Source organism: Miniopterus natalensis, chromosome 22 (genome assembly GCF_054644295.1).
Source record: "Miniopterus natalensis isolate mMinNat1 chromosome 22, mMinNat1.hap1, whole genome shotgun sequence".
NCBI lineage: Eukaryota > Metazoa > Chordata > Mammalia > Chiroptera > Miniopteridae > Miniopterus > Miniopterus natalensis.
Window position 1 is genome coordinate 1,219,958 of NC_142102.1, and position 128,871 is coordinate 1,348,828.

The 128,871-nt window shown below is 44.6% G+C and overlaps 3 protein-coding genes, 31 non-coding genes and 3 pseudogenes across 37 annotated transcripts; all 37 read right to left on the minus strand.

Annotated features, from left to right (window-relative positions):
- Nucleotides 1-16,531: 16,531 nt before the first annotated feature.
- Nucleotides 16,532-55,926, minus strand: LOC107527349 (uncharacterized). The gene is made up of 18 exons (XM_087829173.1): nt 55,777-55,926; nt 53,305-53,431; nt 51,700-51,728; nt 49,519-49,641; nt 48,697-48,798; nt 47,469-47,753; nt 26,388-26,518; nt 25,974-26,017; nt 25,568-25,654; nt 25,178-25,219; nt 23,770-23,899; nt 23,357-23,400; nt 21,953-22,084; nt 21,541-21,584; nt 20,152-20,282; nt 19,744-19,787; nt 18,577-18,632; nt 16,532-17,457 (listed from the first exon to the last, which is right to left on the minus strand). Exons 1-6 carry the CDS (start codon nt 55,813-55,815, stop codon nt 47,625-47,627), a joined length of 549 nt encoding a protein of 182 aa, XP_087685299.1. The 5' UTR covers nt 55,816-55,926; the 3' UTR covers nt 16,532-17,457; nt 18,577-18,632; nt 19,744-19,787; nt 20,152-20,282; nt 21,541-21,584; nt 21,953-22,084; nt 23,357-23,400; nt 23,770-23,899; nt 25,178-25,219; nt 25,568-25,654; nt 25,974-26,017; nt 26,388-26,518; nt 47,469-47,624.
- On the minus strand, nt 17,871-17,937 carry LOC148090669 (small nucleolar RNA SNORD109A). The gene has a single exon (XR_015716433.1). It is a non-coding gene; the product is annotated as a small nucleolar RNA SNORD109A (small nucleolar RNA).
- On the minus strand, nt 20,027-20,105 carry LOC148090670 (small nucleolar RNA SNORD115). The gene has a single exon (XR_015716391.1). It is a non-coding gene; the product is annotated as a small nucleolar RNA SNORD115 (small nucleolar RNA).
- Nucleotides 21,824-21,902, minus strand: LOC148090671 (small nucleolar RNA SNORD115). The gene has a single exon (XR_015716392.1). It is a non-coding gene; the product is annotated as a small nucleolar RNA SNORD115 (small nucleolar RNA).
- LOC148090672 (small nucleolar RNA SNORD115) lies at nt 23,641-23,719 on the minus strand. The gene has a single exon (XR_015716394.1). It is a non-coding gene; the product is annotated as a small nucleolar RNA SNORD115 (small nucleolar RNA).
- On the minus strand, nt 25,439-25,517 carry LOC148090673 (small nucleolar RNA SNORD115). Its single transcript, XR_015716393.1, has one exon. It is a non-coding gene; the product is annotated as a small nucleolar RNA SNORD115 (small nucleolar RNA).
- On the minus strand, nt 26,257-26,337 carry LOC148090674 (small nucleolar RNA SNORD115). The gene has a single exon (XR_015716390.1). It is a non-coding gene; the product is annotated as a small nucleolar RNA SNORD115 (small nucleolar RNA).
- LOC148090675 (small nucleolar RNA SNORD116) lies at nt 55,437-55,533 on the minus strand. Its single transcript, XR_015716417.1, has one exon. It is a non-coding gene; the product is annotated as a small nucleolar RNA SNORD116 (small nucleolar RNA).
- Nucleotides 55,927-56,164: 238 nt separating the features above from the next.
- On the minus strand, nt 56,165-56,259 carry LOC148090676 (small nucleolar RNA SNORD116). Its single transcript, XR_015716404.1, has one exon. It is a non-coding gene; the product is annotated as a small nucleolar RNA SNORD116 (small nucleolar RNA).
- Nucleotides 56,260-56,556: 297 nt separating this feature from the next.
- Nucleotides 56,557-81,215, minus strand: LOC148090677 (uncharacterized). 4 transcript variants are annotated; one of them, XM_087829174.1, is made up of 12 exons: nt 81,087-81,215; nt 78,711-78,835; nt 76,308-76,442; nt 75,578-75,712; nt 74,819-74,947; nt 72,605-72,735; nt 70,034-70,169; nt 69,354-69,474; nt 67,020-67,154; nt 66,338-66,472; nt 63,710-63,842; nt 61,150-61,280 (listed from the first exon to the last, which is right to left on the minus strand). In XM_087829174.1, the coding sequence occupies exons 5-9, from the start codon at nt 74,839-74,841 to the stop codon at nt 67,092-67,094; spliced, it is 474 nt and encodes a 157-aa protein (XP_087685300.1). In that variant the 5' UTR covers nt 74,842-74,947; nt 75,578-75,712; nt 76,308-76,442; nt 78,711-78,835; nt 81,087-81,215; the 3' UTR covers nt 61,150-61,280; nt 63,710-63,842; nt 66,338-66,472; nt 67,020-67,091. The 4 variants fall into 4 exon arrangements, with proteins under 4 accessions (XP_087685302.1, XP_087685303.1, XP_087685300.1 ...); XM_087829175.1 differs by lacking the exons at nt 61,150-61,280; nt 63,710-63,842; nt 66,338-66,472; nt 67,020-67,154 and having other exon boundaries at nt 69,051-69,474; XM_087829176.1 differs by lacking the exons at nt 61,150-61,280; nt 63,710-63,842; nt 66,338-66,472; ... (3 more) ...; nt 72,605-72,735; nt 74,819-74,947 and adding exons at nt 56,557-56,635; nt 58,782-58,910.
- Nucleotides 58,447-58,541, minus strand: LOC148090678 (small nucleolar RNA SNORD116). Its single transcript, XR_015716416.1, has one exon. It is a non-coding gene; the product is annotated as a small nucleolar RNA SNORD116 (small nucleolar RNA).
- LOC148090679 (small nucleolar RNA SNORD116) lies at nt 60,848-60,945 on the minus strand. The gene has a single exon (XR_015716406.1). It is a non-coding gene; the product is annotated as a small nucleolar RNA SNORD116 (small nucleolar RNA).
- On the minus strand, nt 63,392-63,486 carry LOC148090680 (small nucleolar RNA SNORD116). Its single transcript, XR_015716403.1, has one exon. It is a non-coding gene; the product is annotated as a small nucleolar RNA SNORD116 (small nucleolar RNA).
- Nucleotides 65,999-66,096, minus strand: LOC148090681 (small nucleolar RNA SNORD116). Its single transcript, XR_015716405.1, has one exon. It is a non-coding gene; the product is annotated as a small nucleolar RNA SNORD116 (small nucleolar RNA).
- LOC148090682 (small nucleolar RNA SNORD116) lies at nt 66,680-66,777 on the minus strand. The gene has a single exon (XR_015716409.1). It is a non-coding gene; the product is annotated as a small nucleolar RNA SNORD116 (small nucleolar RNA).
- LOC148090683 (small nucleolar RNA SNORD116) lies at nt 69,049-69,146 on the minus strand. The gene has a single exon (XR_015716410.1). It is a non-coding gene; the product is annotated as a small nucleolar RNA SNORD116 (small nucleolar RNA).
- Nucleotides 69,697-69,794, minus strand: LOC148090684 (small nucleolar RNA SNORD116). Its single transcript, XR_015716407.1, has one exon. It is a non-coding gene; the product is annotated as a small nucleolar RNA SNORD116 (small nucleolar RNA).
- LOC148090685 (small nucleolar RNA SNORD116) lies at nt 72,269-72,364 on the minus strand. Its single transcript, XR_015716398.1, has one exon. It is a non-coding gene; the product is annotated as a small nucleolar RNA SNORD116 (small nucleolar RNA).
- Nucleotides 74,475-74,575, minus strand: LOC148090686 (small nucleolar RNA SNORD116; annotated as a pseudogene).
- LOC148090687 (small nucleolar RNA SNORD116) lies at nt 75,241-75,338 on the minus strand. The gene has a single exon (XR_015716413.1). It is a non-coding gene; the product is annotated as a small nucleolar RNA SNORD116 (small nucleolar RNA).
- On the minus strand, nt 75,969-76,064 carry LOC148090688 (small nucleolar RNA SNORD116). Its single transcript, XR_015716401.1, has one exon. It is a non-coding gene; the product is annotated as a small nucleolar RNA SNORD116 (small nucleolar RNA).
- On the minus strand, nt 78,378-78,471 carry LOC148090689 (small nucleolar RNA SNORD116). Its single transcript, XR_015716395.1, has one exon. It is a non-coding gene; the product is annotated as a small nucleolar RNA SNORD116 (small nucleolar RNA).
- On the minus strand, nt 80,750-80,844 carry LOC148090690 (small nucleolar RNA SNORD116). The gene has a single exon (XR_015716422.1). It is a non-coding gene; the product is annotated as a small nucleolar RNA SNORD116 (small nucleolar RNA).
- A 302-nt stretch (nt 81,216-81,517) lies between the features above and the next one.
- Nucleotides 81,518-81,614, minus strand: LOC148090691 (small nucleolar RNA SNORD116). Its single transcript, XR_015716418.1, has one exon. It is a non-coding gene; the product is annotated as a small nucleolar RNA SNORD116 (small nucleolar RNA).
- A 597-nt stretch (nt 81,615-82,211) lies between these two features.
- LOC148090692 (small nucleolar RNA SNORD116) lies at nt 82,212-82,309 on the minus strand. Its single transcript, XR_015716408.1, has one exon. It is a non-coding gene; the product is annotated as a small nucleolar RNA SNORD116 (small nucleolar RNA).
- Nucleotides 82,310-85,030: 2,721 nt separating this feature from the next.
- LOC148090693 (small nucleolar RNA SNORD116) lies at nt 85,031-85,125 on the minus strand. Its single transcript, XR_015716396.1, has one exon. It is a non-coding gene; the product is annotated as a small nucleolar RNA SNORD116 (small nucleolar RNA).
- A 2,308-nt stretch (nt 85,126-87,433) lies between these two features.
- Nucleotides 87,434-87,533, minus strand: LOC148090694 (small nucleolar RNA SNORD116; annotated as a pseudogene).
- A 200-nt stretch (nt 87,534-87,733) lies between these two features.
- Nucleotides 87,734-99,874, minus strand: LOC107527373 (uncharacterized). The gene is made up of 9 exons (XM_087829178.1): nt 99,749-99,874; nt 99,035-99,169; nt 96,490-96,620; nt 94,588-94,717; nt 92,484-92,618; nt 89,928-90,062; nt 89,242-89,376; nt 88,503-88,635; nt 87,734-87,903 (listed from the first exon to the last, which is right to left on the minus strand). The coding sequence occupies exons 1-4, from the start codon at nt 99,769-99,771 to the stop codon at nt 94,677-94,679; spliced, it is 330 nt and encodes a 109-aa protein (XP_087685304.1). The 5' UTR covers nt 99,772-99,874; the 3' UTR covers nt 87,734-87,903; nt 88,503-88,635; nt 89,242-89,376; nt 89,928-90,062; nt 92,484-92,618; nt 94,588-94,676.
- On the minus strand, nt 88,163-88,260 carry LOC148090695 (small nucleolar RNA SNORD116). Its single transcript, XR_015716414.1, has one exon. It is a non-coding gene; the product is annotated as a small nucleolar RNA SNORD116 (small nucleolar RNA).
- On the minus strand, nt 88,901-88,998 carry LOC148090696 (small nucleolar RNA SNORD116). Its single transcript, XR_015716415.1, has one exon. It is a non-coding gene; the product is annotated as a small nucleolar RNA SNORD116 (small nucleolar RNA).
- Nucleotides 89,591-89,681, minus strand: LOC148090697 (small nucleolar RNA SNORD116). The gene has a single exon (XR_015716423.1). It is a non-coding gene; the product is annotated as a small nucleolar RNA SNORD116 (small nucleolar RNA).
- On the minus strand, nt 92,160-92,255 carry LOC148090698 (small nucleolar RNA SNORD116). The gene has a single exon (XR_015716397.1). It is a non-coding gene; the product is annotated as a small nucleolar RNA SNORD116 (small nucleolar RNA).
- On the minus strand, nt 94,271-94,364 carry LOC148090699 (small nucleolar RNA SNORD116). Its single transcript, XR_015716419.1, has one exon. It is a non-coding gene; the product is annotated as a small nucleolar RNA SNORD116 (small nucleolar RNA).
- Nucleotides 96,164-96,256, minus strand: LOC148090700 (small nucleolar RNA SNORD116). The gene has a single exon (XR_015716421.1). It is a non-coding gene; the product is annotated as a small nucleolar RNA SNORD116 (small nucleolar RNA).
- Nucleotides 98,691-98,789, minus strand: LOC148090701 (small nucleolar RNA SNORD116; annotated as a pseudogene).
- LOC148090702 (small nucleolar RNA SNORD116) lies at nt 99,414-99,509 on the minus strand. Its single transcript, XR_015716402.1, has one exon. It is a non-coding gene; the product is annotated as a small nucleolar RNA SNORD116 (small nucleolar RNA).
- A 6,023-nt stretch (nt 99,875-105,897) lies between the features above and the next one.
- Nucleotides 105,898-105,964, minus strand: LOC148090703 (small nucleolar RNA SNORD109A). The gene has a single exon (XR_015716432.1). It is a non-coding gene; the product is annotated as a small nucleolar RNA SNORD109A (small nucleolar RNA).
- Nucleotides 105,965-128,871: the final 22,907 nt, after the last annotated feature.

Genomic DNA, 128,871 nt, shown 5'->3' on the forward strand with positions numbered 1-128,871 from the left:
GACCCCATGGCTGTTAGACGGGGGCACAGGGATCGTACCCGACTCCCTGGAGAGGACCCTCCAGTGAGACGTGGCTGGGGGGGCAGAGCGGCTGTGACAGCTGAATGAAGGACACAGCGCCGGTGATGGGTGAGGTGTGCGTTTCCACAGTGATGGCCCACGAGCCATCCGCAAACTCCCTGCACAGGTGGCTTCCTGCTGGAGCCAGGCGCTCACGTCTGAGGACTGTCCCATGCGGCCCAGGCCAGCCTGAGGTCCTCAGCCGGGGCTCCCAGTAGAGCAAACTGATCACCGAAGGCCACTGACCCCACCTCTCCCAGAGGCTCAGGACCTTTCCATGCCTGCCTGTCACTAATGCCCTGAGTGGATGGGCAGGTGCGGAGTAGAGAGAAGCAGAGGCCCAAGGGGCCCGGGAGGGAACAGGGCTGTCACGGAGGCCTCGCCGACCACACCAAGGGCTCTGGACTTGGTCTGCAGACTGAGAAGCGAAGAACCATTTTAGCATCATGTGTATTTGATGCAAGTGGGAGGACCATGTGGTCTTCGCAGTCAGAGACAAAGGCCACATCCCAGAAAGGCATGTAGCATCTGGGGACGGGAGGATCCTAGGACGAGTCGGGGACGGGCTGGGTGACGGGTCCAACGTTCTTGAGTGGGGGAGAGGAGTCCAAGTTTGATTTGAGGGGCTGGGTAGATGCTGCTGCTGGGGCTACAGAGGAAGGGAGCAGGTTTTCGGGGAGAAGAGGGTACTTGGGAGGGAAAGTGGGCTCGTGTTTTAGTTGAGGTGCGAGGTGTGCAGAGGCAGGTACCACACGGGTCTAGAAAGCACCTGCCCGGAAGAAAAAAGATGTGGCTGCTGAGCAGACATCACAGCGGAACCCTCGGGCGGGGGCAGGGATAAAGGAGAGCGTGGGAAGTCCCTGGGGAGCCCAGCACTGGGGGACACCAGGAACTCCAGGGGTGGACGGGACGGGAAGCCGTTCACTTCTCGCCCTCACCTGCTGCACCTGAAACCGAGCCCCATGAGGAGCAGGGGGCCTGTCCTGCTCCAGCTGTGTCCCCAGAGCCTGAGCAGAGCAGCCAGTGTCTCAAACCCTTCCTGCGCCCCTCCCTGCCGTCCCCACCCTCTTTGCAGCCCGGCCGACAGCCCACCCGTCTCAGCACAGTCATCCCCGCACGAATCATCACAGGAAGATTCACCAGCCCAGTGGACAAGTTCCACAACCCTGAAAGGGGCATCTATGACCTCCAAGATCGTCCCCTGCCCACCTTCAGGACCCTCACTGCTGGGTGGCCCAGTGCTCCGTGGTTGCTCAGGGCACAGGAGCAGCAAGACCAAACCTGTTTCTGAGGCCAACGGGCAGCTGGCCTGGCCGGGAGCCCATCCCCGAGGGTGACCTCCGCGCTCGCCCCAGGGAAAAGGCGCACTCGGCTCGGGCTGTTGGCTTTCATTGTGGAAAGGGTCAGACATCAGAGCCAGGCTCCCACTCCTGGTCCCTCCCCCAGCTGCTGAAGGACCAGATTTGCTGTCGTCCCCCAAGTTACTGTCCTTCATGCTCGGTTCCCAGATCACGGTCCTCTTAGGTGTCGCTCTACTTGAAAGGTCGTGTGGCGTCCGGGGGCTGTCCAACCCTCCCCGCTCCTGTGCTCGCTGCCTGTGTGTGTCTGTCCGAAGGGGCGCAGGGCCAGCCGTGACCCGGCCAGTTCCTCACTGGATTGTTGTGTTTTGTAGAAGGCAAGGCAAGCTCTGTCCCTGAGCTCAGGAGCAGGCTGGGGTCGGGGTAGGATTTTTCTTCGTTGAGCATTAGGGAGTCACCCCTGAGTGGTGTGGGGCAGGAAAGGGAAGGGGCCTTAGAAACCAGGGTGTCCACGGGGATGCATTTGCTTCCAGTTTGTTTTCCAGTCCCTTCGAGAGCGATTTTTGGCCATTTGGCACCACTGTGCGGTACCCCCCTCCATGGGGCTGCTGGAAGAGTGATCTTGAGAGAACATGGGGTGGGGGCTGCGGGGAACTCTGGGCTCTGCCCTCCGGATACTTGGCTCTCACTCACGGGGAGCGCCTGCGCTCGGGCGGCAGGGGCCTGGCTTAGCGGCGCCGGGGCCTTTGGCACAGCCTCTGGACCCTGGGCTGTTCCTGGGCCTCGGCCTTTTCTTCTTGGGCTGCTCCACACCTGTGTCCCCGAGGACTATGTATTGAAGAAACTGGCCTCTCGGTGGAACTTGGAGATGACTCTGAGTGGCGCTTGAGGGCCCGCGGGAACAGCCGCCGGGGGTACCCCCGGCCTCCACTGTGGGCCTGCAGGCGACAGGGAGCAGCCTCTGTGGCGCCCCTGGCTCCGGGCTGCCCAGAGAGTCTAAAGATAGAAGCAGAACTGGCACACCTTCCCACCCGGAATGCGACCTCATGTTCACGGCTGTCATCGTGGCCTCTTCCTTGCAGGCGGCCTTGACAGTCAGGGCTGCCCTGGCCTCGGGCCCCTGCGGCCGACCGGGGCGGGGCAGGGGGCAGCGGCCCGTGTCCAGGCCGCCTCTGGGGGCCGCCCCGCTCTCCCTGCCCCGCCTGCCCTGAACGATCGCCTTCACGGCCGCCGCGCTCTCGTCCAAGGTGCTGGCGGAGTAGGACAGCCTGTTTTGGCAGGTGAGCTGGTGGACCAGGTCCCTGTCGCCCAGCAACCGGGCGTGCGCCAGCTCTAACCGCTGGAGCTTGGAGAGGCACCGCTTGTAAAAGGCTCTCTGCTCCATCAGCCGGGCGCTGGCTTCCTGCTGCTTCATGGACTCCAGGAAACCGAGTTTCTTTCTCAGCAGGTTCTCCTCTTTCCAGTTGAAGGACAGAGTCGAGAGGGACTTCTCCGTCTCCATGAGCTTCACGCTCTCTCCAAACACGGAGCCGCGCCTGCTCCCCCGACTGCCAGCGCTGCCCACCGCGCCCGGAAGGTCACTCGGCCGGTGGCTTCTCCATGAGCTGCCCAGTTGGACCTGGGCATCTGACATCTCTGCCCACCTGAGGCGCTGGCGGCCCCCGCTGTTGGCAGGCCTGTGCGGGAGGTAGGTGACATGAGGGCACTGTGACGCAGGGTTCTGTTCCGGCTCCAGTGTTTGGTAAGAACTCCGTGGGTCGTCGGGGCATCACTGGTGCCACGTGCTTCCCTCAAGCACGGGGCCCGGGGGGCTCGTCCACTGGCCTGTTGACTGCTGGCCCAGCTTCTACCTGACAAGTGTCCCTCTTCCTCCGGGGTGGAGGTGCGAAGGCTCCCCCCGTTTCTGTGGGACAGGAGCTAAACTGGCAGGAGCTGGGCTCAGGTCCACTCCTCAGCCACCGGACATTCCTTCAGTTGGCTCCATTACCTCCCCAGTGGCGGGGGGGGGCGACAGAGACCGTTTCCATAAGATTATTAACAGCGACATGAGGGTTAGAAATACAATCTAACAGGACCCTGATGCGGGGGAAAAGCGACTTGACAGTCCACTGTATCAGCTCCCAAGGATGGAGCTGGTCCGCTGCTTGAGGCTGCGCCCTTTCACTGTGATATATAAGAATTTAATTCAGAGACAAGACCTCACACCAATCAAAGGCGAGGGGGTGGAGGCAGGAGAGGGTGTGAGCGGCAACACCCTTGCTGAGGGTGTCCTGGACGCCAAGCTCCAGAGCTGTGGCCCCGCCTGGATGTCAGGGTGGCGGCAGCGTGGGCCACAGAGTCCTGGGGGCGCCTGCAGAAGCCCCAGATTCCCAGCCCTGGCTCTGTCACCCCTCAGACCACACGGCCCGTTCGCACGGCTCCTCGAGACAGCTGTGGCATTTGTCCCACCAGGAAGCGTCTGCGCCTGCAGCCCAGCCACTCTGAAAGTAAGATGCTTTTGTTTGTTGTTCACCATTGGCCTTTTGCGAGCTCTAACCTTTCCCTCCTCGGGGTCCTTGGGTGGTCGCCCCACAGGACAGGAACCACCTGCACCCTAGCTTGCTCTCGTTTCCCAGCTCCTCACCCTGTTCTGTGTAAGCACCGTGTCCCTGAAACACGGACCACCGAGCCCGCCTTCCCCACCAAAGCCCCCTTGCGCCTTAGCCCCACGCTTGCTCTCCTTCCACAGTTAACGCTTTTCAATGTCCTATCGTGCAGGACACACACTTAGGTGGCTCCCTCCCCGACCAAGGCCTAATCCTTTGTTTGTATTTAAGATAAAGGTGGTATTTTCATTAGTAAAATCAAATGCTCTAAAAGTGATTTCTAAGAGGAAATCAGCAAGGTTATATGGAGGCCTCGAACGATACCATTAACCACTTGACTTAAATGACTTTTCTAGAACACTCCCCACAGCAGCAGAATGCGCACAATTTTCCAAGTGTGCAGGGCATGGTTAAGACAAACCACATTCTGGGCAATAAAACAAGTATCAATGTTTTAAAAAGTGAGTACAGAACAGTGACATCAGCAAAATGAAAGCCCAAACTGCTGCTCTCGACAGAGACTTTGGAAAAGAACCGGAAACCAGCTAAACTAACCTTGTAGGAACTCTGAGAAACAGACAAAGGTCCCTAGCAACCAAGCAAACTTCCAACCAAGAGAAAAGCACATTCAGATGGGCAGGAGTCTCTCGGCTGTTTTGCTCCCCTTGCCCCACCGCCTCTCTGGCAGGGTGCGGACTTGGTCTGGGAAGGAGAAAGCTCAGTCCCAGTTCCCTCCCTCACAGCAGGATCTGGAAAACACACCTGCTGAAACCCTGTAACCTCCCTGGGGCTGCCTGAAGGACTGGTCAGTTTTTCCTAACTCGGGTACCAGATGGGGGAAAGCAGCAGCCACTGGTGGTGCAGATACCCGGGGCAGGAGGTTATGGGTGGAGACATACAACAGACCATCTCAAGCCCCAGGTAAGACCCTGGAAAACTAAGACATTCCAAAGGAGCGGTGTATCATGCAGGGGCATCAAGGAGGTCACAGGCAGGCAGAGGCAACACACATACTCAAGGAAGACCTCAAGCTGCACCTCACTGGTCCCAAGTTCAATCAGTGAAGGGCTGAAACACTGGGAAAGCTGGCTGTCTTTGAAAATATTAAAAATCAACCCAAAACCAAAACGAAACAAAAAAACAAACAACAACAACAAAAAACCAAGGCATACATACAAACAAACAGGTAAGTACAGTCAATTCAAAAGAAAGTAATGGGCAGAAACTACCTCTGAGGAACCACAGGCACTGCACTTCCTCGAGGCTGTAACAAGAGGCCGGGAAGTGCATTACGAGATAAAAAAATGGATGAATTAAACAAGAGGACGTAACTCTCGTTAACATCTATCCAATGCAGGCGCATCTAAATACATAAAGTAGATGTTAGCAAACATAAAGAGAGGGATTGGCAGTAATACAATAATGCTAGGGGAGTTTCACAGCTCACTTACATCAATAGGTATATCATCCAAACAAGTCAACAAAGAAATGGGCATTTAATGTCACATTAGACCAGGTTGACCTAATATACAAAACAATCCACCCCCAAACAGTGGGATAACACACTGTTTTCAAGTGCATGCATGCGGAACATTTTCCAACACAGATCACTTTATAGGCCACAAAACAGGTCTCAATAAATCCAAGACGGTTCAAGTCCTATCGAGAATGTTCTCCAATCACATTATAAAACTAGAAATCAATTCCAAGAAAATTGGGGGAGAAACACATGGAGGCTGACCAACATGTTACTAAACAACCAATGCATTAACAAAGAAGTCAAGAACAAAATTAAAAGACACCTAGAGACAGATGAAAATAGAAACACAACAACCCCAAATCTATGGGACGCAGGCAAAGCAGTTCTAAGAGGGAAATTCATAGCAATACAAGCCTACCTCAAGAAACAAGAAAATCTCCATCAATCTAACCTTACACCTAATGGAACAAGATGAAGAAAAAACAAAGCCCAAAGTGAGCAGAAGTAAGAATCAGATGTGTGTGTGTGGGGGGGGGGGGGGACTAAAAAAATGGAAAAGATCAATGAAACTAAGGGCTGAGTTGTTTTTTAAGATAAAAAAATTGGTAAACCTTTAGTAAGACTCATCAAGAAAAACGCGGGCCCAAATAAATAAAAAAGAAATGAGAAAGGATAAGTAACATATGACTCTGCAGAAATACAAAGGATTATAAAATAATAATATGAACAATTATGGGCCAACAAACTGAACAACTTAAGAGAGATGGATAAGTACATAGAAACCTGTATTTTGAGCCTGAGTTAGGAAGAAATGGAAAACATGAACAGACTGATTACTAGTAAAGAAATTGAATCAGTAATTTGAAAACTCCCAATAAACAAAAGTCCATAACTAGATGGTTTTACAGGTGAATTCTACCAAACATGTAAAGAATACTTTTCCTTCTCAAATTGTTCTAAAAAAAAAAAATGAAGACAAGGGATGGCTTCCAAACTCATTCTATGAGGCCAGCGTGACACTGATACCAAAACCAGACAGACACTACAAAAAAAGAGAAAATTACGGGCCAATAGATTTGATGAACATAGATACAAACATCATCAAGAAGATATTAGCAAACTGAATGCAGCCATACACACACCATAACCAAGTGGTATCAATTCCAGAGATGCAAGAATGGTACAATATCCACAAATTAATCAAAATGTTACACCATGTAAATAAAATATGAGACAAAAATCATATGTTCACCATATAGATGCATAAAGCATTTGAAAAAAATTCAACATAAAAAAAAAAATCAACATCCATTTATGATAAAAACTCTCAATTAAGTGAGTAGAGAGGGAATATACATCAAAAAATAAAGATGACATATGACAAACACACAGCTAACATCATACTCAGTGAAGAAGAGCTGAAAGCTTTCTCTCTAACATCAGGAACAAGACAAGAATGTGCACTCTTACCACTATTATTAACACAGTAATGAGAAACAGCCACAGCAATCATACAAGAAAAACAAATTAAAGGCACCCAAATTGCAAAAGAAGGAATATTGTCACTATGTGCAGATGACATGATACTATATATAGAAAACCCTAAGGAGTCCACCAAAAAACTCACAAATGACTTCAGTAAATTTTCAGGATACAAAACTCAGTAAATTTGTAGGATACAAGATTAATAATTTAAAAATCTGTTGCATTTCTATACACTATTAACAAACTATCAGAAAGAGAAATTAAGAAAACAATCACATATAAAAAATAATATGATACCTAGAAATAAATTTAACTAAGGAGACATAAAGCCTGTACTTGAAAAAATGTAAGACACTGATGAAATAAATTGAAAAAACAAACAAACAAATAAATGGAAGTATAGACTGTGACCATGTATGGGAAGAATGAATATTGTTAAAATGTCTATACTACTCAAAGCAACCTATTCAATGCAATTCCGATCAAAATACTAATGGCATTTTTCACAGAACTAGAAAAAATAGTACTAACATTTATATGGAACCACAAAAGACCTCAAATAGCCAAACACTGAAAAGGAAAAACAAAGGTGGAAGTATCCCACTCCTCAATTACAAACTATACTACAAAGCTTTAGTAATCAAAACAGTATGGTACTGGCAGAAAAACAGACGTAGATCAATGTAACAGAATGGGGCGCCCAGAAATAAACACATGATTATATGACCCATTAAACGATTGCAAAGGGGGCAAAAATATACACTCCATAGAGACCACGTCTTCAACAAATGGTGCTGGGAAAACTGAACAGATAAAAGCAAAAAAGAAACTAGACCCCTGTCTTAAACAACATACAAAAATAAACTCAAAGCGGATTAAAGACTTAGGTGTGAGAACTTACATCATTAAAATTCGAGGAGAAAACATCGTTGACTCTCTGATATCAGTCATAGCAACGTTTTTTAGCAATGTCTCCCAGCGCAAAGACAACAAAAGCAAAAATAAACAAATGGGACCACATCCAATTAAAAAGCTTCTGCACCATGAAGGAAACCGTCAACAAAACCAAAAGGCAACCTAACAAATATTTTCAAATGATGTATCTAATAAGAGGTTAATATCCAAGATATCTAAAGAACTCATACCACTCAAAATAAAAAAAAATCTGATTTTAAAATGGGCAGAGGACCTGAAAAGGCATGTCTCCAACGAACACATACACATGACTGAGACACATGAACACACAGTATCACTAATAATGAGGAAAATGCAAATTGAAACCATGGCGAGATATCACCCCACACCTGTCAGAATGGCGATCGTCAATAAAAAAACAAACGAGTGCTAGTGAGGGTGTGGAGAAAAGGGAGTCCTCATGCACTGCCGGTGGGCTTGTAAACTGGTGCAGCTACCGTGGAAAACAGTATGGAGGTTCCTCAAAAAGTTAAAAATAGAGCTACAATATGACCCAGCAGTTCCACTTCCCAGTATTTCTACAAAAAACTCTCCAAACAGTAATTCAAACACAGGTATGCACCCCTGTGTTCATTGCAGCATTATTTACAACAACCAAGACATGGACACAAACTAAGTGCCCATCAATAGACAAAAGGAAAAAGCCGTGGTACGTATATACAACGGAATACTAATCGGCCACGAAAAGAACACAGTCTTGCCACTGGTGACAACATGGATGGACCTGGAGGGTAACATGCTAAATGAAGTTAAGTCAGACAAATAGAAATACCATATGATCTCACATATATGAGGAATCTAAAAAGACAAAATAAATGAAAAAACAAAACAGAAACAAACTTGTAGATACAGAGAACAAACTGATGTTGCCAGACAGTAGAAGGGTTAAGGGGATGGGTGAGAAACATGAAAGGGATTAAGAACAAACTGCCAGTTATCAAAATCATCCCAGGGAATTACGTGCAGCTGAGGGGTATAGTCAGTACCACTGTAATAGCTGTTACGGTGTCAGATGGATACGAGACTTACGGGGGTGATCACTTTGTAAGGTATACAATGTCTGACCATTATATTGTACACCTGAAACTAATATAATATCGTACATCAACTGTAACTGGAAAAAAAAAAAAACCAAAAAAAACCCCGTTAAACCAACCTTGCAGGCCTTGGGTAGCCCCACATGGCCATGAGATATTTCTATACATGGTCCAGTTTCCTTCACAATTTTTATAATAATTTTTGCATTTATGCTCAGAAGGGATATTGTTGCATAGATTTAAAATTGTTTTGTCTGTTTTTTCCCTTTAAGAGTAATGCTGTCCGTTTAGAGTAAGTTGGAAAGTATTCCATTCTTTTACATTTCCTAGACAATTGTAGAATCTGTAGTATGTTTCTTTAATCTGAAGCTATACGGGCTCAGAGTTTTTTTCTGGGAAGGATTTTAACTACAAATTCAGTGTATTTCATTAAAAAGGGTTATTCAGATCATCTACTTCTTGACTGAATTTTGGTACTTCGTGCCCTTTAAGAGAACTACCCATCGGATTTAAGTTGTCAAATGTACAAGCACAGATATGGGGATATATATGCACATTCATTTTTATAAATTCTCATTATTACTGTAATCTCTGCAGAATCTCGTGACGTCCCTTCTCACGTTTCTAGAGACTGGTATTTGTGTCTTTGCTTTCTTCTTTGCTTAATCAGCCGATCAGTTTTCAGTTCTAATCATTTTTCTCTTTATATAATCATCCACTTACAATTTTATTAATTTTGCTCTTATCTTTATCGCCTCCTTGCCTTTTCTTAACTGTACGTTTCACTTGCTCTTTTTTGAAGTTTAAGGTGAAAATACAGTTGACTCTTGAACAGCATGAGGGTGAGGGGCCGTCAGAAATCGGTGTGTTACTTTTGACTCCCCCAAAACTTGGCCACTGAAAGCCGGCTGCTGCCTGCACGGCTGGCCGAGAACGCGGCCCTTCCGTTAGCGCACAGCCGGTACGTCACGTGTACTGTCCACTGCATCCTCACAGCGCGGCGAGCTGGAAAAACCCGCTCTGAGCAGCTCGTACAGAAGAGGCTGCACGAGCGGCACTGCACTGTGCTTCCTGCGGCCACAAGTTTATGCCATTTGTTTACAAGGTAGGCCATCGGTCTATGGATCAATACTGTCTGATGTGCAAAAGACTGTAGGTGCACAACTAACACCAGACATCAAAAACGGTAGCGTGGAAAAAAATTCGTATTTATTTAAGCTTAATGACTGATCGTGAGGCAGCAGCGATAGGATCGCTGTGTGGTGGCCTCGCGGACAGGCGCAATTGCTTCAAGTAGCCGAGCCCAGGCACTAACGAAGGAATCGTCATAAAATTTTATGGCGTTTAGAGTATTGGACATGTTCATAATACAGGATCAGAAACATTGTTACATTAGAAGAAACGCCTGTGATGCTAGACTGATACTCAGTTTCCCCAATTACCAGAGACAAAAGCCTACTGTCTAGTAATGCAACTCCCTGAAAGCAGTTACAAAACAGTAAACACACTACTCGTTTACACCAAATGCCACTCACCTTATGCCTACGTAAGGAGTCCATCTGCTCTCCTAGAAGTCTTGCCCACGATGTTCCGCACGGTGACCACTTAGGTAACGATGGCAACGCACAACGTCCCACACAGCTCTTGGGCTTTCTGTGCAGACGCTCCTGCAACAGCACGGTGAGCGCTCCCTCCGCGAAGTGGAAGTGGATCGTCATCAAGGTCTTTCATCATCTCTTCTTCCCGTTGGGGAGGCGGAGGCCAGACAGGAGGGTTGGTGCTGTGGTGTCGGGGTGGAGGGAGGAGGTGGGGGGGAGGCCGGAGAGGCAGGAGGCAGGCACACTCAGCGTGACTCTCTGGAAACACATGGTCATTTCCGTTTGGCATATTGCTTTTCCATTTCTCCAAAAACCCTTCTACACAGTACCAGTTCTTCCACCATCTGCTTTCCCTTCAGTGCCCACGTTACACAACAAGGCAAAACCAGTCTCGACTAACCAGAACCCGTCGCCAGGCTGGCCAGGTCGCGGCGACCTCTGGCTCCACTGCTTCTCCGTCTGCTCGGTCGTCGTCGGGCTCTGGCTCGGAAGCACTCCTCTCCATCAGGTCCTCGTCTGTGAATTCCCCTGGTGTGGCACCTACTTGCTCTTGAATTTCTCCAAGACCCACGTCTCGAGACCCTTTGCCCTCCGCCTTAGTTTCATACCCACAATCTATTTCATGATATTTTTGATTGGCTCCTGGAAGTCCTGAGAAGTTATGCACGACATCTGGACACGGTTTACTCCCAGCAGGAACTGACAGGTTCAGACTTGATGGCGTTTGTGGCCTTTCCTACGACGACGATGGCATCTTCAATGGCGCGCGATCGATCCTTCCAGACTCTCAAGGTGTCCTCTCTATCGGGTTCTCTTCCGTAGCACTGGCAATCCTTTCCACAACACTGTGCGCAATGAGCCTCGCAGGTCCTCTCATCGGTGGGCTGAATTGGACACGTTGATGCTTTCGGTGTTGACCTCCTGGGGTTCTGGGTGGCCAGGGACATTGTCCACTATCCAAAGAACTTTACAAGGCAGTCCAGTCCCTCACACGCAAGGTCCTTTCTGACTTCAGACACAAAGCATCGATGGAATCAATCCAGAAAAAGGAATCAATCCAGAAAAGGGGTTCTCCTCGTCCAGGTCTCCTTCTTGTCCAACCCAAAGACTGGCAGCTGGTGTCCATCTCTCCTTCCGCACTCGGGCGAGCAGCTTCACAGGCCAGGGCAGTCCTGATGGTAAACCCGGCTTAGTCTGCACACAACAGTAGAGGTAGCCTGTCCCTTCTTCCGTCCGTCCTGGCGCTCACTTCTCTTCCACACTGATAAAGTCCTTCTGGGCAGTCTCCCTTCTCAATACTCGCACCTGCATTTCAAACCCGTCCTGGCCGTTACCCTTTCTCCTCCGTCATTTCCTTCCTGTTTTCCCAAACTTGTCTGCTGCCTCTTAGCCACCAGAAGCTGCTTCCTTTGACATCTTTCAAGCAAAGCTCTTTCTGAAGTTACCCAATCGTCCTTGGCGGGCCTGAAATCTTGCAGCTCTAGATCCTTCCTCTCCCTTTTGCTTTAAGTTGTCAGCTAACGACTTCGCTTTTTCTGGATTCATGGCAGAGTTGATAGGTATGCCTCTTTTTATTGCAATCCTGCACCCACATAAACGTACTTCCAATACAAGATAAAAACGTAGTTTGAAATAGGGCAAGGTCTTCGTGCCTGCTCACGCAGCCGCTGTGACCGCTTCCCGTGTTTCCTTTCCTTTCCTTTACCATGGTCCTGGCACTGGATCCGTTTACCTTGAACTGTGGGACAACCACCGCTCCACGCAGACAACCACCGCTCCACACCTCCATCTACAGCACACAGCCAGCAACTCAACTTCCTCTCGTCACGAGGTGACTTTTCCCTCAGGCGCATTCCCAGCATCACTCAGGCACTTCCTGTGGGTCCCATGGTGTTACTCAAGGTTTACGGAATTGCACTGAACACAATGAAAAATACACGAGAACCACAGAGATCACTTTTTACTGCAACAAGCAATGTACTAGAGAGACAAAGTGCTCATGCACAGATGATCAGCATCATGCTAAGGCCTCCAAAGGGAGCTGCACAATTACTATACGAGTACAGTGCGTACTACAGGTCATCGAATGCGTTATGACTAACGCTGCTTCTTTACGTGTGTGTTTCTCTCAGCTGGGGCTGGCACCATGTATGGGCTGTAGATGTTTGTGTGCGTGAATTTTAACTTTTTATAATACATCTATCTGTGCATATTTTACGGTATTAAATAATAAAATTGACTCGTATGTACATATATTGGATGCATTCATGACATACCTAACTTTAAAAACAAAACTTCTATATAGTTCATCTAAAAGTTTTTTTCAGACTGCCACAAATTTCAAAAAAATTGTACAAAACATTGATTGAAAAAAACCTATATATAAGCAGATCCATGCAGTTCAAACCTGTGTTGTTCAAGAGTCAACTGTAAAGCCATTGGTTTGAGATCTTTCTTCTTTCTAATATAGACAATTTTAGTGCTATAAATTTTCTTCTAGATACATCTTTACCAGCATCTCATAAGCTTTGATATGCTATGTTTTCATCTTTATTCAGTTCAAAATACCATTTTTTTTTTTTTTTAGGGGAGAAAGAATAATTTTATTCATACTTATGATTAGACCATTACTACATTTAAAAGTTTTTTCTTTTTTATTGAACTTATTGGGGTGACGTTGGCTAATAAAATTATACAGGTTTCAGGTGTACAATTCTATGATACATCATCTTTACACTGTACTGTGTATTCACCACCCAAAGTCAAGTCTCCTTCCATCCCCATTTATCCCCCCTTTACCCTCTTCTACCTGCCCCACGCCCCTTTCTCTCTGGTAATCATCATGCTGTTGTCTGTGTCTATGAGTTGGGTTGTTTTTTGTATGTTTTTCTTAACCCCTTAACCTTTTTCACCCAGCCCTTCAATTTCCCTTCAGTGCATGGGATGACACCCAACCAAATGAGCCACATGAGCCAGGACCCCACTGAACCAAGCTGGGGCTGGACCTCTGATTGATATCTGACAACAATCTCACAGTCCTCAGAGGTTATGCTAGGTAGAGCATTGGTCTAGGTAGAGCAGTTCTTGACCAATCAGCATGTCTATAACCGCGTTACCTGCCTAGGGGTTATTTGTATTAAGAAGACAGAACACATCACAGAAACTGGCAGTCAGGCAGGCTCCTACACTTCTGCAGACACACATCTCTGTATGGGGATGGCCCCGTTTGGGACATGGCGATGATGAAATACACAGAAGTTAGAACAGAATAAACAATGTTGCAGGAAGTGAATGGCAAGATTCACCACTTTGATGACTGGAGCACAAAACCATCGACACCAAGAAAACTCTGTCCTATTGACAGGGGAAGGGCACATAATGGGAAGAGAATCACAGCTGTTTAATACTTAGTCACCTTTCTATTCATAGATGAGAGGTTTTCCTATAGACCCTGGGAAGGACACGCTGAAACAAAATCAAACAGAGTCGTAAAGATAAGAAGCCTGAAGCCCAAATGGGCCCATCACTTGGAAAGAAGGTAAATCTTGTGCACAGATCAAGGACAGGACCTGTCTGAAAGTCAACAGTAGTGTCTCGGTGCTAATTTTTACAAGGAGAGAGATAGAGAGCAGACCCTGGGAACTCATGTAGTTGTTAATTTCTTCTCCCCCCAATCCCACCCTTTGACCTGATTTAATGCTGGCTTGAGCGGAGATGTCAGGGCAATATTTTCAAGGTATTACACCCATTGCCCTCTCTGATTAGTGAACAGAGATGGGTGGGGCAATTTCAACGTGGAACTAACTCCCACAAATAGGACACTGTATCCACCATGATCAAATTATATCCTGATAGAATTATAAGCAAATGAAACACTTGCTAAACTATACCATACCCTAGGCCATTACAGAGATATAAAATTATCCCAAAGTAATAAAATCATTTTGAAGTATGTTTTCTCATAATATGGAATTATTAGAAATCAGTAATAAAACCCAACAGAAAAACCAAGTGCTTGGAAGTTAAGCAATGCCCTTCTAAATAATCCATAACTCAAAAATAAATCAACACAGACATGAGAAAACGTATTTGCATGAGCAACAGAAAAGACGCAAAACGCCAACTTAGGCTAATGCAGCTGAAAAGTGCCTACAGGGATATTTAGAGTAAAAAACAACATAATAAAACTGTAAAAGGCCCCCAATCAGTATATTTGTCAAGAATCTAGACAAAGAAAAGAGACATCCACCATAACAAGAGTACATTTCTAACCAACTTACAGCAATAAATTTGCTGTTTCAAATAACATTTTCATCTGACCAGGAGCAGCATGGAAGGTTCTTGTCACCCCACCTCTATGTCTGAGTCCCATACTATTGCGGGGGAAGCATAGAGCCGTTTACTGAATATACATTATGCTGTATAACTTGAGACAGTAACCCCACCTCCATGAATCTGTGAGTCTACGAGCTGGTAACCAACATACAAATAGGGGTTTGTGAGAATACGCCTTTTAAGTAAAATCACGTCCCACGGTTCCTGCTATCCCTAAGCCTGCTCAAAGATTTGTTCATGATTCGAGTACTAGAGCTTATGTCAGTATCTGGCAGAGTTAATTTTCTCTTTGATCTACGATATTCTTTAAAGTTGTTACTCAGTGCTCTAGAATTATCTTCCAAGGTTCTAAGAGAATAAACGGAAATAAGTGAACACTATGCATTTATTTGATAGATTCCAGGACACAAGCTGGCCAAGTAAAAGAGCTCACTCGTCCTTAGGGCATTAATCATTAGGTTCCAGGCAACACCCAGCCTTCAACACAGCTCTTAGGTGTGCATATTTCAAGTTCCAGTAACAAATAACATTATGATATTTCCACATCTCTCCAACTGCTACTGCTAACATAGCCTTTTTTTTTTAACCCCAAACAGTACTGACATTTGAACTATTTTGTGTTTCAAAAGAAATATTGCAACTTTTTTTTCCTCAAAGCAGTTGGCCCATGTTACAACCTTTCAACATTCTATGAGACTTCTGACTGCACCACATCTTTGCCAACAGTTGAGGTTATCAATCCTTATTGTGTGTTTTTATTAAATTTATTGGGGTGACACTGGTTAATAAAATTATATATGTTTCAAGTGTACAATTCTATGATTCTACATCTGTATATTCCACTGTGTGTTTTACCACCCAAAGTCAAATCGTCTCCCGTCACCACGTATTTGACCCCCTGTACCCCAACGCTTCTTCCCTCTGGTAACCACCATACCTCATGTCTGTGTCTATGAGGTTTTCACAGCAAAAGGAATTACAATAAAACAAGAAGGCAACCAACCCAATGGGAGAAGATATTTGCAAACAACAGTCCCGACAAGCGGTTAATATTCAAAATATACAAAGAACTCATGCAACTCAACACCAAATAAACAAACAATCCAATCAAAAAATGGGCAGAGAGCCTGAACAGACACTTCTCCCAAGCAGACATAGAAATAGTCAACAGATACATGAAAATAGGCTCAACGTCACTGCTATTAGGGAAATGCAAATCCAAAGTACAATGAGATACCACCTCACACCTGTTACAGTGGCTGTTACCAATAAGACAGGTAATAACAAGTGTTGGAGAGGCTGTGGGGAAAGGGAACCCTCAGTCACTGCCGGTGGGAATATAAACTGGTCCAGCCACTACAGATAATCATATGGAGGCTCTTCAAAAAATTAAGAATAGCCCGGCTGGGCATGGCTCAGTGGTCGCACATTGGCCTAGGATCCAGGAGATTGCAGTTCGATTCCCGGTCAGGGCACATGCCCGGGTTTCAGGCTCGATCCACAGCAGGGGGCGCGCAGGAGGCAGCCGATCAATGACCCTCTCTCATCATTGATGTTTCTATCTCTCCCTCCCCCTCTCCCTGAAATCAATAAAGATATATATATATATATACACACACACATATATATATATACACACACACATACATATATATATATATATATATATATATATATATATATATATATGAACAGACTTACCATATGACTCAGCAACCTCTCTTCTGGGCACCTACCAAAAAATCTGAAAACATTTACTCACAAAGACATACGCAACCCTACGTTCATTACAGCATTATCCAGCATTATTCACAGTGGCCAAGACATGGAAACAACCAAAGGGCCCTTCAATAGAGGACTAGACAAAGAAGATGTGGGACATGTACACAGTGGACACTATTCAGCCATGAGAAAGGATGGAAAACTGCCATTTGTGAAACATGGATGGACCTTGAGAATATCACGCTAAGTGAAATAAGTCGGATGGAAAGGCAAGAGTCATACAATGTCACTCATGTGAGATATAAAACTGGAAGTAACAAGTGAACAAACAAGGATTTCAAACATGCAACTTTCATCATGTGAAAACTACACGGTCTAAGGTCAACAAAATTTTACATACAACGTCCCATGCTGGAAAAAGAAACAATTACTCCATGTTAATCTTCAAAGAGGAAAGGAGAAATGGAAATAGAAGGTAGTGTGACCACAAAAACCTTGTGAGTCATGAAGCCTCTGTTCAGAAATCTCAATAATGAAACAGACGACGAATCTGATATTTTGGCATATTTGGTTTTCACTACGGTAACTTTCGATCCAGTATGAAACTGCTAAAAATTCTCTCAATTTCTCCATTTTTCTTTCCATCAAAGCAAAAAGGAGTTGAAATGGAAGAAGGAATTATAAACATTCGACGACGCAGGAGAGCTTGGTGAGGGTCTTAATGAGGAAGAGGGGACGTCACGAAAAGACTTTCAATAAGGCTCTAAAGGTTAAGGGAAGAGATCCCAGGACATGCCGCAGAACAGACGCCACATAAATTTCAAAGGTCTTGGTCGGGTACTCACCCCTTTTCTCTGAAGTGACAGACCTCATTTCAGCGCTCTGTCTCAGCAAAAATGACAAAAAGGAAAGCAAAGACAGGGTCTTAGAAAATCTCCAGTGGCAAACACAAAAAACTACAGCTGGTGCCATTGCTGGTACGTAACGGGCAATGCAGGAGTCCCTCGGTTTCAGTCCAACGTGAATGATCCAGCCCAGTGGCTCGTCCCCTTCCCAATTCAATATTTTTAATGTGCACATTCATTACTGAAGAACATACTTTCTACATACAAGTATCAATCTTCGACTCTGTTCAAAGTGAGCAAAATGAGGCAAGTCTGGAGTAGGACACTAGGCTCAGTTCTGAGAGAAGGGACAGGCTGGCTGCTCAGCGCTGCACATGCTGTGGCGGAGGGGTCCCCAGACAGGGCCAGGCTCCGACAGTCTCATTTGTCCTCTTACAGGGCCACTCGTCTGGACCTCAGATTGCCATCTGTTAGGAGTCCCTCAGCATCCTCAGACTATTGTGCTCATCATTGATCTAGACAAGAGCCCTCTAGATGATTAAAGAGATTTTTAAATCAACCACGATTTTTAAGATTAAATGAGGTAGCAAAATAATCTATAGTATGATTATACTACAAATACAAGAAGCATCTATGCTCCCGGTGTTCCAGATAAAGGTAAAGATCAGTGCTTTGCACACTTGGTTTTCACTACAAGATTACTTTCATCCAATACCAAACGGTAAAAAAACATGGGAAAGATTCCCCAACATGATTTAGGTGACTTAAAAAAAGGGGAAGAGCCCTGGCCGGTATTGCTCAGTGGTTGAGTGTTGTCACATGCAACGAGATGGCAGGGTTCAATTCCTGGTCAGAGCACATGCCGGGGTTGTGGGCTCGTTCCCCGGGTAGGGCATGTGCAGGAGGCAACCGATTGATGATTCTCTCTCCCTCTCCCTTCCTCTCTCTCTAAAAATCAATAAAAACCTATATATATATAAAAGGGGATGAAGCAATAGTGAGGATTCCTTGGACCATATGGGGACACTCACACAAAAAAATAGCTATCATAAAAATATTGATGCTCGAGCCTCTGAAAAAGTGCACTTGCAGAATCTGAAATACTGACATCACTGGTCATAAAACACATAAAATTCAAAAGCATCATGTTAGCTACCTTGGCTCCCTGAAGGTAACTTGCTCACTTGCAGGACCAGCCACTTTGAAGGTGACCTGCAGCAAAGCATCACAAACAAAACAGATCAGATCAGAAGATGCACTCAGTTAACTAAAATCCAAGCACAGCCTCGGTTCTGTTTTAATGAACCATCCATTCAGCCCTCGCCACCAACACTGCAGTTGTCATGTTTGTCATTTCATTTACTAACTTGTTTTCTCTCTGAATCCTTTGCTTTTCAAATAGCCCACTAACTTCGTCTTGACCATGGATCCTGAAGTGGCCCTGAGATTCAGTTCCAGTCCGACTCTGCAATAGTCTAGGGACAGTCCCGCCCACCAGGGCATCTGGAAGAAACATGCCCTCTAAGCCCCTGGTAGTAAGCCCATCATGGGCTTTGGTGTGGATAGAGACTTGACCCAGCCCTGTCTGGCGATGGTCCCAGAGGCAGTCACATGTGCCTGGTGAGGCAGCGGGAACTATGCCTGCCTGCACCCTCATAACAGATCTGCGAACCATAGACCCAGCTGTAAGCTTGGGAGCAACCATGTGACCCGGCTCCAGCCTTGCTCACCTGTAATTCCAGAGGCAGCCCTATGCACCTGGGGACCTGGAAGGAAAAAATCTTTACCTCCTGAAACCACTCTGCAAAGGAAAAAAATTAGGTATTTTTTCCTTCAAAAGCACAGACATCAGCCCTGGCTGGTTTGGCGCAGTGGTCAGAGCACTGGCCCGTGGACTGAAGGGTCCTGGGTTTGATTCTGGCGGAGGGCATGTACCTGGGTTGCAGGCTCAATCCATGGCCCCTGTCGCAGCAAGTGCGGGAGGCAACCAATCAATGTGTCTCTCTCACGTCAATGTTTCTCTCTCTCTTTCACTGTCTCTGAAAAGCAATGGGAAAAATATCCTTGGGTGAGTATTTAAAAACAAACAAAAACATGTGGACATCGGTGCAAGTCTACAAAGATCACTAAGTGTCAGGTAAGCCAGCAAAACCACCAGAAACCGATAAAGCGTCAGTAACCAACCTCCAAAATGGAGCTTTATGGATGACCTGACAGGGAAGTCAGTACCTTTGTTTAAAAACATCTCAGCGCGTTTCAAGAGCACAAAGAAAGTCAACTCAATGAAATCAGGAAAATGCTACATGAAAAGACATCCACTCACCTTAAACACGAAGGCAACGACCACCACCTTGCCCAATGGTCACACTGTAAGACACAAAAAGAGAAGAGAAGTTTGAAAAACTGGCCTCCACTGGGGACTTCTAGGAGGAACTAGGAGGCACCAGAAACACCTAAGAACACGAGCAGGTCGTGTTCAGGGACAGGTGATCGAGGAGAGGCACAGGGGATTCTCTCAAGCAATTGCTTGCCTCAAGAACCCATTCCCACTGCTCTGGAGGAGGAGAGGGCTCCCCAACATGTGCCACCAAGTTGTCACCTACATTGGGCCTCAGCACACTCACACTGAAACTTATTTTTAAGTCATCATCTCTCTTCGAGACTATGAGTTCTCATCATTGACCCAACAAAGGCGCCTCGCAGGTATCGGTACAATGGCTCCCATGCTCACCAGAGATGTTTCCTGGAAGTGAAGAGAGCAAGGTGGCCTTGACATCCGCATACTTCCAACTCGGAAAGAAGCCTGACACACACAGCCCAGGAGGCTCTAGGTCAAAAGAAAACCATTTCCGGTACTATGACCTGCAGGAAGAGAAGGAAGACAGTTTCTAAATGACCTATTTTTTCAACCTTGGAACTGAAGCTAAAAGCAGGGTGCTCATTTATGTGGTAAAGATCATTCTAAGAATGAATGAATGAATGAATGGAGTAAATAAAGGAATAAAGAAATAAACCAATGGAAAGATTTCCTTTCAAATACCAACTCAAGACACTCAAAAATAATCTGTCACAGAATTATTACTACACCCATAGCATTGGTGATGAAAGGTGCAGAGAGGCCACAATGCTCATTCCTGGGGTTGAAACAACACGTTGGAAGAAAGTCTGGGGGACCTTACTACTCATCATGAAGCAGAGAAGGGCACCATGAAGTCACACGCGATTTATTCCACAGCAAATGGGTATCTGCACACCTTCAACTCTGCTCACCTGCTGTAGTCCAGGCAATGCCCACCCACCGTGGAAACTTGCAAGCCGGGCCCAAACACCAGCAACACACTCTGAGGTCAGAGTTCCCTTACCTATCTGAGCACATCCCTCAAGAAGCAATGCACGTGTTTCCTGGCCGCCATATACAGCAGCAGGATGCTTCATTTTGGTGCAAACTGACTTCAAAGTGAGGATCCAACAATGATTTTGAAATCTCCTCAATATCCTGACTATAGACATTGGTCCAAAAGTGCATTTCCATATCCGGAACCCTCAGTTTAGGGCACAGGGATCAGGAGAGGAAACACAATCAATGGCGCCCCCGTGGCCTGGGTCTGGTCAAGCCTAAGATGTCCAAGAACCAACAAAAAGATACATGATTCGGAAAAGCCCCCACTTTGGTCAGTGGACATGTTGTCAACTCATCCTCTTGTAAGACATCACATTTATTCACCCCAAGCTCAACCCCTTTTGGCAAAGAATGCCCATGGGAGACGTCACTGGCGCTGTTCTATCTCCCGACCTCACGGGCATGGTCCTCCTTCACAGGAGGACCTAGAGAAATTCCAACACTGACCACCACATTTAGCATCCATTAAGGATTGGAAAGCGACTGTCCTTAGGCTCTGCACACATGTGACAGTTTCTTGGGATCCCACTGAAATAAATCTTCATCCCCTATCAGTCTGGTTCATTTCAGATAGGATGGAAATCTTTGGCTTTTGATTGGCCCATAGCCTGCGTGGACACTGAGATTTCAGAGAGCACACAAATGTCCCAAGTGCCTGAAAGCAAGCCTCCTGCTTGGTCTCCCAGGCACTCTGGTGTAAGGCAAAAGACATCCACTCACCTTAAACAGGAAGGCAACGACCACCACCTGGCCAGATGGTCACACTGTAAGACACAAAAAGAGACAAGAAGTTTGAAAAATTGGCCTCCACTGGGGCCTTCTTGGAGGAACTAGGAGGCACCAGAAACACCTAAGAACACGAGCAGGTCGTGTTCAGGGGCAGGTGATCGGGGAGAGGCACATGGGATTCTCTCAAGAAATTGCTCGCCTCGAGAACCCAACACCAGTGCTTGAAGGGAAATAAAGTTCCCAACATTGTGGGTCACAAATTGTCACCCACACTGGGCCTCAGCACACTCACACTGAAACTTATTTTTAAGTCATCATCTCTCTTCGAGACTATGAGTTCTCATCATTGACCCAACGAAGGCACTTCACAGGCATTGGTACAATGGCAGAGTCATATGCTCACCAGAGATGTTTCCTGGAAGTGAGGAGAGCAAGGTGGCCTTGAGATGTGCATACTTCCAACTTGGGAAGAAGCCTGACACACACAGCCCAGGAAGCAACAGGCCCAACAATGACCTTTGTGGGACAACGTGACCTGGAGAAAGACAAGGAAGACAGCTTCTAGATGACCTACTATATCATTTTTGGAACAGAAGCTAATGCATGGTGCTAATTTAAGTGGTAATGATCATTCTAAAACTGAGTAAATAAATAAATAAATAATAAAGAAATGATCCAATAAAATGCTTTGCTTTCCACTATTGATTCAGACACACAAAAATAACGTCATTTGATTTATACCACATACTATCACAGCATTTGTCATGAAAAGTGAAGAGAAGCCATACTGTTCAACGTGGCATTTAAACAATAAGTTCTGTACGGAACATGTGCAAGGCCTCCTGCTTATGCTAAAAAAGAGAATGACACCATGAAATCACACGTGATTTACTCCGTGGCACAGAGATACTTGGGCTATCTCAATTTTGCTCACTTGTAGTAATTCCAGGCAATTCCTACCCACCATGACAACTTTCATCCCGGGCCCAAATGCCAGCCACATACTTTCTGTTCAGAGTCGCTTTCCTATACGGTCACATCAACAAACAAAAAAGGCAAGTATCCCCACTGGGAAATAAAACAAGACCCCTCATTTTTCCACAACTGGAAGTCAATCAGAAGATTCAACAATGATTTGAAATACTGTCAAAATCCTGCCTACCACCATTGTTTCAAAAGTGGATTTTGATCTGACATCTAAGTTAGGGTAATGGAAACAGGAGAAGAAACACTATCAATGGTGCACCAGTGGCCTCATTTTGGCCAAGCAAAAGAGGCCAAAGAACCAACAAAAAAAATACAGGATTTTCAAAACCCCACAGTACTGTCAATGGACATGGGGAAACCCTATGGTTGTGTAAAAGATGATAGTCAGTTATCCCAAGCTCAACACTGTTTGGCAACAAAGGACAATGGAAAAAAATCATTGCTGCTATTCAATTTGTGGACGACATGGGCTTGGATCTTTTTGACAGAAAGATCATGTGAAATTTGAAAATGGCCATGATTTTCACCTGTTAAAAATGTAAGTTATTGGTTTCAAGTACTACACAATTTGATATAACTGTTGTTCAGAATCCAGTTGAAAAATAAATTAGCCACTGTATATTCTGACTAATTTCAGATAGAAAGGAAATTATTGGATTTTTGTAAGTGCCCATGCCAAAAACTGGCAGTCAAAAAAATGTTGCTGGTATCAATACAGAGTTTTAAAACAGCACACAAACATCTTTACTACATAAAACCAAGCCCGCTGCTCAGTTTCACATTCTATGTGGTCTCTATCCAAGACAAGACATCCACTCACCTTAAACACGAAGGCAATGACCACCACCTTGCCAGATGGTCCCACTGCAAGACACAATGAGAAAACAGAAGTTTTAAAAATTGGCCTTGAGTATGGGATTCTGGGAGGAACCATGTGGCACCGAAAACACCTACAAACACGAGCAGGATGTGTTCACGGGCAGGTGATTGGGGAGAAGCACATGGGATTCTCTCAAGCAATTGTTTGCCTCAAGAACCCATTCCCACTGCTCTGGAGGAGGAGAGGACTCCCCAACATGGTGCCACAAATCTGTCACCTACACTGGGCCTCAGCTCACTGATTCTGAGGATTATTTTTAAGTCATCATCTCTCTTCGAGACTATGAGTTCTCATCATTGACCCAACGAAGGCAACTCGCAGGCATCGGTACAACTGCACATTCATATGCTCACCAGAGATGTTTCCTGGAACTGAGGAGAGCATGGTGGGCTTCAGATCTGCATAGTTCCAACTCGGAAAGAAGCGCGACACTGACAGCACAGGAAGTTCAGGCCCAATGAAAATCTTTTTTGTAAATATGTCCTGGAGAAAGAAGAGCAAAACTTCTAAATGACCTATTTCATCACTCTTGGACCTGAACCGCATTCATGTTGCTCCTTTATATGCTAACGATCATTCCAAAATGATCACCAGATCATTGTGATATAAAAAGTGAATAAATAAATGCATAACAATTAAAAAAATGAAAGGCTTTGTGCTATTGATTCAAGTCACAAAAATTAAGTAGGCATCAAATTATTACTACACACACACATATTCTTTTCTCAAGAATGGTAAAGAGAAACCACACTGGTAATCTTTGCCATTAAAAAAATAGGTTTTAAACGGAACACTGGCTGAAGCCTACTGCTCGAGCTAAGAGAGAGAATGACACCATGAAGTCATACATGATTTCCTCTGTGGCACAGGGACATTTGGACACATTCCATTTCAATCACATGCTGTATTTCAGGCAATACCTACCCACAATGAGAAACGTCAAGCTGGGGCCTAACACCAGCCATATACTTTCAGGCCAGAGTTCCCTTACTTACCTATCTGACTACATCCCTCAAGAAGCAATGCAAGTGTCCCCTCCACAGTAGCTACAACTGGACATCTCACTATGAGCAAACTGAGTTCACAGTGAAGATGCAACCATGATGTAGAAATATTCTCAACACTGTGCCTATCACTGCTGGTGCAAAGGTGCATCTGTGTGGATAGGTTAGGGGAACCATAACCACAGAGGAAACACTATCAATGTTAAACAAGTGGCCTGAATATGGCGGAGCAAAAGAGGTCAATGAACCAATAAAAAACTGGGTATAAAAAAGGCAACAACCATGTCAATCTACAGGGTGAAACCTTGTCGTTTTGTAAGAGATCACATTCAGTTATCAAAAGGTCAACACTTTTTGGCAACCAACACCCATGGGAAGGGATCACTGAGCCAGTTCTATCTATGGACACCATGAAATAAACGTTTTTAACAAAGATCTTGTGAAATTCCAATATTTAGCATCCATTAAGGATAGGAGAGTGATAGCCGCAAGCTTGGCACAAACTCATGTGACAGTTGCTCGGAATCCCACTGAATAAGAACTTAGACCCTAATAGTGTAATTCATTTCAGATAGGAGGGAAACTGTTGGCTTTTGATTGCTCCCATGCCCGTGGACTGACTGTCACAAATATTGTAGCCTCTGTGGATATTGAGGTTTCAGAGAGCACACAAATGCCTTGATTGCCTGAAAGCAACGCTCCTGCTTAGTCTTGGGTACTATCTGGTCTCTATACAAGACAGAAGACATCCACTCACCTAAAACATGCAGGCAACAAGCACCACCTTGCCAGATTGACACTGCAAAACACAACAAGAGAAGGGAAGTTAAAATAATTGCCTCTAGTATGGCCTTCTCAGAGCAACTAGGAGGCACCAGAAACATGTATGAACATGGAATTGAATGGAGAGAAGAACATGTGATTCTCTCAAGCAATTGTTTGCCTCAACAACTCAATTCCATTGCTCTGAAGGAAAAGAAGATTCCCCAACATGGTGCCACAATTTGTTACCCACACTGGGCCTCAGCACACTCACACTGAAAGTTATGTTTAAGTCATCATCTCTCTTCGAGACTATGAGTTCTCATCATTGACCCAACGAAGGCACTTCGCAAGCATCAATACAAATTCACATTCATATGCTCACCAGAGATGTTTCCTGCAACCGAGGAGAGCAAGGTGGCCTTAAGATTTGCATAGCTCCAATTCCTAGAGAAGCCTGACATCAAGAGTCCTGAAAGATCGAAGTCAAATGAAAACTGTCATCTATTAGAAATATAGGAGTTATTGGCCTCAAGCTCAATAAAATCTGACACTACAGTGGCCTAGAATTCCCTTGAAAATTAAATGACCCCCTTATATTTGGACTAATTTTATAAAAAATTATTAAGACTATCCTAGGTACCCATCCCAAAAACTGAAAGTGCAAAAGAATGTATCCACTATCAAGACAGACTTACAGACAACACACAAACATTTTTACTACAACCAAGAATGCTGCTTAGACTAAAGTACTATCTGGTCGCTATACAAAACAAAAGACATCCACTCACCTTCAACATGAAGGCAACGACCACCATCTTGCCAAATGGTTCCACTGCAAGAAAACGAGAGGAGAGACGTTTGAAAAACTGGCCTCCAAAGGGGCCTTTTCTCAGAGGAACTAGGAGGCACCAGAAACACCTAAGAACACGAGCAGGCTGTGTTCAGGGACAGGTGATCGGGGAGACACACATGGGACTCTCTCAAGCAATTGCTTGCCTCAAGAACCCATTCCCACTGCTCTAGGGGAGGAGAGGGCTCCCCAACATGGTGCCACCAAATTGTCACTACACTGGGCCTCAGCGTAATCCTATTGAGCATGATTTTTAAGTCATCATCTCACTTCAAGACTATTTGAGTTCTCATCATTGACCCAACGAAGGCGCCTCACAGGTATCGGTACAATGGCACGTTCCCATGCTCACCAGAGATGTTTCCTGGGAGTGAGGAGAGCAAGGTGGCCTTGACATCCGCATACTTCCAACTCGGAAAGAAGCCTGACACACAGAGCCCAGGAAGCAATAGGCCAACGAAGACCCTTGGGGGACAACATGACCTGGAGAAAGACAAGGAAGATGACTTCTAGACGACCTATTACCTCCCTCTTGGAACACAAGCTAATGCACCATGGTTATTTATGAGGTCATGATTATTCCAAAAATAAATGAATAAATGAATGAATGAATGAATGAATGAGTAAATAAAATAAAAAAAATAAATCATAGCATAAAGAAAGAAACCAGTATTAGGCTGAGCACTAATGATTCATGGCAACCTATAATCACACAATTTTCACCTCACACACACATAGCATTTGTCATGAGCGATGAAGAGAAGCCATCCTCTCATCCCTGTCATTACAACGATAGGTTCTAGACCAAGCAGCAGCAATAAAGGCATCCAAATTACAAAGGAAGAATTGTAAAAGTCTCTGTTTGCAGATAACATGATCTACAGGTAAAAACTACCAAGGACTCCACCGAAAAACCACACAAAACACACACCTGTTAGGACTAATAAAGGAATTCAGTCAAGGTGAAGGATACCAAAGCAACATAGGAAAATCAGCTGTTCCCCTATACAATGAGCTCTCCATAAAAAAGTTAAATAATCTCATGTATAATGGCACCAAAAAGAGTAAAATACAGAGCGATAAACCCAACCAAGGAAGTAAAAGGTCTGTACACTGAAAACTGTAAAATGTTTATGACAGAAATCAAAGATGAAATCATTATATGAAAATATGTGTCGCCCCGGCCGGTTAGGTTCAGTGGTTAGAGCATCGGCTGGTGGACTGAAGGGTCCTGGGTTTGATTTTGGTCAAGGGCATGTACCTGGGTTGCAGGCTCCATCCTCAAGCCACTCAGAGGCACGTGTGGGTGGCAACCAGTCGATGTGTCTCTCTCACATACATGTTTCCCTCTGTCCCTCCCTTCCACTCTCTCCGAAAAGCAATGGAAAAAATATCCTGCCCGGCCAGGTGGGGCTCAGCGGTTGAGCCTCAACCTAGGATCCGGGCGATCTGGGTTCGATTCCCGGTCAGGGTACATGCCCGGGTTGTGGGCTCGATTGATGGCTCTCTCATCATTGATGTTTCTTTCTCTCTCTCTCTCTCTCTCTCTCCCCCTCTCCTTTCCTCTCTCTGCAATCAATAAATATATATTTAACAAAGAAAAAAAAAAAAAACCCCTCGGGTAAGGATTGAAAAAAAAAAAAAGAAAGGAAATGTGTCTTAAGTTGAGGAGTTGAAAGAATGAAAAGAATGAAAGAATTAATGTTGCTAAAATGTCCAGATGACCCAAGCAGATCTCCAGCTCCAATGCAACCTCTATCAAAATGGCACTGCCGTTTTTCCCAGAAATAGAAAAAAACAAACAAACCCAAATCCAAAATATCATAACAAGCCAAAAAAAAAAAAAAAAAGCCCCCCAAAAGTCCAAGAAATATCGAGGAAGCACAGTAAAGCTGGAGGCTTTGCACGTCCCTACCTGAAACTACAGCACAAGGTTACAGTTATGAGGACGGCGCAGTGCTGGCCCCGGAGCAGACGCACCGACGGACGGACGGACGGACGGACGGCCCAGGCGCCTGGACACGCGGTCCGCTCTCCTCCCCCGGGGGCCCCCGGGCGCAAGGCAGGGCCAAGTCTCCCCAGAGCCAGTCCTGGGAAACCGGACACCCACGTGCCCGAAGCAACGGAGCTGGCCCGCAGGTCACGCCGCACCCCAAAAAGTCAGCTCGAAGCGAACTGAAGACCTGACCCCGCGAGCGCGCGAACCGCGCCCCAGCCTGACCTGAGTCTGCGCGATGGGTTTTTCGGTTTTTTTTTGGATATGAACCAAAAGCAACAAACAAGCGGGACCACGTCGTACCTGCGAAAAAGCCTCCACGGAGCAAAGCGACGCGTGAAAACAAGTGAAACAACAGAGCGAGGGCGAGAGGGCGGGAAGCAGGGGCGCTCCCGGGGGGCGACGGCCCGGGGCTGGGGACAGGGCGGCGCCGCGGTTACCTCGCGCAGGCCCCGGGGAGCACGGGGAGCATGGGGGTTCCACCCGGTCCCCGGGCCGTCCCCAGCGCGGCCCCAGCCCCCGCCCCCCCTCCCGGCGCTGGGGGCCCTCTACCTGCACGCGGGCCCGCGGGGGCTGCGGCCTGAGGGCCCGCGGCGGCTGCTCCGCTGCCTGAGGCCAGCGCGGCGCCCCCCCCCTCCGCCCCCCGGGACGGCAGCACCCACGGCCGAAGCCGGCGCCCAGCTGCAGGGACTCGGCCGCGCCCGCACCTTGAGGTGCCCGGAGCCTCTGCGCCCCGACCCTGCAGGAGCGTCGGCGCTGCCCCGGAGCATGCGCAGGGAACCACCAGCGTGCGGCTGTGCGCCTGCGCACGCAGCCAGGCGGGGCGGGGCCGGCGGGAGGGCGGGGCCAGGCGGGGCGGGGTCGGCGCGGGGCGGGGCTTCCCGGGCCCCGCCTCCTGACCCGAGGGCGTGGCTGGCGCAGGAGGGACCGCGCTGCGGGTGCAGGCGGGTGAACCAGCCACGTGGCGAGGCGGCGCGCACCCTAAATGGAAAGTGGGGACCCGGGGGGTGGGGGGGGGGAGCGGGGGCCGCCAACGCCGCGCATCACCAGGAGGGACCCTGCTCGGCCTTAGAAGGAACCGACCCCCGGACTCGGCGTGGGGGGCCCGGGGGGCGCTGCGCGAAAGCAGGGGGTCAGGGGAAGGCAGACACCGGGTGACCTCACTTGCGCGTGGGATCCAAAGAGCAACATAAACGACCAGTGAGACTCATCATCGATGTTTCGCTCTCTCTCCCTCTCCCTCCTTGTCTCTGAAATCAAAATATATATTTTTATTTTTTTTATTTTTTAAAAAAAATATCTTTATTGATTTCAGAGAGAGGAAAGGAGAGGGAGAGATAGAAAGAAACATCAATGATGAGAGAGTCATTGATCGAGCCCACAACCCGGGCATGTGCCCTGCCAGGAATCGAACCCCGATCACCTGGATCCTAGGTCCATGCTCAACCGCTTAGCCACCCCCGGCCGGGCCAAAATATATATTTTTTTTAAAAAAAGAAGAAAAAAGAAACTGCGTCTCATGGGCACTATCCCTAAAAATAAATAAGATACCAGGGAGCTCCTAAGTTTATTGATTTTCACATTCAGGGGCAAATAAACATCTGATCTCAGTCCTCTGGCTGTGACGGCCAGGATCCTGGCATACTCCCAGCCCCCAAATTATTCACAACTATAACATGGAAAACCTGAAGTCATGGAACAGGGTTGAATCTACTTGGGGATTTAGACCCAAAGAAATACTGCACCATAAAAATACCATGGAGTCATAAAACTGCCAGATTTAAGTTCCGCAAGCTTAGGCGCGAAGCGAAACTCCTCTGATAAGGGTCACACCGTAGGCATCGCCCATGGAGATGCAGCCACAGTGACATTCGGGGCTGAAAGAAGGGACCCACATCCCCTAGAGGCGCGTCTTTCCTCGTTCGAGGGGCCATTTGGGATCTGTCAGTTACCAAAGGCAGCCCTACTCCAGGTAAGGGGGCATCTCCTGGCACATGTTCCACAAATACAAGATTTAAGAAAAGAAGTGACACATAACTCCTAAAAATTATGAGAAGGAAACGTGAAAATCTGGTTAATATGAAAGCATCACTCACTGGGAAGGGGACAGAGGTAGATGAAGCACAGTTTCCTGCAGAGTCATCTGAAGCCCAGGCGCAGAATTTCTACTCTAAAGAAGTTAGGAAACTCTCCCCGCTCCCCCATCTGGGGTGGTGACCCCGGCTGGGCCCCCGAGGCATCCTGGGGAGCATGATTTTTACGTCATCACATCTCAAGACAAGATCTCGTCCGTCACTCAAACCACGGCAGCCCCACAGCTGTACCTTCTTTGCCCTGCAATGTCTCACCAGGGGGTGGCGTCTTTAATCTCTGGTCCCAACGGTACTGAAGATCTGAGGGACTCACCGCAGGACTAGGTAGTTAAGGGGGCGCCGGGGGAGTGGGATAAAGGGTCCTCTTTCCCATTCGTTTTTGTCACCGAGGACAAGATTAGGACAGTACTCAAAGGTGAGCACTCCATCTCTTGTGTCCGCATTGCTCGTGGTTCTGCAGCTCCGACACGAGGAATGTTGCCTGTCGTAACTCCGAACAGCCGCCTCCCTTAGTCCACGGGCCGGCGACTCACCGAACAGTCAAGTCCGAGCAACTCGGATTCCTTGTCCTCAAGAACACATCAGATTTTACACAGAAACAAGATCTTACTACGAACCAGTGCTTGGCTGGATCTTCCAGTAAACCAGAGATGAAAAGCGTGGCCTTGCTCATAGCCTGAAATTTCCCCCCTAAAATAATAAAAGCTAGATGTCAGGTATCAGGCTGCGCATCATTTTAATTCAGTCTCCCGTACGAGCAAAGCATATACCTGAATCTCAAACTTCTGGCTCCCACTGCAGGTCCTTCGATTATACGGAGTTCATTTATGACACCCAACTACCACGAACCTTAGCAAATTCAGAATCATCTACCAGAAACGAATTTAGATCTAACCAATTACATACCAACTAATCACAAGATGTCTCAATTGAAAGCAAAGCTCAGGTATAAAATAAAAGTTTTTCTCATGAGGCTCCTATCTTCTGAGTCACTCGCGAAGAATTAGCCATGATAATATCCATGTTTCCTTAAAGAATAAACCTAAATAAGGTAGAGACTAGATTTATTCGTCCAAAGGTCTGTTTGGAATTTCAGTTAACCCTGGAACAACACGGCTTTAAAGTGCAAGGGTTTTTACTCGGATTTATACTTATACTTGGATTTTTTTCAATTGGCTTGTGCAGTTCACATGCAAGTTTTTCCAAGTCGGCTTCAAGGCCGAGGATCCTCGTATGCAAGGGGCCCAAGGCCGGGCCATTCTATGCAGATTTCCCATTGCAAGGGAGGTTAAGGCCCTAACCCCCTACTGGTTAAGAGTCAACTGTGTATCTCTCTCTGTTAACCATTGAAGGGAGGGGAATTCCAGATTAATTTTATTTTTAGTAATTCTCCCTCTACCTGTTGTTTTATACCTGATCTTACCAAAGATTCCTCTTTCAACTCAACATTGTAAACCGATGATTCTCTCCTGTGCTGAAGAATTTTTTAGCTTAGCTCTTTAGTGTCTCATTCTACACTATTTAGGTATTTCTTACCCAGCCCTGTGCCCCCGCAGAATTTAACAGAGCAGCATCTTGCCTATTGGTCCAGCTCCAACTAACATGGTCACTCTTGTCTGTGGTCATTCATCTTTTCCCAAGAAGTCCCCTGCAAGGGCGAAGCTTATACACTCAAACCCCTGCCATCCTGGGACCATTTCATATTCCCAAGGTAAGGCCAAGGGCATGAACATAAAGACAGCTCCCCCGGCGAGGCTCCCAAGCTACAAGCTACTGGCAGGCTCTGCATTTCCTCTGCCCCGGCATCTCCCGTTGGTTCGCTGTGAGCATACGCCCTCCAACCTTGGATGGGCGCTCTGGTTTCAGATTTTCTGCTGTTAGAAATGGTGCCACCACAAGCACTCGGGTATACGTATTTTAGGGTGCACATGTATGAATTCTGGTCTACTGTGCACCTGGGAGTAGGGTAGTGGGCATGAGTCTTCTAAACACACATATAGTTAGGTTTCAATTTTTTTTTAAATATATATTCTAGCAAGTGTTTGTTGCTGGAAAGACCCTTCCCCTCCTGGCTAGTAACCTTTCATATGCTTAATATCCAGGAAAACCCTCCTTTGGGAGGCACCTGTTTTCATGCCTCTGTCCCCCTTTTTAAAGGTAAAGATTTACTGTGCTTTTTGGACAATGGTCTTTCATTGAATATCCGTTTTTGCCAAACAAAAGGTTTCGTTCTGATGCAAACCTTCTTCAATGTCTCCCATTGTGGTCGGTGCTCTTGGTGTCTAACTGGAATCCTTTCCTGTCACTGAAATAATGGAAACATTTCCTGTGCTATGCCCAAGAAGACTTTCAAATAGGTCTCCTTTCACCTACAAATTATTTGTGTGGTGCTTTTTTTTTTTTTCTTCTATCTTCACCAGAGGATATTTTTTCCATTGATTTTTAGAGAGTGAAAGGAAGGGAAGGAAGGGGGGGAGGGAGAGAGAAACATCCAAGGGAGACAGACACAAGGACCAGTGGGGCCCAACCGGGGCAGGGACCAAATCTGCAACCCAGGTACCTGCCTCTGACCGGGAAGCACATCTCTAACCACTGAGCAGACTGGCCAGGGCTCTCTGTGTGGTTTTAAAAAGTGTTAAAAATTTTGTTCATATTGACGTCCGACATGCCTACCACCAACCACTGAACAGATCGCCCTCTGTGGAGCCTCGATTATAAATCAAGTAACCATATATCTGCTGATTTCTTTGTGGAGTCTCTATTTTTACCCTATGAAGCTAATCTTCAATCTTTTTGTCAATACAGTCTTAACGGCCGTAACCTTATAAAAGGCTTTGAAATTTTGTGATGAAACTTTACTTTCATCAAGGCGACCTTGGCGGCTGCTCGTTGCATCCTATATACAGGGTGGCCCCCCAAAATGTACACACACTTTAATAGCTGATCGTTCACTTTTGAAAATAAAGTGTATTTTAATAAACGCTGCCCTTTGTAATCATTCAAAGTGTGTATATAGATTTTTCGGGGACACCCTATACTTCTTGAAATCGGACTGACAATTTCCAAGAAACCCAATGGCGTAATATTTGGAATGATACTGCATTAAATCTTTACAACGACATGGGGGCAGAATTAACATCTATGTGTAATTGAATTTGCCGACCTGAATATGTAATATTCCCTTGTTTGTAAGGTATCACTTCCTATCACTCATGCTTTATAGTATTGTGGGATCTTTTCCTACGTAATCGCGATTTCTGATGTTCCTGAAAATGTTATATTTCTAAATTTTCACTCATTTCACACAGAAATACATTTTGTTGTACTTATTTGCTTATGGGATAACTTTGCTAAATTAGCTTCCTTATTTTAATTACGTTCAGATTACTTGGCGGTATATAGGTAGGTAGCTACAGGCATAAAATATACTAACACACACGTATATATGGACACGACTTTGTTTGTAAATAATAAAATGTAACCCTTTTCATTACTAATCCTTATAACACTGTCTGTTCCTTTCCCATGAATTATTGCATCAGGACGCCCAGTATGGTGTTGATTAGAAATGACGACAAATGTTCTGTTTTACCCCCAGTCTCGGGAGGAAAACTTTCAGTATCTCCAATATCAGTGATTTTGCAGTTAATTTCTTTGGTAAATACCCCTTTATCTTGTGTGAGTGTGTCTGTGTGTGTGTGTTTAATGCTCAATTACTAGTTCCCATGAGATTTATGAGAAATGGGTTTTGTATTTTATTGAATGCTTTGCTTTATGTCTGAGATGATCGACTAATGTTTCCTCTCTCGTATGTTACTGTAATGAATTACAGTGAATGGTTTCAAATTCCTTTTGAAAATAGGCTCATTGCCCAACCCGTGTGGCTCAGTTGGCACCGAGAGGTCACCGGTTCGATTCCCGGTGGGGGCGTTGTGGGCTCCATCCCCAGTACTGGGCGTGCAAGAGGCAGCCAACGGATGCCTCTCTCATCGATGTTTCTCTCTCTCTCAAACCAATAAAAACATATTTTTAAAAAATAAAAATAGCCCGGCTGGGTGTGGCTCAGCAGTTGAGCGTGGACCTAGGATCCAGGCAATCGAGGTTCGATTCCCGGCCAGGGCACAGGCCCAGGGTGCAGGCTCCTCGATCCCCAGCAGGGGGCGTGCGGGAGGCAGCCGATCAGTGATTCTCATCATTGATGTTTCTCTCTCTCTCCCTCTCCCTTCCTCTCTCTGAAATCAATAAAAGATATATTTTTAAAAAATTAAAATAAAATAAAAATAAAAATAGACTTATTTCAGAAGAGATTTAGATTTCTAAAAACGGTGAAGATGACACAGAGGGTCCCCAAATATTCTCCACCCCATTTCACTTTGTAACATCTTATATTAATGGGCATATCTGTCACACAACCAACCAATTATTATAAAGTCTACACTTCACTGAGATTTCCATTGTTTTTCCTCAATGTCCTCCTGCTGTCCCAGGACCCCACAAAGGATACCACAGCACATTCAACCGTCTTACTCAGGGTCTTCCTGACTGTGACACTTTTCCCCATTTTTCTTGCTTTGATGCCCCTCTAGTATTGAGGACAACTGGTCCTGCATTTTGTAGATTGTCGAGTGGGATCTAATTATTGTCTCATTTTTATACTGGGGCTGTGGGTCTGGGGAGGAAAACCACAGAGGCCAAGTAGTGTCCTCTTCGTGTCAGCTCAGGGGTACACACTGTCAACCTCGATGACCTGTCTGAAGCAGCACCGGCCACGCCTTCCCTCCCACCCGCCTCTGTCACACTCTGCTCTCTGGAGGTCACCACGCTCGGCCCACACGTGGCTGCTGCCCCTCCCGGAAGCCAGAGTATCTACAGAGATTACTTCAAACTGTTCTGCACAAGAGCTTCGCCTGTTCTCCCCGATTTATTTATTCAGTTTTTTATAGTATTGTGGAGTCACGAATATTGATTTTATCCTTTGGGTTATATCCCAATGCTAAGCTATTTATTTTGTTCAAGTTGCGCCAGCTTTGGCCATTGGCAGTTCTTTTGTTTGGCTTGGCGCGCGTGTGTGTGTGTCCCTCTCTCACCTCCTGGCTCTACAAAATAGCCCCAATTCACCCTTTATATTTCCTGCCCATTCATAGAATCTGCTAATTTGAGATGGCCCCTGGTTTGTATCCCTGGAGACCAAGATACGGCTTCCAGGGCCTGTTGTTACTGCAATGTCCTTGCGGATGTGTCCAATCCCTGGGTCTATACACACATTGATCAATATTTAAGTGTAAATATATATCCGTATAGATGTTAAACACGAGTTCCTGCTGACGTTTTCAACTCTAACCCATCATCACATGAATCCTCCTGCCCTGCCCTTGCTAACCTACAACCTCCCGCCCCAACAGCGAGAAACACGCACCCTCGGCCAACTGGTTACCGAATGTGCGTTTCCGGTACCCACAGGTAGTGATCCCAGAGTCGCCAGCACACGCCCACGAGAAACAACTCTGTCAGTCAGAGAAGTACTCCAGTCACGCACGTTGCCCTTAGTCTCACAGGTCCCACGAATCCCCTGGTCACTTAAGCCAACACCTTTTCTTTCCAGCCCCATCAATGAGGTTGCTTCATACGCTGATAATGCAGTAGATTCCTTTTTTCAGATTCTATTCCAACCTGGGATTCCCCCAGCCCCCTAAGGAATTTTTTAAAAATTTGTGTGTGTTTAAGCACCCTTTCTGTTCGGGGAAGTTCACTGTCACGCGTACACCGTCACAGTGTCACACAGGATAGAGCCAGTGCACTTTATCTGTTCAGCCCTTACCCGCCCGCTGCCGTGTTTACTGTCTCTTTACTTTTGCATTTTCCAGAATGGCATCTGAAGGGGACGCGCTGTACGTCTCCTTTTTGGGTTGGCTTCTTCCCCTGAGCAGAACGCACTTAGGGTTCACCTGTGTCTCTTTGTCCATGTGGAAGGACCGCAGTGTGTGTGTGTGTGTGTTTTTCCAGTCAATTCGCTTATATAAGGATATAGCTGAGTTTCTGCTGGTTTGTGGGAATCATGAATAGAGCTGTTAGCAATACTCATGTGCTGGATGTAAGTTTTTACCTCTGTTGGGTCAAGGCCTAGGCGGGCAGTGGCCGGGTGCGTGCAGGGACTGCCAGGCTGTCTGCCGATGCAGCTGGACCATTTTCCTTTCTATCAACGACAGTTTCTGCTGCTTGGATCTTCACTCTTGGAACTGCCAGTTCTTTGGCTTGTAGCCATTCTCCCAGGGGTGTAGTGGTATCTTTTTGTTAAATTTGCATCACTCTAATGACAGACAACGTAGAGGACCCTTACATATGGTTATTTGTCATGTTATTTGTCATCTGTGTGTTTCGGTGGTGACGTGTACATTCAGACCTCTTGCCCATTTCCAAATGGGTTTTCTTATTGCTGGGTTTTACGACTTCTTTATACATTTGGATAGAAGACCTTTATCAGATATGTATTGGAAGTATTTTCTCCCAATATGTGTTATCTTTTCATCAACTGAACAGTGTCTTCTACCAAAACAGAGTCGACCTTATTTTTTCTTCATGATTTGTGCTTTTCGTGTTGTATCTAAAAACTCGTAACCAACCCTAAGGTCACAGATTTTCTCCTATGTTTTCTTCTAGAAGTCTTAAGGTTTTGCTTTTTGCATGAAGTTCTGTGGTCTACTTTGAGTTAATTTTTGTAATTAATTTCCAACTGTAATTTTATAATTAACTTCCAATTATAATTTATAATTAAGTTCCAATCCATTGTGAACACACGTAAGGTCTGCGTCTAGGTCCCCTTCTTGCATATGGGCATCCTATTTTTCTAGCATTGCTTATTGAAAAGACGTTTTATGCACTGAATTTCCTCTGTGCTCCTGTCAAATACCAGTTAATGATACCTGTGTGTAGCTACTTCTTAGTTCTCTGTTCCCAACTATTGATCTATGTGTCTAGTCACTTGCAATGCCATGCTGTCTCAATTACTGTACATTTATAGCAAAAGTTCTGAAATAAGGTGGTGTGAGTCTTCCTAATCTGTTCTTCAGTATTTTGTTGGTTCACTTGTCTTTCCATACAAATTTTATAATCAATTTGTTGAATTCTATAAAATAACTTGCTGGGTTTTCCAATAAGATTTCATTGAACCTATAGACTAAGCTGTGAAGAACTGATTTCTTAATAATATTGAGTCTTCCAAGCCAACATGAACACAAAATTATTTAAATCTGTCAATTATTTAAATCTTTGATTTCTTTCATCAGTTTTGTATTTTCTGCATTTAGATCATATATGTAATGTGTATATATATGCACATCTTCTTTGATGTAGGTGGTTTATTAAAATTTATTTGAAATTCCAATTGTTCATTACTGGTACATAGAAAAGCAATTCACATTTTTTTCTATCAACCTTGTATCCTATAACCTTGTTATCTGCATTAAGCTCCAGGAGGTTTTTGTTTAGTTTTGATTTGTAGATTCTTTAGGATTTTCTACACAGGCAATCATGTCTTCTCTGGTTAAAGACAGTTTTATTTCCCCATTTTCAATCTGTGTGCCTCTAAGTCTTTTTTCTTGTCTTATTGCTCTGGCTAAGATTTCCAGGGTTATGTTGCATGAGAGTGGTGCAAGAGGAGCTCCTTCCCTTTTCGTGAAATCAGCATGAAGTGTCTCACCAGTATGTATGATATTAGCTATAAGATTTTTTGTAGATGTTACTTATCAAATTAAGAAATTTCCCCTGTATTCCTAGCTTACTGAGGGCTTTTATCACAAATCTGTGTTGAATTTGGTCAAATATATTTACAGCATTTACTGATCTGCCCATATGTTTGTCTTCTGAAGCACTCTGATGTGATGGATTACGTTGATGGTTGAATGTTGAAAATGTCTTGACTGGTGGACAGAAGGTGAAGGGATTAGCCAAGGAACATATTAGGCATAATCCATAGACAGGAAACAGCATGGTGATGGCCAGAGGGAAGGGGAGGCAGGGGCTGGGTGGAGGTGGGCAAAAGTGGGGATAATGGGGACATCTGTAATAGTGTCAACAATGAAAAATAATAATATTTTTTAAAATAAAGTCTCCAAAAATAGTCTTTGACACCTGGAATAAATCACACTTGGTTGTATGATTGTTTTCTATACATTGCTGGACTCGATTTGTTAATATTTTGTTTTTGAGGGTTTTTATGTCAATGCTCATGACCGATATTGGTCAGTTTTCCTTTCTTGCAATGCCTTTACCTGGTTATGGTGTTAGGGTTATAATGTTTTCATGGAATGAGTTAACAAATGTGGGAAATTGGTATTATTTCTCCTTAAAATATTTGATAAAATTCACCAGTAAAACTACCTGCGCTTGGTGCTTTTTTTCAGATGGTTATTAATTATTAATTCAATTTAATAAATTTAGGGCTGTTCAGGATATGTATTTCTTCTTGTGTGAGTTTTGGTAGTTTGTGTTTTAAGGGATTGGTTCATTTCACCTAAGTTATCCAATTTGGGGGCACAAAGTTGTTCTTAGTATTCTGTTTAATATCCATGGGATCATAACCGATGACTCTTACTTCATTTCTGATACTGTGTTTGTGTCTTTTCTGTCTTAGTATGGCTAGAGGTTTCACGATTTTATTGATCTTTTAAAAGATCTAGCTCTTGTTTTTCTGTTTTAAATTTCACTGATTTCTAATCTAATTATTTTTATTTTCTTCTATATGCTGTAGGCTTGAAGTGTTTTTTATTTTTCTAAGGCATAAGTATGCTTATGAATTTTAGATATCTTTTCTAATATATTAGAATTTAGGAAAAAATTGTAAACAATTATAATTTATTTGGACTTAGTTCAAATTAATTTTTAATCTCTAATGACTTTTTCTTTTATGTAGCTTTTATTTTGAAATGTATTGTTTAATCCAAATATTTGGGGACTTCTCAGCTATATCCTTATTGATTTCTAGTTTTATTCCATTGTTGCCTACAGATTTACTTTATATGCTTTCTTTTGACTTCGTTAAAGTCTGCTTTATGGCATATAAAAGATCTACTTTGGTGACTACTTCATGTGAGATTTAGAAGAATGTGTATTCTCCTGTTGATGGATGTAGTCATTATAAGTGTGAGAAAGACAAACTGACAGTTCTGTTTAGATTCCTTATATCCTTCCTGTTTTTCTGCCCCCTTAATCAATTACTGCCAAAGACGTGCTGAAGTCTCCAACGTAATAGTGGATTTGTCTATTTCTCCTGTTACTTCTTTCAACTTTTATCTCATGGATCTTGACACTCCGTTGTTAGGGGCATATATGTTGATGATTGCTATACCTGCTTGAACAAATGACCCTTCATTATTCTGCAATGAGACTGGTCATGCCTGACAATTCACCTTCTTCTGAAGTCTGCTTCACCTAAAATTAATAAAGCTTCTCCAACTATCTTCTGATTAGTGTTATTAGCATGCTATGTCTTTATCAATCATCTTACACTTATCCTATCTAAATATTTCAATTTAAAGGTTTCTGGAAGACATTTAGTTCAGTCCTGTTTTCTTTATCCATTCTCTCTCTTTTCATTTAAACCATTCACACTTAAAATGATTAATTTCTTGGATAACTATCTTCCACGTTTACAACTTTCCTAGTCATTGCATCTGCTCTTGAATGAGGTCTTCTTTTCCCCTAGGAGCCCTCAACATATCAATCACAGTTATTGTAAGTTCCCTATTTGACAATTCCAATGTCTGTGTCCTGAGTCTGGTTCCACTTAATTGTTTTGTCTCTTCATACTGTTCTTTTACTTGCACTGAAATTCTTTGAGTTATAGCTGATATTAGAAATTGAGATAAACAGGCCTTGCGTGTGAGATTTATGGTAATGTGACTAGTTGTGTCCCATTTAATGTTTGCTCTTGCTGGAGTTATCACAAGGGTCACATTCCATTAGTGTGTTTGTTTTTGTCTCTCCTCTTGACTCTGGGCTTCTGTAAGTCCTCTGCCTCTGAGAAGGTTGGTGTCTTGTTCTTTTGACAGTAATCTGTTGATGGGACATTCAGAGATCCACAGCTTTTTAAAATAAGCCTGTTTTCATGAGCCTGTGCTTGGGGGCTATGACCTCCACCAGTATCTCTCCAGCGGTATAACTGATTTTTCCCCTGCCCTCTTCTTTCCCCTAGCTCTGGTGTTCCCAATCTATTTCCTTAAAACACTGACCCCTACTGACGTGTGTGTGTGCGTGTGCGTGTGTGTGTGTTTTCTGATTAGCAATGTAGGATGGCTGGAGGTGGCTGAAGTGAGAGGAAGGAATCTCCCCCAACTGGGAGAAGGCCTGGCTTAAATGTTTCCCGGAAGACAAGGCCTTCTTTATGGAAATTCTCTGGGCGTGTATCACAACGATCTGTCCTTTCCTCACACCCCCAGAGCCACGAGGGGGGTTCTTTCTCAAATCTTTACCAGGAGAAACTGGGGAGGCTCTTGCAGGTAAGGCCCACAAAACTGGGGTCCCCAGAAGTCTCTCCCTCTTACTCCAGCCCACATTCAGTCTGCCTGTTCAATTCAATGGCCATTTAAGTGTTTCTACCGACTTGTGGCTGCTGTTTCAGCCAAGCGGATCTCGCCTGCGTTTCAACGGACGGGTCTGCCTCCCCAGATGGGGGGTGGGGGGGCAGTTTGCCCTTCAGATGCAGGTCTCAGGCAGATCCAAGAAAATCACTGATCGTTCACTTTGTCCAACTTTATTGTGAAAGGACAGAAATGATGGCTTGTCCTCAATAACTTTTTTGAATGTAAAAGATAACTTTTAATTATTTAAGTAAACCCCAAATGGTCCTAATGTATTTTTAAATATTTTATGCAGTTTGATTTACTATAATTGGGTTTAGGATGTTTGTATCTATATCCATAGTAGCTATATTCTGTAAATTCATATTTTTACATTGTCATATCAGGTTTGGTCACTAGATTGAAGCTATTCTGAGAAAATGAGAGTTAATGGTCTATTTTTCCTTAAGTATTTGTAAAAAATCCATGAGTGAGAACACTCATGCCTGGAATATTCGTGTTTGGAATAATTTTCATCATGGAGTCAATGTCTTTACCAAAATACAAGACAATTCGCATTTACTATTTTTTTGTGATTTTTCTCAGTAGTTGTGTTTTTAAGGAATTTTCCCATTTCATCAACATTTTTTAATGACTGGCAGAAAAGTTACTCTTCAAATGTTTTTTATATTTTTAAATTTTTCATTTAGGAAAATGGTAAAGGCAAATAGAGTATCTGGAAGGCTATGGACACTGTTCTGTCTTCGCACTTTCATGTTCCCTGTGCTTTTCCAGGTTTTGATGGTGAGATGAAAAATGTCAGCCTTGCCTGAGAGACACAGTCCACGTGTACAAAGTAGCGGCAAATACCACTCTCCCCCAAAAGACAGGATTACTCAGTACCCAGGAAGATGCCAACGTGGCCAAAACTGGTTTCAGCTAAACCCCCACAGCCAGCAACCACCACATGAACCTGAACTGACCTGCTCTCTGCTGTATCCAGTCACCTCCACTTGGCTTCCATCAAATCAACACCATTCCATCTGCTCTGTTTTTGCTCTGATCTAACCAAACTCCTGCTTAGTATAAATTTAACCTCGATTCCACCCTGCCTCAGAATTCTCTATTATTTTGCTCCTTTCTCCAACAAGCAATTAGTTGAAATTTCTCTCGCAGGTTCACCCTCACCAGAGCAATAATTTAGAGTAATTTTAGCTCTTGGTTTTCAAACTTGTTCCTTTTTCCTTCTTTGACAGTCAGGGAATTGGTATTAATGCAGACAGACACAAACACCTTTGTCTTCAGCATCTTTACATTCTAATGCAAGTTCGTGATCATTAAAAAATATTAAATATCACCCTGGCCAGTGTGGCCACATGGTTAGAGCTCTGGCCTGGCTACCAATGGGTGGCCGGTTCAATTCCCAGTCAAAGGCACCTACCGGGTGGCAAGTTCAATCCCTGGGCCCAGTCAGGGTGCATGAGGAAGGCAACCAATCAATGTGTTTCACACATCAATGTTTCTCTCTCTCCCTCCTTCCCTCCCTTTCCACCTTCTCTAAGAAACAATGGGAAAAATGTCCTCAGGTGAGAATTAACAACAACAAATTGAATCCTATATCTCATGTTAGATGATAAGTGCTAAAAGTCATGTAAAGGAATAAAAATAAACAAACCAGAAATAAAGATAAAATATGCAAGAAAAAAACAGAACTGGAAACAGCCACATTATCAGAACTCCAGCACCTCACTAAGCATTTTGAAACAGTTTTCTAATAAAAGCAAAATCAAACTAGAGACAAAATTTCATCCCCCCCACCGCAGACACCCTTAAACATTAAGCGCATTGGGAAAATAATTGTCCTGCAGTAGCTGAAAATCTAAAGGGGGAAATTAGCCAAATAAATGGCGACGGAAAATGATTTGACTTTGGGTGGTGGGGACATGGTACAATATACAGATCATGTGTCACAGAGATGTAGCCTTGAAACCTGTATTATCTTATTGGCCAATGTCACCCCAATAAATTTAATAAAAAAAAAAAGTAATCAATCAAGATGTTCAAATAGGTATCAAGCATCTGATCACCCATTTTACCCTTCAAGTTAAAAGAAAAACTTTCAAGATCAAAGGATTAACCTGCCATTTTAAACAACTGATATGGGGGCTACAATATCAATTTGAAACCCGACCACTATTACACAATGTCTTCCTCAGAAACGGCAAAGTATTCAGGTGTCCGATTTCTACTACAACCCTCAGAGGTTCCCCAGGTCCCGGCCTAGCACCAATTACCCTCTGACTTGACCTAAATCACAGTCTTCCTCCACTGTTACGCCGTGTCTGTAACTTGATAGGTAGGAATCTGCTGTACAAATGGAACTGCAAACGGAACACTCTCTGGGTGGCGTGGACCTCCAGTCTCTGAGCTCTCCTCTCCTCCAAAAACGTCCAGAGATAATTTGGAAACCAATTTACTCCTACTTTTGTATCTAAATCAAGCCCAAACTGAAGACGTGCTAGAGCCTTGGCCAGTGTGGCTCAGTGGTTAGAGCGTTGGCCCACACACCGAAGGGTCACGGGTTCGATTCCTAGTGAAGGGCATGTACCTGGGTTGCAGGTTTGAGCCCCGGCCCTGGTCGGGATGCATGCAGGAGGCAACCAGTCATGTGTCTCTCTCACACCAATGTTTCTCTCTCTCTCTCTCTCTCTCTCTCCCCCTCCCTCCGTTCCACTCTCTCTAAAAAAATCAATGGAAGAAATAACTTCAGGTGAGCATTAACTAACAAACAAACAAACAAAAAGATCCATAAGGACCTCAAAGAGTAAATCTTGTCATGATTTTAGCCGGGGGCTCTCTCCAGACACAACTCCCTCCTTCATGGAGGTGCAAACAAGAAACTCCCCACAGCGGGGGTGGAACAGGTGCTCTTGGCCACCCACTCAGCCATCCGTGCGGGTGCTGATCCACGCAACAGGCCAACGCTGCTGGGCTCTGAACCAGAACCAAGGAGAGCACAGCCCTTTCGGCCGCTTCCAGGGAGCTGAGTGTAGGGCGGACAGTCGGCGTGTGGCTGTCAGGGCCCTTTGCCCTCTAAGCCACATCCGCCCACATCTCTGATATTCACCTCAAATACGCTTCCTTCATTCTATCCTCTGACCTTTACAAAGTTGTTTATGCTCAGTGAAACTCACAGCAGATTGACTGGATGCTGGGAGGGTGAAGATAAAAGAACTATATGTAAATACTGTGCTTCTGTTAGTGGTTTTTTTTTAAGGGGTATGGTTTAGCAATTTTTTAAACTACATATGTGCATATTGGATTGAGAAAGTAAAATATATTGTGGGTAGTGAAAGGTAGGTTTCTTATTGGAGACAGGAGGTACAAATAAGGGAAAGGACAAATAAAATGAGCCCTGGGATTCTGGTTTGCAGCAGGAAATAACAGTGCATAGGTGCACACTCAGATGGACGGACACTGGGATCATTTAGACGTATGCACGGGTGTCTGGGTAAGCCTAGACTATTTCCAAGGAAATGACATCCCAGGAGCAATGAGCGCACTTTACAGTCAGATTTTGGTTTCTAAATACTATTTTCTAATACAAAGAACCAGAGTTCCTTGAGGAATGGCTGATCCCAGGTTTGGGGAAGGAAAATACAAGGTAAGTCTTGAACAGCCTGTGGGACCCGAAAATAAGGAAGCGCTCGAAAAATGATGTGAGCACGCTGAAAGAACACAGGGGCCAGCCCCAATGGTCCATTTTTGGAAGATGTTAGAAATAAAAATAAATAATTATTGTGATCTATAAAAAACTATGGAATAAATTAAATATTATACGTTCATACATAGAAACAACATAATACATAAATAAATGGGGTAGGGGAAGGACAACCCTTCCTTACAGTCAAATTCTAACAAATGAGTATAAAAAGAGTCGTGGAAACAGGAAACCGTCATTAGGCAAACGTCACGGCAGTAATTGCTAAAGGCCAGAATCATCCACGGGTGACTGTAAAACGGTGAGTGAGTGTATGAAAAATAGCATTTGCATAGGTTCAAAGGATCTCCTCCCCAAATCTGTATTAATTACAAAGAGATAACAGTCGCTGTGCAGTGGAGAAGCCTGACATCCACCACCTTAAAACTAAATGATCATATGTTTTTATTGAATTTAGAGAGAGAGGGAGGGAGGGAGGGGGGAGAGAGAAACAGTGATGGGCTGCCTCCTGCACCGCACCCCAACCCGGGACCACACCCGGGCCCGCAACCTGAGTACGTGCCCTGACCCGGAACCGAACCTGTGCCTCTTTCAGTACACAGGATGCGCTCAATCATCTGAGACACACCGGCCAGGACTCAAACACTTTTTAAAAAACCAGATAGGTTTGTTCCTTCAAAGAGCAAACGGAAACTTCAATAATAGAAAATGAATTATTTCACAATAATAAAAATCTAAAAAATATAGTTGTTTATGCAAAAAGCATTTGATTAGATGGACCACCTGAGTTTGATTAAAAATTGGTAGAAATAGATCAGAGGTCAGAGACTGTTCTGACGATACACAAAAATACCTCAAATTCAAGATGAGCATCTTGCATTGACGACTGCAGCCACCTGCGAATAACTTACCTACAGGCACCAAGGCTGCACCCCGGCCAAGGCCTATAAACACGACAGAGCTGTGAACCAACGCATCCACAGTTTGCTCACGGAAGAAAATTTCACTGACAACATCTTACTCACGCAGGCAAACGGTTCATGTATCAGAGGGAAATCTGATCATCGAGACTCACATCGAGGCCCTCACCTTACTCTTGCACCAACCTGACTATGGCACAAACTTGCACAAACTCTGTCTGTCTGTGACCAGTTCCTGGCTATGAAAAGCCCGCGTTAAATCATGTCAGCCCGGACCCCAGCGCCATCACATCCTGCTTTCCAAACAGTCCCACCCTCGTGAAAGTGGTGTTTTTTTCCCTTGCTGCGGTAGGTTTCATCAACTCTCAAGCTCGACTCTGCTTCGAGCTCGTTCTGGGAGTCCTTTTTGGATAATAGATTAGCAATAATGGGCTGGTCAAATCCAAGAAGGATTTCATGAAAATTGGATTCAACTGAGGGTGGGTAATATTTCCACAAATGTTTAAGTGTCGGAAAGTACCGGTGGGTGAAATTTACCAACATAACTCAAATCTGGGGCGGGGGTGGGGGGGATCAAATGTGCCGGTATTTGTAGAGGAACTAGTATGTACTTTGAAAAGAATCTGGAAAGTCACAGGAAAGAGGAAATATGGTCACTTACCCCCCCACCCGAAACAGAACTTTCAGAAACAAAAAAAAAATCAAGTGAGAAAATAAACAAACGATAACTCCCCCCACCACAAAGTGAAAATATTAACCGTAATTAAGAATTATCAAATGAGGAGAAAGACGTACCTTGTCCATGGATAGGAAGACTGACATTATTAAAAGCCAGTTCTCCCACAAGTTAATTTATTAGAGCTGAGGAAATTGCAGCCTAAACTGTAATTTCTTCCAACGAGCACACACGAGACAGGAGGCAGAAGAGACACAGGGACCACAGAACTACGATGGAGCCGGTCACAGGAGACGGTACAGCACAGGGCAGGATGGCATTACAGACAAACGTGCAATTATTGGCAAATAATCGCAAGTCATGGCAAGCAGCTTGGCAACTTCGAGATTTCAAATCAAAAAGGTTTCTCGTGATTTAAGAATTTGAATCCAAGGAACACAAAAGGACCAGAAGTTAACACAGATGGTGAGTTTTATGGAATCGGCATAAATAGCTTTCCAGGGTGACATGGAACAGAAGCCAGAGAAGCGAACACGGTTGCACTCGGACATATAACAATTATACACAGTCTCGTAACAAAAATGAGGTTTGGAAGGTGTGGAAAAAATATCTGTAATGCTTGACAATCGAAAGCTTATTGTCCCGATAGTAAACGAGCTCTTCGAAATAAGAAACAGACGAAAGCATCTCCCGCCACCAAAATTAGACACAAAGAGGAAATTAAAAAATACAGATGGTTAATAAACATATGAGGAAATGACCAAACTCAAAAACGAAAGAAATACAATTGAAGACAATAGTCTGGGCTATCACACTGGCAAAGGTCGTCAGTATCTATAAAACCCAGGATCTGTGAGGCCGGGGGAAAGCTGGCGGTCTTATTTGTTGCCTTTGGAGAACAGAGCTGTTACGTTTGTTTTTAAGGAAATCTCGTGATAGTTTTCCAAATTGAAAATGTGCGTGTTCTAAATCCCAGTATCTCAGCTGCTAAGTAATTTATTGGGATATGCTAGACAGGTGCAAAATTACTAACAGAGAGAGAGGTTCACTGCACAGAAATCTGGGGCTAACGTAAGCACGTATGAATAAGAAATGCTGAAAGTATTTAATTATTTTCCATCTACACAACAGCCGTGCAGGCATTTAATTGATGACACAGGTGTGTGCGACTGAAATAGGAACAGGGCATTGAAAAGCTGTTAGATGAAGGGCAGTGTATGGAAGAACACGATGGCCCCACCTCCAGATGCCCTCCCCAAACGGCGTGTCTGTGTCTGTGTGTGCATCTAAGCACGTAAGAACTGCACACAACTCCCTTCATAGAGACGGAATTAGGAGAGAGGAGGGGCTTCATTTACATATTATTCAGATATGCTTTGAATTTTGGGGAAATACCACGCAGTGGTTCTTTGTGATATATCCTAATTTTTTAAATGCACCACCCGGCAAATGAAAATTGTCAGCTGATATTTACGGGAGCACGGAGGAATTCCGTCGCTTTGAGTTGCTTGTGCAAATGCTATTTCCTCTACTGAGGCTCCTGGGATTGAGTCAAGGGGCAGCAAGGGAAACAGTCACCATGCCCAAATTAAAGTCTCATCGATGACATCCCAACATGACCATTTCTCAGTTAAGCATGTCTTATCTGCAGGAGGTGTCCACGCGACAGGACAGAGGCGTCTCCGCGCAGGCGGAAGGCTGGATCGCCGTGTGGACGGAGCTGATGGCGAAGCAACGGCACCCAGGGCGACAAGTCCACCTGCAGGGACACAGTGGGGAAGTTGGCAGAGGTGAGGAACACATTTTCCAGTGTCAGGAGTCTATGACATCCTTACACACCCTTCTACGAGTGCTGGGGTCAATCGACCCAGGGCGCACCACGTTTTCAGTCGCTGGGTCCATGGTGTGGCCAGGAAAAAATAAAAAATGCCAAAAGCAGTGCTATTTTTTCTCCTTTGTTGGGCTACAAAGTCATGGGCGTCTCCAACTATCTCAGTTTGGTATGTGTCTCTTCCCCTCTTCCAGGTCTAGGTCACTCATTCATCAGATGAATTCTTTCAGACAAAACCACTTGTCTGCCCTGCCGTCTAACCGTTACCGGGAACCTACTGTATCTGATCCATAAACAATTCTGCGTCGGGATCCACTGGGAAGACAATGGATCCAGCTGAGAAGCAGCTCAGTTTATTAGATAAGGAAGGGTAAGGAATATGTTTTTAAAAATATGTTTTCATTGATTTTAGAGAGAAAGGGAGAGAGAGAAACATTGATCTGCTGACAGCGTGGCTCAGTTGACTGAGCGTCAGGCTGTGCACCAAGAGGTCACGGGTTTGAGTCCCCGTTGGGGGACCTGCCTGGGTGTTGTGGGCTCCTTCCCCAGTAGGGGGCGTGCAGGAGGCAAGTGAAGGATGTTTCTCTCTCTCCCCCTCTTCCTTCCTCTCTCTCTAAAAATCAATAAAAACATTTTTTTTTTTTTTTTTTTTTTAAAAAGAGTTAAAGAAATCCTTCATAGTGACAGGAAATGTAGAAACGCTATGAACATACATAGGAAAAGCGGTATCTCTTCACTCACTATGCAGTCTGTCCCCTGCAGTCGACTAGAGTGCAACCCGAAGTCCTCCGTCGTTAGGAAGCTAACATCCACCTTTCCACCCGGACGTGGGGGCTCCCAGGAAGCGGGAACTGTTCTGACAAAATCTTACCTGCAGCCGGTGGCCCTTGGACAGCAGGCAGGTGAAGGCTTTGTGTAAAGGGGCCCGTCTCAGGGACTCACTGGTGGCATTCACTCCCAAAGACCACAGGTTCTGAGGGGGAAAAATGAGAAACACCACCTCCAGTGAAAAAGGCAAGTCCGCTGGGTGCCGGGAAGTCAGCCTTTCCACGTGGGTTTCACGTGGGTTTCACGTGGGTTTCACGTGGGTTTCATCGGGAAGGGGCTCACCCTGGGAGCAGCTCTGACCCACAGCCACCCGCTCCTTGGCCCAACATGCCAACATCAGCGCCTGGCACAGAGCTCCTCTCCCTGCATTTCCAAGACCCGATGGACCACCTGATTCCCATAAAAGGATGTCTCTTTTTCTGATTCCCTTTTTGGGCTGACTTGGCCGGGTTATTTACAGAATCACTCAAAACAGTGCACTCACGTATCTATTCTGCACCCAAGTTTACTGAGGACCTTCCATGCCTGGCAGCCCATCAGGCCATAGGGAATTGAAAGTCCACGTGATAAACCAGTCACCCATATAGAGAGCTGAGAAAGAACTTAATGAATGGTCTTAGGGAGGTAGACTCAGTTTCAGGATGGGATTGTGGAGAAAAGACCCCTGTTTACGAAGGTCGATTAGTACCCACAACTGTGACTCCCAGTCACTGTGTCCATTCTCACTGGGCTCTCAGATGGGTTTTCCACGGTATTTAGCTAGAACCCAGCGCCACCAAGCTTTGGAAAAACAAAGCCTATCAAGCCCTAGCCACCCTAGGCCCTTTTCTGACAAACACGCGACTCCCTGCCCGCACGGCCATACCTGCCAGGGTGTCCCGAAGCCCACAGGCAGGCGTGGGGCACCGCCAGCTGCGATGGACGGTGTCTGGAACAGACTCTCGAGAGTCGGGGCAAAGGCATGGACAGTTTCCTTCCCCTTATGGCGCTATCATCACCTCATGGAAAAACACAAAATAGAATGAGAAAATACATGCAGATATAAATGTACCTCTCTCTGCGTATAAACTGCATAAACACATGTGCACGGAGTCTCATTTAACACGGAGCACTGGGAAGCGCAGGAGCCCTGTGCTCAGTTCTCTGTGTGTGTGACCTGCACAGCCTCACACGCCCGGCTGCGCCTCCCCCGAGGGCCAACAGACACAGAGAGCGGCAGGGAGACAATTATGTCAGCAAGATCGACGATTTCAACCCTACTAAGACTAAATGTTATCAAACAGTTTTTTGCTATTATACAGATCAATGAAAAAACGTTTTGTCCATGACGACCCGCTGAAGTCCCAGAGAGGCACCTAACAATGTCATCGGCCAAAAAAAAAACCCCACCATTTCTAGCTTATCGATTTTTAGAAGACCAACTTTTGAGAAAAATATGCATATTGATAATATCTAAGGGTCTAGAAAAATTGGATGAAACTAACTTACCCTTTTTTAAACAGCAGTCTAAAATTTGCCCCAAAGCAATTATCTAAGGAAAGGACGCCTTTTCTGTGACACAACTGGAAGTGTCCAAACGATTATTCATCTAAAAGATGCCCAGAAGGGCAACACGTGAACTGGTGATTTTTTGAAGAGTCTCCTGTAAATCATCATCATTAAACCACCTCAATGTGCCTATCAAGTCCGATGTGACCAAATAAAGAGCACATCTGATCATTACTTTCAGAGTCCTCAACACTGCACAGAACAATGGCCTCTGTACGACTTACTGATCTCAACACTGTCGACTCCTCGGTGAGAAAGTGAAACCGCGTGTGTAGCCCTAAGTAATATCCTAATACTCTCTGAAGTCCCCTGCGCAACATCACGTCATAAATTTATTAAATATACCTACAGGTCTTCCTTTACGATCATGTCGATCATTAAAATATCTTGAAATTCTGTATGTTTGTAAAGGCTTAACTCTTTTACCTTTTCATTTTATTATTTTTATCACTTTTTTTTACTTTTACATCAAAGGAAAGTTAGGGAGAACCACACAGTTGGTAAAACGTGCACTTGTTCTCTCAATATAAACTACTGCTACCAGACCATTAAATCTTTATTTCATTTTCTTGTTTCCTCTCAAATCCATAAACAAATCTAGAAATATTTAACAGTGTGGCAGCTTATAATTCTATTTTCAAACATATTTCCCTAAAATAATGTTACCCGAGATTTCAACTACAGGTATTTTAAAGATGTGGTTTCTATCGTAGCTACACCTTTTACTGTACATTGGCAAACACGTGATAGCTCTAGATAACTTGTGCCCGATGGAACTTTGGTTCCAGTTAAACAAAGGTTTGGGCCTGGCCGGTGTTGCTCAGCGGTTGAGCATCGACCTAGGATCCAGGAGATCAAGGTTCGATTCCCGGTCAGGGCACAGGCCCGGGTTGCGGGCTCGATCCCCAGCGGGGGGCGCGCAGGAGGCGGCTAATTGATGACTCTCTCTCATCAATGTTTCTCTCTCTCTCCCTCTCCCTTCCTCTCTCTGAAATCAATACGAAAGTATTTAAAAAATAACCTGCTAGTACTGAGGGAATCTCGGCAGCCACTCTGGCCAATGTCACACCTGACTGTTAGAGTTGGGGGCAGACACAAATTAGTTTATTTATACATGAACCACAGTGTTTCTTCACCTTTTAGGCTTGGACAACCTTTTTAGACATTTCCGCTCATTTTTACCTCTCCCCCCAAATGTTAGTACCACGAATATGCTGTCTCTCTGCTTATGGCCAGCGGCTGCTGGGAAGACCATGAGCCACTGTAACACGATTATTTTACTCCCCCAGGTCCGGTTTTCACCCCAGGAGGATATTATCAAAGATACTGAGAACGGGTTGTGTACAGTAACTTGAGAAAAATAATTAAGCGTGTAAGGAGTGCAGAGCGTGTTCCAGCCCGTCACGGAGGGTCTGGGGCAGGTTTCCCTTCTCTTCCAACGCGCACACTCCACAGGACACACTGCTGAGGCCCCGGGGACAGTCTCTCAGGCACGTACCTTGTTTGGGTCCAATATCATCTTCCTTCCTGAAAAGAAAGAAACTATTCAAACACTCGTAATCCCCAATGTCTTGATGCTTTCAGCCAAGCATGCAAATGTCAAAAGTCCCAGACTACAGGCATGGAAGCCACACTGAACTCACCATGTTATCAACGTATGTATCTGACATACCTACAAGAGGGCCCCCAAAATAGATTCAATTACTCACTCAACAAACAAAACCCCAAAACACTGGCCAGAAACACAGACAACTTTAAATACGTGGCATTATGTTGTCAAGAGATCAACACTGACATCAACGGTGCTTTGCCAAGTTTTAAGGGCAACTAAAATTTTAAACAAGGGTGGGGCGGGGGAGGTAGAAAGGGGTAAAGGGGGGGATCAGAGGTGATGGAAGGATACTTTACTTGGGGTGCTGGGCACACAATACAATATACAGATGACGTATCATAGAACCGTACACCTGAAACCTATATAATTTTATTAACCAATGTCACCCCAATAAATTCAATAATAAAAGTCATTCTATTCCCCAAAGGCATGTCTTTCACTGTATCCCATTCAGTTCTAAATGTTTTCTAGTTTCTTTTATGGTCTTGAATTTGACCTATTGGTTCTGTAAAGTACGTTAATTTTTGAATACTTGGCCATTTCCCAGATTCATTCCAGTTTTGATTTCTAATTGAATTCTCCTGTGGTCATAGAGTGTACTCTACATAATTTCAATCCACTTAACTTCACTGAGTCCAGTTTTATGACTTAGCAGATGATCCACGCTGGAGAGTGTTCCAGGTGTCCTCGGAAATAATTTGGGTTCGGCTACTGTTGGGTGGAATGTTCTCTATGTATCAGGTCAGGTTGGTTGGTAAGATTGTTCAAGTTCTTGACAACCACACTGACTCGTAGTCTAACTGGTCTTCAATGACTAAGAATTAGGCATTGAAGAGCCCAGTTTTTATCAATGAATTTGCCCCTTTAACCCTTCAATCACGACAGCTGCTAGTTGATCTAATTTAAGACACTGTCGTAGGGTGGTTATATTACAGTTGTTATATATCCTAAGAATCCCGAAACACCAATCAGGAAGAACATATATATGCACCCTTACGGCGACTGCAGCATTATTTACAATAATCAAGATCTGGAAGCAGCCCAAGTGCCCATCAGTAGATGAGTGGATAACAAAGCCGTGGTGCAGTAACTCAATGGACTACTAACTACACGGCTGTAAAAAAAAGAAAAAAAATCCTACCTTCACTTGTATGTGGAATGTAATGAACAAAATGAACTGACAAAATAGAAACCGACTCACAGATACAGAGAACAGACTGACAGCTGTCAGAGGGGTTTGAGGGGCTGGGTACAAAAGATGAAGGAATTAAGCAAACAACAACTCAAAAACAGGCAACAGCATGGAAACGACCAGAGGGAAAGGGGGTTGGGAGAGGGAGGAGAGGGGAAAGGGGGACAGTTGGCGATGGAAGGAGACAAGACTTGACTTTGGCTGGTGAACACACAATACAGTATGCCGAAGACGGATGACAGAATTGTACACTTAAAAAAGAAAAAAAATGGTGGTTTTGGCAAAGAAGTTCTGTTTACCATGCCAAGGGGTGCGCCAACATTCCCCAGACGCTGCACCGCTTGCCTCAGAGGGCTCCGTCCCACCAGCGAGCGTCACGGATTTCGCAGGACATCCTTGCTGGCACGTGTCTGCTGGTGGCATCACCTGGGAAGTGTCAAGAAATCACATGCAGGATTGAGAATCGTGTCCAGGTCCTAAGGTAACAAGATTCATGTCAAGCTTTCTCCTGGGGTAAGCCCTGCATCTGCCTGTCATGCACCTCTAGCCCTCAGGTGTGGCTGCAGGCATGTGTGATTCCAGGCATGTAGGCAGGTGTGCACGTGTGTGCGTGCGGAGGCCTCAGCACCTGAACAAGTATTCCTTCTGCACAAATCCCTCTTCAATGGTGGAAGACAGAACCTTCAAAAAAGAGATGTGAACTCCGACCCCTAGATGCTGCTGGAACAGTCTATGAACTCTGTCTCTCACAGACACTCCTTCTGAACAAAGCACAAGGCCGACACCAAGTACACCCTCTTCCTGACTGTAGATGAGATGTCAACCTGTACGCAGTGTCCCTGAAGGCTGTCATAAGTGGACTGCGCTTGATGGGAAATTTGCAACCAACCAACCAACCAATGACACCACCAATGTCCACGGTGGCAACACTGGGACACTGGCTACTGGCTAGTAGCAGCCCATCTTAATATTTTAAGTTGCCAAAAGAGTCCAAGACAGGGGACAGCTCATGTTAACTAACCCTAAATGCCCTAGGTGGGCCAGCGGGACCCCAGAAGAGAAATGGTGGACTCACCAACCATGACAAAGAAAGATCCCCAATGGCAACTAGGACACATGCCCATAGAAGAACCAGGCATTTCCAAGCCAACAAAATTCAAGGCCCTGACCTCTGAGAAAATGTTGTTCCAACACTTGGCTGCCACATCCAAAGGAGCAACCTCATGCCTGCACTGGATTTGCCCAAGAAGTAGCAACAAAAGCTCCATCCACATGGAGCGTGGGAATGCCAGGGAGGACAACCATAAAGGATTTCAGCTTTGCATCAACAAACTCAAGCACTTTATCAACAAAGACAAAAGGATGAATGGAAACAGAACACATCTGCCACTCAAGGAGACGTGGATGTTTTCCAAAGCAGACATCTGTCCATGGAGGTGGGCCTGGGATCACAGCACTCCAAGTCCCTGCCATGTCCAGACTCTTCCAGTCAGAAATCTAAACACTTCTGAAGAAAATGAGAGCAGCCAGGAGCAAGAAAATCAACTCATCATACATAAACACCTTGACCTTGAAAATTATGACCTTAGAGGACAAGAATTAAAGAGAAGGTCAGTCAGGGGTCCAGACAAGTCTCCAAGGCAATAGCTAAAGAACAAAGAAGAGCCACTACTCTGGGATGAAAGCTCCAAGTGAACACAGGGCACCTACCACAGAACCATGGACACAACCAAGAAGGCTTCCCTGGGCGGCACGAAATTGGCAACCAAACCAAGAACCTAAGACACTGCTGTCAGCCAGTGACCTCTGTTGAGCCAGTACATGCAATGGAAGCTCATGGAATCACACTTCCCTCTCCTCCCTCAACTTCCTTTCCTGTCCTGGGAGTCAGAGAGCATAGCATGTTGACTTCAGAGCAAAATACAGAACCCAGTCAATGGTTGGTCACCTTGCATGAGGACTGACTGAGGACTTGAAATAAATGAGCTAACAAAAGCACCACGCCAAATCCCTCTGTACCCACCACAAACGCAACTGAAATCAAATTTTCTAAATAAAACAAAAGGTGAAAACAAGTTCACAACTTGCCTGGACTAGGGCTCCAATCAGAAACCATGAAGGCTTCTGATCTTCAACTACTAGAAAAATACCTCCAAGGGCTACATTAGAACTGGGGAAAGTGCCCAAGATATATCCATGCCATGTGCTCAGTGGACCTCTGCCATAGCCACACACTCAAATGCGAAATTTAGAAAATGTGCTGGTTGACATGACCAAAGGCATGACCATCCAACAAAATCCACTGATGCCATCAAAGTACTGATATTAAGAGAGGAGACTCTCTAATACTGATTCCCTGGGTGGTGCATCCATGAGTGTGACCAAGGAGAAGCTGTCCCTTACACTATCTTCCTGGGGGACTGAACATGCTGGACCTCAGATCCGATGAGAACGACGGTTGGTGTTCTCACTCATTTTGTTCAGCTTTTCCAAGGAATGCTTGTTGAGGGAGGCGTCATCATTGATCCAAGCACGTTCTGGGATGTAGGATATTTTGGTGAGGCAGGAGGGAGGCTCATCTAGTGAGCCAATGACCTCAAAGTTCTCCAAAAGCTTGGATAATCTGGATCCAAGCCACTGGGCAGAGGAACAGTCAATCTACTCATAGAGCAAAGCCCAGCATAACACTGGGGACATGTGGACAGGCTGCCTCTAGCAGGCCTATGAAATCCTCAACCAAATGGGAGAACTTGGGACAGAGGAAAGCTTACCTTCCTGAGCGATCCATAGGCACACCCAGGGACACACATCTTCCAGGACTCCTGCACACCTCAAGTCATCAAAGGAAAGGAAGGTCATCTCTTCATGGCTGATGGTGAACCTTCATCACCACTCCACCTGGGAAGTGTAGAGAAATCGCACACATTTGAGAAATGAACCCAGGTTCTCAGGTAACAATATGCAGACTCTTTCCCCGAGGGTAAGCCTTACACCTGTCTATCATGTACCTCTATCCCTCAGGGGAGACAGCAGGCGTGAGATACGGTGAGGAAAGGCAGGTGTGCAGCTGTGCTGACACCCTGGGTGGTACTCAGATGAGTGTGACCAAGGGAAAGCTGTCTGTCCCTCTCTCTACCTTCCTGGGGTACTAGATGTGCTGGACCTCAGATCCGATGAGAACGGCGGTTGGAGTTCTCACTCATTTTGTTCAGCTTTTCCAAGGAATGCTTATTGGAGGGAGTCATCATTGATCCGAGCACATTCTGGGATGCTGTATAATTGACCAGGGCAGGTTGGGCAATCCACTGGGTAAGCCAATGATATGAGACCCCCAATGCCCTGCACAATCACAATCCACACCACCAAGTAAGAGGAAGCATCAATCCACTCTTGGAGGGACAGCCATGAGCCATTGGGGATACACGGACAGGCCATGTCCAGCAAGTCTATTAAATCTAAAGTGATGGACAAGAACTGGAACAGAGGGATACTTACCTTCCTGAATGTTCCACAGGCATTCTGCACACCCAAGGGCACATTTCCTCCAAGACTCCAGCCCATCTCTGGCCATCAAAGGAAAGGAAGGCCATCTCTTCATGGCTAATGGTGAGCCTGCCATGGCCACTCCACCTGGAAAGTGTAGAGAAATCACATGCACATTTGAGTAACATACCCAGAATCTCAGGTTAAAGATATCCATGTCAATATTTCTCCCGGGGTCAGCCTTGCATCTGTCTATCATGTACCTCTATCCCTTAGGGCGACTGCTGGATTGTGTGATAACATGAGCGCAGGCGTGTATGTAGGTGTGTGTACACCTGGCCCTGCACAGAAGACTCAGTACCTGAGCAGGCACATCTTAGGCACAGATCCCTAGCATCACACCCTGCTTCTGGAAAAAAGAGACGAGGCCTTGAGAGGAAGCCTGCAAGCTCTACTCAGGGAGATGCTATAATAGTCAACAGACTCCTTCTTTCACAGCATCTCCTTCTGAAAGAAAAAAAAAAATCACACGACGATTCTATTTCTACACTCTTTCTGACCACGGCTGTGATGTCAATTTGGACATTGTATCACCACAAGCTGTCGCAAGTAAAACACACCTGAGAGAAACCAGCGACTGACAGAATAACAAGAGTTACCCACATGGGTGGCACCAGTTGCAGCACTGGCACCCTGGCTACAGGGCAAGAAGACCCACCTTAATCTTAAGTGACCAAAGGGTTCCCGTACACGAGCCTTTCCACTAACTGAGACTCACTGTCCTCACGGCCACCAGGTGTTCAGACAGGAACTGCCCCTCTTCAGCCACCATGACCCAGCATAAACCCACATGAACTCGGCCACATTCCCCTCCAGGGGCTGGGCATTTCCTCATCCAGGGAGATTCAAGGCCGCAACACTTGGCTGCCTCGACCGAAAGAGCTTCCTCATGCCTACGAGGAATGGTCCCAGAAAGCAGCCTCCGTCGCCACACCCAACGTGGAGCAGTGAGACACCGTGCCAAGAAAATAGGGCCAGCCTAGAGAAATACTTTGACCTTGAAACCTCAGGGTAAAGGGTGAAAGACAACGTGAGCCTGAGCAAGCGAAACCAGAGTGGGCGTGCCAGCTGGTATGGGCCATTGCACCCCTCAAGGTACTAAAAGGCAAACCACTGAGTTTTAATCCTCTAAAATGGATTGTCAAGTGAACATCATTCACCCACCAAAAAGGACCATATAAAAGGGCCCTAAATCTTTTCCGGTGACACCAATTGGCAGCCCCATCAGGGCCTAGGTAAGTCTGTGGGAAGTTGATGACCACCACTGGAGGAAAACAGTGTGGCGCTATGTAACCCCATGGACTCACACTCAGACCATTCCTTTCTGGGACCTTCCCTCCCTGTCCAGCCTTCAACAATCATAGCATCTTCAACTCAGCTTGGAGCACAGCACAGTCGATGGTTGGACCCCACATATGTGAACAGGGTGTGTTACAAATAGGAGCTTCCATGGCCGAACATCTGCAATTTGCCCCCAACACCTTGGGCAATTCAAAACTTCTCACCAAGTCAAAAGCTAAGAACAGGTATCGCTACCTGCTGGGTAGTGGGATCTAATCAGAAGCCATACAAGTTTTGTTCTTTGGTGCCCAAGCCAGAGCTGCAGGAGCTACCACTGTAGCAAAAAACATGGCCAACACAGATCCATATTGTGGGTCACTGGGCCAAGGCGAACGCCAAACTCTCCAACTCCTAACACTAAAACGCTCGATGGTCACCACGTCAACAAATATTGACCATTCAAACCAGAACTTTCAATCATGGACAACCAACAAGGTGAAGCCACTGACCCTCAGAAGGAGGCGCTCAAAAGCTGACACCCTGGGTGGTGCTTGCATGAGTGTGACCAAAGGGAAGCTGTCCCTCTCTCCTATCCTTCCTGGGGCGCTACACGTGCTGGACCTCAGATCCGATGAGAACGGCGGTTGGAGTTCTCACTCATTTTGTTCAGCTTTTCCAAGGAATGCTTATTGGAGGGAGTCATCATTGATCTGAGCACGTTCTGGAACTCTAGAAAGTTTACAAGGTAGGCTGGGTGGCTTACTGGGTGAAGCAATGACCTCAGTGTCTTCCAGAGACCTGGAGTATCCAGGTCCCACCCCCGAGCAAAAGGAAAATTCAGTCCAGTCTTGGAGGGAACCCCACACGCCATTTAGGACACCCAAACAAGCTGCCTCTATCAGCTCCAAAGTCCAAAAGCTAATGTCTGAATTCAGAGCAGAGGAACACTTACTTTCCTGCGTGATCTTCAGACACAGTTCAAACTCAGCACCACCTCCTCTGGGTCTCCGTGAACCTCAGGTCAACCAGGCAGACAAAGGTCTTTTCTGGGCCGGCGAAGAACCCTGCAATGCAGCTGCACCTGAGAAGTGGGCAGAAATCATAGGTGCGTTTGAGTAATGTACCCAGGTCCTCAGGTAATTAATCCATGTCATCCTCTCCCCGTTAGTAGGCCCTGCACCTGACTGTCACGTACTTCTGTCCCTAAGGTATGACTGCAGGCATGTGATTCCTTCCTTGCCTGTAGGTCAGTCCGCAAATACGTATCCATGGGTTGGTGGGTAGAGGCCTCCGCAATGGAAAAAACAAACCCTGTGCACTGATTCCTGGCCACACTCCCCAAGAGCCATTGAAAGAACACCCGTTTGATAAAAGAATAAAAAAATAAAATAAATCATAAAACTTTGATCTCATGGGGCTGACAAAACAGGCTAAAATCTCCATCTCTGGAGCCATTTCTGAACTAATAAAGCACAGCCATTTTCCATACACACACTTACTGACCACAGAGGTGAAGGCAGCTTAGACATTTGGTCTCCGCTCCCTGTCACAAGTAAACCGTACTTGACAGGAACATACCAACCACCTCAAAATCCAAATACACTGACACGAAGTCTCGCCCCGTTAGCATATGAGCTACAGGGCAATAGTACCCTCTCCTAGTATTAAATGGCCAAGCAACTGCAGGCCAGGCACCTGCTTGTGCTAAGCCAAGAGCTCTCAGTAAGTAAAAGGAACCCGGAGGGGTATCTGTGAGTGTCACCCACCAGGATCAGAACAAAAACCCAACCGAAACTATGCTGAAATGTCCTGCAGAGGCACTGCATACACTGACCCCGTGGGGTGCAAATGTGACCCCTCCATCAGCATGGGACATGGCTAATGAACACTCACAGCTCCAATACTTCATCCACAAAGACAGAAGGAAGAATTAAAATAAGACGCATCTTCTGAACAAAGGCAAGGAATACTTTCCAATGTAGAAATATGTCCACAGAAGTATATGTGGGATCAAAGCGCCCAGTCTGCTATACCCACAGGCCTCCACTGTAAAATGTCAACTACTCTAAACAAAATAGGAGACATCTATGCCAAGAAAATACCAACCTTCCAGGTAGAACTTGGCCCTCAAATCTGGTGATGTTGAACTTGGTTGCAACAAAAAAGACAGTATGTCCCATGGAAATTCATGGAACCCCACTATGACCTATCCTCTCCGTGACCTTCCATTCATGTCTAGACCATCAGCAATGAGAGCATCATTCCAGAACTAGTTCCACAGCACAGTTCATGGTTCGCCAAGGTGCATGTGGACTGGGCAAGTAGCTGAATTACACTGCCAATCCCATGGTACCTCCATCATCCTCGCTGAGTGAAAAGAGAAAAACAGAATCCCAGCCTGGCCGGGCGTGGCTCAGCGGTTGAGCATCGACCTAGGATCCAGGGGACTGTGGTTCAATTCCCAGTCAGGGCACAGGACCGAGTTGTGGGCTCGATCCCCAGTCAGAAGCATATAGGAGGCAGCTGATCAATGACTCTTATCATTGATGTTTCTACTCTCTCCCTCTCCCTTCCTCTCTCTGAAATCAATGAAGATATATATTTAAAAACAAAACAAAACAAAAAACCCCCCAAAAAACAGGATCCCAAATTGCAAGACCTGGGGCTCTAATCAAAATCCATGAGAGCTTCTCCTCTCAGGCTCCAAACACAGACTGCCAAGGGCTACATCCAAAGCAAGAATCAGGCCAGAAAAACTCCATTCAATGATGTCAATGGGCCTGTGCCACAGCCACATGATACCACTGTTAGGACTAGAGTATGTCCTAACTGACAAGCCAGAAAGACTGACAATTCACCCAAACACCGTTGGTCATTAACACTCAACCAATTCAGAGAGGGTAATCGACAGTAAGTCAAGAGGCTCTGTGGTGCTGATGCCCTGGGTGGTGCTTGCATGAGTGTGACCAAGGGGAAGCTGTCCCTCACTCCTACAGGCCCTGGGGCATTAGACGTGCTGGACCTCAGATCCGATGAGAACGACGGCGGTTGGAGTTCTCACTCATTTTGTTCAGCTTTTCCAAGGAATGCTTATTGGAGGAAGTCATCATTGATCCGAGCACGTTCTGGGATTCAGGACATTTTGGTGAGGCAGGGAGAAGGCTCATCTAGTGAGCCAATGACCTCAAAGTTATCTGGATCCAAACCACTGGGCAGAACAACAGTCAATCCACTCACAGAGCAAAACCCAGCATAACACTGGGGACAGGTGGACAGGCTGCCTCTAGGGGCAGAACTTAGGGCACGAGAATGCTCACCTTCCTGAGCGATCTACAGGCATGGTGCACACCCAGGGACACACATCTTCCTGGAATCCCACACACCTCCGGTCATCAAAGGAAAAGAGGTCATCTCTTCATAGCTGATGGCGAACCTTGCACAACCACTGCAGCTGGGAAGTGTGGAGAAATCACATGCACATTTGAGAAACTCACCTAAATTCTCAGGTAACAAGATCCATGCCAACCTTTCCTCTACGTCAGCCTTGCATCTATCTGTCGGTTCCTCTATCCCTCAGGAGCGACTGCAGGCAAGTTAAATATGCAGGTATGTGTGCTACGTGGCCCTGCGCAAAGCACTCAGCACCTGAACAAGCACGCCTTGTCCCAGATCCCTAGATTCACGCCCTGCTTCCCAACAATGGAAGTCAGGGCCCTAGAATGGATAGGAAAATCTGACCTCAATAGGCTTCTTAAAAAAAATAAATAAAAATTCTAAAACAGTTTACGGACTCCTTCTTTCATAACCACTCCTTCTGAACAAATCACGTGAATTCTATGCACAGTCTTTCCTGACTGTGGATGTGATGTCAACCTGAACAGTGTGCACCGCAAGCTGTGATACATAAACTGCAATTGATGGAAACCAGCAACCTCCAGAAACACAAAACCACCTGCATATAGGTGGCAGCAATGACACCTGGCAGAGGTAGCCTATGTTAAGCTTAAGAGGCCAAATAAGTTCAGGTCTGGCAATTCATCCAGTTAACTAAGCCTAATTGCTGCTGGGACAACAGGTAACTGGACAGGAATGGCTCCTCTCCTCTTCGCCCACCATGACCCAGGGTAAAAGCCTACTGTAACAAGGGCACATTCCCCTCCTGGGACCTGGCATTTCTTCATCCAAAAAGATACAAGGCCCTAACCTCTGTGGAAATGTTCCAAAACTTGGCTACTCTGACCAAAGGAGCATCCTCATGTCTGCACTTAAGACCTCAGAAAACTAGCCTCAATCGCTACACCCATGCATGGTGCAGTGGGCCCCCATGGCAAAGACATAAGAGGTTTGGATTTTGCATGAGTCTGCAAATTGAAATTCTACACGTGACCCCAATCTGTGCAAGTTATACCACAAAGAACCTCACAAAGCTCAAATCCTCCTTTTACAAAGAACACATCTTCTACAGAAAAAAAATGAGAATCCTTTCCAAGGTAGTCGTTAGTCTCTGGGAGGGCACCTGACATCCCAGCACTCATAGGCCCAGGCTTCCAAAAAAAATCTAACTCGTCAGATGAGGGTGTAAGATGCCTCTTCCAGGAAAACCAGACTACCCTGGAGAAGTACTTTGACCTTAATATCCATAGGATTTAAAAAGACAAAAAGTCAAAGAGAATGTTCCCCTAAGCAATCTGAACGAGGGCTGGCTGGGTGGCCCATGTGCTGCTCCACTGACCCCCTCCCTACAGGCCCCCAAAACAGAAGCACTGAGCGCTGCTCCATGGAAATGTAGGCGCCAAGTGAACCACATGCACCTGATGCAGCGCCATATACAAGGGCCCTGAATTTATCCCTGGTACTTAGCAATCGGCAGCAGCTTCAGGGTCAAGAGAAGTCCACGGGAAGCCGATGACCACCATCAGAACAGAGACAGTACGTCCGTGAAAGGCCATGGCATCCCACTCACGCCTGCCCTCCTCTTACAACCCTGCGCAGCCAATCAGCCACCACAGTATCTCCACCTCAGACTTGGAAAAAGTCACAGCCCGTGGTCGGCCACCACGCATGCTGACTGAGCAAGAGCCTTACAAATGAGATACTACAATTGCAGTGCCTCGGCCTAATATCTGCAACACACCTCAGAGACCTTGGGGAACTCAATTCCTCACCAAGACAGAAGGCAGGAACAGCGATCACTAGCTGCTGGGTGATGGGCTCTAATCAGAAGCCATAAAATTTTTGTTCCTTGGTGCCCAAGCCAGAGATGCAGGGGCTACCACTGCAGCAAAAACGTGACCAACAGAGATCCATGCCATGAGCTCACTGGGCCAAGGCCTAGGTGCACCCTCCGACTCCTAGGGCTGAAATGCTCAATGGCCACCATGCCGACAAAGACACGACATACAAAGCAGGATCTTTGATTCATAGACACCCAACAAAAGAAGTGAAGACACTGACCCTCAGAGAGACATGCTGAATGACTGATGCCCTGGGTGTTGGTTGCATGAGTGTGAACAAGGGGAAGCTGTCCCTTACTTCTACTGTCCCTGGGCCACTGAAGCTGCTGGACCTCAGATCCGATGAGAACGACGGTTGAAGTTCTCACTCATTTTGTTCAGCTTTTCCAAGGAATGCTTATTGGAGGGAGTCATCATTGATCCAAGCACGTTCTCAAAAATTTAGCAAGAGCAGTTTTATGGCTTTTGGGTGAGTCAAAGACCTGAGAGACCCCCAGGGGCCTGCAGGATCCTGATTCCACCACAGAGCAATAAACAGTCTACTCATAAGGGAAACCTCATGTGTCATTCAGGACACCCAAACAAGCCACCTTTAACAGCTCCAAAAATCCAAAAATTTCTGAACTTGGAGCAGAGCAAGGCTTACCTTCCTGAGTGGTCTCCAGGCACAGTGTGCACTTGGCCACTTCTCCTCTGGATCTCCCATGGACCTCAGGTCATGCAGGCAGAGAAAGGTCTTCTTTTCTGGGCCAATGAAGACCTTTGCAATGCAGCTCCACCTAAGAAGTGGGCAGAAATCATAGGTGCATTTGAGAAAGGTACCCAAGGTCCTCCGGTAATTAATCCATGTCACAGTCTCCCCTTAGTAGGCCTTGCTTCTGTCACATTTTTCTCTCCCTGAGGTATGAGTGGCAGTGCTTGAAACCATGCGTGTAGGTCAGGCTAGTAACATGCTGCAAGTGTTGGTGGGCAGAGGCCTCCTCAGCTGAAACACAAAGACCTATGCACACCTTCCTCGATGCGCACTCTGCCTCCCATCAAAACAAAGACCTGTTTGTTAAAAAAAAAAAAAAAAAAGAAAACCAGAAACTTCTACTTCATGGGGCTACTACAATAGGCCTGGAATCCCTTTATCACACCCCTCCTTCTGAGCAGAAAGCACACTCATTCTATGTGCGTGCCCTTAATAGCCATGATGGTGAACACAACTTGGACACTGTCTCAGCAAACTGTCACAAGTGAAATGCATGCAAAGGAAACACAGCGACAACCAAAACAAGCTGCCCACGCAATGACTGGCACCCACAGCACACTGGCTACAGGTAGCCTGTCTTAGGGAGACAAGCACAGGACAGGCACATTTTGTCTAAACTAAGTCAAATGCCTTCAATGGGACAAACGAAAAAGTGGAGGGGTATCTGTGCTCCTCAGCCATCATCCCCATAAACAGAGCCTCACTGAACTAGGTCCTATTCTCATGCAGAAACCACACATTTCCCTGGTTGGTAGAATTCAGGGCTCTGGCCTGTGAGAAAACCTTCAAGCATTCAAGGTGTCTTTTAAAAGTAGCATCCTCAGGACTGCACAGCAAATCTCAAATGAAGCCATGAATGCTGTGCCCACCTGGGGAGCAGCGACCCTCAGGCAATACAGCCAGGTAGACTTCAACACTGCATATGGGGACGCCATGGGATTCCAAGTAGGAACAGTCTCCAGGGAAAGGACCACCACCAAGGACCTCATAGAGCTCCCATCCATCATCCAAAGACAGAAGAAAGAATTAAGATACAGTACATGGTATTTCCTCTGACAAGAGCGCAGGAACACTTTCCAAGGTAGAAATCTGTCCCCCGCTGTGTGCCTAGGATATTAGAGCTCACTGTCTCTGCCATGCCCACAGGCTGGCCTCCACTGCTCAATCTCAACCCCTCTGGAATAAAGGAGACACCTGTGCCATGAAAGCAACACCCTCCTACCACGTACTTTGCCCTGAGAAGCTCCCTGAGCGGGGGGAAATGACAAAGGGAATGTTGGCCAAGCATTTCACATCAGAGGTGTCTCAGTGGCAATACTGGGCTGCTGGTCCAATTTAAAAGGAAATGGGGGAATATACAGTTGGGCCCACTACTCTGGAATGACGGCAGCAAGGGAAGAAAAGTCAGAAACCACAGTTCCATACTTAAGAATGCTGAAGCCTTCCTTCGTAGGGAACCACTGTACGTCCCATCAAGGGCCTGAGAGATCCCTGAAATCTGAGAATGACGTCAGCAGGAACACAATGGGACAGCACATCCCATGGAACCACACGATGACCTATTCTCTCTCCATGACCTTCTGTTCCTGTCTAGACCATCAGTCACAACAGTGTCTTGATTTCACTGCTAGGTCCACAGCACAGTCCACGACTGGTCACCTTGCATGCAGACTAGGTGAGTAATTGAATTAGGGAAGCCACCAGCTGCAGCACTATGGCCGAATCATTCCCTTGTCTCCACCCCCAATGCTATGGTGGCTCCACTATCCTCATACAGACAAAAGGCAAAAACAAAATCCCAACTTGCAAGAACCAGGGTTCTAATCTGAATCCATGCAACCTTCTGACCTTGGGCTCCACACACAAACCCCCAAGGGCTACATCAGAAGCAAGAAGCTGGCCAGGACATATCCATACCATTGTCTCAATGCACCTAAGCCACAGCCACACCATACAACTTTAAAACTAGAATATGTGCTAGCTGATAAGACAAAAGCCTGGCCACTCAGCAAACACTGACGACTCACCCAAACTCTACAGATCACAAACACCCAACTAGTCTCATAAAAACACAGATGTTAATAGGTTTTTTGATGCTGACGTCCTGGGTGGTGCTTGATTGAGTGCGACCTAGAGAAAGTTATCCCTCACTCCTATGTTTCCTGGGGCACTAAACATGCTGGACCTCAGATCCAATGAGAACGACGGTTGGAGTTCTCACTCATTTTGTTCAGCTTTTCCAAGGAATGCTTTTTTGAGGGAGGCGTCATCATCGATCCAAGTACATGCTGAGGTGCAGGACATTTTGGTGGTGGGGGGGAGCTCATCTAGTGAGCCAAGCACCTCAAAGTTCACCAGTGGCTTGGATTACCCAGATCAAAACCACCAGGCAAGAGGAAGAGTCAATCCACTCATAGAGCAAAGCCCCGCATAACACGGGGAACACGTGGAGAGCCTGCCTCCAGCAGATCCATGACGTCCTCAAGCAAACGGTAGAACTTGGGGCAGAGGAATGCTTACCTTCTCGAGTGATCCACAGGCTTGATCCACACACAGGGACACAAGTCTTCCAGGACTTCTGCACCCCTCCCATCATCAAAGGAAAGGAAGGTCCTGTCTTCGTTGCTAATGGCGAGGCTTGCATGACCACTCCACCTGGGAAGTGTAGACAAATCACATGCATATTTCATAAACATACTCACATTCTCAGGTAACAATATCCACGCCAATCCTTACCCAGGGGTAACTAATGCAATGAAAATACTGACAGTATGTCAGGAAGCTCTCTGATGCTGACACCCTGAGTGTGACCAAGGGGAAGCTGTCCCTCACTCTACCTTCCACTGGGGGATGACACGTGCTGGACCTCAGTTTCCGATGAGAACGACGGTTGGAGTTCTCACTCATTTTGTTCAGCTTTTCCAAGGAATGCTTTTTTTGGGGGTAGTCATCATTGATCCAAGCACGTTCTAGAGGCAGGACATGTTAGCAAGGCTGGCTGGGTGGCTCACCTAGTGAGTCAATGACCTCAGCGCCCGCTAGCACCCTAGACATACACAACCAAGTCACCGAGCAAGAGGAACTCAGTCCACTCTTGGGAGGAAAACCCCGTGTGCCATTCAGGACACCTAAACAAGCCACCTCTAGCAGCTTTTAGGAATCTGAAAGCTAATGTCTGAACTTGGAGCAGAGCAACACTTACCCTCCTGAGTGATCCCTAGGCACAGCGTGCACTCAGGGCCACACTTCCTCTGGGACTCCCGTGCACCTCTCATCATCCAGGCAGAGAAAGATCTTCTTTTCTAGGCCAATGAAGAATTTTGCAATGCACCTCCATCTGAGAAGTGGGCAGAAATCATAGTTGCTCTGAGTAATGTACCCAAGTCCTAAGGTAATTAATCCATGTCATCCTCTCCCCTGTAGTACACCTTGTATCCCATTGTCACCTACTTCTGTCCCTGACATGTGACTGTAGGCGTGTTGTACCATGCATGTAGGTTAGTCTGCAAATACGGATGCATGTGTCATGGGCAGAGGCCTTCTCAACTCAAAAAGCATTCCCAGTGCTCAGATCCCTGGACACATGCCCTGCCTCCCATTGAAGGAAGACCTCCACCTTTATGAAATGGAAAAAAAAAAAAAAAAAGAGAGAGAGAGAATTTCTATTTCATGGGGCTGCTAAAATAAGCCAAGACATCCTCTCTCACGGGCCTTCCTTCTGAACAACAGTAATTTAACATCTATGTCCTTAATAACTATGGACGTGACGTCAACTTGGACATTTTTGTCCCAGCAAACTGTCACAACTGAGCTGCACTAGAAGGAAACACAGCAAAAACTGAAACTAAGAAACGACTGACAGAAAGATGGCACCATCAGCACACTGGCTACACGTAGCTCGTCTTCATCTTATGGAGACAAGCGAGTTCAGGTCAGGCACATGGTCATGCAAACTAAGCCTAATGCCTTCAATGGGAGACAGGAAAGCGAGGTGTGTCTGTGGTCCTCACAACCATCTGTCATAAGGAAGCCCAATTTAATAGGCTGCATTCTCCTCCAGAGACCAGACATTTTCCCGGACAGTGAAATCCAGAGCTCTGACTTGCAAGAAATGTTCAAGGACTCAGGGTCCCTTCTTGGTAGTAGCATGCTCAGGCCTGTACAGCAAGAGTCCTCAAAAGTAGCCTGAAATGCTATGCCCACCTGGTGAACAACGACCCTCAGGAAATATAGCCATAAAGATTGTGACAATGCATACGGCGACTCCATGGGATTCAAAGCAGGAACGCTCTTTCGGGAAAGGACCACCACCAATGATAGAGCTCCAGTGCCTCAACCACAAAGACAGGAGGGAGAATTAAAATATCATGCGTGCGAGATACATCTTCTGATTAGGGCGCGTACATTGGCTAAGGGAGAAATCTGTCCACAACTGTGGCCAGCGGACCTCTTAAAAGGTACAAGGGAAAAAACACTGAGTCTCACTACTCTGGAATGGGAACAGTAACTGAACAAGGCCGGAAACCACAGTGTCACAGTCAAGAACAATGACAACCCCTGGGAGACACCCACTAGGTGCTCCATCAAGTCCCTGATAGGAGCCAGAATCCCCAAGAAGGTGATCTAGTCACTGTGCACTAGAAGTACGTACTATGAAACCGCACTATGACCTGTCCTCACATGACCTTCCAGTCCTTTCCAGGCTATCAGCCACCACAACATCGTAATTTCAGAGCTAGGCCCACGGTATAGTCCATGGCTGGCCACCTTGCATGGGAACTGATGGGTAGTCCAATTAGAGGGGCTGCCAAGACCTAAGCGTTCCTGTGAGTCTGCCCCCCAAACCCATGGTTGGCTCAAATTTCCTCACCAAGCCAAAAGTTAACAGGTTTCAATAACTGCCCTCCCTGGGGCTCTAATCAAAAAACATGGAAGCTTCTGCTCTTCAATGCCACACACAAAACCCAAACAGCACCATGCCATGGTCTAAATGGGCCTGTGCGACGGCCGAACTATACTTGTTTAAAGAGTACATATGAGCTACACAACAGGACAAAAAGCCTGGCCATTCACCCAAACACCACCGATCACAAACAGCCAAATGAGGCAATGCAAATACGGAGAGTAAGTCAGGAGGCTCTGTGACGCTGAGACCCTGGGTGGCACTTGCATGAGTGTGACCAAGGGGAGGCTGTCCCTCTCTTTACCATCCCTGGGGCACTAAGCGTGCTGGACCTCAGATCCGATGAGAACGACGGCGGTTGAAGTTCTCACTCATTTTGTTCAGCTTTTCCAAGGAATGCTTATTGGAGGGAGTCATCATTGATCCGAGCACGTTCTAGGGTGCAGGAATTTAGGCGAGGCAGTCTAGGGGGCTCACCTAGTGAGCCAATGACCTCAGTGGCCTCAGTGGCATCCCTGCCACGAAGCAAGAGGGAGAGTCAATCCACTCTTGAGGTGAAACCCCCAGGCCACTGAGTACACATGGACAGGCAGCCTCAAGAAAATGTCAGAACATGGAAAGAGGGAGGCTTACCATCCTGAACGATCCGCAGGCATGGGACACACACCTTCCAGGTTGCCCACACCTCCAGTCATCAAAGGATAAAACAGTGATCTCCTCATGGCTCACTCTGGCTCTTGAACGACCACTCCACCTGGGACATGGAGAGAAATCACATGCACACTTGAGAAACATACCCAGGTTCTCAGGTAACAATATCCATGCCAACGCTATCCCAGGGGTAACTAATACAAGGGAAGTACGGACAGTAACTCAGGAGGTTCTCTGATGCTGATGTCCTAGGCGGTCACTGCATGACTGTGAGCAATGGGAAGCTGTCCCTCACTCTTACTGTCCCTGGGAAACTAAACGTGCTGGACCTCAGATCCGATGAGAACGACGGCGGTTGGAGTTCTCACTCATTTTGTTCAGCTTTTCCAAGGAATGCTTATTGGAGGGAGTCATCATTGATCCGAGCACGTTTAGCGATGCTGTATAATTGACCAGGGCAGGCTGGCAGCCCACTGGTAAGCCAGTAATCTGAGACCTCCAACGCAGTGGAGAACCAAGACCCAAGCCACTGAGCAAGAGGACCAGTCAGTCCACTCTTGGAAGGAAACCAGTAGCCCACTGGGGATTCATGCACAGGCCACACCCAACAAGTCTATTAAATCTAAACTCATGGCCAAGAACTGGCACAGAGGGATGCTTACCTTCCGGAGTGATCCGCAGGCATGGTGCACACCCAGGGACACACTTCTTCCAAGACTCCCGTACACCTCTGGTCATCCAAAGGAAAGGTAGGTAATCTCTTCATGGCTGATGGTGAGCCCTGCATGGCCACTCCACCTGGGAAGTATATAGAAATCACACACACATTGAGAAATGTATCTAGGTTCTCAGGAAACAGTACCTATGTCAACCTTTCCCCCAGGTAAGCCTTGCACCTGTCTGTCCTGTACACCTATCCCTTAGGAGAGACTGCAGGCGGGCGTGATACCATGAGGGTAGGCGGGGGGCAGCTGTGCGTGCATGTGGTCCTGGGCAGAGGACTCAGCACCTGAACAAGCACTCCTCAGGCCCAGAGCCCTAGAACAATCACACCCTGCTCCCCAACAACAGAAGATGGAGCCTTCAAAAGAGAAAATGCAACTCTGACCTCAAGGGCCTTCTTAAAAAATCAAGAGATTCCTTCCTTTACAGGGGCTCCTTCTGAACAAATCGCACCGATTGCATGCATACCTTCTACCTGAACGTAGATGTGATGTCAACTTGGACACTGTCTTTCCTCTCAAGTGGTCACAGGTAAACCACACTTGATAGAAAGCAGTGCTGACTGGAAGGAAACCACCACCATACACCAATGGCACCTGGCAGGAGTAGCCTGTCTTAATCTTAAGTGGTGGAATGAGTTCCGGCCAGGAGAATCTTCAAGCTCACTAAGCCTAACTGTCCTCATCAGAAAGCGGTAACCAGACAGAAATGGTTCCTCTTCAGCACCATGACCCAGGGTGACACCCAAGTGAAAGTAGGGCACATTCCCCTGCAAGGACTAGCCATTTCCTCATCCAGGAAGATTCAAGGCCCTGACCTCGGTGGAAACATAACAGTCGGTTGCACTGATCAAAGGAGCATCCTCATGCCTACAAAGCATTGGCCTGGAGAAGTAGCCTCCCATCACCACACCCAACACTGGAGCAGTGTCCTGAGTCAGGGCGCATAGCCATGAAATATTTGGATTCTGCATGAGTCGACTACCTGGGATTCAAAAGTGACCCCACCCTCAGCTAATAATTTCACAGAGGACCTCACAAAGCTCAACCGTTCCACTCTTGGAAACAAGTAAAAGAACTGAAGTAAAACATATTCTCCACATTAGAAAAAAAGGACCTTTCCAAGGGACTGGTCAGCATGTGGCAATGCACCTGGAATCTCAGCATCCACAGTCCCTGCCATGACTACAAGCTTCTGCGAAAAATCTGAACCATCTGAGAAAAGTGTAAGACACCCGTCTCAAAACCAGACTGTGGAGAAGGAGTTTGACCTTAAAATCTCAGGGCTTTAACAGAGCCCTGAGCAAAACAATGCTCACCTAAGCAACCTGATGCCGTGTGGGCAGGGGAGCCGGCTGCCGTGGGCCACTGAACCTGCTAAAGGCCCTTAAATAGAACCACTGAGTGACACTACTCTGAAATGGACATGACAAGAGAACAACCTTCATCCACCACAGCGCCATATACAAGGACCTTAAATCTTTCTTGGGAGACAGCAATTGGCAGCCCCATCAGGGCCAAGAGAAAGTCCTGAGAAGCAATGACCACTGTTGGACCCACACTCAGACCTGTCCTTTTGGTGTCTGGCCCATCCTGCCCAGGCCATCAAACACCAGAGCAGATACACCTCAGTGCTTAGCATGTAGCAAAGTTCCTCACTGCTGCCACTTTTACGGGTTGTGCAGATACATAACAAATAGTACCTTCCAATAGCAGGACCAAAGCCTAATGATCTGCAATTGGCCCCTGACATTTTGGGGAACTCACAGTTTTTCACCAAGTCAAAAGGCAAGAACAGGTATTGCTACATGCTGGGTAATGAGCTCTAATAAGAAGTCATACAACTTTTGTTCTTTGGTGACCAAGCCAGAGCTGCAGGGGCTAACACTGCAGGAGGAACCTGGCCAACACAGGCCCACACCATCAGCTCATTGGACGTAGAACAACGCCACATCTGCAATTCCTAGGACTGAATTACTAGATGGCCATCACGCCAGAAATGACTGGGCCTTCAAACCAAAACCTTTGATTCATGGACATTCAATAACAGAGGTGAAGCCACTGATCCTCAGACAGAAGGCACTGAAATGCTGATGCTACAGGTAATGCTTGCATGAGTGTGACCAGGAGGAAGCTGTCCCTTACTCCTTCTGTCCCTGGGGCACTAAACGTGCTGGACCTCAGTTTCCGATGAGAATGACGGTTGGAGTTCTCACTCATTTTGTTCAGCTTTTCCAAGGAATGCTTATTGGAGGGAGTCATCATTGATCCAAGCACGTTCTGGAAGCAGGACATGTTAGCAAGGCAGGCTCGGTGGCTCACCTAGTGAGTCAACGACCTCAGCGCCCTCTAGCAGCCTGGACATACACCACAAGCCACTGAGCAAGAGGAACTCAGTCCACTTTTGGAGGAAAACCCTGTGTGCCATTCAGGGCACCCAAACAAGCCACCTCTAGCAGCTTTAAGGAATCTGAATGCTAATGTCTAACCTCGGAGCAGAGCAACACTTACCTTTCTCAGTAATTCTCCAGGCACAGTGTGCACTCAGGGCCACACTTTTCTGGGACTTGCATGAACCTCCAGTCATCCAGGGATAGAAAGGTCTTTTCTTGCCACTAAAGAATCTTGCAATGCACCTCCACCTGAGAAGTGGACATAAATCATAAGTGTGTTTAGTAATGTACCCAGGTCCTCAGGTAATTAATCCCTGTGATCTTCTCCTCTTTAGTAGGCCTTGCATCTGATCATCACCTTCTGCTGTCCCTGAGGTATGACTGAAGGAGGGTATGGTATCAGGTGAGTAGGTGGGTCTGCAAATATGTATGCATGTGTTCATGAGCAGAGGCCTCCTTAATTGAAAAAACTAGACATGTGCAGAGATAACTGGCCACACGACCAGCAGCCCCAAAAGAAAAAACTCGTTCTTTAAAAGAGAAAAAGAAAAAAAAATTTGACCTCATGGGGCTGCTAAGATAGGCTAAGGACTCCCTCTCTCAAAGTTGTTCCTTCAGAACACAAACAGCACAAACTCTTACTGACCATGGATGTGATGTCAGCTCAGACATTAGATCCACACAACAGCATGTAATAGAAACACGGTGACCACCCAAACAAAGAAAGCACCAGCACAAAGCCTGACACCATTAGCACACCACCTACAGGACAAAGGACCCTGTCCTCAACTAAAGTGGCCAAGTGACTTCAGGCCAGGCACCTGTTCGTCCTAACAGGACAGAATGAAACCAGAAGAGGGTTCGTGGTCTTCACCCACCAAAACTGAAACAAAACCCCAACTAAAACCAGGTCACATTCTTACCCAGAGACACTGCAAAGCTTGACCCTGTGGGATTCATGTGACCCTCTCTCCACCAGCAGGAAAACACTTCTGAACAACATGGGAGATACTGGTGCCAAGATATAGCACTGGGATGCTCTCTGCCAAGGGGAAAAGGGACAAAGGGAATGTCGGCAGGCCACTCAAATCAGGGATGGCCGGGTGGCTGTTGTGGGCCAGTGGACCTGTTAAGAATTACTAAGACTAAAATCACTGAGCCCCAATACTCTGGAATAGAAATGGCAAGTGACCAAAGGTCAGAAACCACTCTGCTGTAAACAAGACCACTGAATGTCACCTGGCAGGGCGTCTGAGGAAAAGTCCTCGAGACCCCGAGAGATCGAGAAATCCAATGACAATGTCTTTGGTTGCAACAAACACAGCAATACATCACATGCAAACACATGAACCACACTAAGACCTGGCCTCCACATGACCTTCTCTTCCTGTCCAGGGCATCCGCCACCACACAGCCATCTTGATTACAAGCTAAGCCCACAGAACAGTCCATGGTTGGCCACCTTGAATGTAAAATGGGAGACTACCTAAAACAGAGAAGAGGCCAAATGCAGCACCAGGGCCTAATCATCCCTCAGTTCCGTTCCCAATCCCACGGTGGGCTCGAACATCCTCAACAAGCCAAAAGGCAAGAACAGGTTTGCAAACTGCAGTGCAAGGGGGTCTAATCAGAAACCACGGGAGCAACTGCTGCTCAGGTCCACACGCAGACCCACAAGGCTTACATCTGAAGCAAGAACATGTCCAGGACATATCCATGCCATGGTCTCAGAGGACCTGTGTCACAGCCACACTAAACAGGTATTAATACCTGCTTACGGACATACCTGCTTGTCCTTACCTGCTTATGGACAAGAGGACTAGCCACTCACCCAAACACCACTGATCATAAACACCCACCTAATGACATTATAATACTGACAGTAACTCTGGAGGCCCTCTGATGCTGATGTCCTGGGTGGTACTTGCAAGAGAGACCAAAAGGAAGCTGTCCCTCACCTCTACCTTCTCTGGGGCACTGAACATGCTGCACCTCAGACCCGGTGAGAGTGACAGTATGAGTTCTCACTCATTTTGTTCAGCTTCCAAAAAATGTTGTTTTTTTTTTTGGAGGAAGTCATCATTCACCCAAACAGGTTATGGGATGTAGGACATTTTGGAGAATCAGCCTGGCTGGCTCACCTAGTGAGCCAATGACCCCAATGTCTTCCAGTGGCCTGGAGAAACCCGGTTCAGGCCACTGAGCAAGAGGAACAGTTGATCACTTTTGCAGAAAAACCCCAAGTACTACTAGGGTCACCTGGACAGGCTGCCTCTCACAGGTCTAAAAATCCTATAGCATTTGAAATAATTTATGGCAGAGGAATGTTTACCTTTCTGAGTGATCCAGGGACATGGAGCATACAAAGGGACAAACTTCTTTAAGAATCCTGCACACCTCTGGTCATCAAAAAAGGAAGGTCATCTTTTCATGGCTGATTGAGCCTCCACAGTCACTCCATCTGGAAAATGTAGAAAAATCACATGCACATTTGAGAAATGTACCCAGGTTCTCAAGTAAAAAGACCCTTACCAATCTTTCCCTGGGTAAGCCTCGCATATGTCTATCATGTAACTCTACTCCTTAGTGACTGCAGGCATGTGAGATACGATGGGGGTAGGCAGGTAATGTCATCAAAATACTGACAGTACGTCAGGAGGCTCTCTGATGCTGATGCCTGGGTGGTGCTTGCATGTGTGTGACCAAGGGGAAGCTGTCCCTCACTCCTACCTAACCTGGGGCACAAAACGTGCTGGACCTCAGATCCGATGAGAATGGCAGTTGGAGTTCTCACTCATTTTGTTCAGCTTTTCCAAGGAATGCTTATTGGAGGGAGGTGTCATCATCGATCCAAGCACGTTCTAGGATGCAAGAATTTTGTGGAAGCAGGAGGAAGGCTCATCTAGTGAGCCAATGACCTCAAAGTTCTCCAAAAGCTTGGATTATCTGGATCCAAACCACTGGGCACAACAGTCAATCCACTCATAGAGCAAAGCCCAGCATAACACTGGGGACAGGTGGACAAGCTGCCTCTAGCAGGTCTATGAAATCCTCAACCAAATGGGAGAATTTAAGGCAGAGGAAAGCTTACCTTCCTGAGCGATCCACAGGCATGGTACACAAACAGGGAAACATCTCTTCCAGGGCTCCCCCACACCTCTGGTGACCAAAGGAAAGGTAGGTCATCTCTTCATTGCTGATGGTGAGCTTTTCATGGACACTCCACCTGAGAAATGTAGAGAAATCACATGCACACTTGAGAAACATATCCAGGTAACTATATTCACGGCATCCTTTCCCCCAGGTAAGCCTTGCAACTGTCTGTCATGTACCTCTAGCTCTTAGGAGGGACTGCAGGCATGTGTGATACCATGAGGGCACGCAGGGGTGCAGTTGTACTGACACCCGGGGCGGTGCTTGCATGAGCGTGACCAAGGGGAAGCTGTCCCTCAATCTACTGTCCCTGAGACACTAAATGTGCTGGACCTCAGTTTCCGATGAGAACGACGGTTGGAGTTCTCACTCATTTTGTTCAGCTTTTCCAAGGAATGCTTATTGGAGGGAGTCATCATTGATCCGAGCACATTCTGGGATATAGGATATTTTGCTGAGGCAGCCTAGACAGCTGAGCTAGTGAGTCAATGACCTCAGTGTCCTCCAGTGGCCTGAAGCATACAGATCCCTGACCTGACGCAAGAGGGAGTCAATCCACTCTTAAAGCTAAACCCCACAGGCCATCATGGACGCATGGACAGGCTGCCTCGAGCACATCTATAAATTCCTCATGCAAATGGTAGAACTTGGGGCAGAGGGATGCTCACCTTCCTGAGCCATCCACAGGCATGGTGCACACTCAGGGACACACGTCTTCCTGGGCTCCCCCGCAGCTCCCATCACCAAAGGAAAGGAAAGTCATCTTTTGTGCCTAATGGCAGAACTCTGCACAGCCACTCTATCTGGAAAGTGTAGAGGAAAAATACCGATTCTAGAGAACAGGACAAGATCCATTGGTAACCATCCCACCAGGGGTTAGTAAGCCTTGCACCTATCATGTCCCTCTCTCTCTTTGAAGTGCCACCATGAGGGTAGGCGGGCATGCAGCTGTGTGGGCATGTGGTCCTGGGCAGACTCAGCACCTGAACAAGCACATCTTGGGCCCAGATCCACAGCATGATCATGCCCTGACTCCCAACAACAGAAGATGGGGCCCGCAAAAACAGTCTGCAGATTCCTTCTGAACAATCAGACTGATTATATTTACTCCCTCATCCTGACAGTGGATGAGATGTCCACTTGGACACTGTCTTTCTGCTCAAGTTCTCACATGTAACCACACTTGATAGAAACCAGTGCTGATCGGAACAACAAAACCGCCCCCAGACACCTGGCAGAAGTAGCCTGGCTCAATCTTAAGTGGCTGAATGAGTTCCGACCAGGAGAATCTTCAAGCCCACTAAGCCTAACTGTCCTCACAGGTCAGCAGGTAACCAGACAGAAATGGCTCCTCTTCAGCACCATGACCAGGATAAAACCCGACTGAAACTAGTCCACATTCCTTCCAGAGACTGGACATTTAGTCATCCAGGGAGATTCAAGGCCCTGAGCTCAGTGGAAACATTCCAACACTCGGCTGCCCTGACCAAAGGAGCATCCTCATGGCTGCACATTCCTGGAAATGTAGCCTCCACCACTACATCCAATATGGAGCACTGAGTGTCAGGGAGCACAGCTATGACAGAGTTGATTCTGCTGAGTCATTACCTGGATTCAACATGTGGCCGCAGACTTGGCTAATAATTCCACAGAGGCCCTCACAAAGCTCAGACGCTCCATTGTCAAATACAAGCACAAGAACTGCAACTGAACACATTAAAAGACACGGACCTTTCCAAGGGGCTGGTCAGTATGTAGTATGTGGCAGTGCACCTGAAATCCCAGCACGCATAGTCTCTGCTGTGCCCACATGCTTCCGCAAAAACCTAAACCATCTGAAGGTGTAAGACACCTCTGCCAGGAAAATCAGATGACCCTGGAGAAGGACTTTGACCTTAAAACTGCAGGACTTTAACAGAGCAAAGGGTCAAACACAATCATCACCTAAGCAATCTGATGCAGTGTGGCAGGACAGCTGGCTGGCACTGACCACTAAACCTCCTCAAGGCCCTTAAATAGAACTACTGAGTGACACTACCCTGAGATGGAGATGACAACATGCCCTGGGAGAGAGCAAATGGCAGCCCTATGAGGGCCAAGAGAAAGTCCTGAGAATCCGATGGCCACTCTTGGAGTAAACAGAGACAGCTGGTGACACTCCCTTCCTGCCAGGCCAACAGTCACCACAACAGATTCACCTCAGTGCTGGGAACATATAAATTCCATCTCTGAGCCGTGTTTATGGGCTGCACAAGTATGTGACAAATAGGAGTTCCCAACAGCAGGACCATAGGTAACGATCTGCAATTTGCCCCCAACACCTTGGGAATCACAATTCCTCACCACGTCAAAAGGCAAGAACAAGGACCGCTACCGGCTAGGTAATGGGCTCCAATCAGAAGCCATGCAAGTTTTGGTCTTTGGTGCTCAAGGAAGAGCTGCAGGGGCTACCACTGCAGTGGGAGCCTGGGAGACAGAGATCCATGCATGAACTCATTGGTCCTAGGCAACGCCACATCTCCAATTCTTAGGATTGAATTGCTAGATGGCCACCAAGCCCACAAAGACTGGGCATTGAAACCCAAACTTTTGATTCATGACATCCAATAATAGAGGCAAAGCAACTGACCTTTAGATGGAAGGCACTGAAATGCTGATGCCACAGGTTATGCTTGCATGAGTGTGACCAGGGGGAAGCTGTCCCTTACTTCTACTGTCCCTAGGGCACTAAATGTGCTGGACCTCAGTTTCCGATGAGAACGACGGTAGGAGGTTCTCACTCATTTTGTTCAGATTTCCAAGGAATGCATTTGAGGGAGTCATCATTGATCCAAGCACATTTTGGGATAGAAAATTCAGCAAGGCTGGCTGAGTGTGGTTCATGGGGTCAGTCAAAGACTATGGAGTCCTCTAGTGGCCTAGAGAATCACTATTCCAGCCACTTAGCAAGAGGGACTCTCATTCACTCTTGGAGGGGAACCCTGTGAGCCACTCAGGACAACCAAAGCACCCCTCGCACACCTAAAAAATCCCAAAACAACTGAGTGAACTTGGAGCACAGGAACACTTACCTTCCTGGGTGATCCCCAGGCATGGTGCGTACTCAGGCCCCACATCTTCTGAGACTCATGTGGACCTCAGGTCAGAAAGTAAGGTCTTTTCTTGGCTGATGAAGAATCTTGAAATGCAACTCCACCTGAGAAGTGGACAGAAATCATAGTTGCATTTGAGTAATGCACCCAGGTCCTCAGGTCTTAATCTATGTCCACCATTCCCTGGGATGATCCTTGTACGTGATTAACACGTACTTCTGTCCCTGAGGTGTAACTGACAGCAGGTGTGACACCAAGTGTGTAGGTAGATGAGCAACATGAATGCATTATTGGTGGCAGAGGCCTTCCCTATCAAATTCCAAGCCCTTTGCTCAGATCCCTGGCCACATGCCCTGGCTCCATCAAAGGAAGACGTGCTGTCTCAAAAACACAGAAAAAAAATTAAAATTTCAACCTCATGGGGCTGCATAGCCACTTCAGAACAAAAAAACCCACTCAGATTCAACATATATACTATTAATGACCATGGATATGAAGTGAACACAGACATTTGGTCCCCCAAAACTGTCAAAAGGGAATTGCACCTGATGGTAACACAGTGACCACTGAAACAAGAAGCCACTGAGACAGAGCCTGGGACCATTAGCACATCCCCTAGAAGGCAGAAGAGCCCTCTCTTCATATTAACTGGCCAAACGACTGCAGACCAGGCACCTGTCTGTGCTAACCCAAGTGCCCTCAGCAGAACAAAAGGAAACCTGAGCCATATTTCCGATATTCACGAACCACAATCAACAAAAATCCAACTGAAACCAGGTAGACACCTGGTCCAGAGACATCGCATACGATGGCTGCATAAAATTCTGTGTGGGACCCCTCCCTCAGCACAGAACCACCACCAGTGGCCTCAGGGAGTTCAAAGGCTTCATCGACAAAAACAGGAGGAATTAAAATACATTGTGTGAACAAGGACACGTGGACATTCTCCAAGGTAGAAATATGTCCGCGTCAGTGCACATGGGCTATAACGCACACGGTCCTGACATGCCCATGCCCACAGGCTTCCACTGGTACATCTCGAACCCTCTGAACATAACAGAAGACACTGGTACCAACAGTACAGTATCTTCCTGAGGGAGTGCACTGTCCTGGCAAGCTCTATGTCAAGGGGCAAAGGAAGTAAAGGACCAGCGGCCACCCATTCAAATCAGGGTGACTGGTAGCACGAGTCAACAGACCCCTTGCCAGTCACTAGGGAAAAACCACCAATCCACTACTCTGGAATGGAAACGGGCTGGGAACGAAGGTCAGAAACCAGTGTCATACTCAAGAAGGCTCAAGCTGTCCCTGATGCACACCTCCTGCACACCCCGTCACAGCCCCCAGAGATTCTGGAAATATGCTGCTGATGACTTTGGTTGCAACAAAGCAAAACGAGGCAGTACATCCCAGGCAAGCCCCGAGAAGCACAGGAAAACACTTCCTGTCCACGACTCTGTTCCTGTCCAGGCCATCAGTCACCACAGTGACTTGATTTCAGACCTCGGTCCACAGCACATCCATGGCTGACCACTCTGTATGTGGACTCAGCAATCAGCTGAATGACAGGAGCTGCCAACTGCAGGACCAGAGCCTAATCATCCATCTGTTCCCACCCCCAATCCCACGGCGAGTTCCAATGATCTGACCGGCAAAAGTCAAGAACAGGTTCGCAATGTGCCAGGACTGTGGTCTAATCACATACCCTGAAATGTGCTGCTTTGTGACACAGAGCCCCCAAGTGCTACACCTGAAGCAAGAACCTGGGCCAGACACAGTCATGCCACGATCTCAATGGCTCTCCACATGGCGACACTAAGACACTGTTAGGTGTAGAATAATAATAGCTGACAAGATGAAAAGCCAGGAAATTTGCCAAAACACCATCAATCGTCAACACACAACAAATGCCATGAAAATATAGAGGGTAAGACAAGAGGCTCTCTCATGCTGACACCCTGAGTGTGAGCAAGGGGAGGCTGTCCCTCTCTCTACATTCCTGGGGAACTAAACCTGCTGGACCTCACATCCGATGAAAACGACAGTTGCAGTTCTCACTCATTTTGTTCAGCTTTCACAAGGAATGCTTATTGGAGGGAGTTGTCATTGATCTGAGCATGGTCCGGCATGGGAGATATTTTGGTGAGACGGGGGAGGCTCATCTAGCGAGCCAATTAGTTCAGACTTCTCCAGAACTTTGGATTAACCGTGTCCAAGCCACTGGGCAAGAGGAACAGTCAATCCACTCATGGAGGAAAGCCCAGCATAACACTGGGGACACATGGACTGGATGCCTGTATTAGGCCTATGAAATCCTCATGCAAATGGCAGAACTTGGGGCAGAGGAATGCTTACCTTCCTGAGCGATCCACAGGCATGGTGCACACCCAGGGAAAGATGTCTTCCTAGCCTCCCACACACCTCCCGTCATCAAACGAAAGTTAAGTCATTTCTTCATGGCTGATGGCAAGCCTTGCACGGCCACTCCACCTGGGAAGTGTAGGGAAATCACATGCACATTTGAGAAACTTACCCTGGTTCCCAGGTAACAAGACCTATGTCAATATTTCCCCCAGATAAGCCTTGCACCTGTCTACCATGAGCCTCTATAATTTAGGAGTGACTGAAGGCACGTGTGATGCCTCGAAGGCAGGTAGGTAATGCCATGAAAATACTGATAGTAATACAGGAGTCTCTCTGATACTGAGACCCTGTGTGGTGCTTGCATGAGTGAGACCAAGGGGAAGCTGTCCCTCACCCGACCTTCCTGGGGGACTAAACGTGCTGGACCTCAGATCCGATGAGAACGGCGGTTGGAGTTCTCACTCATTTTGTTCAGCTTTTCCAAGGAATGCTTTTTGAGGGAGGCATCATCATTGATCCGAGCACGTTCTAGGATGCAGGACATTTTTCTGAGGCGGGAGGAGGCTCATCGAGTGAGCCAATGATCTCAAAGTTGTCCAGTGGCTTGATTTATCTGGATCCAAACCACTGGGCAGAGGAACAGTCAATCCACTCATAGAGCAAAGCCCAACATAACACTGGGGACATGTGGTCAGGCTGCCTCTAACAGGCCTAGAATTCCTCAAGTAAATGCTAAAACTTGGGCAGAGGAAAGCTTACCTTCTTCAGCAATCCACAGGCTTGGTGCACACCCAGGGACACATGTCTTTCAAGACTCCTACACACCTCTGGTCATGAAAGGAAGGGAAGGTCATCTCTTCAATGCTGACAGTCAACCTTGCATGGCCCCTCCACCTGGGACGTGTAGAGAAATCACATGCACACTTGAGAAACATACCCAGGTTCTCAGGTAACAATATCCATGCCAACCCTATCCCAGGGGTAACTAATACAATGGAAGTACTGACAATAACTCAGGAGGTTCTCTGATGCTGATGTCCTAGGTGGTCACTGCATGACTGTGAGCAATGGGAAGCTGTCCCTCACTCTTATTGTCCCTGGAACACTACACGTGCTGGACCTCAGATCCGATGAGAACGACGGCGGTTGGAGTTCTCACTCATTTTGTTCAGCTTTTCCAAGGAATGCTTATTGGAGGGAGTCATCATTGATCCGAGCACATTCTGGGATGCTGTATAACTGACCAGGGCAGGCTGGACAATCTACTGGGTAAGCCAATGTTATGAGACCCCCAATGCCCTGGACAATCATGATCCACACCACCAAGTAAGAGGAAGCATCAATCCACTCTTGGAGGGACAGCCATAGGCCCCTGGGGATACATGGACAGGGCATGCCCAATAGGTCTACTAAATCTAAAGTCACAGCCAAGAACTGGCACAGAGGGATGCTTACCTTCCTGAGCGGTCCAGAGGCGTGGTGCACACCCAGGGACACACTTCTTCCATGACTCCCGCACACGTCTGGTCATCAAAACAGATGTTGGTCTCTTCTTGGCTGATGGTGAGCCCTGCATGGCCACTCCACCTGGGAAGTGTACAGAAATCACATGCACACTTGAGTAACATACCCAGATCCTCAGTAAACAATATACATGTCAAGCTTTCCCCCCAGTAAGGACCTGTCTGTCCTGTACAGCTATCCCTTAGGAGAGACTGCAGGTGTGTGTGATACCCTGAGGGCAGGGATGGATGCAGCTGTGTGTGCACGTGGCCCTGCACAAAGGACTCAGCACCTGAACAAGCACATCTTAGGCACAGAACCCTAGAACCACCTCCGGCATCACAAGAAAGGAAGCTGTGGCCTCCAAAAGTAAGGGTGCAAACTCTGACCAGAAGAGCCTTCAAAACCAGTGTACAAACTCCTTTCACAGTCGCTCCTTCTGAACAAATCACACCCATTCTACTTAGACTCTCTTCAACACTATGCGCCTACAAGCTGTCCCAGGTAAACCGACTTGCTAGAAACCAGTGACTGCTAGAATAATGGAAGTCCCAATATAAGTAGCACCAGTGGCACCTGAGCTACAGACAGAGGTCGCCTACCTTAGTCTTAAGTGGCATAATGAGTTCAGCCGCATGAATCTTTCAGCTCACTAGGACTCGGTGTCCCCAGAGGTCAGCAGCTCTGAGGAATAGCTCTTTACCCATCATGACCCAGGGTAAAACCAACTCAAACTAGGGCACATTCCCCTCCAGGGACTGGCCATTTCCTCATCCAGGGAGATTCAAGGCCTCATCTCAGTGGAAACATTCCAGCACTTGGCTGCCTTGACCAAAGAAGCATCCTCATGCCTGCCAGGCATATGCCAGGAAAACTAGCCTCAGTCACTACACCCAGCACGGAGCAGTGAGTGTCAGGGACAAGAACCCCGAAAGGTTTGGCTTTGGCATGAGTCTACAACCTCGGAGTCAACAGTGACCACACCCTTGGCAAGTAATCCCACAAAGGTAGTGACAAAGCTCAAACACTCAATTCATGAAGACAAGAACCAGAATTGAAATAAAACACATCGTCTGCACAAAGAACAGGGACTTTTTCCCAAGGGATATGGAACCCCCTGGCAGTGAGCCTAACAAAGCAGTGTTCCCGGTCTCTGCCAAGCCCACAGGATTCCACCGACAAATCTCAACCATGGGAAGGTGTAAGACACCTGTGCCAGGAAAACTGGACTATGCTTGAGAAGTACTATGGCCTTAAATTCTATGGGCCCTGAGAGACAAAGGTCAAAAGAAATGTTCCCTGTAGCAGCTGAACCAGGCAGGGTAGGTTGTCTAGTCAGCTGACATAGGCCATTAAACCTCTCAAAATAGTGAAAGAACCACAGAGTGACACTGCCCTGAAACACTAAACAAACATCCTTCATCCACCGCAGTGTCATATGCAAGCTCCCTGACACCTACCCTGAATGGCAACAAGTGACAGTCCCATCAGTGTCAAGAGAAACCCCTGGCACACAAACGACCACCACTGTATGAAACAGAGACACTATGATGTGAAAGCCCAGGGACTCAAACTCCGAATGTTCGCTCAGTGACTCTTCCTTCCTGTCCAGGCCATAAGCCACCAGTGTCTTCACATCAGTGCTTGGAACACAGCACAGCTGATGGTTTGCTGCTAGGTGTGTACCTTAGGTGACTATGTTACAAATAGGAGCTTCCTGCCTGTCCGGCCAGCATGGCTCAGTGGTTGAGCATCAACCTAGGATCCAGGAGATCGCGGTTCGAGTCCCGGTCAGGACACATGCCCGGATTGAGGGCTCGATCCCCAGTAGGGGGCGTGCAGGAGGCAGCCGATTAATGACTCTCTCACCATTGATGTTTCTCTCCCCCTCTCCCTTCCTTTCTCTGAAATCAATAAAGACATTTAAAATTAAAAAAAACAACAACAGAAGCTTCCGTCCATCACTGCACCATAACTTAATCATCTGCAAATCACCACCAACACTTTGGGGAACTCACAATTTCTCTCCAAGTCAAAAGGCAAGAACAGCTATCACTACGTGCTGGGTGATGGGCTCTAATAAGAAGCCACACAAGTTTTGTTCTGTGCTGCCCAAGCCAGAGCTGTAGGGGCTACCACTGCAGCAGGAAACTGGCCAACACATATCGACGCCATGAGCTCACTGGGCCTTGGCCAACGACACACTCTTGGACTCTCAGGACTGAAATGCTAAATGGCCATCACACCATGACTACACAGACTGGACACTCCAAACCAGAACCCGTGACTCATGGACCCTCAAACATAGTGTGAAGTGAATGACTCCTAGATGGAAGGTGCTCAATTGCTGACGCCCTGGGCGGTGCTTGCATGAGTGTGACCAAGGGGAAGCTGTCCCTCAGTCCTACCATCCCTGGGGTACTAAATGTGCTGGACCTCAGTTTCCGATGAGAACGACGGTTGGAGTTCTCACTCATTTTGTTCAGATTTCCAAGGAATGCTTATTTGAGGGAGTCATCATTGATCCGAGCACATTCTGGAACACTGCAAAATTTAGAAGTCTGGCTGGGCAGCTCATTTGGGTAAGTTAATGACCACAGAGTCCTCTAGCAGCCTGGGGCATCCAGACACACACCACTGAGCAAGAGGAACACTCAGTCCACTTTTGGACAGGAACCCCTCATGACACTGAGGCCACCCAAACAAGCCACCTCTAGCAGCTCTAAGAAACATGAAAGCAGATGGCTGCACTTGGAGCACAAGGATGCTCACCTTTCTCCGTGATCCCCAGGCTCATACACCCGAACATCCGCTGGGACTCCGTGAACATCCAGTGTTCCAAGGAGAGAAAGGTCATCTTTTCTCTGCCTAAGAAGAACCTTGCGATGCAACTCCACCTGCGCAGTAGACAGAAATCACACATGTTTGAGAAATCTACCCAGGTTCTCAAGTACCAGGACCCATGTCATCCTCTCTCCCTTAGTGGGCCTTGCATCTGATTGTCACCTACTTCTGTCCCTGAGGTATGACTGAAGGCAGGTGTACTATCATGTGTGTAGGTCAGCCTACAAATATGTTGCACATGTTCATGGCCAGAGGCTCCTCATCTGAACAGGCCAGCCCCCTGCAAAGGCCTCTGGACATACTTGCTGCCTCCAATTCAAAGGAAGACCTATTGCTTTTTTAAAAAATGTAAAGTTTGACCACATGGGACTGCTCAGTTAATTAGGCCTGTGACACCTTCTATCACGGTCACTCCTTCTGTACACAAAAAGTACATTAATTCATTAATTCTTACATGCTCTTAACAACTGGACTATGAAATACATTTAGACACTTGGTCCTGAAAACTTTCACAAGTGAACCTCATGCTGGAAACACAACGACCACTGAAACAGCAAAACCACTGACACAAAGCCTCACAGCATTAGCACAGCAGCTACAGGGCACCTGTTCATGCTCACTAAAACCAATGCCCGCACCGGAACAATAGCAATCCTGTGGGGTATCTGTGGTCTTCAACCACCATGATCAGAACAAAAATCCATCTGAAACTAGAACACATTCTCCACCAAAGACATTGCATAAGTCAACCCCATGGGATTCCAGGTGTGACCTCTTATCAGCATGGAGCACCACCAATGACCTCAGAGCTCCAGCGCTTCATCCATGAGTACAAGGGAGGAAATTCTTTTAAAAAATGCATCTCCTGAACAATAGCACTTGAACATTTTCCAGGCTAGCAACATGTCCACAGCAGTGGGCCTGGGATCTTACTGTCCACAGTCTTGGCCATGCCCACAGGCTTCCACTGGTAAAAATCAATCCCTCTGGACAAAATGGGAGACACTGGTGCCAAGAAAATAACGACCTGCCAGGTAGCACTTTGACTTGGGAAGCGCCCAACTTAGGGGCAAAAGGACAAAAGAAATATTGGCCAACCCACTCAATTAAAGCATGATGGTGGGAAGGAATTTGCCACTGAACACCATCAAATGGACTAGGAGGAAAACCACTGACACCGCTACTCTGGAATGGAAACCGTAAGTGAACCAAAGTCAGAAACCAGAGTCCCGTACTCAAGAACAGCGACCACTCCCCTGGTGGGCACCCAATGTATGCTCCTTCAAGGCCCTGAGAGGATCCCTGAAATACCATGATGACCACCTCAGTTTCAACAGAACAGGCAGTCCATTCCATGGAAGCCACTGGAACCACAGTATGACTTGTCCTCTTCAAGATCTCTGGAATGGCCATCAGCCACCCCAGCAACTTCACTTCATAGCTCAGTTCACAGCACAGTGCAATGTTGTCCTGTGAATTCACACCTTGAATTTCAATTGGGTGAGTAGCAGAAATAGAGGACCTGTCAATTGCAGCACCATGATCTAATCGTTCCTCTGTTGCTGTCCCAAACCCATGATGGCCTGAAATTATCTGACCTTTACAAAAGGCAAGAACAGGTTGACAGCTTGCCAGGATAGGGCTCAAACTGAAACCACAGAGGCGTCTGCTCTTAGCTCCACACAAAGGACACCAAGGCAACCACTGGAGCAAGAGCCTCAACGAGACACATCTACACCATGGTCTCAATGGGCCTGTGCCACAGCCACACGAGACAACTGTTAGGATTAGAATACACGGTAGTTGATAAAAGAAAATGACTGGCAATTCACCCAAACACCATCCATCATTAAAGCCCAACTAATGCAATGAGAATAGTGACAGTCATTCAGGGGGGTCTCTGAAACTGAAGCACTGGGAGGAGCTTGCACGAGTGCGACCAAAGGGAAGCTGTCCCTCACTCCTACAGGCCCTGGGAAACTAAACGTGCTGGACCTCAGATCCGATGAGAACGACGGCGGTTGGAGTTCTCACTCATTTTGTTCAGCTTTTCCAAGGAATGCTTTTTGAGGGAGGTGTCATCATTGATCCGAGCACGTTATGAAACAGAGGACATTTTGGACAGGCACGGGGGAAGCTCATCTAGTGAGCCAATGACCTCGAAGTTCCGCAGTAGCTTGGATTATCCAAACCACTGGACAAGAGGAAGTCAATCCACAAATAGAGCAAAGCCCAGCATAACACTGGGGACACGTGGACAGGCTGCCTCTAGCAGGCCTAGAATTCCTCAAGCACATGGTAGAATTTGCGACAGAGGAATGCTTACCTACCTGAGAGATCCACAGGCATGGTGCACAGCCAGGGAAACACTTCCACCAGGACTTCCAAACACATCCCATCATCAAAGGAAAGGTAAGTCGTCTCTTCCTTGCTGACAGCGAGACTTACATGGCCACTCAACCTGGGAAGTGTAAAGAAATCATATGCATATTTGAGAAATGTACCCAGGTTGTCAGGTAACAATATCCTTGCCAACCTTTCCCCCAGGTATGCCTCCTATCTGCATGGACCATTATCACACAGGAGTGACTGCAGGAGTGTGATACCATGAGGGCAGGCTGGTGCGCAGCTGTGCTCACACACTTTGTAGTGCTTGCATGAGTGTGACCAAGAGGAATCTGTCCCCTCACTCCTACAGTCCCTGGGAAAATGAATGTGCTGGACCTCAGATCCGATGAGAACGACGGCGGTTGAAGTTCTCACTCATTTTGTTCAGCTTTTCCAAGGAATGCTTATTGGAAGGAGTCATCATTGATCCAAGCACATTCAGGGAAGCAGGATATTTTGGCCTGGCAGGGTGGAGGGTCATCTAGTGAGCCAATGACCTCAAAGTTCTCCAGTTGTTTACATTAACCATATACAAAAAACTGGGTAAGATGAACAGTCACTCCACTCTAGATCAAAGCCCAGGACAACACTGGGGACACGTGGAAAGGCTGTCTGCATCAGCCTGTGACATCCTCAACCAAATGTTAGAACTTGGGGCAGAGGAAAGCTTACCTTCTTGAGCCATCCACAGGCAGGGTGCACACCCAGGGACACATGTCTAACAGGCCTCCCACACACCTCCAGTCATCAAAGGAAAGGAAGGTCATCTTCATGGGGGATGGCGAGCCTTGCACGGCCACTCCACCTGGGAAGTGTAGGGAAATCACATGCACATTTAAGAAATGTACCCAGTTTACCAGGCAACAAGATCCATACCACCCTTCCCCCCCAGGTAGCCTTGCACCTAACTGTCCCTTGTATCTCTACCCATTAGGAGTGACTGAAGGTGTGTGTGATACCACAAGGGTAGGCAGGTATGCAGCTGTGCTCACACCCTTGGTGGTGCTCGCATGAGTGTGACCAAGAGGAAACTGTCCCTCACTCTACCTTCCTGGGGGACTAAATGTGCTGGACCTCAGATCCGATGAGAACGACGGCGGTTGAAGTTCTCACTCATTTTGTTCAGCTTTTCCAAGGAATGCTTATTGGAAGGAGTCATCATTGATCCAAGCACATTCAGGGAAGCAGAATATTTTGGCCTGGCAGGTTGGAGGCTCATCTAGTGAGCCAATGACCTCAAAGTTCTCCAGTTGTTTACATTAACCATATACAAAAAACTGGGTAAGAGGAACAGTCACTCCACTCTAGATCAAAGCCCAGGACAACACTGGGGACACATGGGAAGTCTGTCTGCATCAGGCCTATGACATCCTCAACCAAATGTTAGAGCTTGGAGGAGAAGAATGCTTACCTTCTTCAGCCATCCACAGGCAGGGTGCACACCCAGGGACACACGTCTAACAGGCCTCCCACACACCTCCAGTCATCAAAGGAAAGGAAGGTCGATTTTTCATGGCTGATGGAAAACCTTGCATGGCCACTCCACCTGGAACGTGTAGAGAAATCACATGCACATTTCTGAAACACAGTTTCAGGTAATAATATCCATTCAAACCCTTCCCCAGGAGTAACTAATGCAATGAAAATATAAAGAGAAATTCAAGTGGCTCTTTGATACTGACGTCCTAGGTGGGGCTGGCATGAATGTGACCAACGGGAAGCTGTCCCTCTCACTACCTTCCTGGAGAATTGAGCATGCTGGACCTCAGATCTGATGAGAATGGCAGTTGGAGTTCTCATTTTGTTTAGCTTTTCCAAGGAATGTACATTGGAGGGAGTCATCGTTGATCTGAGCACATTATGTGATGGAGGAGATTTTACTGAGGCAGGGGGCAGTTCATCTAGAGATCCAATGACCTCAAAGCTCTCCAGAAGCTTGGATTACCTGGATCCAAACCACTTGGCAAGAGGAATAGTCAATCCACTCATAGAGCAAAACCCAGCATAAAACACTGGGGACATGTGGACAGGCTGCCTCTTAGCAGGCCAATGAAATCCTCAACCAAATGGAAGAACTTAGGGTACAAGAATGCTTACCTTGCTGAGCAATCCACAGGCATGGTGTGCACCCAGGGACACACGTCTTCCAGGGCTCCCCGACACCTCTGGTCATCAAAGGAAAGGAAGGTCAGCTCTTCATGGTTGATGGGGAGCCTTGCACAGCCACTCCATCTGGGAGGTGTAAAGAAATCACATGCATGTTTGAGAAATATACCCAGGTTCTCAGGTAATAATATCCATGTCAACCTTTTCTCTGGTTAAGCCTGGCACCTGCCTATCATGTACCTCTATCCCTTAGGCATGACTGCAGGTGTGCGTGATACATGAGGGTAGATAGGTGTGCTGCTTTACATGAACGTGGTCCTGGGCAGGGGACTCAGCACCTGAACAGGCACATCTTGGGCCCAGACACTAAAAACACACCCTGATTCCCAACATAGGAATGTGGGGCCTTCAAAGGATATGATTAAACTGTGACATCAAGAGGCTTAAACAACAGTTAACGGACTCCCTCTTTCACAGCCACTCCTTCCTAGCAAATCAACCCATTCTATGTACACTCTCTTCCTGTCTGTGGATCCAATGTCAACATGGATACTGTTTGTCTGCTGTGTCACACATAAATCACACTTGAAGAAACCAGCAACAGCATGAACATCAAAGCCACCCAGCGGCACCAATGGCACTCTTGGAGAAGTAGCCTGTCTTAATCTTAATGGGCAAATCAGTTCAGGCCAGGTGAATCTTTGAATTAACTAAGCTGAAGTGTCCTCATGGTCCAGCAGCTAATCAGAGAGGGATGGCTCCTCTTCAGCCACCATGACCCAGGGTAGAACTGGACTGAAACTAGGGCACATTCCCTACCAGGGACCGGGAATTTCCTCATCCAGGAAGATTCAAGGCCCTGACCTCCATAGAAACGTTCCAACATTTGGCTGCCTTGACTGAAGGAGCATGTCATGCCTGCAGATGAAGATTCTGAAGAAGTAGCCTCCATTGCTGCACCCAACATGGAGCAGTATCGGGCAAAGCCACGAGAGATTTATATTTTGCCCGAGTCTACAAGGTAGATTCAACAAGTGACCACACCCTTGGCAGGTAATACGAGAAATGACCTCAGAAAGCTCAAATGGCCCATTCAGGAATACAGGAAGAAGAACTGAAAATATATGTATGTGTCACCTTAACAGATGTGCAACTTCCAAGGGACCACCCGGCAGTCCCAGTACTCATGATATCTGCTATGTGCACAGGTATCCACACAAAAAAATCTAACCCACCAGACAAAGACATAAGACACTGTGCTGGGAAAATCAAACCACCCTGAAGATATACTTTGACCTTAACACTGCTGGGCCTTATCAAGACAAAGGTCAAAGGGAATGTACCCTAAGCAATGTGACCACAGCGATCCAGCTGGCCTGCTGTAATGAGCCACGGGGCACCTCAATGCACTAAAGACAGGTCTTTGAGCACCACTGTCTAAAATGGAGACACCAAGTAAACAACCTGCAGCCACCACAGCACCATGTATAAGGGCCTGAACCTTCCTGAGTAGGTACCAATTGTCAGCACCATCAGGGCCTAAAGAAATCCCATAGAGCCAATCACTGCTCTTGGATCAAATTAAGATAGTACATTGCAAGGAAACAATTGGAATCGCATTCTACCCTGTCCTTTCGGTTGTCTACCCTTCCTTTCCAGGCCATCATCCACCACAGTGTGCTCCTGTCAAGCTTGAACACAGCACAGTCCATGGATGGCTGCCATGGCTGCACCCTGGGTATGTTACAAATAGACACTTCTGACTGCAGCACCAAGGGTCACATACATTATTTGGCCAACACCTCGGGAATCAAAATTCCCCACAAGTTAAAGGGCAAGGACAGGTATCACTGCCTCTTGGGTAATGAGCTCTTAATCAGAAGCCATACAAGTTTTGTTCTTTGGTGACCAAGCCAGAGCTGCAGGGGCTACCACTGTAGCAGGAACCTGGCCAACAAAGACCCATGCCATCAGCTCATTGAGCCTAAGCCAATGCCACGTCTCCAACTCCTAGGACTGAATTGCTAGATGGCCAGCATGCCGACAATGAATAGGCATTCAAGCCAAAACCTTTGATTTGTGGACACCCAAGGACAGAAGCGAAGTCATTGAATACACAGATGGAAAGCGCTGAAATGCTGATGCCCTGGGTGGTGCTTGCATGAATGTGACCAAGAGGAAGCTGTCTTTCACTCCTACTGTCCCTGGGGCACTAAATGTGCTGGACCTCAGTTTCCGATGAGAACGACGGTTGGAGTTCTCACTCATTTTGTTCAGCTTTTCCAAGGAATGCTTATATATGGGAGTCATCATTGATCCAAGCACATTCTGAAAAATCTAGCAAGACTGATTTTATCACCCATTGGGTGAAACAATGACCTCAGAGTCCTCCAGTGGCCTGCAGGATCTAGATCCAACCACAGAGCATAAAACAGTCCACTCATGGAGGAACCCCATGTGCTATTCGGAACACCCAAACAAGCCGCCTCTAGCAGTTTTTAAAAATTTGGTAGGTGATGGAGAAACTTGGAGCAGAGCAACACTTACCTTCCTGAGTGATCCTGAGGCATGGTGCACACTCAGGGCCACACTTCCTATTGGACTCCCATGAACCTCAGGTCATCCAGGCAGAGAAATGTCTTTTTTTCTTGGCTGATGAAGAACCTTGCAATGCAGCTCTACCTGAGAAGTGGGCAGAAATTGTAGGTATGTTTGAGTAATGTACCCAGGTCCTCAGGTAATTAATCCATGTGATCCTCTCTGTTGTGTTAGTCCCTGCATCTGATTACCACCTACTTCTCTCCCTCAAGTATGACTGCAGACATGTGATACGATGCATGGAGGTCAGTCTGTAAATATGTGGCATGTGTTCATGGGCAGAGGTCTCCTCATCTGAATGCCAAGCCTACCACCAATTGCTAGCCATTGAAGGAAGTCCATCTCTTCAACAAGCATAAAAAAGGGAAACCTTTTTACCTACTGGGGCACCTAACACAGGCTGAGGACTGCTTCTGAACAAAAGAAAACATACTGATTCTTAGTACATGCTCTTAATGACTGTATGTGAAGTCACCTTGAACACTGTGTCCCAGTAAACTGTCACAGGTGAACTGCACTTGATGGAAACACAGCAACCACCAAAAACATGAAACCAACGACATAAAGCCTGGTACTAGTATCACACTAGGTACACACAGCACACCCCTGAGTTAATCTAAAGGGTCCAGTGACTTCAGGCCAGGCACCTGTTCATACAAACTGAGCCAAATGTGCTGACAAAAAATGGAACCAGAGAAGTATTCATGGTCTTCAACCACCATGACCCAGAAAGAAAACCCAATAGAAACCACTGTGGTTGACATCCACAGACCAGGCATTTTCCCCTTCAGAAAAATTCCGTTTTCAAAAAAAGTTCAAATATTAACAGTATCTATTCAAAAGTAGCAACCTCATTCTGGCTGGTCAAGTGCCCCCAAAAGGAGCCTTAAATCCTGGACCACCCTGGGAAGTGATGACCAGCAGGGAGCACAGTCATAAAGATTTCAATATTGCATATGGCAACCCCAAGGTATGACGTCTCCTTCAACACAGAAACTATGCCCATGACGTCACAGAGTTCCAATATGTAATTCACAAAGACATGAAGAAGAATGATACAAGACACATGATATACCTCCAAAATAGAAATCTCTTCACAATTGTGTGCTGGCGATCTTAGCGCTGATCGCCCACAGTCTCTGACATACCCACAGGCAGGCACGAGATGGTAAATCTCAATCCCTCTGAAGAAAATGGGTCACACCCATGCTAAGAAAATAGCACCCTCCTGAGAAGGACTTTGACCTGGGAAGTTTCCTACCACGAAATAAAAGGACAAAGAAAGTGGTGGCCAAGACACTCAAATCAGAGAAGGCTGGGTAGCAGGCATGGGGCAGTGAAACACTTAAAACACTAGGAACAGGTTCCCAACTTGCAGGACTGGGGGCTCTAATGAGGAACCCTTGGGAGCATCTCCTCCTCGGGTCCATACCCAGCACCCCAAGAGATGTATCTGAAGCAAGAATCAATCCAGGACATATCCACATAATGGTCTTGATGGGCCTCTAGAATAGCCACACTACACCACTATTAGGAATAGAATACATACTTACGGGTAAAAGACGACCAACCACTCACCCAAAAATGATTGATCATAAACACCCAACTAACAACATTAAAGTATTGATAGTGAGCCAGGAGGCTCTCTGATACTGACACCCTGGGTGGTGCTTGCAAGAGTGTGACCAAGAGGAAGATGTCCCTCACTCTTACTTTCCCTGGGCAATGAACATGCTGGACCTCAGATCTGATGAAAATGACAGTATGAGTTCTCACTCATTTTGTTCAGCTTCCAAGGAATGCTTTTTTTGAGGACGTCATCATCAATTCAAGCACATTCTGGGATGCAGGACATTTTGGTGAGGCTGGATGAGACTCACCTAGTGAACAATTACTTCAGGCTTCTCCAGAGGCTTGAATTAATCATGTCCAAACCACAATCTACTTATAGAGCAAAGCCCAGCATAACACTGGGGACATGTGCACAGGCTGCCTCTACCAAGTCTAGAAACCCTCAAGCAAATGATAGAATTTGGAACAGAGGAATGCTAACCTTCCTAAGCGATCCATGGGTATCATGCACACCCAGGAACACGTGTTCCGGGACTCCTGCACACCTCCAGTCATCCAAGGAAAAGTAGGTCATCTCATTGCTGATGGCGAGCCTTGCATTGCCACTCCACCTGGGAAGTGAAGAGAAATCACATGCACATTTGATAAGAGTACCCAGAAACTCAGATAACAAGATCCAAGCCAACCTTTCCATGCTGATAAGCCTTTCACCTATCATGTACCTCTATCCCTTAGGAGAGACTGCAGGCATGTGTGCTACCCTGAGGATAGGTCGGTATGCAGGCATGTGTGCATGTGCTATAAAGAGGACTCAGCATCTGAACAAGCACATTTTAGGCACAGAACCCTAGAATTACACCCTTCTCAAAAAAAAAAAAAAGGGAGGCTTGAGAGAAAGCCTGCAAACTCTAATCAGGGAGATTCTGTAATAGTCTACAAACTCCTTTCACAGCCACTCCTTCCGAGCAAATCTCACCAATTGGCGAACACCCTCTTCCTGACCGTAGATGTGATGTCAACCAAGAATCACTGGCCCAGCTGGCATGGCTCAGTGGTTGAGCATCAACCTATGACCTAGGCGATCATGGTTCAATTCCTGGTCAGGGCACATGCCCAGGTTGCAGCCTCAATCCCCAGTGGGGGGTGTGCAGCAGGCAGCTGATCAATGACTCATCACTGATGTTTCTCTCTCTCTCTCTGCCTCTCCCTCTCCCTTCCTCTCTCTGAAATCAATAAAGATTTATTTAAAAACCACTGGGTTGCATTTTTCTGAAATGGAGACTCCAACTGAACAATCTTCACACACCACACCACCATAAATATGGGCCCTGAAGCCTTCCCTGGTAGACAGCAAATGGCAGCCCCACTGTGGCCAAGAAAATCCCTAGGAAGCTGATGACTCCCATCAGAGCAAACAAAGACAACACGTCCCATGGAATCACACACCAACTTGTCCTCTATGTGACCTTCCCTTCCTGGCCAACGCATCGGCCACTACAGGGTCTTCACTTCAATGCTTGGAACATAGCACAGTCCATGGTGGCCACCATGCTTGGTGAGAATGTTACAAATAGGAGCTTCTAACTGCAGCACCGCAGCCTAATCATCTGCAATGGGCTGCCAACACCTTGGGGAACTCAAAATTCTTCACCAAGTCAAAAGGCAAAAAAAGGTATCACTACCTGCAAGGCCTGGAGCTCTGATCAGAAGCCATGAGATCTTTGTTCTTTGGCGCCAAAGCCAGACCATCTGAAGGTAATTCTGAAGCTGAAACCTAGCCAACCCAGATCCACCCATGAGATCCACCTGTGAGACTAGGCCTAGGCAAAAACCACAGTCTACCACTCCTAGGTCAAAATGCTAGAGTGCTACCACTATAGCAATGACTGGGCATCCAAACAGGAACCTTTGATTCATGGACACCCAATGATGGCAGCAAAGCCACTGAGCCTCACAAGAATGTGCTCAAAACCTGATGCCCTGGGTGGTGTTTGCAAGTGTGTGACCAAGGGAAAGCTGTCCCTCACTCTTATCGTCCCTGGGACACTAAACATGCTGGACCTCAGATCCGATGAGAATGACAGTATGAGTTCTCACTAATTTTGTTCAGCTTCCAAGGAATGCGCATTTGAGGAAGTCATCATAAATCTGAACACATTCTGGGATCCAGGTTATGTTACCAAGGCAGGCTGGGTTTGCCTAGTGGCGAGACAATGACCTCAGCATCCTACACAGGCCTGGGGCATACAGATCCACTGAGAAGGAGGAACAGCCAATCCACTGTGGAATCAAGTCCCAAATACCACTGCAGCATGTGTACAGGCTGTCTATAGAAGATATATGAAATCCTAAAGCAAATGGCAGGACATAGAGAAATGCTCACCTTCCTGAGCGAGCCACAGGCTGGTGTACACCCAGGGACACGTCTTCCTGGACTCTCGGACACCTCTGGTCATCAAAGGAAAAGAATGTTGTCTCTTCGTTGCTGCTGATGATCCTGCATGGCCACTCCATCTGGGAAGTGTAGAGAAATCACATGCACATTTCAGAAATATATCCAGATTCTCAGGTTATAATATCCATGCCAACCTTTCCCCCAGGTAAGCCCTGAATCTAATCATCATGTTATTCTATCCCTTGGGAGTGACTGCAGGTGTGTGTGATACCATGAGTGTAGGTGGGTCTACAGGTCATGTTCCTGCGCAGAGGACTCAGCTTCTGAACAAGCCTAGCATTCACCCAGATCCCTACCCAATCATGCCCTGCTTCCCAACAATGGAAGATGGGACCTTCAAAAGGGAGGGTGCAACTCTGACCTCAACAGACTTCTACAATAATCTGTAGATACCTTTCTCAAAGCTGCTCTTTCTGAAAAAGCACACATTGCCTTTGTGTACCCCTCTCCCTGACAGTGGACGTTATGTCCTCTTGGACATGTGTCTGTGCAAGTTCTAATAAAGTAAACAGCACTTGTTAGAAACCAGCAACCACTTTAACAACAAATCCACCCATATATCTGTGGCACCAATGGCACTCATGCTACAGGCTGAAGTAGACTGTTTTAATTTTAAGTGACCCAGAGAGTTCAGGCCAGGCTAATAATATTTGAGCTAACACTAACTATCCTCACAGGCCAGCAGGAAAGCAGGAAAAATTGCTCCTTTTCAGCCACCATGACCCAGGGTATAACCCAACTGAAACTAGGGCACATTCCCCTCCGGGGACCAGGCATTTCCTCACCCAGGAAGATTCAAGGCCCTGACCTCTGTGCAAAAGTTCCAACACTCAGCTGCCTTGACCAAAGGAGCATCCTCGGCCTGCAGGTGAAGATTCTAAAAAAGGATCCTCCATCACTGCACCCAATATGGAGCAGTGTGTGTCAGGAGCACAGCCATGAAAGATTTACATTTTGCATGAGTCAGCTACCTGGGTTCAACAAGTGATCCCACCTTTGGCAGGTAATATGAAACACAACCTCAACAAAGCTCAAACGCTCCATTGACAGACAAGGAAAGGAAATGAAATAAAATATATCTTCTACATAAATGGATGTAGGTCTTTTCAACGAGAGTCATCAGTCCCTGGCAGTGCATATGACACCCTAGCACTCACAGTCTCTCCTATGTCCACACACTTCCACAGAACAACCGAAGCCATCTGAAGAAAATGTAAGACACCCAAGCCATCTGAAGAAAATGTAAGACACCCAATTGGACCACCCTGTAGAAGTACTTTGACCTTAGCACTTCTCTGCCTTATTTGGGCAAAGGGTAAAAGAGAATGTTTGGCTGAGCTTTGGGAACCAGGGTTGGCCTGCTGCCTGACATGAGTCACTGGGCATCCTTCAGGTGCTAAAATTAGAACGACTGAGTGACAAACTATGAAAGTGAGGTACCAAGTGAAAGACATTCACCTCCACATCACCATATTCTAGGGCCCTGAAGCCTTCCCTGATACATGTCAACAGGCACTCCATCAGGGCCAAGAGAAATCCTGGGAAGCTGGTGACATTTGGAACAAACGGAGACAAAACATATCATAAAAGCCTGTCATTGACGTTCCCTTTCTTTTCAAGTCATCAGAGTACCAAAATGGATTGAAAGTACTTAAGATAGAGGAGCTGCCAACTGCAGCACGATGGCATAATTGTCCATCTGTCCCTGCAAGACTGCCATGCTGTGCTCAAATAATCTGACCCAGCTAAAAGGCAAGAACAGGTTAACAACCTACCAGGCTGGGGCTCAAACTGAAATCATAGAGCTTCTGCTCTTAGCTCCACACAAAGGACACCAAGGCAACCACTGAAGCAAGAGCCTCAACAAGACACATCCATCCCATGATCTCAGTGGGCCCGTGCCACAGCCACACTGTACCATTGTTAGCATTAGAATATGTGGTCGTTTACAAGAGAAGATGACTGGCAATTCACCCAAACACCATCCATCATTAACACCCAACTAATGCAATGAAAACAGTGAGAGTCATTCGGGGGGCTCTCTGATGCTGATGTCCTGGGTGGTGCTTGCGTGTGACCAAGGGGAAGCTGTCCCTCACTCCACCTTCCACTGGGGGACTAAATGTGCTAGACCTCAGATCCGATGAGAACAGCGGCGGTTGGAGTTCTCACTCATTTTGTTCAGCTTTTCCAAGGAATGCTTTTTTTGAGGGAGTCATCATTGATCCGAGCACATTGTGGAAGCAGGACATGTTAGCAAGGCTGGCTGGACAGCTCACCTAGTGAGCCAATGGCTTTCAGTGCCCTCTAGTGCCCTGGAGCATCCAGGTCCATGCTACTGACTAATACAAATAGTCAATGTACTCTTAAAGCAAAACACCAAATACCACTGGGGACATGTGAACAGGCTGGCCTAGGTAGGTCTATGAAATCCTAACGCTAATGGCAGAATATAGGTCAGAGAAATGCCTACCTTCCTGAGCAATCCACAGGCATGGTGCGCACCAAGGGACACGCTTTTTCCAGGATTCCAGTGTACTTCCCACCATCAAAGGAAAGGTAGGTTGTCTCTTCATAGCCGATGGTGAGCCCTGCATGGCCACGCCACCTGGGAAGTGTAGAGAAATCACACGCACATCTGAGAAACATACCCACACAGTCAGTTAACAAGATCCATGTCCACCTTTCCTCCAGGTAAGCCTTGCACCTGTCTAACCCTTAGACGTGACTGCAGGCATGTATGATACCATGAGGACAGGCAGGTATACAGATAACACCCTGGGTGGTGCTTGTATGAGTGTGACCAAGGGGAAGCTGTCCTTCATTCTACCTCCTGGGGCATTAAACGTGCCGGACCTCAGTTTCCGATGAGAACGACGGTTGGAGTTCTCACTCATTTTGTTCAGCTTTTCCAAGGAATGCTTATTGGAGGGAGTCATCATTGATCCAAGCACATTATTTGAAAAACAAATTTTTTCGCAAGGTAGGTTGGGTGGCTCACTTAGTGAGATAATGACCTCAGTGCCCTCTAGTGGCCTAGAGCATCCATATCCAAGCCACTGAGCAAAAGGTACTATCAATCCACTCAAGCAAAACCCATTATATTAGAACAGGTGACCAGTTTGCCTCTATCAGGTCTATGAATCCCTAAACCACATGTCACAATTTGGGGCAGAGGAAATCTTACCTTCCTGAGAAATAGACAAGCATGGTGCACACCCAGGACACACTTCCTCCAGGATCCAGCACACCTCTGGTCGTTAAAGGAGAGAAACAGTTTCTTCATCGTTGATCGCGAGCCTTACGTGGCCACTCCATCTGGGAAGTGTAGAGAAATCACATGCACTTGTAAGGAACATACCCATAAAGTCAGGTAACAAGATCCATGTCAACCCTCCACCCATGGTAAGCCTTGCACCTGTCTATCATCCACCTCCCTTAGGCGTTACTGCATCCCTTAGGCATGACTGCAGGCGTGTGTGACACCATGAGGGTAGGTATGCAGCTATGTGTGAACATGGACGCATGCAGAGGACTCAACACCTGAACAAGAGCACAGTTCACGCCCAGATACCTAGCTTCATGCCCTCTTCCCAATAAAGGAAAACTGGCCTTCAAAAGGAAGGATCTAACTCTGACCTCAAGAGACATCTACAATAGTCTATAGACTCCTTTGCAGGTATATGTACATGCTCTGCCTGACTGTGACTGTGATGTCAACTTGGACAGTGTTTCCATGCAGCTTTCATGGGTGAACTGCACTAGATGGAAACACAGCAACCACCAAAAAAATAAACCACCGACATAAAGGCTGGCATGACTGACAGTGATGCAGGGCCAGAGTTGGCTATCTTAATCTTAAGTGACCAAGTCACTTTTGGCCAGGTGCCTTTTGCTGCTAATTCTCAAATTCCCTCAGCAGAATAAAAGGAAGTCTGAGGGGTATCTGTGGTCTTCACTCACCATGACTCTCAAGACGTAGGAGGGAGTTGTTCTCAATCTGGATTCAGTCCGTGATGCAGGCACAGTCAGGAGGGTAGGCTCAGCAGCTCTCCATGCTCTTCAGAAGCCTGAGGATCCAGACCCAACCACTGAGCAGGTGTAACTGTCCATCCACTGTGAGAGTGAACACTCGCGTGCCATTAGAGACACACCTTGAGTTCTCTATAGTGGGTCTATGAAGTCTTCAAGCAAATGGCAGAACTTGGGGCAGATGAATGCTTACTTCAGGATCAATTCAAGAGCATGGTGCAAACCCAGGCCCATAGTTTTTCCAGGAGTCCCACACATCTGTGGTCATCAAAGAAGAGGAAGGTCTTCTTCTCTTGGCCAATGGAGAGCCTTGCATAGCATGTTCATCAGACAAGTTTAGAAAAAGCATGCATGCTTGAGAAACTTACTTCAGGGTAGGCCGTGCAAGGATCAGTCAAAAGTAATACCATAAGTGTGCCCATTGCTGTTTTACATAGTTCATGTCCCATGGCCAGCCCTGGCGGGAATAGGGCATATGCCAATTCAGCAATCTTGGAGTTCCTCCCCCTGTGGGCTTCGTTCCATACAGTGATTTCTAAGGAAATTCAAGCATAATTTGTCAAAATAACATCTTCTTGACTGGAACACAAAACCTTTACTAAGTAGACTCAAATATTATGTGCACATAATATTTTGAGGTATCTTTAAGGAGTACAGCCCTAACCATTTTAATTTTTATCAATCACAACATGTGTGATTCAACACATGATCCATTCCTTGTCATGTCTACATTACAAAGGATAAACTAACATAGTTCATCTTGAAAACAGTAAGAATAGAAACAATAAATATCCTCTGCACAAAGAATTAACAAAAATATACATAAGTTTACTTTATCAATATTTATATGTATTATGTGTCTTATGTACACCGTTTATGTAGGCAAAATACAAGTCGCAGATTCAAATTATCTCTCTGAAAAAACTTTTTTCATAACATATAATGAACTCTTTCAACTCAAGGGGACAAATAACCCAATTAAAAACTTGAAATTATTTTAACAGACATTTTCCCAATGAAGACATACAAGTGACAAACACATTAAAATATGCTGAACATCATTAGTGACTGGGAAATAAGAAATGAAAAGTGACATTGGTGATGTGACAGTGTAAGAACAAATCCAAAAATATGTTCCTCCATAAAACATAAATAACAAAAAACAAAACAAAACAACAACAGGGAAAAGCTTGAAGAATCAACTTTGGAAATATGGAAACTGACCAAGAAGTGGCTGCAACCAAAGCATAGGTTAATCAAGAAAAAAATAGTTATATAACTTTCCCTTTCATATTTTTAAATAACTGCATCAAAATAATTGTAAGTCTAGGGTCATGAGTATATATGTATAAAAGAATAATTTGTGACAATCACAACAAAAAGAGAAAATGGAACAATACAGGAAAAAGATTTTATATATTATTTAAATTAAATTGGTATTAATTGAACTAATTGTTATAAATTAAGATGTTAATTGGTACAGCTAGAGAAGGCAACCACTAAAAAAATAACTCAGAAAATATATTTAAAAAACAAGGAGGAGCCCTGACCAGTGTGGCTCAGTTGGTTGGGTGTGGTCCTGTGCACCAAAAGGTTCCCAGTTCAATTTCCGGTCAGGGCATATGTCCGGGTTGCAGGCTTGATCCCAGGTAGGGGGCGTGGAGGAGGCAGCCAATTGATGTTTGTCTCTCACATCAATGTTTCCTCTCTCCCTCCCCCCTTCCTCTCTCTCTAAAAACCAATAAACTATTCTTTCTAAAAAAGAATGACCTTAAAAAAACTTAGCAAGGAAATAAAACAATTAAAATAGTACACTCAATTATACCTCTTTAACACATACACACACCCACACATACATAAAATAAAGGAAGAGGTAAAGGCCAAACAACATATAAAACACACAGAGAAAATGTACAGCAAAATTGCAGAAGTCCTTCTTTATCAATAATTATAATAAATGTAAATGGCTTAAAATTTATAAGTAAAAGGTAGAGATTGGCAAAGTGGATTTTAAAAAGATGATCCAACTAAGTGTAATCTACAAGAGACACATTTCAGATTCAAAGACACAAACTGGTTAAAATTAAAAGCACTGAAAAATATACTGCATACACATAGTAACAAAAAGCAACCTGGAATGACTATACATATACCAGACAAAGTAGTCTCCAAAAAAAATTTGCTATGAGTCAATTATAAATTTTATAAAAGGTCAACCCATTAAAAAGACATAACCATTGTAAATAACACACACCAACAACAGAGTCCCAAAGCATTTGAAGCAAAATTGTACAGAATTGAAGGGAGAAATCGACAATTCTACAATAGTATTTGGATACTACAATTGTCTACTTTCATTAATGAACAGAACAATTAGAAAGATGATCATTAAGGAAACAGAGGACTTGAACACCACTATAAATCAACTATACCTAAGAGTTAGATGCAAAACATTTTACCTAAAAGCCAAATACACATTTTTCTTGAATGCACATGGGGCATTTTTAAAAATAGACCAGACATAGAAATCAAAATAAGTCTAAATAAATTTTAAAACACTGAAATCATACAAAGTAGGTCCACTGACTACAACAGAATTAAATTAGAAATCAGTAACAGTGGGAAATTTAGAAAATTCACACATGTGTAAATTAAGAAACACTCCTCATAAAAATAAATCAATTAACAAATCTCAAGGCCAATTACTAAATTTTTGATATGAATGAAAATGAAAATCCAACATTCCAAAACTAATGGAATGCCAAAAGCAGTCACCCAGTGAAATTTTATACCTGCTAACACCTACATCAAAAATAATTACCTCATTTAAGATTTACACTGAAGTAACTCATTTTTGTGCTAATATAAATAGTATTTATTTTAAATTTCAATTGCTCATAGCTAGTACACAGTAAAATGACTGAATTTTGTATATTGACCTTGTATCTTCCAAACTTTCAGAACAAAGTTGATAGTTCTAGGACTGTTATTGTAAATTTCTGGAAACTTTGTAACAGTCAATCATAGTTAAACACTGCAAAAAAAGTGTTGTTGCTTCCTCTCTGATCTTTATGCCTTTTTTTTTTTTTCTTGCATGAGTTATACTTTACAAACAATATAAATAAAAGTTATGACACAGGACATCGTTTTGTTTGCAATCTTAGAGGAAAAGCACTCTTTTTAAAGTATACTGGGTTGTACATTTCTAATATTTGTAATTTAACAATGTAAATATTCTATGTCAGTATACCTCTATAGATTAAGACATCAGCCACACACCACAAATCTATTTATATTCTAACATAAGCAAATACACAATTAGGTATTTGTACCATTATATTTATTATGTCAAAATCTATTCTAATGTTCCTGTCATTCATATTCATTGTCAAGCATTTTTTAAAATGGAATTTACTGGGTTGACATTGGTTAATAAGATGTCAAACCTATTATAATCTTATAATAGGTTTCAAGTATATATTTCCATGATTTAAAAAAATTAAATTATGTATTATTATTTGTTTAAATGGTGTTATCTGCCTACATGCCTCTTTAATGGTTTTTTATTTAATTTTTTAAAATTGATTTCAGAGAGAGGAAGGGAGAGGGAGACAGAAACATCAATGATGAGAGAGTCATTGATCGGCTGCCTCCTGTACGCCCCCTGCTGGGGATCGAGCCCACAGCCCCAGGCATGTGCCCTGACCGGGAATGAAACCCCCATCTCCTGGATCCTAGGTTGAGGCTCAACCACTGAGCCACACCAGCCAGGGTAATTATGCATTTTTAAATGATTGATATTCAAGAGTCCATTTCAAAATGTGATAGGGTTCCTTTCCTCCCTGATGTTACAATTATTAGTGTTCATGGCTATTTTACTAATATTTCAATGACCTTGCCAGGTTCTGGAGTGATGAATGTACAGATTAAAGTAAGTAAATAACTTTCATGGAAACAATTACTACTTGAAGGAAATTTGTGACAAATATGTCAAGATTAAAATTGAATTTTTCTATTCCTAAAATATTAAGCACCATCCCTCAGGTGACAAAACCTTCTGCATAATAGTGCCAAATAATAGACAGACTTTTGTTCTTATTGATGGATGTTTCAATTTTAACAACAAATAGTGATTAATGACTAAATATATGAAATTTCATTATCTCTCCACTTGATTAATACCAAGCTAATAACCTTTGTGAAGCCAGCACAGTATGGAATATTGAACTTTTTCTGTTTTTCAAAGTAAAAAAAAGTGCTTTGTGGTTATCATTTAAAATCTTCATGACCTTAGAAAGATCTCATAAAATTTAACATATAATTTTCCACATTATAAGAACCAATGTCACCCCAATAAATTCAATTAAAAAATAAAATAAAAATTTAAAAACTAATTAAAATCAAATCTTAATGAGAAGAGTGGCAATGATCCATAATGAAGTTATGGTTCTGACCAAGATGATATGAATATAATGCTCTTAATCATGGATCAACATTCTGAAAACATAGTAATTTGTTAAGAAAAATCTACTTCATGGCTTATTTGCACAAAAGGATGTTTCGTTGCAGTACGGAATTATTAAAAAAAAAAAAAAAAAAATCAACGATTTTCCAAAATCCCACATTTGTCAGTCTACTCGAAACTCATATAAAATACAACCTAAAATTCAGAAATGAGAGTGAAGACACCCCAAAAATGGCACATTAAGATAACGGCACTGAAAAGATGGAACACAGACCTGAGGATGTGGCCTGGAACACGTGACAGGCATTTCAAAGGATCCTGGAATAGCTATGCACCTCCATTCTCTGAAGTAAAGGACCTCACTCAGCCCAACTGCCTAAAAAAATAAAAACAGAGAAAAAAGCAAAAATATAATCTCCAAAAACACTCAACACTAAAAACAACAAAGCACTAAAACGTACTCAACTGTCACCGTAGCACAGGCATGCTGGGGTCCCTTCCTTTCCCCCAACATGAACGAGCCTTCCAGGATCCGTCCCCGCGGTGTCTTCCCTTCTGAATTCAATCTTCACTGTTTCCCCCATTCGCAATTACAGAACCTACTTCCCACATACAAGTAAGTGTCTATCTACAACTCTGTTCAAAGTGCGCAATACAAAGCGAGTCTTGGATCACTGCTCATGTCTGAGGGTGCCTGCTGCCTCGTTAGATGGGACGCCATGCCCTGCTCTGCGAGAAGGAACAGGCGTGCTCAGAGCTCTACACACTGTCGCGGAGGGGCCACCACGTAGAGCCAGGCTCTGAGAGTCTTATTTGTCCTATTAGAGGGCCATTCATCTGGACCTCAGATTGACATCTGGAATGAGTCCCTCAGCATCCTCAGACAATTGTGCTCATCATTGATCCAGACAAGACCCCCTCCCAACAAATAAGCACTTCCAGCACCAGGCCTCCTGTCTTCAGGTTTCTCTATTACACGGTGAATAAAGAACCGTACAGCCGCGGCCAGGCGGTCAGCTGGCTGGAGCATCACCCTGATAAGCCAAGGACGCAGGTTCGATTCCCAAGTCAGGGCACATTATAAGAATAAACCCATGAATGCATAAGTAAGTGGAACAACTAATTGACGTTTCTCTCTCTCTCCTTTCCTCTCTCTGAAATAAAAATATAAAATTAAATAAAATGAAAACAATACATGTGCAATAGACATTCTTAAAGTAGACTTCAAAATGAGATTTGTATTTAATAAAGGAAAGGGCCAATAATGAAGATCCCTTTAGCAAAGTAGGTGCACGTTGGGGGGGAAAAATCCACCATAAAATATTCTCCACTGGGCCTCTGAAAAATGAGCCCAAAGAATTTCAAGTACTGACATCACTGATCACAACACACAGACACACAAAGAATTTCAAAAGCACCAGAGTAGCTACTCACCTCTATCCTGAAGTAGAGTAACTTGTTCCAGCCTTTGACCTGGAGCAAAACATTGAAGAATATAAATCAGATCAGAAAATATCTGAAACTCATGTGAAAATAAAGTACAACAGCTGGTTCTGTCATAATAATTATTTTCCAGGCAGTCACCCCCACACGTCAAGTCCTTGGCACACAAATCACAGTTGCTTGGCTCTTTATTACCTTCGGCCCTTTGTTTCGTCACTTATTTCCCCTCTGAATCCTTCACTCTACAAGAGCCAATAATCTATGCAAATTAGTGACACAACAATTTTACCTTTGAATGAGATACTCTAAAGTTATATTCCCTCAAGCCAGGCCAGCATGGCTCAGGGGTTGAGTATCGACCTACGATCCAGGAGATCGCAGTTCAATTCCCCCATCAGGGCGCATGCCCGGGTTCCGGGCTGGATCCCCAGCAGGGGGCGTGCAGGAGGCAGCTGATCAATGACTTATCATTGATGTTTCTCTCTCTCTCCCTCTCCCTTCCTTTCTCTGAAATCAATAAAGTTAAAAAAAAAAAAAAAGTAGTGTATTTTCCCCACAGTTAAGCTTTACTTTTAAAAAAAAAAAAAGTTATATTCCATCAAATAGACTTTATGAGAAGGTTCTGTGACAGGGAAATAGGAGGACATATGACAAGGGTGCTGTGAGGCATATATTCTAGAAGAGATAAGAACTTTGAAAATCTATTACAAACAGCACATAGCCCTGGCCAGTGTGGCTCAGCTGGCTGAGCACCGTCCCATGCACCAAAAGGTCACCAGTTAGATTCCCAGTTAGTCTGGCAGGGCAATGCCCCCATTTCGGGCTTGATCCCCAGTAGAGGGGTATACAGGGGGCAACAATTGATGTTTCTCTCTCCCTCTCCCTTCCTCTCTGCCTAAAATCAATAAAAACATTGTTTAATATTTTTCTGTTTCAAAGAACTTTACTTTTTACCATATCCATTCATTTCTCACCCGTTCAACATTATAAATATCTTACCGTCGTGAATCAGATTTCCCATTCTTGAAGATTTATCATGTCCAGACATCCCCAAGTTGTATCAAATTCAAAGCCAGAGGCAGCTCCCCGCTCGGCATCCGTCATCGGCGGCCCATCTCCTAAGCACTGGCGCCCCCTATCTTTCCATGTCAGTTTTCGTAGGTATATACCACAAGATTTTCCACAAAGTCCTGTTCATGTCTTCCTCTAGTTCCTGCAATACCTCAATACTTACTTACACCTTTTAGCCTGAGGAACTGCACTTGAGAATCCTCATGGCCTGACCCTGAAGATAAAGGGAGAATGGATATGACCTCAGAAATGAGCATTTTCCCCAAAAACATGGTTCCGCTCCATCGATTTAGCAAAATGTAAGTATTTTTAATTATTACTTTCCAAAGGTTGTGACACAAGTGGGTTTAATTAAATTGTATAATAGGATGAAATTATATTATCAAACTCAATCTCAAACTCAGCCTCTAGTATTTTTATAAAAGGGAATAAATATCCTACTCAACACGGTTATTATAAGTATTATATGAGATAATTCACACAATTGTGTTTATCTCAGCCTGTGGTACATGTACTAAAACTCAATTGAAACACATAGTTTTGAAACTACACAAAACACTTCCACAAATGACAAAGTAAAAAATGACCAGAACTCACTATCGCCATTTTTCAATGGTCTTCCTATAAAGTTAGTTTATTGACCGTATCTGAAGGAGCACATACATATATCATTTCACATGAACAAAACACAATATTAATGCCTGAAACACAGTAACTCAATAACTGGAGGAAAAATAAACTTGAAAAATCTCGATTTTCATATCAATTACTTCGAACGTACATTACTGTATGTAACTGAACACAATCCAACTGGATCCGCGGATCATCACTAGGTCCCCAAGCATGATGACTTAACAGTTTAGTTACAATTTTACAAGTATAACTAAGGCTGCAATGAGTACCCTTGAGTTTATATACATCTTTGAACAATACCTATTACACATCCTATAGGTAAATTTCTAAGACTAAAATTGTTAGTCAAAACGTGCTAATTTCCATCTCTTACATTATTTTCTGCTGTAACATATGAGTCCAAATATCTCCAGGCTTTGTACCTCTTAAATCTAATAGGTGAAAAATGACAACTAATTGTTGATTTGTTTCATTGTGTGTGTCTCTGGGTGCACACAGATATTTATTTGATTATATATAAGTATTCCATCTACTTAATTATTTCATTATAAAGATTGATAAGATTGGGCATAAGTTTATATGCTCTTGGCCATTCACAATACTTTTCTTTTTATGAATTGATCATTTAAGAGTTGGTCATACAAGTTTCAAGCAACCATACATATACATTTTTAATTGACTGTAAAATAAAAAGTAGCACAAATTTAATTTTAAGTTAGCAGGTTCTCTTTCTCTCCTCAAAACCCTCCAGTGCAGATAAAGAATAAAAAAAGCCAACTTGGAGAACACAGCCTAATTGGGTTAAAGACTGTACCCGTGGGCTATGCTCCGTTAGAACGCTATTCCTAAATTGCTCCTAAGGTCATACCACAGCGGCATGTCTTGGTCCTGGTGGGCATTACAGAACTGCAGCAGCTTCCCTTTCCCTGCGTGACCGTCATGGGAGATGACACGTGGAAGTCATGCCAAGGTGAAAAAATATGCCATTCAAATATAAAAGAAACAGAAGATTAATTTCACCTTCCCCAAATTCAGAGGTGGTGAGATGCCTATGTCCTGCTTATCTCCAATATGAACGTGGCATTTTCAAGGGCTGGATCGATTCTGTGTTAAGAGAACTCACATAAAATGTTTACAGTGCAGCACAATTCACAAAAGAGCCCCTATGTCTACGCTTTGACAATAATGGCAGTGTTGTCCGTTAATTCAAGGAAATGATATTTTGGTCATTAATTCACGCTGATATTTTCACGTGGCTTTTTCTCTTCACCAGTCATCCATTTCCTCTCTAATTTATTCTCTCACTCTAAATACCATGAAAGAGAAACTAGCCACTTAAAAATGTGATGATTATTTCTGCATGACTTTCTGGGCGAGACAAGAATATAAACAATTCCCTGTCAAAGGAGCTCATTTTATCAAAACTGTGAAAAAGGTGGAAAGAGCAAGCATAAAGCCAACCTTTTGTTTGCGTTCTCCGTAACTACCCTTTGCTGAAGTATCTATCATATCCTGCTTAGCTCACCAAAGCTTTGCTTTCAACTCTTTTCTACACCAACTAACCAAAGTAGTAAATGGTTATATCCAATGAAGTCCAGAAAACTAGGGACTAGGGCCTTAAAGTAACAGCAGGAGAAAGGCAAACCGCAATTCTATGCTCAGTAGCATTATCCCTCCATAAAGTGGGCTGAACAAATAGATACCATCAGACAAAAGAAAACTAAAAAAATTATCACTAGTAGTCCTCTGGTGCTAAAGAAAAGTCCTCTGAGGAGATAGATAACAACAGAAAGAACCATGGATCTTCAGAACAGGATGAAAAACATTGAAACTCATTAATATTTACGTAAATATGAAGTATTTTTCCTCCTTAAAATCTTTAAAATGACTATAGCTACTTCAAACAATTATACCACTGGCTATAATAAAACCTACCTTTAGCATATGGAGAGATAATATACCCATATGACACCTCTATCATAAAATGGGGCAGAGACTAGGAAAATGGGTGCATACAGTTACAAGATTGTTTAGTGATGTAATATTTAGTCTTAAAAGGTGAAAAACTAAATATGTATATTGCAATCAAAAGAACACCTACTAAAAATGCAAAGAGGCAGAGTTAAAAAACGAAAGATAAATGAAATTCTAAAAAAATATTAAACAATCAAATGGAAGGTAGAAAAGATGGGACAGAAGAACCAAAAAACAAACAAAAACCCAAAAAGACACCGAAGGGTAAACACATAAAAAGAAAACAGCATAAAAAATGATACAGTTAAGCCCAGCCAACGTGGCTCAGTGGTTGAGCATTGACCTAGGATCCAGGAGATCACGGTTTGATTCCTGGTCAGGGCACAGGCCTGAGTTGCAGGCTCCTCGATCCCCAGCAGGGGGCGAGCAGGAGGCAGCCGATCAATGACTCTCATCATTGATGTTTCTCTCTCTCTCTCTCCTTCTCCCTTCCTCTCTCAGAAATCAATACAGATGTATTTTTTAAAATGGCATACTTAAACCCAACTTTTCAATGATTACTTTAAATATAAATGGAATAAAAACACACCATCTCTCAAAGGTTAAAACATATCCCAACGCTATGCTGTCTAAAATGACATTATACATAAAGATACACGTTGAAAGAAAAAAGTGATGAAACACTACCATACGAACAGTAAGAGTAGAAAGGCTGGAGCGGGTACATTAATTTCAGGTAGCATAAACTTCAGGACAGTGGAATACCAGAGATAGAGACGTTTCATAATGTAGTAGGGTCAAGTTACAAAACAGACTAAATAATCATGAATATTTATGTGCCTAATCAGAGTTTCAAATGACATGAAAAGAAACCAATAGAAATAAAGAGAGTAATAGAGAAATCTAAAGTCATAGCTGGGTGATTTTAAACTCTACTCACAAGTCCCACAGGACTGTAGCAAACAAAGAGATAGTTCTAAACAGGCACAAGACCAGCCCCCGCACCACCACGTGGTGACAAGGTTCATCTCCTACCTAAGACCATTCTGTCAATCAAGGCTGGGAGGGTGGCTCTGTTAACTAATGCATGGAAACAACACATAGAGTGAAGGAAAATTAAGAAACAAATTAGTATGTTCCAAACAAACGAACTACATCCAGAAACAGATCTTAATAAAATGGAGATAAGTGACTTACCTGACAAGAGTTTAAAATAATAGTCATAAAGATGCGCCCCAAGGTCAGAAGAACAATGCAGAATGGAAGAACTGCCAAACAGAAAAAGACTTTTAGAAGTACCAAAGAGAAACCACAGAGGTAAAGAACACAGTAACTGAACTGAGTTGTTCACTACAGGGGTTCAACTGCAGAGCAGATGAAGCGGAAGAAAGGACGGGCCATAGACAGGGCAGTGGAATTCATCCCATCAGATAAGCCAGAAGAAAAATATAATGAAAAGTGGAGATAGATTAAGGGATGTATGGGACACCTTCAAAGGGACCAATGCACGCACAGAGGTCCAGGAAGGAGGCGAGAGAGAAAGGAGTATAAGGTTTATTTACATTAATAGGCTACACACTTCACTGATATAAGAAACGGGGATTCACGTTCGTGAATCCCAAAGGCACCAGGAAGGAGGAATCCAGAGAGACCCCGACAAGACATATTGTAATTAATTAGTCAAAAGTTAAAGACTAGGAGAGAATCTTGAAAGCAACATGTTAAGACCAGCAGTAAATTTTTCAGCAAAAGCATTGGAGAACAGAAGGCAGCCAGACCAGAGTCAAACTGTCAACAAGATCACTCTACCCCACAGTCAACTTTCAGAACTAAAAGAGAGATAAAGAGTTTTCCAGGGAAACAAAAACTGAAAGACTATCCTTACAACAAATATTAAAGGGTAGGTTTCCCAAGCTAAAAATAAAAAAAATGTAATTATTGAAAGGAAAACATATGAAAGTATAAAACTCACTGGCAAAGGTTAACTATGTAGTTAATTCAGAATAATGTTATATGGTGTAAGTTACTTAGAACTCTAGAAGGTTAAACATTTTTAAAATAACTATAACTACAATAATGGATACACAATGTCAACGGAGGCAAATCATAAAATTGAAAACATAATATGTTGCCCGGCCAGCGAGGCTCAGCGGTTAAGCATCAACCGAGGATCCAGGAGATCGTGGTTGGATTCCCGGTCAGGGCACATGCCTGCCCGGGTTGCAGGCTCCTCAATCCCCAGTAGGGGGCGTGCAGGAGGCAGCCGATCAATGAGTCTCTCTCATCATTGATGTTTCTCTCTCTCTCTCTCTCTCTCCCCCTCTCCCTTCCTCTCTCTGAAATCAATGAAGAGATACTAAAAAAGTCAAGCAAATGCTTAATTTAAAAAAACAATATAGTATGTTGTGGTAGGGAAGCACTGGTATGCATTTGAAGGTATCATCAACATAAAATAGACAATTATACACAGAAGATGTTTTATGTAAACCTCAGGTTAAACACAAAGCAAAAGCCTATACTATAAACACATGAAATAGAAAGAATCAAAGCATACTACTACAGAAAATGACATCACAAGATAGAGCGAGAGGACAAACACAACCAGAAAACAATTAACAAAATGGTTTTAGTAAATCCAAACCAATCAATAACTACTGTAAATATAATTGGAATCATATCTCCAATCAAAAGAGCAGGGAAATGGATTTAAAAAAAAGAAGACCCAACTATATATTCCCTATTACAGACTCACCTAAGCTTTAAGAGCACGCATGGAATGAAAGTGAAGAGATGGAAAATATATTTCATTCAAATGGAATCCCAAATAAAGCAGGAATATCTATACTTATACCAAACCAGACAGACTTTAAGCCAACGACTGTAAGAAGGGACAAAGAAGGTCATTATATAATGATAATGGGGCCTATTCATCAAGATGATATGACAAGTGTAAATACTTATATACAATTGTAAATATTTATTTACAAAAAGATCTGAAGGGTGAAATGCACAGCAATATAATAATAGAAAGGGATTTTAATATTCCATATTCAACAGTTCAACCATGGGTAGCTCATCAGACCAAAAATAAATAAGAAAACATTAAACTTAAACTACACATTATGTCATATGGAACACGTGTGCATACACACACTCACACACACAGAACATTCAATCCAACAGCAGGTGGTCACAAAACAAGTCTTAATAAATCTAGGAAGACTGAAATCTTATCGAGCATCTTTTCTGACCATCATGTTATGAAACTGAAAATCAATTACAAGAAGAAAATGGAGAAATTTAAAAATATATGGAGATTAAGCAATATGACCCTGGCCAACTAATGGGTAAAAGAAACCAAAAGATTAAAAAAAAATCTTGAGACAAACAAAAATATTACATACCAAAATTTATGGTATGCTGCAGAAGCAGTTCTAAGCAATAAATTTATTTTAATAAACACCTACATTAAGAAAAATATCTGAAACTAACTTCCTATCAAGAAACTACAAAAAATAAAACCAAATGAATCCCAAAGTTAGCAGAAGAAATAAAGATTAAAGCAGACATAAATAAAAGAGACTAAAAAGATAATAGAAAAGATCAATGGAATTAAGAGCTGGGTTGTTTTTTAAAAATATATCTTTATTGATTTCAGAGAGAGGAAGGGATAGGGAGAGATAGAAACATCAATGATGAGAGAGTCATTGACGGGCTGCCTCCTGCACGCCCCCTGCTGGGGATCAAGCCCGAAACCCTGGGCATGTGCCCTGATTGGGAATCAAACCTGAATTTCCTGGATCATAGGTTGATGCTCAACCACTGAGCCATGCTGGTCAGGCAATAGTTGTTTTAAAAGATAACCAAAATAGAAAAACCTTTACATATACTTAGCAAGAAAATAAGAGAGAAGACTCAAATTAAATTATAAATGAAAGAGGAGACATGACAACTAATACCACAAAGGATCACAAAGACTACTGTCCTGTGCCACTTAACGAGCAGGGTATGTTCTGAGAAATGTGTCCCTAGGAGATCTCATTACTGTGCAAACGTCATGGTATGGTCTACTACTGTGAATGTATGCTCAATATACTTTTATGGACTGGCAGCACAGTAGGTTTCTTTATACCGGCATCACCACAAACATGAAATTGTAGTGTGAGCCCCAACAGTTGGCTTTTCTTTTTCTAATGCAAGTGCCTGACATAAGCTCCTTTTTTTAAAAAAAATCATTTTTTATTTTCAATTACAGCTGACATACAGTATTGTATTAGTTCAGGTGTATAGCCCAATGATTAGACATTACATAACTTACTAAGTGATCATCCAGATAAGTCTCATAAGCATCTGACACCATGCATAGGTATCAGAATATTATTGGCTGTATTTCCTGTGCTGCACTTTACATCCCCCTGACTATTCTGTTAACTTCCAGTTTGTACTTCAAAATCCCTTCATCATCTTTACCCAACTCCCCTCCCCTCCGGCAACCATCAAAACGTTCTCTGTATCTATGAATCTGTTTTTGTTCTGCTTGTTAGGTTATTGTTTAAGATACTGCCAGAAACACACTAGATAAAAGAGCCAGGCAACCTCACCCCACTTGAAGTGCCTTTATTTGCTTGATTTTGGTAACTGACCGTTTGGGATACTTGTTTTTTTTCTCTTTCCATGCTTTAAATTCTCACTCTTATGTTTTAGAAACACCGTTAAAAAGTGAGTGTGCAAAATTCCCCAGTAAAAACAGAAGCCCAGGCTCATGATTTTTTTCTCTCTCTACCCTAGGACTTACTGTGCACTCTCTCGCAGAACTTCTATGCTCTGGGACCTGTAGTAATAAACTCATTTTTTCTTCAAATATTCTGAATGGTTACTGTGGAAGGGCATCTTGCACTCTGATAAGAACCACAAGGGTCCATCCCATTGTAACAGTGATTTACAAAGGGGTGATATCTGTGGGAAGCTCAACCGGATCCAGGTGAGTGCCCTCAGGAATTTCTAGCTGATGGTACTACTATCCATAGACTGAGACTGCCAGAAAATATTAATGTATTGTGCTACAACCTTAGGACGGCTACCAGGTCAGAAGGCAATAGGAATTTTTCAGGTCTCCTATAATCTTATGGAACCACCCTTGTACATGTGGTCCATTGTTTACTGAAAGATCGTTACTAGGTACATGACTATATTATGAACAATTATACACCAACACATTCAACAACCTAGAAGGAATGAATAAATCCCTAGAAACATACAACCTTCAAAGACTGAATCATGAAAAAATAGAAAATCTAAGTAAATCGATTATTATAAAGGGAGATTGAAGCAGTAATCAAAAACTTCCCAATAAAGTAAAGTCTAGGAATAGATGGTTTTACTGGTAAATGCCACCAAACAATTAAAGAAGAGTTAATACCAATCCTTCTCAAACTCTTCCAAAAAACAGAAGAGAATGGAACACTTCCCAACCCATTTTGTACGGTCAGCACTATCCTAATACAAAAATCCAGACAAGGACAATACAAGAAAATAAAATTAAAGGCCTATATCCCTAATGAACATAGATGCAAAAACCTTAACACTATATTAGCAAACCAAATTCAACAATGCATTAGAAGGATCGTACACCATTATCAAGTGAAATTCATTCCAGGGATGGTTCATGGATGATTTGACAACCACAAATAAACCAATGTCACACACCACATTAACAAAGTGAAGATTAAAATTGTATAATCATCTGAATAGATGCAGAAAAAGCACTTGAGAAAATGCATCTATTTATGATAAAATTTCTCAGCAAAGTGGTTTTAGGGGAATGTAATTCAACAAAACAAAGGCCATGTATGACAAGCCCACAGCTTACATCACACACCTGGTGCAAAGCTGAAACCCTAAATGGCATGGCCTACTACTGTAATAGTATTGCTATACTTTTATATAACTGCATTGCAGTACGTTTATTTACATGAACATCACCACAGACACGAGTAATGTGTTACACTGACATGATGACAGCTATGACATCACTAAGTGAGAGTTTTTCAACTCCATTATAATCTTATGGGACCACCATCATATATGTGGTCTATTGTTGACTGAATTGTTGTTAAGTGGCACATGACTGTACATAGAAAACTTCAAAGACTCCAGCAAAAACATTTTAGAATAATTTCAGTTAAATTCCAGAATACAAAAAACATACATAAATTAGTTCTGTTTCTATACACAAACAACAGAAACAGCAACTAAGAAAACAATCCCATTTAAAATAGCATCAGAGAATAAAATACTTAGAAATACATTTAACCAAGGAAGAGAAACATCTTTACACTAAAAGAAAGAAATTGAAAAGAACGAAAATAAATGGAAAGATATTCCATGTTCATGGATTGGAAGAATAAATATTGTTAAAATATTCATACTACCCTAAGTGACCTACATTTTCAGCAATCTCTAACAAAATTCTCATGGCCCTTTTCACATATATAGAAAAAAACAATCCTGCAATTTGTATGAGACCTCAAAAGATGGAGGTATCACACGTCCTAATTTCAAACTATATTATAAAGCTATTATAATCAGAACAGTATGGTTTTGGTATGAACACAGGCACATATATCAGTGGAAGAGCACTGAGAGACCAGAAATAAACGCATGCATATATGGTCAGTTAATTTTGAACAAAGGAGCCAACAATACATAATGGGGAAAAGATAAGTCTCTTCAACAAATGCTGTTGGGAACAATGGACATCCATATTTAAAAGAATAAAACTGGACTGCTATCTTTCACCACCAACAAAAACCAACTCAAAATGGATTACGGACCTGAAACCATAAAACTCATAGAAGATCCCTGACCAGTTTGGCTAAGTGGTTAGAGCATTGGCCTGAGGACCAAAGGGTCACAGGTTCGATTCCCGTTCAAGGGCATGTACCTCAGTTGCAGGTTTGGGTGCATGCAGGGGGCAACCAATCAATGTCTCTCTCTCACACTGATGTTTCTCTCTCCCCCCCCCCCCCCCCCGCCTCCCTCACTTTCACTCTCTCTGGAAATCAATGGAGAAAATGTCCTTGAGTGAGAATTTTAAAAAAACCACAAAATTCATAGAAGAAAACACAGGGTAAGTTCCCTGACATTGAAGGACATTATGTTAAATGAAATAAGCCAGACCAAAGGACAAGTCAAACACAGCCTGATATGACTCACATATGGAATATTTTTAAAAAAGTCAAACTCATAAAAAGCTCATGTGTCTATCTGAATAACACTATTGCTTCTTTATTGCTATATAGTCTCTCATTTTTTTTTTTTTACCTCACTCACTCCTTCACAAATTTAACAAACATTAATGAAATTCTTACTTTCTGACATTACAGCATAAAACAAGACAACAGGAAAAATTGTCTCTGTCAAACAGGAGCTCATTACATATATTTTGGAAAAAGGAGGCAGAGCACACAACAGAAAATGAATCGAAATTGCAAAGTGTATTACTGATAAGGAAAGAAATACAACATTGAAGAGTCTGACGTGGGAAGACAAAGAAAGGGGCACACACTGCATCTGCTATTCACACGAAGGCATGCTGACCAGTCCCGGGACACTGCAGATCTCAGTGTCAATCAACAGGGGTCTCATCCCAAATTCACCATTTTATCCTATATCCAATCAGACGCTCACTACACACCAGCATGGTTTTCACCAAGAGAATAGGCGTGGGTGGGAATGTCGTAGAATCTTATGAATGCAGATAACCATGAATCACTTTTTTTACGGGGTTTTGGTTGAACTTATCACTACTCCAAATTGAACCAGCAGCAGTATTTTTCTAAAGGTAATAAAGTACAAAGAAATCTTAACCTAAGTCAGAACAACCGATTAAATACAAGGAAGGGAAGCAAGGAGGCGGCGCATCTGCTACTCACCTAATATTTCAATGTCCTAGAAATCAACCCTCTGGCACCTTGGAAAGCTCCCTGCTGACAAGGCGTTTTTTAACCTCTCGTGAAATTGACCATTCTCACGATTCTAGACTTTCCGAACCTAAGAGTAAGGGGAAAGGCTCAAGTACAATTCCGTCTTCTTTTCCAATTCTTTTCCAATTGTCTCTCTGGGTCTCTTTGTGAAACCTGTTTACTCCCCCATCTATCACTTGTCAGTAGACTTGTCTTCCTCGAGCATCAATACTAAGCAAGCGAACTGGTTCACATAGATGAAAGTAACTATGATCCTTTTTGGGAAACTCCCATCATACTTAACATGGCAGAATGGCCTACAGATACACAAGGGAAGAATTTTTAAAAGTTGGGAAGTTTAAAGATAGCGGTATAAGTATGCTATTGTGGGGGCACTGCAGGGTCTTGAAGTTACCCATACAGACTGTGCCGTACTGTTCCTTCTCATGGTTGAAAGCCATTAGCAAGTGACTATCTTTTGCAAATTAATGCCTTACACATCAATCTATCATCTCAACTCTTCTCTTATGAGGTAAATCTAAAAATAAAGGAGTGCATACTACAGAGAAAGTATTTTCTAGGGAGAGAGTGAACATAAAAAGAGTATAATATAAAAATATGTTGATTCTATCCAGCGGAACGTGTCTGGCATCATAAAGCATCCTCTCTGGAGGGACATCACTGGTACAGGCTGTGCAGACAGGAAGAAAACTAGGTTGAATTGTACCCACTCCACAACGACCAACGGGCATTCATAACTCCACAGGTGATTTTCACCATAAAGTCTAACGCAGCTGACAGTCCTTTCCCCAATACCACAATCTATATTTGCACGTTCCAACACAGCGAAGTCTACAGAACCTACGATTTCATCAGTCGTGGCCACGTGTCTCTGGAAACTTTTACCAACCTTGCCCTTTAAGTGATTGGCAAATTCACTGACATCTCACTCGTTCGCACACACTAAACAAACAGTGTAGTCGATGTGGTAATGAAATGGTGTATCAGCTACACACTAGGCTCTGGAGGGTAATGGGACGTGAAATATGAATAGGAAAATATCCCTGTCAAAGGAGCTCATTATCTCTAGTCTATTAAAAAGATACAAAAATAAAACAAAACTTGGCCAGTGAAACGTTAGAGACATAAAGCATGTTATCAACGAAATGGTGATGGCGCCCCATTTAATATACAGATGATATATCCTAGAATTGCACACTTGAAACCTATATAATGTTATCCTCCAATGTCACCCAAATAAATTTCATATAAATAAATATAAACGGTGGCAATTTCGACAGGTTGGACAATTTCTAGACTTGTTTCTAAACCATTAGTTAGAGTATGAAAATGCACCTTAAATTAATTTCTGGACATATTCCAGAACCAATTGGGAAACATCAGCCTTCCTGTCATCTCCTTGATTTTAGGGATGTTACTAACATTTAACATGCTCCAGAACTAGTATCTAACAAGGAGGGTCAGCACACCTTGGCCTGGCCCTCTTTCCTTCCAAACTCCACCTTCTGCACAATCATCTCCGTTCACACCGCCCCTCCCCTCAATTCCCAGCACCACCCTGCCTCCACTCCATTGCCACGTGTTCACGACTAGGTTGCTGCTTTCTCTTTCACACGGCTCCTTACCCATTCTGTCCTTCAACGGTCTGTGCTCAACATCTCTGAAAAGCCAAGATCTCTGGAACTACTGCGCACCCTTGCCTCCATAAGGCATTCTACCAAGGCCAATGAATGCAGGAGGCAGGTAGACACAATGCAAGTGGGAACTCAAAGGGGAAATTTGCACAGAGGTTATTAGGATCCTTTTCTGGGTCCCAAATAAGGGGAGACCTTGCTGTAAAGAACATTACTAGGACAACCGGTAAAATCTGACTATAGACCACATATCAATGTAATTTACTTGTACTATTCATAAGCATAATTTGGAAAGCTCCACTGGGGTTAATAAAAGAGGGCTCCAGGGCTCTTAGAAAGTGAATGCTAAAGAGGCACCATATCTGCAACTTACAAATAATTTGTGAGATAAGAACAAATGAGGGGAGAGGGAGGAAGGGAGCGAGAGAGAAAGAGAACACAGCACCGCAGAAAACCAGACTGAGGGGATGCGTATCCGGGGGTTCTCTGTATGATTCTTGAAACTCTAAATCTGGATTGCCAAAACATGACGTCAAAGCAGTAAACACTGCTACAAGGTATACTCAGGAAGTTTACGAACCTCCAAGTAGCATCGTATTTTGAAAAGGTCAATGGACTCTACCTCCGGCAACCTGGATGACCCTTGATTGGAGGAAAGGTGGGCTATTGTTTTTTGTTAATAAATCATCTATCACTATTTGATCTCTTTTATCCATGGCCAATTACTGTTTAAATTAGATTAAATATTTTCACCTATTAGATTGGCTAAAAACATAATGGATTGGTAATACCCATCACATACAAGTCCTCATGAAAATCAGCACTGCCATTGCACCATCACTGTGTGCTGGCCTGGAACACATCTCAAGGGAAATTTCACAGTATCTACTGAAATCAAAAGCATGCAGAACTAATGACCCAAAAAGGCCACATCTAGAAATCTGTTTTAGAGAAATAGGAGCGCAGACGCATTAACATAGATATATAATTATATACATTACAACATTATATGCAGCAGCAAAAACAAACAGTTAACCTACATTTTCCAAATAGAGAAACGGATGAACCCATTATGATGTGCACTTTACTTCCAATAAAGTCTGTAGGGAAGCTATAGTCATTGGCTTGAGAATATGTCCACAATATATTAGCAACAAAGATGCAAAACATATACCTTAATGACGGCATATTTGTAAAATAAACCCAACATAAACTTGTATAAGCTGAGAAGTTAATGACCACTATACCACAAACGGTTAATTGTCACCCCCCCAGGAATCAGAAACAGCATGGGGGACGAATGACCAGGCTGCTCTAAACTGTGTAATGATCCACTGATTCCTAGTGGCCCTGTTTTAATGTACCAGGTGTCAAGCTGGTCTACTGAGACAGACTGGGCAATGCAGTTAGTAGTTCCCTTGGGACAGGGCAGATTATGTTCCAGAAATACAATTAAAAGTGACAATAGCCTGGCCGGTGTGGCTCAGCAGTGGAGCAGCGACCTAGGACCAAGGAGATCGCGGTTCGATTCCTGGTCAGGCCACATGCCCGGGTTTCGGGCTGGATCCCCAGCAGGGGGCGTGCAGGAGGCAACCGATCAATGACTCTCATCATTGATGTTTCTCTCTCTCCCTCTCTCTGAAAGGAATAAAGATATACATTAAAAAAACAACCACCACCACCTGACAATAAACTCAACCATCTACATTAAACCTGCACAGGTTAAGTGGACAACCAATGAAAAATCAGGGCCATGGAGGTGACTGTGAAATCTCTTTGGTGCCTGGTGCTGTTTACTCCAATCCCAAAGAAGAAAATTCCAGTGATGTCAAGAAAATGATGACATCACCATGGCTCAAGTGTCAGTACAGGACTCTGACTCTCCCTTACACTATCCAAGGGATGGTAGCAGTCAAGTCTAATGATGGGCCATTGGGAAAGAGGTCAATTGAAAATCCAAATCTAAAATGAAAGCTACCAGGTTCAATAAACAGGGAAACTTCCAATCGTTTATTGCAGGAATGCACGTTTCAGAAGCCTCTGAAAACTGGGCTCGTGAGTCAAATGAGAAACAAAGTCTCCCATAAATAGTACCAAAATGGCCCATGGGAAACACCTAGCCTGTGAGAAAGCCTGGCTATTATGTGGAGCGTCACCCAGGTGTCCATCAGTCGCATCATTACATTTACCATGCCCATCTCTCAATCCCATATGTAATTCAAACCATGGGTCTTTAAAAATGCAGTGGGGTAGTTAAAATAGAAGAAAGCACACGATATATTCAGAGCACAGAGAAGTACGTAACATTCCAGGCAATTACTTGCCAGAAAGCAGGTCAGTTCTATTCCTGAAGACACGTATAAAAAAGTTGTGCCCCTGGAGAAACAAAGCTGCAGGAAGCTTCTCAGGGGGAAATAATGACAGCATCTGGGTGATGCTGGGGATGGAACCACTCCAGAAGGAATCTATGATCCTGTTGTCCACATGTCCACCACCTGGGGGAGTACAGAGGGAGATATTGCGAATGAAGACAAACAGGTTGATGACACAGCCAGACAAGTCCAGGATGTTACTGCTAGTCCACTGAAAACAACGCCCAGAAGCCTGATTAAAGTATCTCCAAGCTACAAAAACTAAGTAAGCTCACCGGGCAAAAATGACAAAAGCCATGATTTTCCTTGCTCAGCCCCTTTACTGTGACTTGAATACCCATCTTCCACTCCTAATAATATTCATGTCGTTCAAAAACAAACGGATTGTTTACACTGCCATTTCCTGTATATCCCAGGTTTAAGTTTAAAAATAAACTAAAATGGCGATAGCACAAGGAAATATTAATAATGTGCTCTAAATTTTCTAGCAGTTTATGGAAATCCTTCCAAAACCCAAACCTCATTAGGACGATACCGACGACGTATCTCTTCTGCCTGCTTTCCTGAACGACTCTTGTGAAATTTCTGATGAGCCTAACTAGAAAAAAAATTCTTGTATTTCGACTTGTGATTTTATTATGTCATGTTGACTAACAAGAGACAACTCTAAAATCCTGAGTTAAACTATTACCTCGCCCGGCCAGCATGGCTCAGCGGTTGAGAATCTACTTTATGATCCAGGAGATCGAGGTTTGATTCCCGGCCAGGCCACACGCCTGGGGTGCAGGTCCCTCCATCCCCAGTAGGGGGCGTGCAGGAGGCAGCCGATCAATGACTCATCATTGATGGTTCTCTCTCCCCCCCTCTCCCTTCCTCTCTCTGAAATCAATAAAGACACTTTAAGAAACCCTATAACCTCAACATAATCACAAAGGCTACGTAATAGGTTTAATGAAAACATAGTGTCAAATAACTCAGACAAGAATGTAATCCATCATCAAGACAGCCAAGATGGTATCTCAAAATCAGAATGTAAGTCTTAATGCTCTTACCTGCAGTCAAATTCTCTTTGGTCCTTGCTTAGGGAAGATGCTTGTGAGACAAAGAAGAAAAAAGGAATGCTTGAAACATTTCAACAACCTTCATGCACTCATCAAATGAAAGGGTGTTAAGAACTGACCCCCATCAAGGTCATATTGAAACATCCCCCAACATCTGTCTACCCACTAATAGTAGCAATACCCTAGCGTACACATCTGGAAATAAAATTCAACTTCCTTATATTATGAAGGCCCATACTATTTACATCAAATTATACTTCCTAATTTATTTACTTACTGATGTCTTTTTATATCCCTTTTACCCCACCTGCCTGACATCCTTCCTTCTCTCTCAACACCGATCCACCATCAATGGATTTATTCCAAAACATTTAGTATTTAAATGAATTTAAAATTGATTGTAGAGAGGTTATAGTCTCCATTTAGATAATATCACATTCTATGGTGGGGAGGGGTAAGCATACACCACCAGAATTTATATAACCTATCTATCAATACTACATCAAAGTCTTTCTATACCTCCTATGGTACCTAATTGGCAGTCACTCTACAAATTGACAATTTTATGTTTAATGGGATTCATAGATGGTTTTCTATTTTTAAATATTACAAACACATCTGGATTCCACATCAAACTGGTCAACAAATAAACAGTACACCAGTGCGATAGATTCTTACCGGCATTTTTGAAGATCAAGTCCACAGAAATGATATAACAAGAACTAGAATTTGGATTGATCTAGAAATGTCAGCATCTAAGATGTCTCACTTCTTACACTGGGAACACCTGTTATAACTGTGGAAAATATGGGAAAATGTGATATATTACATGAACACAAAACACAAGGTCAAGTTCACTCTTTGATCAATCTCCTAAGAGCCCCCAATTATTAAGATATTTAAAAATCAATGTAAGAGAACACTGCTCTATTTATATTATTTTGATTACCCAACCGCTAAACTTCCTTCATTTAATAAATTAGCCTGTATCACTCTATAGTCCACTCATCTTTTCATTCATCTTCACGTGACTTTATGATTGTATTTTCCCCAATGATGAAATTCCTGTACTATTTGTTAATTCTGTGCATCAAACCACCTGTCACAGCACCTAAAAACCATCAACGGTGCTCTCTCGCGCGTGTATTTCGTGTATCTATGCAGGGACCCCTATATTAATCCATCCAACGCAACACATAAATCGTCATCTGGACAATCCTCATGCATCCAACATCCCCGTCTCCAATCCACTCTTTAGCCACCTGTCCTTTCATTTAATACTAACCCTCAATCCACGCCTCCCACTGCTTTTCAAAATACCTTCCTTCTCCTTGCACCCTGCACTTACATCCCAGTCTCATCCACTCTTTTCCATCCTCAGAATTTTCATCCATTCATCAGGCATCGCTCCCTCAGCTCCATAAAGCAAGATCCATGCACCCATTTTCGAGCCTTTTCAAAAGACCGACTCAAGTATCCTCTAAAACATTTTTCCAGCCTGGCCACCGCGCTCACTTCAGCGCTGGCATCTGACTAAAATTAGACCCCTGGGTACCTCCACTGTAAGTTGCAATATGGAAAAAGTCTTTCAAGAGCTACCTTAAATTATTGAGGGGAAACCAAAGCAGAGGAGCTCAGGATTAATTTTGGGAATTGCCCAAGGCCCGTGAGAAACAGCTTCTCCATTCACTACTCCCAGTAACGAAAAAAGGGCACCTTTATCGCCAGGCAACTTTTCCGGAGTCCCTGTTCTTTACTCCAAATGCTGACAAAATTACCAGTACCTTGAATACCTAACTACAAAACTATTTATTCCTTCCCTTTATTTCTAACTTATTCCGTAGCAAACACACGTTCATTCCACAACCAATTCCTGACCTAACGTCCAACCTGACAAAACTGGCTAGTGCCCGGTTTCGGCCACCGATGACCTCACGAGGTTTCAGTTACCCTAATTAAAAACACGGTAAATGCCATTTTGCCACCTTCGCTCCGTATATCCCAGTCAATCCTATTTCCATTCATAACTCGCCATTTCCTAGATACGTACAAATAAATACTCGTCAGTCCTCTATAGGGTTGCATTTCACAGGATGCTCTGGATGTGGTTCAGGTTAATAGACTGGATACTGCACCCCTATCCAGGGAAGTCTTACATTTTACACTGCGACCATCATTTTGCTCGATCCCATCAAACATCTGGAATCACTGCTGATCTGAGAACCAAGTTCATCGTATCCTGGCTATGTATTAAATTGATTTACTTTAAATTACTCCCGCCCTATACAAAAGAAATGAACCAAGTTTTACCTTTCGCCATATGTGTTTACCCCAGGAATGGAAATTACCTGACTGGACTATTTTCTCATGCAATTGTGAACTTCCAGGCTCCCTACAGTATTGTTACGTTTTAGCCTTTAGCATCTGGAAGGGAGAGCCAACTCCTGCACACAGGGTCCTACGTCCTACCCGAATAACCGCTGCCAGTATTGCAGGAAATACCGCCGGTGCGACCACAGCCAGAAAAAGGCACTGCCGGGAGCCAGCCAGGCAGGCCCGCATCTTAGCGATCTGCATAGAACACCTCACGCAATACTGAGGAACGTTTTTCTTTTGGCCCTGACTTTACTGATGAAAAAAGCTAAGGAGTAAATCTAGTAAACAGAGCAGCCACATCATTAGGAACTCAATGTTGACTATCATTCATACTGTGTATTCACAAAGATCGGGAAATAGAACGTTCTTGATTTCAAACTTCAAAATAAATATGAAAAACATTCGCAACTTGCTCCAACGCTAAATATGCAATTAAGACTTTTTAAAGATAGAAGCTAAATTGCACAATTAAAGGCATCTTTCTAAAATGATTCACGGTAACCAGTGAAAATATAAAAAACCTTTTAAAAGGGAAAGTAAACGTAACTTAAGAAGTACACAAGAGGTAAATGAAAACCAATTGTATGGTGCATGTATACATAAAAATGCAATTAAAGTTTACAAAGGCTAAGTAAAAGCACATCTAAAAGCCGTGCAAGTGGACTTCATCATCTTGTCCTGTGCTTTCATAACTGCAATACTAGTGTTACATTAGCAACACACCCAAGTTTTTCTATGTTTAGGCTAGAGTATGACTTCGTATTAACCACCTTTGGAAACCTGGAGACACCAGTTTCATTACTCTGTAACTGATAACACTAAAGAAATGTCCACCCTATATAGTTTAGATTGAAAATTTGATAAAGTTCTTACTTAAATGTAGAAATTGCTATTCATTATGAACAATTTTATTTGTACTCATAGCAAATACGCAAGTAATGAAATAAGATGCCACTTTTCTATGAAAATTTTAAATGAAAGCAGAACGATTCTATAGTTGACACAAACATGTAATAATGACTTATACGCAGCTATGACATGCAACTGGAAACATTCCTATGATGACTAAAGATTAAATAAAACCAGTCTAGTAAGACATCTACCACAAATTGAGGAAATTATTAAACATGACCATCTACCAAGTCAAGAAGGTAGAAATGTAATTTTTAACAGGGCAAAGACTGATTTTCTCGAAAAGAAAGTTGCAAAAGCCAAGGACATTTGAATCAAAGAACCATAAATTTACAAACTAATTGGAATACATTGCATGATTCTTCAAGCACCGATTTAAACATCAGATTATTTTCTATTTTTCAGCAAGTCTGAATTATGTTTGAGACTGGTGTCCCTAATTCTTGCTTTGTCCCACAATATACAAAACTAGATCTTGTCATATCTTGGATCGAAGATGGGTCAATTAATAAGTGGCATGATCAGACTCCATCACACCCATGAGAAACTAATATCATAAAACATGAAGATCAATTTAGTAAGACTAACAGTGACAGCAAGTTAAGAGAGGGCAAGTCTACAGTTGAACCCTGGTAACAATTACTTTCAGGGCTGACATGAGCTGTACTTGTTATGACCCACAAAGGGATTTATGTAGTCAGTAAATGTCTAAATGTGTATGTGTATGTATAGGAAGTGAGACACATAACAATAAAGCAGAGAAAGTGTCCTGCATTTTGAGAATGAAAAATTTAATGTAGAGGGGAAAAAAATTTAAAAAGTGCATGGTTCCAAATTTAACATATTTGTTCAATTTGTACATTAAAATATTTATAGGATTCTTGCTAATATTGAGGTGGTAGTTATTTTTAAATGTCACCTGTACACAAGTTTAGTCTTGAAACAATGGTAATTGTATGTTGACAAATATCCAGACAATTTTTCTAGCTGCTAGTTATATGAAGGCTTGATTTTGTCTTGATGCACATGTGTGAAACTACAGTTCCTCAAAAATTGGACCGTGTTAACCTATGTAAAGTTAACATGGGAGTTATGACTCCCAGCCATTTTACCCCTATGTACATAACCAACGGGTATGAAAACGGAGTTGCTTAACGGTGTTCACAACAGCATTACTCAATGTGGACAGACACAGAAGTGAAACCAGCCAAGTGCTCAATAGATAAAATATGGCACATGAACACAATGGATTCTTCAGCCCTAAAGGAAACCAGGTATCTTAGAGGAAATGGAAACTTAAGATTAAGAACAAAAATAAATGGACAATATGGGGCCATAAGGTTCAGAAAAGTAAGCAAGGACAGAGGCACGTTGAAAATATGAGGCCAACGTAGTAAGACTTGAATGACTAAATGTGGAACAATTTCAGAAAAAGTAATGAATTTTACCCATAGAATCAAGAAAATACCCTTGAGACCACATATTAAAAACTCGAAAACTAAATGGGGGAGAAGGGGTGACTTGTAGTCATGGTACACAATTCAAATTTCAACTAAATGTAGGAATGAAATATTTTCAAAATCACAATTGGGCAAACAGCAGGGTATTATTTCAATAAACAGCAATACATGCTGAGGTAAGCAGATTAAAGCATATAAACATTTCTGCAGTAGTCTTGCCAAAAACGCATGACCTGAATCTCAATGTCAGGAAACTAGATGAAGCCACACTGCTGTGTCATTTAATGGTTAGATCTGAGACTGTCCGAAGTGTCCAACCATGAAAACCAAAGGAAACTGGGCATCTGTCACAAATGAGCAGATTACAAAGATGGTAACAACTATATGCAATGTTTCCTCCAAATTTAAATTCTGTGCCTATAAAAGGAGTGGTCAAACATCTCCTGGTGTAGTAAGTGTATCATGGGTTTAACATGAGGGGAAGAATGGAGAATATATCTTTAAGAAAATATACCGATTTGCAACATTTTGGTAAGCTGAACATAATTTCAAAATAAAAATTAAGTTAAGTGCTATTCAAAGCTGTACCCAAAATACTCAGTTTCAGTAGGGCCAGTAAAACAAGTCAAATACCCTGACCAAAAATTTATCAAACTAGTTTAGAATTCTCTTTTCAGAAATTGCAAATAAAATTGTATAACAATAATTTTATTGACTGGATGCAGGCAGTGTAATCTTCTTTATGATGTTAATTTAACCTAATCAGTAATTGTAATGGCAAATATAACAAATTGTAACACAAAAGACATTTTATTAAACATGCCAGAAAATTTGGTTGAAATCTACAATTAAAGTTTCCTAAAATAAATCATAAGTAAAATACACTAAACAA

Excerpts from the sequence above, each read along its gene's own strand:
- LOC107527349 (XM_087829173.1), bottom strand. The coding sequence starts at position 55,815 with ATGTGTGTCCCTGGGTGTGCCTATGGATCGCTCAGGAAG. Across the intron at positions 53,432-55,776 it reads CCTATGGATCGCTCAGGAAG|GTGATGCCACCAGCAGACAC; the intron begins GTAAGCTTTCCT and ends GACACTTCCCAG. Across the intron at positions 48,799-49,518 it reads GCTTCGGGACACCCTGGCAG|AACCTGTGGTCTTTGGGAGT; the intron begins GTATGGCCGTGC and ends TTTCCCCCTCAG.
- LOC148090677 (XM_087829174.1), bottom strand. The coding sequence starts at position 74,841 with ATGTCCCTGGATCACTCAGAAAG. Across the intron at positions 72,736-74,818 it reads TCCCTGGATCACTCAGAAAG|GTGGAGGTGCATTGCAAGAT; the intron begins GTAAACATTCCT and ends TCCACTTCTCAG. Across the intron at positions 67,155-69,353 it reads CCTGCGGATCGTTCAGGATG|ATGGAGGTGCATTGCAAAAT; the intron begins GTAAGCCTCCCT and ends CCCACTTCTCAG.
- LOC107527373 (XM_087829178.1), bottom strand. The coding sequence starts at position 99,771 with ATGCTTGTCTATTTCTCAGGAAG. Across the intron at positions 99,170-99,748 it reads CTTGTCTATTTCTCAGGAAG|GTGGCGTGGCCATGCAGGGC; the intron begins GTAAGATTTCCT and ends TACACTTCCCAG. Across the intron at positions 96,621-99,034 it reads CCTGTGGATTGCTCAGGAAG|ATGGAGTGGCCATGCAGGAT; the intron begins GTAGGCATTTCT and ends TACACTTCCCAG.